Source organism: Dreissena polymorpha, chromosome 2, assembly GCF_020536995.1.
Source record: "Dreissena polymorpha isolate Duluth1 chromosome 2, UMN_Dpol_1.0, whole genome shotgun sequence".
Taxonomy (NCBI): Eukaryota; Metazoa; Mollusca; class Bivalvia; order Myida; family Dreissenidae; genus Dreissena; species Dreissena polymorpha.
The window spans coordinates 19281009-19401161 of NC_068356.1; the positions used below are offsets into that span (position 1 = coordinate 19281009).

Genomic DNA, 120153 nt, shown 5'->3' on the forward strand with positions numbered 1-120153 from the left:
CTATAACACTTTTTATCATACTGTCCTACTTACACATACGTTTTGCTCTGAAATATTTGGAAATGAAAATCTAGAAATACTGGATGATGATCACAAAGACTTCAGACTTGATAAAGATAACTAAAGACCGCCGATCCGCCCCTTTCTATATGGTGAATTGGATTTCATGATTAATACTAAAACAAAATGATATATTTGTGGAATAGGCAAAGAGATCGAAATATCTTTTCTTATTTATCAATAAATGTTGTCACAACCAAATTTCAATTTCAAATGGTTTCATACAATTAAAGATTTTTTTTACATTTGTTAGAGGATCAGACATCTGGCAAACCCCAAAACAACATACAAATCAAACAAACACTAATTTGTCAATTTAAGCAATCATGGAACGCTGAACTACACACAAGCAACAAAGGGGGCATTTACATAATTTTTGACAGAAACCATAAATTAAAACTTCACCTGATCAAAATTCACCCAGATGAGCCCCGACGTATCTTAAAATTCCGTATATCAAATTAACTTTGCACATGATTGATGATTTCGAAAATCATTCCTTAATCTGATACTTGTCACTGCATGCACTGCAAACTGTAATAATATAATTTGACTATGTTTATGGTGCCCAAGATTATGAATACGGCTTATATTAATAATTGTTAAATAATTTCTAACATGGTGTTTATGTATTGCTATAAATGACTATGACAATGTTTATGATGTATAAGATTACAAATATGATTGTTATGATTATTATTTATGGACGATAATGCATATGATTCTAATCTTATTAATATTAAGATTGTGATGATGATAATAATGATAATAATGATAAAAATTATAAAATTGATAATAATGGTAATAATGATAATAATGATAACACTTATAATAATTATGATAATTATAATAATTATGATAATTTATTATATTTTTTTAATATGAGGCAATTTCAAATTATTAGTTAACTGATACAATATAAAAACACATTTACTCTTTAAGTGTTAATAACACAGTTTGTATAATCCACGTGTCCGGTTAAGATAGTTAAGTTGTTTACTAATTTGCTCGTGTCGCTAATTAATTGTTTGCAAGTCCCTATAATTTATCATTGGAATTCCATGAAAGACACATGCCGCCAATTATAATATTAATAGTTTGCAGGTCGCTAAAAATAATAAGTTTTCCAAAAGAAAATCACCAACCACATTTTATTATTTCTTTGTTGAATTATTTGTATTATTGTTCATGCTTTATGACGCATATGCAATTTATGTTCAATTGTTACCGAGTATACACTCAAACGACGCATATCATGACAGCATGTCATTTCAAATATTTATTGAACATAATGCACGATGCACACATAGCCTGGAGATAGTGTTTTTAGCCTGCGTCTTCAACATTTTTTTAATGGTGATAAATCAAAGAAAACATATCGGTTTGTTGTTATTTTATCCAGTTTGTAAAGAAATAAAGTTCCACTATGATATGATGGGACATTTTATCTCGATATCGGCTGGGTTCTGCTTAAGGTCGGGCGCCATTATGTTTGTTGTAAAAGTACTGCGTATTGGTGTAATAACGGTTAGCCGCTTTGTAAATTGCTCGAATATATTAAGCATAGTATTTTACTTTTACATGTTTTTATACGGTAAAATAGCCACAGATACGCGGTACTCGAATGATGTAATAGTAATAGCAACAATACACGATTAATATTTTTGTATATATACAATACTTGTTGCAATTAAAAACTGTTGTTATTGACTACATAAATATACGTTTTATATTGTGTATAATGACGTTTAAAATGACACTCATAATAAAAAGTCACAATAACTTTATTTCAATCATCTTGTCCATAGAAACACAATCTTATAATAATAATTTTAACATTTTTGAATATATTTAGTGCCATAACATACAATAAATAGATTCAACATATGATATTCAATGTAAGCATCATGTATAGTTCTTTACTTTATATTATTGGTGTTGTAGTCTAGCCGGTGTTATTAATATAACGTAAGGCGTATGTGGCTACATGTTTATTCATTCATACCCAAGCTACAAGTGTGCAACAAACTATTAAGCATATTCATATAAACACAAGATTAACAGTAGAGATAACTCTTATGGGATCTAGTATGTAGTGTAACGCAGTAATGTCCCTTTAACATATTTCTTGACAATATGTAACATCTCCCTTCTTTTCAAATAAATGTTTTCCTGGGAAAATGTTTAATCTGTATCTCAATGGTGATCGTATTACAAATCGTGTGTCCCGGTATAACAAATGTTTCACATTAACGTTAATTGGTAAAGCGCTGATTACAAATCTCACACACTGCTGGCGAATGTTTACATTCTGATAACACTGCTCAAGTTCTCTCGAAAATGACATAGATTGTGGCGCTGTTCTAGCCTCATCTCAACATTGTTGATAAATCTAATTAACACTGTAGAAATATAATCCAAAATATTACTTTCTCACGGGAAAAGAAATATATAGAAACTTAGCAAAATACACCTGTTTATTTCCCGATTTCTTAACACTTTGATACTTTCACAAAATAATTGCAGACTGCAGTATGAGAATATGATAACTTATACATATGAAAATACATATATGTATGAAATACATATAAAAGTATTGTGATAAAAAAACATGCACATATTATGTTAAACATACATATTATAAAATCAAATCACATGTACAGTTATTTTACAGGTCTGTCCTCTGAGGCGGCTTGACGGTTCTGCCCGATCTAGTGACATATTGTTTATCTGCCTGTATTCGGTTACTACTATCTTTTGGTACCGATGCATTTTGTTGTAACTGCTGCTGTTTTTGTTGCTGATGTTGTTGTTGTTGCTGCTGTGGTTGTTGTATGTCACTATGTGTGATATTTTTGTGATTTTCACTGATAGGTAGTGATTGTGGATCGAAAATATGCAATGGTTTTTCATTTGTTTTTAACAAATGGCCACGATTTCGTCTATAAACCCCACCATCTTCAGTTTCAACAATATACGACCTGTCATGTATTTGTTTTCTTACAATAGCTGGTTTCCAACGTTTATCTTGTTGGATTCTGACAGTTTCGCCCTGTGATAAATGTTTGAGTGGTTTTGCGTGTTTGTCGTATCTTGCCTTTGAAGTATTTTGTGATTTTGACATATTGTCTTTGATCTGTTTGTGATTTTGTACTTTGGGCTCAAGATGTTTTTGTGTTACCGGCAATATTGATCTTGTTTCCCTACTCATCAGTAATTGAACAGGTGACTGTCCACAAGCAAGTGGAGAATTTCTGTATTCGAGAATTGCAAGATAAGGATCTCGATTGGCTTGTAAAGATTTTGTGAAAATCTTCTTGATTGTCTGAATACATCTTTCAGCAACAGCGTTGCCCTGGGAGTGTAATGGAGATGATGTGACATGCTCAAAATCCCAATCTTTACAAAATCTGTCGAATTCCTGGCTTGTATATTGACCTGCATTGTCACTTATCACTTTTAAAGGAATACCATGTGTGGCAAAATGACCCTTAAGTTTGTGTATCACTGTTTCACTTCTCATATTGTTCAGTAAACTACATTCAAAATATCTTCTGTATAGATCAACTAATACAATATAGTTGCAATCATTCCAGTGAAATATGTCAGTGGCGACAACTTGCCATGGTCCTTCAGGAATTTGATTTGGAATCATAGGTTCCTTTGTGTTACTGTTTCTGTGCTCTATACAAATAGGACAATTGAGAACTCTGTCTTTGACGTATTTTGTCATATTTGGCCAAAACATAACACTTCGTGCCCGTTGTGTGCATTTCTCAATTCCTAAGTGTGAGTCATGTATTTTGTCCAACATCAACTGTCTGAGTTCCTTTGGAATGATGACATTGCTTCCCTTAAGCAATAAACCATCAATGAATGCCAATTCATCTCTAAAATTCCAATATGGTAACAAACATTTTGGACATTCCTGTCTTTTATCAGGCCAACCATTTAGAATGGTTTGTTTAAGTGACTGCATTTCAGAGTCAGATTCAATTTTGCTCTTTATCAGTTGGATTTTCTGATCACTCATAGAAATGTTTTTCATAATCGCATGAACATATGAGTCCATGTCTTGGCAAACGTCAGTCTGTTCGTCGGGCAAGAAATTGCGACTTAGCGTGTCTGCCACTGGAATCTGTTTTCCAGGTATATGCACTATTTCATAGTCATATTTGGTCAATTGCAATAGCATTTTCTGCAATCTTGGAGGAGCTGCTAGCAAACTTTTCCGTGTTATGCTAACAAGTGGTTTGTGGTCACTTTGGACTATTATGTGTCGTCCGTATGTCATTTGATGAAATTTCGTCATGCATAGAGCTCTTTTGTGATTTGCGCATAGTTACGCTCTGTCTCCGTCAATGCTTTTGAGGCAAAGCAAACAGGTTTGTCGTTTTGCAGTAAAACGCAACCAAGTCCATTTTGTGATGCGTCAACTTGCAACACAACATCAACTGTTGGATCAAAGTACGAGAGTATTTGTCCTGGGTTTTGAGTGATAACTCCTTTTATTTTGTTTAAGGCAGTTTCATGCTCCGGGTCCCACCGGAAAATACTGTCCTTTTTTAACAATTGTCTCAGTGGACTAGTCATTTCAGCAAGATTTGGTGCAAATCTTTGCAAATAGTTTACCATTCCAAGTATTGTCTCAAGATCAGACTTTGACTGTGGAGATGGCATTTCCTGAATTGCCCTTACTTTTGAAGGATCAATTTTCAGTCCATTTTCTGTCAGTACGTGACCAAAGAATGGAATTTCTGTCTGTCCGACTTCAGTTTTGTCAGCATTGAGTTTTAGACCAATCTGTCGACACCTGTCCATCAATATATCGAGATTCTTGTCATGTTCTAGTCTGTTACTTCCAAAACAAACAATATCATCAACAATTACCTTGATGCCCTGTAAACCTTCAAGACATTCGTCCATTTTCCGAACAAAAATGTCCTGTGCGCAGTTTATCCCATATGGTAGTCTGAGATACCTATATCTCCCAAATGGAGTATTAAACACTGTCAAGAAAGATGACTTTTTGTTCAATTTTACAGTCCAGTAGCCTGTACGTGCATCAAATTTTGAAAACACTTTAGCGCCAGTCAGGTCAGGCAAAATGTCGTCAATTGATCTTGATGGATAGTGTGGTCTCATTATAGCGTCATTGAGGTCTTTTGGGTCAATACACACCCGCAAAGCACCACTGGGCTTTTCAACAGTGACCATACTGTTGACCCATTCGGACGGCTCAGTAACTTTGGTTATGACACCATCCTTAACCATTCTGTTTAACTCTCTTTTGAGTCTGTCTTTGATTGCTACAGGAACACGTCTAGGTGGGTGAATAACTGGAGCAGCATTGGGTTTTATGCAAATGTCAGATTCCCCTGGGAGAGTTCCTAGACCAGTAAATACATCAGAGTACTTAGTTACAACCGTGTCTTTTGTGTAGAAATGTTTATGTTCAATTCCTGACACAAATTTGATTAGATTCATAGACATGCATGTGTCTAGACCTAATATGGGACTGGAGGGGCTGTCTACAATGTAAAAATCCAGATATGACTTTTTACCATCGTAGCTACATTGAAGACGAATCGTGCCTTGAACCTTAAGTGATGTTCCGTCGTAAGCTGATAGCTTGATGTGAGTGTTTTTGAGTGGACCTTTAATCCCTAACAATGCAAATTTACGTAATGGAATGATATTGACCTGTGCACCGGAGTCAATTTTAAACATTAGTTTTGTTTCTTTTGGACCAACATTCAGTTTAACATGAGCTTGATTCTTTTGCTTATCATAAATGACCGAATTGATAAAGTAATGATCATGCGTGTCACTTTGATCTGAGTCAGAAAAGTCATTTACCTCATTAACTCTGGCTTTATGTTTAGCTCTGGTGCTGTTGTCCTTAATCTTCTGGAAACACACTGACGCAAAATGGTTCATTTTGTGGCAATAATTGCAGTTCTTTCCCTGTGCCGGGCAAAGTTCTTTTGTAGGATGCTTGCTACCACCACAGTTTGCACATTTTCCCCTGTTTGCGTTGTTCGGCTTATGTCCCTTCCATTTGGGCTTGAAGCTGGTTGTTGTTGGACGTTTAGTTCCACTGGCACTGGCCACCGCATGGATACCACTATTGTCCATCGACTTCACCTGGCTTTTCGTCAACTCATATGTCCTGGCAATGTCCAGACATTTTTGAAGTGTCAGATCATTTCCTTCACTGATCATTCTTTCGCGGAGTTTTTGGGAACGGATTCCAAATATAATATGGTCGCGTATCATTTCATCTATTATTCCAGCAGGGTAATCACAGTCCTTTATTAATAATCGCAAATCTGTAGTAAATTGTTCGAATGTTTCTCCATCCTTTTGCATTCTTGTCTCGAAAACATATCTGGAGTAAATTTTGTTCGATTTTGGTTTGCAATATTGTTCAAATTGTTCAAAATGATGTTTCAAGTCTTTCTGCTGGTCATTTGTTAGTGTCCATGTACTGTAAATTGAACGACCCTTTTCGCCGACCCATAACATTAAATAATTACATTTGGTTTCTTCGTCTTTTCCTTTTAATGGACCTTTGAACATGAAATCACAGTGCGATCTGAACGATTTAAATGCTTGGTGTAAGTCCGGATTGTCCCAGTCCATCTTGGGTGTTTGGCCTATATTGTGTCCGCTATCCATCTTTTTAAAATGAGCAGAATGTCACAATTAGCACAAATTAATAAAATCCTGTAACTTATGATTGTATTAAAATCAAAATTCCATTGGTTTTATCCGGAGTTTTTTTAACTTCTGACACCATGTTGTAGTCTAGCCGGTGTTATTAATATAACGTAAGGCGTATGTGGCTACATGTTTATTCATTCATACCCAAGCTACAAGTGTGCAACAAACTATTAAGCATATTCATATAAACACAAGATTAACAGTAGAGATAACTCTTATGGGATCTAGTATGTAGTGTAACGCAGTAATGTCCCTTTAACATATTTCTTGACAATATGTAACAATTGGGACAAAACGTCAAATACCTTCATGCCCAATGTCGGTGGCACGAACTGGTAGTGGCACGAAATCAATCTCGGCCAACAACGACCACATTATTCGATATCTAATAATTTATTTACACCCGGAAGTGCGCTGAATGTCAACACAAATTCACGGGACGTTGAATCAGAATAGAGCTATTTTTAAATTATTTAAAGAAAATCATACGTAATGTTTGGCGGTCGGTCTTCATTTGATAAACTTTTAGGTAAGTAAAATATTATCCGCTCCCGCTATGTGCATAAATGGAACAACAATGCAATTTTTATTATCATTTGAGGGTGGGATTATTTATCTTTTTGTTATTCAACTTATTTAGTTATTTCTCGCCTGTTTTTTACTCTGACAACGTTAGCATTACCGATCGTAAAAAATCGCATTTGGCGATATAATTCTTGGTTGGCAATAACAAATCTGAAATTCATGAAATTGGCGATAAAAAAGTACCTTCTGATCTTCAAATGCACTCTCTAAATTCCTGTTTTTTGAGGCCTAGTTCTTCTTGAATGATCTTAGCTTTTATGGGTACACAAGGACAGCTCAGCGCTCTTCCTGATTAAACCAAATTCAATGTAAACATAATAAGTCTCAAGTTTGTCTATAAAATCGAATTCAAACAACCTAATACAGCGTAACAAACATGTTATCATCCATTGGACAGGTTTCCCTAAACTCCGTCGGACCTACAGACATATCCGACACAAGCAGTCAAGGGCCAATCAAAATTCTTAATTAGTCTCTCCAAAATGTCCGACACAAATATTTTCTGGTTTTTCCAAGAAATTAAAAGTATTTATAGGCGGAATACGCACTTTGCCAATTAGTGATATATGAGATTTTGTGAACCTCAGTCACAAATAGACACCACTCACCGTCCAATCAGCCGCCGTTGTTTTTTTCCTTTCATCAGACTGTCGTCGGTCGATGATCGCACAGACATCGGGTCCTTTTGTATCATCCGGCGGCGTCTGGATTAATTTTTAATCTCACAGTTTGTTTAACCCGACATCGGGCCTGGGAAGGAATCGAGTTGAGATCGAAAAAGGATCGGACAATCAACGAACGCTTATCGCCTGGCATGTGCCCGACATCAGATTCATTGTATGTGTATCATAACGAGCGCCGTCCGTCGGGCATCGTGCAGAGGCCCTCCGGCAATCAGACAGTCGCCGGCTGATGTATATGCCCCTGGGAAATACCTTTACTTTTGCCGATACACGTTCAATGAATCCGATGTCGGGCGCACGCCAGGCGATAACCGGTCGTTGATCGTCCGATCCTTTTTCGATCTCAACTTGATTCCTTTAAGACTTTAAATTAATCTGGACGCCGCCCGATACTACAAATTGGCCCAGTTTTCGTGCGATCATCAGCCAGTTGTCAGGCCGATGAGTGGAAAAATACGTGGACTGCTGATCGGACGGTGATCAGTGTCTATTTGTGACTGAGGTATAACAACCATCAGGGGTCTTGCTAGGTTCATAATTTAAGAAGTCTTTTTTTCTCAAAACCAAAATAGGGAGAAGTGACAACTTTTTGGAGAGAAATGGTACATTTGCATCGCGGATCCCAGTTTAAATTAAATCGATGCATTATGATGTAAAAGATTAATAATATGTGAAATTTGCATCTTATATGTCAGATTATAGTAAAATTTGCCTTAAAATATTCTTTGGTATAATCTGTTTCATAACAAAAAATTCATCCTTCTTACATTTTATTGTCTTTATGTTCTAGCTTAAGGTACATCACTACAGTTGGTATAGAACTGGTGTTGCTTAAAGTCAGAAAATATGCAAAAGCAGCATTGTATAGTTATGAAGACAAGAAAGGTCTCATAATAATTTGTTGGTCTCAACGAAGTAGATAGTGTTATACTGGATTAACCGTGGACTTTTTTCTACCTCCTACCCTTTTTGAGTATCGTACAATTTGTTTATATCGATCAGTATTATTGCATTTCAAAATCTTACTTCAACTGAAATAATGTTAATCCAAATTTATCCCCATTCCATTAATATTTTGTTTGGTCCTCTTCATGAAACTGCAACATAAATTGCAAAGTGTGGCAGTTGACGGCTCTTAGTGTAAACACAACACTTTTATGTATGTGATTTTTTAAAAATAAAATTCTTTTACTTCTTCCTGATTCTCAGAAAATGTTAGATGGATCAATCGGTGTGCGCACATTGTGACAAAAGGTGACATGACGATTTTCACATGTTCAGTGGTTATACCCCATCCCGATTGGATGCTAATTTTATCAAATCTTGTTGGCATACACCTATTACAATCGAGTACTCTTGCTTTTTGGATACGACGTCTTGATACCAGGTACAGTCTTCGAATAAGCCTATAAGCCCGAAGCCCGAGTCGATTCTTGGGTCGGTCGGTCGATCCTAAATGCTTATAAAATAGCCTGACCGGTCGATTAAATATTTGAGCATCATATCAACAACCTGATTTATACGCGTTTTTAAGAGGCACGATTAAATTCGCTATATAAATGCCTAAAATGACGTGAAATGTTTTAAAGAATTGCAGGAACACATGCAGCCGCCATTTTTCTTAACTGTCATGTAAAAATCCGGGTATGTTGCTATATAAAGTAATGATGCAATTGACGCCCAATCGAGATGAGGCTATTCAAACTGAACATGCGTAGATCACGTTCCGGGATATTCGCGCATCGGGCACATTGTAATGTTTTAAAATAATGACCAATCTAGAAGCGTATTTAATTTAAGAGGCATTTTCCGAAAATATATTTATAATTCATGAAAAATGGACATAGTAATTTTTCAATAAAAATAAAAGAGTCTGTAAGGAATATTGTACGCATGGGGTTAAAACAAATTGATCCTTATTACAGTTAGATTTCCATGTGTTTTAATCAATTATTCTTGCGTTTTTGAAGACGTTTTTTCAACTTATTATTAATACTTGTAGTACTTTTGTTTGTTCTGTAATCTCATTCTGCTACGTGACCTACTTTGCTACTTATAATCTGTTTAGGAATATACAATACTTTTCACGGTTGACACATGCTTATCAAAACATCAGGAGTAAATTAAAGAAGCAGACATTGTCACTTGGTAGATTGGGCAATTAACACACCCAGTGGTCTTTTGTTCTGAAGCCACATGCCGACAATTCAGAAATTCACCGGCGATTGTCCTAGTAATATTACGATAATAATCAATTTGCTATAAAATAAAACCAAACACCAGTCAAACTGATTAATGGAATCATTGAATGAGAACATGTGTAATAATAAAGTTACAATTAACAGCATAATTATCTGGTGCATTTTGCATTTCAAAAGGAAACAAAATACCCTTTATTACTATAATCACATGCATCTGTTTTTACTAATTGAAGTAGATAATCTGATTGTTAATAACTATTTTGGTGTTCCTGGTAAAAAAAGTCATAACATTTATATTGACCTTTTCGGGCTACTGAACATGTCTTCGTGCTATTCAAAATTCCATCTGATTAGACCGAATGGCTATTTGGCTAAACTATTTAGCGTGAAGACTGCAGGTAAACAACGCGCATAGTGGGTGTAATTAGCGGGTGTGTATGGAACTATCAGCTTTGCAGGGTTTAATACGCTTTAAATAAACAATGTTGACATGGATTTAATGGGAAGTAAATAACTCTTTAAATTGTTTATTGCAGCATTGTTTGCATTTATTCAGAATTTCTTTTACTTGTTTCCTTAACCACTCGATACACAGTAATCAGAGGATATATAATCCTTAATTACAATACTTTCACCGAGACAGAGAAGTCTACATTTATTTTACATTACATACATGTATTTATTTACAATATCCCATGATGCGCTTGATCATGCGGGTCCTTGTATTGATTAGTTTGTTTACATTAATAACAAGGCTCTCTGAGATAAACAAATGTTAAAATCTTACAAAATTACTTAATTAATCCAAATTTTTCTGAATTTGTTAATGAAAATTTTTGGGATAAAAACTGTGAATTGTACATGGTTTAGTGTATTTTGGCAAACAAAATTTTGGGGGGGGGGGGGGGGCTTTATAGTAGAAAGTAATGTTAAAACATATCTGAAATGTAAGATGTGCACTAGGCCATGCATTAAATTCCAATTTAAACCTCATCATAATCGATTACATTTACTTACAGACTACTAGTTTTTTCCATGTTGACACCCACACTTTTGTGAGATTTGTGAATATCTGGCCATTTTCTGTTAGTTTGCTGTATAAGCTCTTTTTTCCCCATAAAAAACACAAGCTATAGTATATATCATAATGATAACCATTTTTTTTTCCAGAGAAAGCTACTAGTCAGTTGTTGCTAGAACCTGACTGGGACTCAATTTTGCAAATCTCTGACTGCATTCGACAAGGAGACGTGCAGTAAGTACTTTAACCAATTGTCCTTGTAATGTACATGTATTAAAAGTGTACTTTTTTAGGGTTCATCCTGAATGATTAGCAGACAGACAGACAGATTTTTTATTCGAGACTTATACAAAGTACATCGTCTATATATACATATATATATACAATCGCACATATATATTGTCACGTGATATTATACAAAAAATAAATAAGCAGAAGAAATATGTTAGATAAAAAACAAACACAAAATACACAGAAAGCAAAACTCGTGTTAAAAAAAAAGATTGTTACAAATGCAGTTGGTAATATATTAGACACATTATAATTATACAGGAGATGGATATATTATGACATATCATTTATCAGTCTTGATCGTATAGAAAGCGCGTTTTTGACAAACAGTGACAGATTAATAAGTTCCATTTTATCCACTGTTTTTAACAAATTCAAATATTTATAAACAGATGGTTTGATATAGTAGTTGTTTTTTATGTATTTTTTTCTAAAATCATTATACATGGAGCATACACAAACAAAATGAAATTCATCCTCAATGTCATTTAAAACACAGAAAATGCAGTATCTTACAGATCTTTCCTCTACATTTCTAGCGTATCTACCCGTTTGAATTCTCAAAGGGTGTAAAGATAAACATAATCTACTAACATATGCTCTTGCCTCTTATTGATTTAGGTAGAATATTTTGATATGGTTCATTTACTACAGATGCTTTAAACTGCCTATACATATCCATCATAGAGCTTTCCTTTACAGCATTGCACCATTTAAGTTTAAAAGAGTTAACAATTCTACATTTAAATACAAACAAAAATGATTTCATATCAAAAGCATGCCCATTTTCGAATACATCTGTAAAACCATAATCATTTAACATCTTTTTAACATTATATACCCAAATTGTGCAACCCTTTTCACAATATCTAACGGCTTCGTTGTATACATATTTTAAAATGATGTTGTCACTTGACTGCAGCATAAACTAATATATCAGAATACGTACATATCTATGTATATAAAGCGGATATCTCCCAAGTTTGCCATACACCATATTATTACATGTTTTAAGTCTAACTTTTAACAGACGTTTTAAGAATTTTAGATGCAACCTTTCTAATTCTTTTGACTTAGTATATCCCCAAACTTCTGCTCCATAATTGATGATAGAGCCAACAAAGACATCAAACAATTGACAAAGAGTACTAGGCTTCAAATCATAGTCCTGACATTTACCAAGTAAAACATTCATGGCCTTTAGCTCGTTACCAACTAAATATTCTTGATTAAGATTAAAACTACCAGTAAAATTTAGAACAACTCCTAAATAGTTTAAATCACTAACAACTTCTATTGGCTGACTATTGTAGGTCCACTTCTCTGAGGTCAGTAATCCACCTCGCTTACAAAAAACATATTTTTTGTCTTATTTATGTTAACCTGCAATCCCCAATTATTGCAGTAAGTGTACAAATGGTCTAAATGGTTTTGAATTTCTGTTGGATTTTTACCTATAATAGCCATGACGTCAGCAAACAAAAGTAATAAAATCATAACATCATCTAAATTTATGCCTGCATTAACATCATCTTGGAGGTAAAGTTGCAAGTCCTCAACAAAGAGAGAAAATAGCAAAGGAGACATTACCTCCCCCTGACGCAAGCCTAATGAGTATGAGAAATAATCAGAAAATGAAGAAAATGACTTAACACATGATTTAACATTGTTATACATATCTCTAACAACTCGTAAAACTTTACCCTGAATTCCCAATTTAAATATTTTCAACCAAAGACCGTTTCTATAAATAGAATCAAAACATTTCAAAATATCGACAAAAATAACATACAGACGTTTATTTTCAAACATATAGTTCTGAACTAATGACTGAAGTATAAATATTGCATCTACATGTACAGTTGAACGTCCTTTTAGAAATCCGAATTGGGCGTCCGAAATAATGTTATATTCATTGCAGACATTTTCAACTCTCTTATTAATAACTGAGGTAAACAGTTTAGAAAGACAGCTTACAAGTGTAATACCTCTGTAGTTGTTTACATCTGACTCGGAGCCCTTTTTGTGTAATGAAACAATAATACCGACTGTCCACGCTTCGGGGAACACTCCAGAGTATATTATCTTATTAAACATAGCATCATTCATATTTTATGTGCGATTTATGTTGTTAAGTTATTGCTACTTGTGTTTTGGTCATTTAAAGATGCCATTCCCCAATCTAAAAGGTATTATCACAGTATAGATTGTTTAAAAAACTGTTAATAAGAAAATTCCCCTATTATCAATATGTGCATTGAAAGAGGCGATTTTTTTTTGTTACCTTAATTCATTTGCATTAAGCCTGTCATTAGCCATTATTATTTAAGTAAATTTTGTTGAAAGACAACTATATGTCTGTGTCACTTTAGGCTCAAACTTATGCTTGGTTCTTTTTGTATAAGTTAATAATTATATCATATGCCGACATGTTTAAAGATTGAAAAACCCTTTTCGGTCGGAAAAATGTATGGTATCATAAGACATTTGAACTCTAACCTTTGTCATTTTTTTTAAACAATCAACAAATTATACAATCAATAGTTTCTAAAAAGAAAACCCAACACAAGCTTGATTTTGAGTTTATGCCAAGGTCTGTACTGGGATGTGTTTATGTTGTTTATATCTGTTAAATTTTGTATCTGCAGGCCCAAGCTGGCAGTTGTAGGGATCCGAAGGAAGATTGCAGTAGAGAATCCCCATGTGTCCTTGTATGCTCTTCAGGTAAGTGTCCAACTTTGTGTGTCTGTGTTTAAATGTTATGACACACTTTGTCTGTTATGGTACAGTTTTATAAAGAAACATAATTACATTGCAAAGCCTCTCAGATTATGATGGGCTCTTGTACATGTACTTTAAAAAAATAAGAAGATATCACATTGATAAACAAATCACACCAAAATGAATATAAACTGACTCGAAGGTATGTTAGCTAGCTATCAATTTGACATTCAAATGGCGAAACAAATTCATAGTTAAATTTTTTGATCATACAAAGATATTAAAACAAGAAATATATTCCTAAAAAATTAATTGTGAGTTACCTGAAATTTTATGAGCTATTTTCATAGATGTCTTCTTGTTACAGGTGCTGGAGTCTTGTATGAAAAACTGTGGATCTCTGGTCCATGATGAAGTAGCCACAAAGGAGTTTATGGAATTTCTGAAGGGCTTGGTGAATGTGAGTCAATTGTATATAGCATTTAATCAAAAATGTCAGCGGAGCATGTCGCTTGACTTTAAAAAAAAGGACATATTAGATTTAACCTTTTTTGCCTAAAGCAATGTTTATGTCATATACAGTGTTCGACGCTAACTAATCTGAGTAAAGTGTCCAAGGACTCCTAACTTTTGAAATTTAGGGGTCCGGAAAGATTTCAAGGAGTCCAACAATTAATACACTTTTTATATCATATTTTCGGCTAATAACACATGTCAATCCATGAAATTTTTAATGTAAAAAAATTGTATGTTTGTTTTTAGATCCAAGTTGTAAGTGACTGGTGTTCAATATTTGTTATATCACATTGCAAAATATTTAACGCATTGATTCCAGTAATATTTAAGTTAATAATTTACTTAATTATTGTTAGATTTCAACATATTCTATTTTCTATTATGTATTATGATTGCTTGTTTAACCTCGACATTTGCGTTAAAAAACATTCTCGGAGCCATCTGTTTTGTTAGTGTCATTGTTAATCACATTGTAAGGGTTAACAACCCTATATTTCTCATTGCTTTTTATATATTCTTTATTAGCTCATCTATTTTTTTGAAAAAAAAAGAGCTATTGTCATCACCTTGGCGTCAGCGTCGGCATCCGGTTAAGTTTTGCGTTTATGTCCACTTTTCTCATAAAGTATCAATGCTATTGCATTCAAACTTGGTACACTTACTGACTATCATGAAGGGACTGGGCAGGCAAAGTTACATAACTCTGGCTTGCATTTTGACAGAATTATCTGCCCTTTTTATACTTAGAAAATTGAAAATTTTGGTTAAGTTTTGTGTTTAGGTCCATTTTATTCCTTAAGTATCAAAGCTATTGCTTTCATACTTGCAACACTTACTAACTATCATAAGGGGACTGTGCAGGCAAAGTAATGTAACTCTGACTGGCATTTTGACAGAATTATGTGCCCTTTTTATACTTAGAAAATTGAAAATTTGGTTAAGTTTTGTGTTTAGGTCCACTTTTTTCCTACACTCACTAACTATCGTAATGGGACTGTGCAGGCAAAGTTATGTAACTCTGACTGGCATTTTGACGGAATTATGGGCCCTTTATACTTGAAAATTGGGTTAAGTTTTGTGTTTGGTCCACTTTACCCCTAAAGTATGATAGATATTGCTTTCATACTTGGAAAACTCACAAACTGTCATAAGGGGACAGTAAAGGACAAGTTGCATAACTCTGTTTGTCATTTTTACGGAAATACGGCCCTTTTTTGACTTAGTACATGTAACTTTGAATATATGGTTACATTTTGTGTTTAGATCCACTTTACTTCTAATGTATCATGGCTATTGCTTTTAAACTTCAAATACTTTCATGATATCATGCTACCCCCCCCCCCTCCCGAATCCCCCCTCAATCCCCCCCCCCATTTTTTTTAAAATTAAAGATCATCTAATAAATGACCACCACATCCTCACACTATACCCCCCCCCCCCCCACCCCCAAAAAATAATTTTTATGCCCCCAGTAGGGTGGCATATAGCAGTTGAACTGTCCGTCCTACCGAAAAAAACTTTAACATTGGCCATACCTTTTTCACTTTTGAAGAAAGCAACTTGATATTTAGCATGCATGTGTATCTCATGGAGCTGCACATTTTTAATTGTGAAAGGTCAAGGTCATCCTTCAAGGTAAAATGTCAAATTTATGGTGTCTGTCCGTCTGAAAACTTTAACATTGGCCATAACTGTTTTAATATTGACGATAGCAACTTGATATTTGGCATGCATGTGTATCTCATGGAGCTGAACATTTTGGTGGTGAAAGGTGAAGGTCAAGGTCATCCTTCAAGGTCAAATATCAAATATGTGGCGTCTGTCGGTCCGAAAACTTTAACATTGGCCATAACTTTTTTAATATTGAAGATAGCAACTTGAAATTTGGCATGCATGTGTATCTCATGAAGCGGCACATTTTGAGTGGTGGAAGTTCAAGGTCAAGGTCATCCTTCAAGGTCAAATTATTTTTTTTTAAATTCAAAGCGGCGTTCTCATGAAGCTGCACATTTTGAGTGATGGAAGTTCAAGGACAAAGTCATCCTTTAAGGTCAAGGTCATCCTTCAAGGTCAAAGGTAAAAAAATAAATAATTTCAAAGCAGTGTTTTCATGAAGCTGCACATTTTGAGTGGTGGAAGTTCAAGGTCAAGGTCTTTCTTGAAGGTCAAGGTCATCCTTCAAGGTCAAAGGTAAAAAATAAATAAATTTCAAATCGGCATTATCATGAAGCTGCACATTTTGAGTGGTGGAAGTTCAAGGTCAAGGTCATCCTTCAAGGTCAAGGTCATCCTTCAAGGTCAAAGGTCATTTTTTTTTTTAAATACAAAGCGGCGTTATCATGAAGCTGCACATTTTGAGTGGTGGAAGTTCAAGGTCAAGGTCATCCTTCAAGGTCAAAAAAATAAATCAAGCAGCATTCTCATGAAGCTGCACATTTTGAGTGGTGGCAGTTCAAGGTCAAGGTCATTCTTCAAGGTCAAGGTCATTCTTCAAGGTCAAAGGTCAAAAAATAGTAATTTCAAAGCGGCGTTATCATGAAGCTGCACATTTTGAGTGGTGGAAGTTCAAGGTCAAGGTCATTCTTCAAGGTCAAAGGTCAAAAAATAATAATTTCAAAGCGGCGTTATCATGAAGCTGCACATTTTGAGTGGTGGAAGTTCAAGGTCAAGGTCATTCTTCAAGGTCAAAGGTCAAAAAAAATATTTCAAAGTGGTGTTCTCATAAAGCTGCACAATTTGAGTTGTGGAAGTTCAAAGTCAAGGTCATCCTTCAAGGTCAAAGGTAAAAAAAAACAATTTTTTTTTTTGAAAGCGGGGCAATAGGGGGCATTGCTCTTCTGACAAACACATCTCCTGCACAATTTCCTCAAGGATTACACCCTGTTGCCATCATCAGTAAGTAACTTGCCACTATTTAATCGTGGAGGAGTACACGGAAGGCACCGATTATTGTGGTTGGTATGACAATGCTTACAAACTGCAATAAACCTTTATATTCATTGATTGATAGTGACACGGGTCATTCACGCTCAAACGATTCACAACCGATCCGATTTTCAGTACCTTAGGGCCATACAACATACAATGTGTAAAAAAATCGGATTTTGTGATGATTTTTATAGTACCGGTAATGAGAAACTGTTTGGCGAAGCTAGTTTACTACAACAAAACTATCAGTGATAAAATGGCCACGATAGTTTCATAGTTTGCATGTTCCCCTATTACTACACGCACGGACAATGACAGGGAACCAAAATGAATAATTTCGGATTGTTTTGTTTTTGTCATTGTGTTTAAGCAGAATGATTTGTGGCACATTTTTTGGATCCACAAAATTTTGGACATTCTGATATTGTGAAACAAATAAGGAAATCAGCTGATTTTTTTTTAATTCAAAGATGATTTTAAATGAGTCTGACGGATTCCCATAACGCAAAAACAAGGAGTTCGAGTCCCGTTTTAAGGAGTCTCGGACTCCCGTTTGTGTCGAACGCTGATATAAACTGATATGATGGAATATATATTCTATCTGTCTGCAAATGAAGATATTCTTCCCTTTAAGACAAAACACTTATTTTCTATTCCACAAAAAAGACAGGCTGTCATAACTGACAATTCAAGCTTATAAATGCTTTTCAAGCACTATTTAAATACAAAACAACAACATAATTTCATTGCATCTGGACATAAACTGGCAAGCTAACTGCCCCTGCATTAGTCTGTTTGATAGATTTGCCACTAAACAACATTCATGATTGTTATAATGGTGAAAAATATATTATGAAACATGAACAACAGAGACATATTGACTGTTGTCTGTTCTTACATATGCAACAAGGTACATGTATGTAAAGAACAGACACCAGTCTTAAAGGGATCTTTTCACGGTTTGGTAAATTGACAAAATTGAAAAAAGTTGTTTCAGATTCGCAAATTTTCGTTTTAGTTATGATATTTGTGAGGAAACAGTATTACTGAACATTTACCATAGTCCAATATAGCAATTATATGTATCTTTTGACGATTTGAAAACCTACAAATTATAAAGCATTGCAACTCGAAACGATTGAATAATTTGGAGAGTTCTGTTTTTGTCGTTTAAATTTACGAAACTACGAAGGTTGCTTATATAAGGTATAAAATACTTTACTTGAGTCTACCCGGCGGAATAGCCAAGAGGGCTAATGCGTTTTTACTTCAGACTAACTCCAGGACTCCGGGGGTCACTGGTTAGAGCCCTGGTACCGGCTACTTTTTTTTCCTTTTTTATACGCCCGTATAAAATACGGGACGTATTATGTGAAACCCCTTGGCGGCGGGCGGGCGGGCGGGCGGCGGGCGGCGGGCGGCGGGCGGAAGGCATCACTTTGTCCGGACTCTAATTCAAATTGTATTCATCCGATCTTCACCAAACTTGGTCAGCAGTTGCATCTAGTTGATATCTAGGCCAAGTTCGAATATGGGTCATGCCGGGTCAAAAACTAGGTCATAGGGTCAATAAGTGCATTTTCAAAGGGGCCACTTTGTCCGGACTCTATTTCAAATTGTATTCATCCGATCTTCACCAAACTTGGTCAGCAGTTGTATCTAGTTGATATCTAGGCCAAGTTCGAATATGGGTCATGCCGGGTCAAAAACTAGGTCATAGGGTCAATAAGTGCATTTTCAAAGGGGCCACTTTGTCCGGACTCTATTTCAAATTGTATTCATCCGATCTTCACCAAACTTGGTCAGCAGTTGCATCTAGTTGATATATAGGCCAAGTTCGAATATGGGTCATGCCGGGTCAAAAACTAGGTCATAGGGTCAATTAGTGCATTTTCAACGGCGCCACTTTGTCCGGACTCTAATTCAAATTGTATTCATCCGATCTTCACCAAATTTGGTCAGAAGTTGTGTCTAGATGATATGTAGGTCAAGTTCAAATATGGGTCATGCCGGGTCAAAAACTAGGTCACGAGGTTACTTAGTGCATTTCAAGCATTTAGCATGGTGTCCGCTCTCTAATTGAAGTAGTTTTCATCTGATCTTCACCTAATTTGGTCAGAAGTTGTGTCTAGATGATATGTAGGTCAAGTTCGAACATGGGTCATGCCGGGTCAAAAACGAGGTCACATAGTGCATTTCAAGCATTAAGCATGTTGTCCGCTCTTTAATTGAAGTAGTTTTCATCTGATCTTCACCAAATTTAGTCAGATGTTACATCTAAGTGATATCTAGGTCAAGTTCAAATATGGGTCATGCCGGGTCAATAACTAGGTCTTGAGGACACTTTCAAGCATTGAGCATGGTGTCCAAAACCTTCGAACGGGCGTATCTTGTGACAGTTTGGCACTCTTGTTTAATTTTATTCTAGATTTTTTTCTGGAGCTTTTAAGATCCAATTTTTACATTTATCAATATAAAGCATTTAATGACAAACTTCAAAATATGCCAGAATCTGTGAAAAGGCCCCTTTAATGTTCATGTTCAATAATATCTGATGAGCATTACAACAACCATGATTGGTGTTGTTTATTGTATGCTAGGCATTCCTCATAAAATTTGTGTTGTTTTTAAATTGAAATGTTGCTCCCCTTAACATATTCTTTTCTGATGATGCCTGTTTGAGAAAGTTAATTGATGTTTTATCTATCAAGATCAGTTCATTGTGAAAATTATCTCTTCAGAAAACAGGTAATATAATATATATTTGGATATTCTTTGCTATCATTGTCTATTATTCCTTTAAGGTTCGTGGTGATCCAGTAAAAGCAAAGATCTTAGAGCTTGTGCAGGTTTGGTCGCACGCCTTTCGTAACGAGTCCCGGTACAAAGTGGTACAAGACACCTTCAACCTATTGAAACTTGAAGGTAGGTGGCAATAACATGTCCACATGTCTGCATCCTGTTAAAGTCCATGTCCATGGAAAATTAATCAGTTCACGCAAAAATATGAAATCCTTTTTCATTAAAGAATGCGATGTTTATTTCTCTGAAAACCCCTTGTTTGTGCAAACAACATTAAATTATATTTATGTTTGAAATCAGTTGGCTTAAGTAGTATATAAACTGTTCTGAATGGTCTGTACAAATATAGAGTACTCGCTTGATTAACTCCGGAGGCACCAAACACTATCACTTGTAAAAAACTTTAAGATAAATAATAACCAAATCATTATTGTTTTAGTAATTTCAATGTGTTTTTCTTGCATTTTGGTTATAAATATTTCCATTAGAATCAATATCTGCAAAGTTGAATTTTTAAGGGAATATAAATTATAATGATAATCATATTGAAAACATTTTAAACTAAATACTGCTTCTTTCTTTCTCGGTAGAAAAAAATAGACTAAAGTCCAGTTAGTTTAGTTTAAACCTATTTATTTTACATTGATTGCTTTGAAAGCCTAAGACTTATTGGAATGCTCGAGTCAGTTTTCTGGGTAGAACCAGTACCTGGTGTCAAGGAATAAGAATAGATCTACACTGGAGATCAAGTCTTTGACCTCCTGGTTGCTAGACGGACACCATGTCATCAACTACTCGGTTTGTTAAGGAATGATAATTTTCAAACTTCTAGCATTCACAATTTAAATGGATTTTTGGTGGGCTCAGTTTCTGACAATTTTCCTGTAGGTCAGAGTTTTCCTCAGCTGAAGGAGTCAGACGCCATGTTTTCAGCAGAGAAAGCCCCTGAGTGGAAGGATGCAGACTGCTGCTCCAGATGCAGGACTGCCTTTGGTGTTGTGCAACGAAAGGTACTTAACAACCCATGCGAAAGACGTTTGGCTTTGAACAAATTCGATAAAATTTGCTGAGGTGCGATAATATTTCCGAAAATGTCGGACCTTGTTTGACAAAAAAAAACACAGCGATATCTATAAATTTATTTAAAAATGAACACAAAGATATTTATAAGAAAAAAAAGGACTGGTTTATGTTTATTTTACTTAGATAGATTATTGAACTTTAAAATAATGCAGATTTTACCAACCTGTCAAACCAGCCATCTTTGCTGATGACGTAACGAACTCCAAGCGCGATTCTTAGAACCAATCAAATATTGCACCTATTTTCGTGACCTAGGCGACACAACACATTTTTGAGTGGTTAAAACTGAATTTTACTGGTTAAAAAAATATTTCTTAGCGGGATCACAAAATGACAGCTCCAGCTTAGAAAATTCATAGCGAGTAAAGTCAAGATATAAAGCAAATATTTATGTGAAATAAACGCGTATCACTTTCTTACTGATATGGCTTGAAAATGAGCGGCATATAATACAAATTATATACAAGTAATAAAAGTGTATAAACGGCACGGATGTCGCCATTGTGAACATTGCGCGATTCAGCCCTCCGAAAGTCCTAATGTTTTATATATTCTTTAAAAAATAACTTGTTATATATAAAAAATTCATAAAGCTTTCTTCAATTATAACTTAAATTTTTACCATATGTTTTCATATTACAGGTTTCAATTAAGTTGTTATTTTATTAGCTCGGCTGTTTACAGAGAAAACCCAAAGTATTGTCAAAGCCAGCTCGTCGTCCGCCGTACGCGTCGTGCTAATACCTTAACATTTTGTTTAGGTTTTGAACTTTGGCTCTAAAATCAAAGTGCTTCAACCTACAACTTTGAAACTTTATATAAAGCTGCACCTTGATGAGTTCTACATGCCGCACCCATTTTTGGGTCACTAGGTCAAAGGTCAAGATCAATTTTACCTCTTAAAAAAAATCAAAAAAAAATCCCACAAGCTTTCATTTATTCAAAACTGCAGCCGCAGCCTAGCCTGGCACCCATTATGCAGTGCTCTTGTTGTATTTAGAATTGTTAAACATTGTGAACATCATGATAAAAGTAAACTGTACCAAAAGTATGCCTATTGTTTGTTGAAATAGAACAAGGTCCAGTAAAATATGTCTCCATAAATCAAAGTTCGTACTTAAAGATTAAATTTGGCTGAACAATCTTTTATCATTTATTCCGCAATTTATAATAATTTACCAAAAATTGCCACAATATGGATAAAGTGTATCACAGCAGGGTGTGTGTGTGTGTGGTGTGTGTGTGGGGGGGTTTAAGTCACACGTATTTATTTTAAAATAGATAATTTTGAACCATATTTATTACATAGTTTTACCTTTTGTCGAACAGCCGTATTTTTCTTGCTCTTCAGCATCACTGTCGCGCCTGTGGAGATGTGGTGTGCCAGAAGTGTTCCTCTAAGAACTCCATCATCCCCAAGTTTGGTATCGAGAAGGAAGTGCGTGTCTGTGACGCCTGCTATGAGAAGATTAACAAGTAGGGCACCCAACACTTGAAGTACAAAAACATGCATCGAATTGCATTGTATACATTGTAAAATGCTGCACTCGCCACTTTAGCTTATCTCACAGCTTAACCTGTGATTGAAAACTTTCTGACATATGTGTCTTGTTCTGAGAAAACTGGGCTTAATTCATGTGCGTAAAGTGTCGTCCCAGATTAGCCTGTGCAGTCCGCACAGGCTAATCAGGGACGACACTTTCTGCTTTTATGGTATTTTTAGTTTCAAGGAAGTCCCTCCTTACCGAAAATCAGGCTAATTATGCCCAGTTTTATCAGAACAAGACACATATTTACATTCTTAAAGCCTTTATTTTGAGATTTGACAACTTATTCCCACAGCGTAATATTTACTGCTGCATATCTTTAAGGAGTTTTTATCTTAAACACCTTTTACAAGACATACATATATTACGCTGTCATACATATCTAGCTTTTGACTGTGACTGCAGGCCTACTGCTGGAGGTAAAGAGGATGAACTGCCAGCTGAGTATCTCAACAGCCCACTCGCAAAGCAGTCTCAGGTACACATGATGAAATTATTTATATTATGTGTAATTTTGTCAGGTGAAAATAATTATTGTTTAAATGGTTTTTTAGCTCACCTGATTGCTCAGGTGAGCTTTTGTGACCGGTCTTTGTCCGTCGTATGTCCGTCCGTACGTCCGTTAGCATTAGCTTGTAAACACTCTAGAGGCCACATTTCTTGTCCCATCTTCATGAAACTTGGTCAGAAGCTTTGTCCCAATGAAATCTCTGCCGAGTTCGAAACTGGGTTGTGCTGGGTCAAAAACTAAGTCACTAGGTCAAAAAAAGAAAAACCTTGTAAACACTGTAGAAGTCACATTTCATGCCCAATCTTCATGTAACTTTGTCAAAATGTTTGTCTTAATGAAATCTTGGTTGAGTTCAAAAGTAGTTCTGATCCGTTGAAAAACATGGCCGCCAGTTGGCGGGGCAGTTTTCCTTATTTGGCTATTGAGAAACCTTGTAAACACTCTAGAAGTCACAATTTTTGCCCAATCATCATGAAAGTTGGTCAAAACATTGGTTTAATTGATGTTTCAGACGAGTTCGAAAATGGTCGAGATCGGTGAAAAAACATGACCGCCAGTGGGCGGGGCAATTTCAATATGTATATATTGGCAGTTGTCCCTATTTGGCTATAGAGAAACCTTGTAAACACTCTAGAAGTCACAATTTTTGCCCAATCATCATGAAAGTTGGTCAAAACATTGGTTTTATTGATATCTCGGACGAGTTTGAAAATGGTCGGGATCGGTGAAAAAACATGGCCGCCAGTGAAAACATGTGAACACAGTAGAAGTCACATTTTTGGCCCAATTTTCATGACATTTGCTCAGAACATTTGTTTCCTTGATACGAGAGTTGAGTTAAAAAATGGTTCCGGTCAGTTGAATAACATGGCTGCTAGGAGGGGACAGTTTTCGAATTATGCCCCCCCCCCCCCCCTTTCGAAGAAGAGGGGGTATATTGTTTTGCTCATGTCGGTCCGTCCGTCTACCAGATGGTTTTTGGATGATAACTCAAGAGCGCTTATGCCAAGGATCATGAAACTTCATAGGTAAATTGATCATGACGCGCAGATGACCCCTATTAATTTTCAGGTCACTAGGTCAAAGGTCAAGGTCATGATGACCCAAAATAGTAAAATGGTTTCCGGATGATAACTCAAGAACACTTATGCCTAGGATCATGAAACTTCATAGATACATTGATCATGACTCGCAGATGACCCCTATTGATTTTCAGGTCACTAGGTCAAAGGTCAAGGTCACGATGACCCGAAATAGTAAAATGGTTTCTGGATGATAACTCAAGAACGCTTTGGCCTAGGATCATGAAACTTCATAGGTACATTGATCATGGCTCGTAGATGACCTCTTATGATTTTCAGGTCACTAGGTCAAAGGTCAAGGTCACGGTGACCTGAAATAGTAAAATCGTTTCCAGATGATAACTCAAGAAGCTCATGCCTAGGATCATGAAACTTCATAGGTACATTGATCATGACTTGAAGATGATCCCTATTGATTTTCAGGTCACTAGGTCAAAGGTCAAGGTCACGGTGACCCGAAATAGTAAAATGGTTTCCGGATGATAACTCAAGAACGCATACGCCTAGGATCATGAAACTTCATGGGTAGATTGATCATGACTCGCAGATGTCCCCTATTGATTTGAGGTCACAAGGTCAAAGGTCAAGGTCATGGTGACCTGAAATAGTAAAATGGTTTTTGGATGATAACTTAAGAACGCTTATGCCTAGGTTCATGAAACTTTATATTGATCATGACTCGCAGATGACCCCTATTGATTATCAGGTCACTAGGTCAAAGGTCAAGGTCACAGTGCCAAAAAACGTATTTACACAATGGCTGTCAAGGTCATGGTGACTCAACTTAGAAAAATGGTTTCCGGATGATAACTCAAGAATGCTTACGCCTAGGATCATGAAACTTTATAGGTACATTGATCATGACTCGCAGATGAAATAATGATGAAACTTGACCAGGATGTTTGTCTGGATAATATCTAGGTCAAGTTTGACATTTGGTAAAGATTGAATGAACCGACTCCTCTCAGGTGAGCGAACTAGGGCCATTTTGGCCCTCTTGTCTGCATTAGACGTTTGTAAAATTGATTTTCAGTGTAAGTTCAAAGAATGCTTGAGCTTTTAAGTGACCCACCAGTCAGCCCAAAAATGTTAACTCTACCCAAGGCTAAGGTCTGTTTAAATTTGCGGGCTGACTGAAAGATGAAACACCATTACACCATCATGAGTTGTTGATGTACTGAAATACTTTTAAATAGGTCAATAAAGTCCATGCAAACAAACAAATATCTTTACTTAGCAATGAAGTTTGTTGATATGGAAACCGTTTCCATGGTCCCTGTGTGTTGGCAGCTACCCCCGTCTGCAGGGAAGACAGAGGCGGAGTTACAGGAGGAGGAGGAGCTTCAGTTAGCCATAGCTCTGTCCAAAAGTGAGGAGGAGACCAAGGTGGGCACTGGTGTGAGATGAGAGCAACATTTGTATCCAGTCGTTTGCTACATTTGAGAAAACCAGGCTTAATGGATATGTGTAAATTTGTCCCAAATAAGCCTGTGAAGTCTACACAGGCTAATCAGAGACAATACTTTAAGCTTGTATTGTTTTTTTCTTTAAGCGAAGTATCTTTTAAGGAAATAATCCAGTTTATGTGAAAAGTGTTGTCCCTGATAAGTTTGTGCAGATTGCATATGCTCATATTGAACGACACTTTTCGTTTTAATTATACATGTTTTTATTTTTACAGAAACAAGTACTGGTAGTTGCTTGCTGAATGACTTAACATATTGGAATAGTTTAAATCTAGAAGAGAAAGTCTTGTTACTGTCAACTAGTCTGTGTAATTCCTAAACAGTATGACTGAAATACTGTTTAATTTGGCCAAATTGTCAATGATGTATTATTGTTGTAACACATGTACACTTATCATTCAATTACTGTGATTGTGTTGGCATCTGTATTGTTACACCTCCAGCGCGACAGAATGAGGAGCACATATGGTATCTATGGTGGGGTTGCTAAGGATACAAACAAAGCCCCATCACCTGCACAGCAGCAACAGCCAGTAAGTATAGTGTAGTGTATTGCATATGATTTGCTTAATGGTGTCTTTGTGTAAATATATTTATACAGATACTTGTGTATTATGTTTTTTGCCATTTCAAAAAAAACACTTGTGAAGTGGAATCAGGTATTTTTGATTTTTATTATTGATACATACAAAGTAACGTGGATAACTTAAAACTTACAACATTTAACAAGATTTGTAACCGAGATGAATTTTGCTGTAAAGCATTAACATTTTCCCTGGACAGTTAACAGTTCTTACTGATTAATCGCCTCCATCTGCTTGTTATAGGTTGTATCTGCTCCGATGATTGACACGTCTGACATGGACCCAGAGCTGGCACGGTACCTCAATCGTAACTACTGGCAACAGAAGTCTGAGAACATCAAGGTCACCGTAACACAGCCATCAGCGCCTGTGGCCCAGTCTGAACCTAAAAACACACAGGGTGGTGGGAAAGTTCAAGAGGTGAGCAGGATGACATCACCTGTGTATTTTTTGCCTTTATCACTTCTTAACATGTGTATTCTTGTATTTAACAGGTTTTAAAGATAATTTTAAAACTCTGCTTATAAGATTTTAGTATTGCTGGTAGGCGTGTGGATGTGGGACAAAAAACAAGTTTGCATTGACAGATCTTGAGGGAACGTTTGAGTTATCAAGCTTGCAAAGAAACTTAGCATAGAATTGTATTTTAGGCATGTTTTGTCAAGGTCTTTGTTGCTAAAAATGTTAAAACAGTTTCTGCTCAATATCTTGAGTTTGGATGGAAATTTTGCACTGGCCTTTTGTGTGTATGGAGCTTTCATGAAGGCATGGTTTGGATTGCATTTTGGGTCAAGGTCACTAACTAAAAATAAAGATACAGCACACATGAGGTTTCAGGTCAATAACCTTAGTTTGCATTGAGCAACGGTGGATAAAGCTAGCTTGCACGAAGATACAGCATTTTGGGTGCATGGGTTAAAGGTCAAGGACACTGTTACTATAAGTAAAAGTAAATTGCATGGCATATCCTTGATAACTTCATTCTGAATAGAGGTATTGAACTTCAATTTTGCATATAGATAGCTTGCATGCAGACCTATCTAGGGATTGCACATTGGACAAGTCAGGTGAAGGTCTAGGGCCCTGTTACTTAAAATATAATCTGGTGAACAACTTTAGGATAGCTTGAGAGTTTGTGTGAAGGTAATCTATTTGCAGACATAGCATGCGATTAGTTAAGTGCCAGTCAGGAATCATCAAGGTCATTGGTACTCAATCTAAGAACAAGGTTATTGCTTAACAATATTCATGTGTATTGAGATATTGTGCTGAAATTTGGTTTGTTTGTAGTGTACATGTATACTTTGCTTGAGATAATATTAGTTACTAGTTGTGTAACTGTTTCTACAAATAAAGAAATATAAGAAAATAAATAAATAAATAAAATATGTTTGTGCACAATAGCTTTACAATTATGCTGACATGCACACCAAGCTTTGGATTGGATTTAGTACCTATTGGATCAAAGTCAAGGCCACTGTCACTTAACATGGAAGAACTGTTTTCCGCTCAATAACTTGAGTCTAGGTGTAGGTATTGTGCTGAAATGTTGTGTATAGGTAGCTTACCTAGCTTGGGAGTCTCACATATTTAAATTTATATAAAAATTAAATTGCTGAAAACCTTGTTTTATTGTGTTACATTGTTGATGTTTTATAATGTATGAACTTTTTATGCCCACGGATCGAATGATCCGAGGAACAGTCAAGTTACCAATAGCGGATCACTAGCGAAAATAAGTTGCCCTGGTGAAAAGCAATAATTTTTTTGCTACCTCTATTAGCTCAGTTTAATAAAATATAACCTTTTCTTACTGTTTCCGCAAATTTTATGTTTTAAATGCAGACAATAAGTATTTATGGCATGTTTTTGTTTGCTGCGGATTTGATGCATTAACGGATCACTTGTAGTCATAACGGATCACGTGGTCAAAACAACTCGGGGGTGCTATCACAAGCGTAAATTGAACTGTCAAAACATGAAATACGTTGTTTACAACCACAAATTTACATTGCCAGTTAGTTTTTATGCCCCCGGATCGAAAGATCTGGGGTATATTGTTTGTGGCCTGTCTGCCTGTCTGTCATTCATTTATTGTGTGTGTCCCAAAAACTTTAACAGTTTGATAACTTTTGCTTTATTGAAGATAGCAACTTCATATTTGGCATGCATGTGTATCTCACGGAGCTGCACATTTTGAGTAGTGAAAAGTCAAGGTCAAGGTCATCCTTCAAGGTCAAATATCATTGTATTTTTCTTTCCTAAAACTTTAACCTTCTTTAAAGTTTGGTCAGTACTTTTTGAATATTGAAGATAGCAACTCGATATTTGGCATGCATGTGTATCTCATGGAGCTGCACGTTTTGAGTGGTGAAAGGTCAAGGTCATCCTTCAAGGTCAAAGGTCAAATTTATGGCTTCAAAGCGGCACAATGGGGGCATTGTGTTTCTGATCAACACATCTTATGTTTTTAATGCCTTTAATGATGTTTAAATTATATTCATTTTTGTTACATTTTTACGTATATTGTTTTTGGTCTGTCTGTCATTGTATGTGTCTGTGTGTGTGAGTGTCCCAAATCTTTAACCAAAACTTAAACCTTGGTCATAACTTTTGAAATATTGAAGATTGCAACTTGATATTTGGCATGCATGTGTTTCTCATGTAGCTGCACATTTTGATTGGTGGAAGGTCAAGGTCATCCTTCAAGGTCAAAGGTCAAATATATTGCTTCAAAGCGCAGTAGGGGGCATTGTGTTTCACAAACACAGCTCTTGTAAATTTAATCAATTAAGATATTTGATGAAGGATTTTGTTTGGAAGGGGTAAGGTTACACGTGTAATCCTACCCAAAGTGCTATAGCAATCACATACCTATTTGAAAAAAGGATTTTTGGCTGTATAAAATGTGATATTATTAGAATCTAAAAACAAATTAACTTTGGTAACAGCAAAATTTACTTGGTGTATACTTTATTTAGTATTTTTATGAACCACTTAGTGGAAGGCAATAACTATTAAACTCATGGACACATAGGCTCTGTCTGGTTAGTTGCTGCCCTGTTTGTTTTAAGTCACTAAAGGTTTCAAGGTTTCATAAGGGCATATAGGGTAAGAAGCATTTTTGAAGGTCATATTAACCCTTACCATAATGTTTTATACAACATATTTCCAGGCGTATCAGAATGGTGAGACAGAGGAGGATCCAGACCAGTTTTTGCGCGCATTGAACTCAAGTGTGGAGATCTTTGTGAACCGCATGCGTAGCAACTCCCAGCGGGGCCGGAGCATCGCCGTGGACTCCTCTGTGCAGTCCCTGTTCAACGTGATCAGCAACATGCACCCTCAGCTGATGAAGTACATACAACATCAGGATGATCTCAGAGGTATATGGCGTAACAAATTTGTATAGAAACAGGGATCTCTCTTTGCTTTTTCTTTCCATGCACCAACCCAATTTTACATTTTGTCTTTTTAGATGCTGCTGGAATGTTGTTTTGTTTGTATTTTCCTGTATATTACAAGAATACTTTGTTACTTGTCTTTAATAAAAGACAACACGTGTACTTACAAGATTTTCTCATGTGAAAAAAAAGTTTCTTGAGTTTTGATATTTGTGTGATATTTATTGAATAAGATCTTAAAAAGAAAAAAGTGTGGAAAATAATAAAATTGTATTGCGAAGTTGGTTACCTATTGGCATTACAAACACTGCAGTGTTAGCAATAACTACTAGTCAATACATTTATGGAAAAGTGTTAAGAAATAACAATATTAAATCTTTTTGAATGCAGAGTGCTTGCTTTCATTAAGTATGTGGGAAGGGTTATCCCTTAGACCACCAGTGTGTACATCATTCCATATATCAGTGTGTCAATCAACTTGTGTGTCTGTCAGAATATAGATACTGCGAAAACTCAACAAGGACTTAAGCAAGGTTAAAGAAACATCATGAATATGCTTAGGCCAAGTTCGAACATAGGCCTTGCCGGGTTAAAAACTAGGTATCATAGTCACTTAGTGCGTTTTAAATATTTAGCATGTTGTCCGCTCCGTATTCAAGTAGTTTTCATCCGATCTTCACCAAACTTGGTCAGAAGTTGTATCTAGATGATCTTAAGGCCAAGTTCAAACATGGGCCTTGCCGGGTCAAAAACTAGATCACGGGGTCACTTAGTGTGTTTTAAACATTCAGCATGTTGTCCGCTCTCTAATTCAAGTAGTTTTCATCCGATCTTCACTAAACTTGGTAAGAAGTTGTATCTTGATGATCTTAAGGCCAAGTTCGAACATGGGCCTTGCTGGGTCAAAAACTAGGTCACAGGGTCACTTAGTGCGTTTTTTAACATTCAGCATGGTGTCCTCTCTCTTATTCAAGTACTGTAAAACCATAAAATTTCATGTGGTACGAATATTCGTGGATTTCGTTGTTCCGCTGAACCACGAATTCAAGTACCAACGATTATTTTTACATTTTTTATCTAAAATTGGTCCCTTCCGAATGTCATTGCCAACATTCTCTATTGTTTTCGGTTATCTGAGATATTTGATTGAGATATGCTAGGTAATACAATATGTTGTTTTTTGATGATAAGTGTTTGGGTAATAATATTTTTTAAATCAAACACGGAATTTAAACTGTACATCAACGATTGTTCTCTTTTACGTGACGTCGTCAAATTAACAGTTTGCAGATTTATCACATATGTCAATTAGTGCCAATTAAAGTTAAAAGAGACATAACGTTTTCACACCTCTATTTTGGGGACCTTATTACTCAATTGTTACTACTAGGGGACCGATTGAACAGAGAATTGCAAATATTGTCAAAACAACATTGATGACAATTAGCGAGCGGGGTCCCACAAGATCGTCGCTTATTCACTCTTATCGACAATAATCGGCAACACTTTCATGCTTCAGTGCACATTAATCACAAGCCTTGCTGTCAACACACATTAGCAGATTATTCTTCGTTATTACTCTGGTTGTTTTAAGAAAAGTTTAATTATTATGACTGTCAATCTTCCCCAACAAATTTGAAATCCATGAAATTACGTGTCAACGAATTAGTTGTTTTTTATTAAACCACGAAATTTCATACCAACGAATTTCTATACGTTTACAGTAGTTTTCATCCGATCTTCTCCAAACTTGGTCAGAAGTTTTATCTAGATGATCTGCAGGCCAAGTTCGAACATGGGCCATGCCAGATCAAAAACTAGGTCACAGGGTCACTAAGTACTTTTACACATTGAGCATGGTGTCTGCTCTCTATTTCAAGTAAATTAAATCCGATCTTCACCACACTTGGTTAGAAGTTGTATCTAGATGATGTGTAGGTCAAGTTCAAACATGGGCCATGCCGAGTCAAAAACTAGGTCACGGGGTCAATTAGTGTGTTTTAAACCTCACCATGTTGTCCGCTCTCTAATTCAAGTAGTTTTTATCCAATCTTCACCGAAATTGGTCAGAAGTTGTATCTTGATAATGTCTAGGGCAAGTTTGAATATGGGTCATGCCGGGTCAAAAACAAGGTCACGGGGTCACTTAGTGCGTTTGAAACATCACAATGTTGTCTGCACTCTAATTCAAGTAGTTTTCATCCAATCTTCACCAAACTTGGTCAGAAGTTGTATCTAGATGATGTCTAGGTCAAGTTTGAATATGGGTCATGCCGGGTCAAAAACTAGGTCACAGGGTATCTTAGTGCGTTTTAAACCTAACCATGTTGTCCGCTCTCTAATTCAAGTAGTTTTCATCCAAACCTCACCAAACTTGGTCACATGTTTTATCTTAATGATCTCTAGGACAAGTTTGAACATGGGCCATTCCGGACCTAAAACTATGTCACGGGGTCACTTAGTGCGTTTTTTAACATTCAGCATGGTGTCCGCTCTCTAATTCAAGTAGTTTACATCTGATCTTCACCAAACTTGGTCAGAAGTTTTATGGAGATGATCTTAAGGCCAAGTTAGAACATGGGCCTTTCTGGGTCAAAAACTAGGTCAAGGGGTCACTTAGTGCGTTTTAAAAATTGAGCATGGTGTCCGCTGTTTTTTGTGAAGACGACATGCAAAATATTATGTGTCAATGTGGCATGTGGGGGTATTCTTCACGTCTGAGACAAAGCTCTTGTTTTTTCTGTTTAAAGTATCACATTATAATTGTAATTTATTGGTTATGGGAATAATTGAAACTAAATATGTACCTTGCGATAACTCAAAAAGTACTCAAGCAGGTTGATAAAACCTGGTATGTCTTTGTGGTTTGAGTGCCATACAGGGAATATGCATGCTATTTCAGTTTGGTACCTCTGTCTGTTTGTACATCTGTAGAATCTGGATACTTCAATAACTAAAAAGTACAAAAGCGTTGTCAATAACACAGTATGTCTATACAGGGCCATATGTGGAATATGCATATGATTTTATTTTATGTCAGACAAAAATTGTTACTGCTCTGGCTGCAGAATTAATTGAAAACTAATATCTGGATCATGTGACAACTCAAAAAATTCTGAACATCATAACATGATGTAGATAGTGAGTCTTATGGACTTTGGTTAATATCACATAGTAATTCAATGATTTGCCAGACCAAAATTGGGTGCTATCGTAACACAAATAATTGAAAACTAAAACCTGCATCCTGCAAGAACTTGAAATTATTAAAGCTCGGGTAATTAAACAGGGTATCCTGTGCTTATTGCAAGAACATAAATTTGGTTTGGGGACTGCTTTTTCTGTGACAAAGTCTTGTTTAATATCACTTTGTTGTGGAAAATACCTGAGGCTTAGTGAGTTACTTATGTTTGTATTTGTATTTTGTTTCTATCTCTAAATATTGTTTCATGAAAAAATGAGATACATATCAGATAAGACATTTGATCTTTAATCAATATCTCAAAATTAATTGACATAAGCACGCTATTTTTGATTCAAACAGTGTTTCTTATAGAAGAATATGTTTAGCTGAAAAACCAATTTTTGACAAAATGTTTAGGTACAGGGTTCTGGCTTTAAGCAGTTGATATCATGTGCAGGACTTCAACATTTTCATTATCCAATTCAACATATTGAGCATGTTGGTGCTTTCTATTTCAGCTCACTACGAGTCGTTGCAGGACAAGCTGGCCCAGCTGCGGGATGCGAGAGAGGCCCTGGACGCGCTCCGTGATGACCACCGTGAGAAACGTCGCCGCGAGATGGAGGAACTGGAGAGGCAGCGACAGATACAGATGGCTCACAAGCTGGACATCATGAGACAGAAGAAACATGTGAGGCTTATAGGCTTGTTAATTTTAAAAGGCTGTTAAGACTTGGGCTGGTCATTAATTATCAGTGTACATATAACTTTCTGGAATAAAGTTATCCTTAATACTTCTAACCTTAAGGAAAATTGTTGATGGCAAAAAAAACAATATTTCCTTTATTGGCACACATATCTACATTGGAGATTCAAGCAAAAACACCTTTAAGTAAATGTACCTGTCATTCAGTCTATTTTTATGCCCCAAAAGGTGGGCATAATTATAGTGATTGCACTGTCAGTCTGTCCGTCACACTTTTGCGGTTAGGTTTCGAAAAATGCTCTGTCGCTTCAGATGTAACCTTCCTATTTGGTATGCATGTGTATATGGACAAGTCCTTTCCATGCGCACACAAATTTTGACCCCTTTGACCTTGACCTTGAACTTAGGGTCCACGTTTAGGTTTCGAAATCTGCGTTTATGTTTCGAAAAAGCGTTTTTTGGGGGCATATGTCTTCTGATGGAGACAGCTCTTCCCGTTGTTTCCATCAATTTTCAAATTTTAGTAACAATTGTTCATTTTTGCTGAAAGTAACACTATTATGTAAATGTTGCTGCTTGCCTGTAGGAGTACCTGGAGATGCAGAGACAGCTGGCGTTACAGAGGTTACAGGAGCAGGAGCGAGAGATGCAGCTACGCTTTGAGCAGCAGCGCCACCTCACACAGATCAGGCAGATGCAGGCCTATGGTGGATACAATCAGGTAGAAATGCTGGCAGTAGCATTTTGCACACCTTTCACAGTAATAGTGTCTGTAATATAGGTTGTATTAATTTTTTTGTTTTTTAATAAAAGCTAGTTAGGAAGATTGTGATGAAACTTTGATGACTGAATGCATTTCATATGGAAAATAAAAATGTGTAGCCTCTTTGTGTTATGTAAAAAAAAAGTTTTCCTTTTTTTGAAAATAGCAAAGTATTCATGCCTCTCTATTTTTATAGTCAGGCTATCAACAAGGTCCTATGCCAGGCATGGCCCCACAAGGGGTGTATGGTGGCCAGATGGAGGGCTCACCTATCCACCAGCTCCATGGGAGTCAGATGGGTCCACATGGGGCCCCAGGGGTAGGGCAAGGGGCCCAGATCCCCGGCCATGGTGGACAGATGGGTGGATACCTGCCACAGCAAATGTACCCTCCACCCCAACATAGCCAGCAACAACATTACAGTCAGGTAAATGCCACGTTTTGCATATTTTGCAGCGTTAAGTGGATACGAGGGAAATTTAAACAGTTTTTTGTGTGAATTAAATGTCCTTAAATAAAATAATAGTTATTGGTGAAAGGCAAGCTTTGATGTTAGCTATTTTTGTGTACTGTTTTTATGCTCTCCCAAAAATTTTGAGGTAGCATATAGTCGCCCCTTCGTCTGTCCGTGTGTCCTTCTGTTCGTGCACAATTTTTGTCCGGGCTATTTCTCAGCAACTAATGACCGGAATTCAATGAAAGTTTATGGGAAGCTTCACTACCAAGAAGAGATGTGCATATTATCAGCGGGTTCTGGTCGGATTTGCACCAAGTTATGGCCCTTTGAAATGTTTCATTAACTGTACATATGCAATTCTTGTCCCCCCAACTACTGACTGGAATTCAATGACGCTTTATGGGAAACTACCTTGAGGAGATGCGCATGTTATTTGTGGGTTCTGGTTAGATGAGAGTTATGGCCCTTTGAAATTTTTCAGTTTTTTAAACCATCCATCGTATTATTTTGTACAAAGTTATGCCCCTCAAGACGTTTCCTTTTATCTGAATATAAAGTGCAATATTGTGACAAAAAAAACCTTTGGGGAGCATCACCCGTCTCCGACGTTTTCTTGTTCACCTTTTTTCCTGTTTTTCCAGGTGAGTGCGGGAGGCCCTAATGGTGGAATGTACCAGTCCCTGCCCCCAGGAGGCCCCCAGCAGTATGGGTACATGAACAGTCAGACAGACGGCCCTGTCCCTGGGGGATCTTACCAACCCCAGTCCATGCACTATAATCAGGGTATGTGGAGTCAGTCTCACAATACACAAAAACAAATTAGCTCCTTAATTACAGATATTCTTAGTCGCTGTCTTCCATCTAAGTCTTTATTGTTTACATTCAACCAATGGCATTTAAACATTCAAGCATTCACATTTCTTGGTTGTTAAAGATGAGACACGATTTCCGAGTGTAGCATAATTGTGGGAATTAAAATTTCTATAGCTTCAAAAAACACCCTAAATCTTTCAAAACTCTTTTGTATCAAATGATTAAGCAATAATGCAAAGTTTGAACATTCCTATGACTTTCTTCATTATACATGTTCTATTGTAGACCCATCAGGTGCCCAGACTCTCCCCCAAGGTGGCCCTGTAGGTATGCCCCAGGGGTCGGGTGGGGGTTTCTCCTCCATACCCCCAGGGCAATTAGGGGATTACCAGCAAGGGGCATACAACATGCAAGGTAACTGTATGCAAACAACGTAACTGATTTAGTCATGGTAACTTGTGACAAATGATATTGAAAAGATCAAACAATCAAATCACAATGAATAATAATTATTTATTTTGTTTATTATATTGCATAGGTATCTTGTCATCTTAATTCACATAAAAATCACTTTTCATTGGAATTGATCCCAACAGTTAATAGTAAATGGAAAATCTCCAAAATCAATCGCCATTTTTTTCATTAATTATAACCAAAACAATCATTGTGATATAAATTACAGGCTGTCAAGCGGTCATACTTTTTCCTACTTTTTCCTACTATTTCCTACTTTTTCATCAGGATCCTACTTTTTCCTATTTTTTTACCAAATCTTCCTACTATTCCTACTTTTTCATTTTCAATGGAGAATTTTTTTTTTAAAGAGTTTATTTAGTAAACTTGCAGGATGAATGAATCTATGGCTTGACTGTATCCCTGTTAATGTGCATTCATCTAGATGAGACCTGACAACCCATGCTGACTGTCTGCTAGCACCTCTTCAGGAGCATAAATATTTATTTCTTATGTAACTTTTAAAATTATTGACAAGTTTTTTTTTTGAAGTAACAATAGTGCCTTGTTTACTTCCTTAGCATTTGTACACTGCAGACTTCACTACCTTACACAGTTCCCAGTGATGCAAGAGCTGAGGGAACCCATTGTTTATTCCAGTTTTATTTTGTTTCCATTGACAACAATTTGACCAAACCTTATGCATGTTTACATGATATTGCTGTTTGGAATGTAGAGATATAGAGATACATGTATTGTATGAGTGGTTATGTAATATGGAATTTATTACACAAGTTATTGGAAAAAAGATAAAACTGATGCTTTGCCGAGTTTTCATCATTTACAAATATAATGTAATAAATTCTGTATTACATGACAACGGATATGATGTTCTATTGATATCATAGGTACATCATGTTTAGTAATTAAAGATAAATGCACAGAGCCTAAATGCCCTGATACATTTTTATGCTCCCGGTAGGGTGGCATATTGCAGTTGTACTGTCAGTCCGTTTGTCTGTCTGTCTGTGTGTGTGTGTCCGTCCGAAAACTTTAATATGGGCCATAACTTTTGCAATATTGAAGATAGCAACTTGATATTTGGCATGCATGTGTATCTCATGAAGCTGCACATTTTGAGTGGTGAAAGGTGAAGGTCATCCTTCAAGGTCAAAAGTTAAAAAATACAATCCAAGGGAAGTAATAAGCTTTAAAAGGGAGATAATTTCTAAACCTGCCAAATGATATATTGAAATTTTATTTCAAAGCTGCGCAATAGTGGGCATTGTGTTTCGGACAAACACAATTCTTGTCTAATGATGCCATAGCTAGTGAGGTAACTTCAAGGTGTTAAAGCGAAGTATTAAAATTATTAAACGGCATTATTACACTCCCGCAAAGTCATCAATAATGTAAAAGCCATTATTTGAAACTGGAATAAACAATGTAGTGCAACTGTTTCATTGCCCAATCAATGCTGTCATAAAAGATGTCAGGTGATAAGGTCCTATCTCCAGTTGCATAATCTGCTCTGCAATGACCAGTCATTTTGAATGTACCTTAAGTCATTATAACTGCACCCTATTGTCAATATAAAGGTTTCACAATGTAGCTGTAGCAGAGCATTTACACTGCTTTATATACTAGTATCAATCTTGTACAACAAGTTGGTGTATCACTAAATAAATTTGGTCTTCTGCTTAAGGATATAACATGCACAATATAATTACCATTTTTATATCGATACACAGAAGACCTCTAACCACTTATTTGATGATACACCAAAATGAACAGCATCTAATTACATGTATACTTCTTTATCAGGGTAGCTTTGCTTGAAACTTAATTATCATAGATACACTATAAGTGCTAAAATTCATAGTGGGAAAACAAAGTTTAACCCTTCATGGATGGAGAAGTTGGACAACAGTGGAAAAACACTGGGATCATGGTGCAAGAGAGATACCGGCAATGAGTTTGCAAGATATTGTACTGTCTGAATGAAGTCCATCTTGTAGTAATTCTGGTGCTAATCAACTTATAAGTCATGCAGATGGATAAAAACACAAGGAAAACATGAAATACATGCATGATAATTCACAAAAGCGTTTGTTTGGAAGTGCCCAAAAGCCAAGCAGCTCTCAGGGTTGTGGGGATAAATCTATCTGTATGCAAGTACATCCATCACACAAGGAACAGGTACAAAAGGCTGAAATCTTCTGGGCCCTTAAGGTAGCTTCAAGTGGGTATCCATACAGAACATGTGATGGCACTCCTGCTCTGTTTCAAGCTATGTTTCCTGGACCTGTGTCTAAAAAAATAAGTATTATGTATTCCTACTTTTGAGGGAAAAGTTCCTACTTTTTCCTACTTTTTTCCTACTTTTCTTGCAAAAGTAGTTCCTATTTTTTCCTACTTTTTGAAAAAAGGTCACTTGACAGCCTGAAATTAACTAAAACCACCCAAGTTTTACCCAAAATATTAATTTTCATGGAAATCCACCAAAAATCAACATGCATGAACATCACAAAAACAATCACTGTTCATGGCAATTCATCTGAACAACAAGGGACAAAATTGTCACAAAACCAGGTTTTCAGTTGAAAAAAAGACTGATAAAGGGAGACAATTCAAAATGTGTATTGTTAACCCCCTTGTGTAAAATTGACCTTGATTTCAATTAGAAAAAACAAGTGATGTGTTCGTCAGAACCACAATGCCCCCTATTGCGCCGCTTTGAAATAAATTATTTATTTTTATTTTTTTTACCTTTCACCTTGAAGGATGACCTTGACCTTGAACTTCCACCCTCAAAATGTGCCGCTTCATGAGAACGCCGCTTTGAAATTTGTTTATTATTTTTTGTTACCTTTGACCTTGAAGGATGACCCTGACCTTCCACCACTCAAAATGTGCAGCTTCATGAGAACGCGGCTTTGAATGTTTTTTTTTTTTTTTTTTTGATCTTTGACCTTGAAGGATGACCTTGACCTTTAACTTCCACCACTCAAAATGTGCCGCTTCATGAGAACGCCGCTTTGAAATTTGTTTATTATTTTTTGTTACCTTTGACCTTAAAGGATGACCCTGACCTTCCACCACTCAAAATGTGCAGCTTCATGAGAACGCTGCTTTGATTTTTAGCCGGATTTTTTTCGAAAAAATCTCGGCTTATAGATTGATGTTGTCGGGCGGGCGGGCGGGGTGGCGGCGTGCTCGAAAATGTTAAAGTTCTTATTTCATGGTATAACTTTGGTATGCTTGGACCTAGAGTCTTCAAACTTGACATGAAGGTTGGCCAGGATTAACAGATGACCACTGGTCATTTCAAGGTCATTCATTTGAAGGTCAAGGTCACTGTGACCTTCAATATAAAAAATGTTAAAGTTGTTATAACTTTGGTATGCTTGGACCTAGAGTCTTGAAACTTGACATGAAGGTTGGCCATAACTAGTTAGTAACCACTGGTCATTTCAAGGTCATTCATTTGAAGGTCAAGGTCACTGTGACCTTGAATGTAAAAATGTTAAAGTTCTTATTTCATGGTATAACTTTGGTATGCTTGGACCTAGAGTCTTCAAACTTGACATGAAGGTTGGCCAGGATTAACAGATGACCACTGGTCATTTCAAGGTCATTCATTTGAAGGTGAAGGTCACTGTGACCTTCAATATAAAAATGTTAAAGTTGTTATAACTTTGGTATGCTTGGACCTAGAGTCTTGAAACTTGACATGAAGGTTGGCCAGAACTAGTAAGTAACCACTGGACATTTCAAGGTCATTCATTTGAAGGTCAAGGTCACTGTGACCTTGAATGTAAAAATGTTAAAGTTGTTATAACTTTGGTATGCTTGGACCTAGAGTCTTGAAACTTGACATGAAGGTTGGCCAGAACTAGTAAGTAACCACTGGACATTTCAAGGTCATTCATTTGAAGGTCAAGGTCACTGTGACCTTGAATGTAAAAATGTTAAAGTTCTTATTTCATGTTATAACTTTGGTATGCTTGTACCTAGAGTCTTCAAACTTGAAATAAAGATTGGCCAGTACTAGAAGATGACCACTGGTCATTTCAATGTCATTCATTTGAAGGTCAAGGTCACTGTGACCTTAAATGTTAAAATGTTAAAATTGTTCTGAATATTCACATTTAAGGTCACTGTCAATTGAAAGACTTTAAAATGACCAGTTGTTCTCTTGACCAGTGGTCATCTTGACCTTTGAACAATATTTCAGTAATTTAAGTATTGCATTGACAAAAACACGAAAGGTACTTTCCTGTCATTTAAATCAAAAATCCGGCTTCAATGCGGTCATCTCCGACCGCGGAACTCTTGTTTTTGATTTGTTGATCTTTGACCTTGAAGGATGACCTTGACCTTTAACTTCCACCACTCAAAATGTGCAGCTTTATGAGATACACATGCATGCCAAATATCAAGTTTCTATCTTCAATAACGCAAAAGTTATGGCCAATGTTAAAGTGTTTTTTTCGGACGGACGGACAGACTGACATACACACATACAGACATACTGACGGACAGTTCAACTGCTATATGCCACCCTACCAGGGGCATAAAAAGTCTGATAAAGAGAGACAACTAAAAATCAAAATGTGCATTGTTACTGATTGTTAATAGTTACATAGTTTTTAGTTTTAGTTGTGGCGACCTTGACCTTGGAGATATTGACGTAATTCTTTCGCGCGACACACCGTCCAATAATGATTTTAAATGTCACAATGAATGACATAGTAATGGCCCAGACAAGCTCATTTATGGCCATTTTTGACCTTCAAACTCAAATTGTGACCTTGACCTTGGATATATCGACGTGATTCTTTCGCGGGACACACCGTCTAATGATGGTTAACAAATGTGCCAAACAATTTTAAAATTTCACAATGAGCGACAAAGTTTTGGTCTGGACAAGCTCATTTTTGGCCATTTTTGACCTTCAAACTCAAATTGTGACCTTGACCTTGGAGATATCGACGTAATTCTTTCGCACGACACACCGTCTAATGATGGTGAACAAATGTGCCAAATGATTTTTAAATCTGACAATGAACGACAAAGTTATGGCCCAGACAAGCTCATTTATGGCCATTTTTGACCTTCAAACTCAAATTGTGACCTTGACCTTGGAGATATCAACGTAATTCTTTCGCGCAACACACCATCTAATGATGGTGAACAAAGTTGCCAAATGATTTTTAAATCTGACAATGAACGACAAAGCTATGGCCCGGACAAGCTTCTTCCGCCCGCCAGCCAGCCCGCATGCCGACATTCGCCAATCTAATAACCAGTTTTTTCCTTTGGAAAACATGGTTAAAAACCTTTCATGAAAACACACTGCTGCCATCACTAGTCACAAATTCAATCTCATTCAATTTCAGGAATGGCCAATACCCTGCCTAATACAGACAACCAAGGGTATGGTGCCCAGTCCGCGTCCCAGGGACAGCAGCAATACTACATGGGCCAGGGCGGGGCTCCCCCACCCCAGTATTCCCAGGGTCCTAACCAGGCCCCACCCCCGCAACACAAGCCCGGGCCTCATGAGGCAGAACTTATATCATTTGACTGACAGTTATTGAAAAATTATGAAGAAAGACTAGGATGAATGTTATTTGTTTGAACACATGTTGTAAATCTGTTGCGTTATGTGCTTTTGTAGTTGATTTTCTAATGATTTAAGGCATGAAAAACCTGAAATTCTTATTAAATACCAAGTGTTATTTCTTCCATTTTTATTTTATTAATATTTTATCGTCGAAATGTTAACAAGCTGTATCCTCAATTATGGTAAAAATGGAAAACTGAACTTTTCAAAGAAAAGAGAAGCTATTCTACTCACCACTGCTTTGGCATCTGAGCTAGGTTACATTTTTTGTAACCTAGTTTCTCAGGAATTACTTTTGGGATTTCATTCATAATTAAAAAATGTATTCCCCATATTGAAAAAGCCCCATAAGCTGAGTTTGGTAACTAGTTTGAATTTGTCATAATTGGTGGCCATTTCAAATTAAAATTGTGCATACACAGTATAACCTGACCAAGTGGTCACCCCAAGGAAAATCAGTAATTACATCAGAGTGAAACTGTCATTTCCATGTGCAGCCAGTATATTTCAGAACAAACACCATTGTTAAGCACTACTGTAATTGATCTGGGTTGTTTATCTTGCAACTATGAGGTCATTGCTCTGATGTGGAAAATCTGTTTGATATATAATCAATGCGGCCCACTGCAAGAAAAAAAGTATTAAGATGTTATGATGGTTATTTAAGTTTGAAAATCATCGCAGAATTTTCAAATCAAAATAAGCCTAAATGCATTTTATAATTATCAGTAATCCCTTATTACATGATTGCTTACTTCATAATACTTTACAATGTTAAGGTACTGTTTTTTCCAGACAATAGCATATGTAGATTTTGATCAGATTTTAATCCAGAGAAAATGTCAATCCCATATCAGTTGCGATATAATTTGGTAAAATGCAACTTTTATAGATTCCAATGTTTCCAACATTTCAAGTTAAAAAAAATATTAATATATAAGGCTTTCCATGCTGTTTTCATGACATTGTACATGAAGCATCATTTTCGCACCCTTTTATTAGGACAAAGGATTTACACATTATACGTTAACATCATTTGCAGCTTGCCTTTGGCTACATCACATCAATAATAAAATTTATTTGCGTCATTTTAAATCATTTTATAAACACACATTTGAAACACTAACTGATTATGATACTTTTCTGTATTCTAATTAACATAAGGATTTGCTCTGTTTGTGGTTGTTTGAATATAAATGATGTTTGTGTGATGTTTGTGTGCAAAGTAGGTTTGCTTTGCTAAACATGATGTTTTATACAGTTTATTAACTATATGTATGTGCAAGTATAATATATAAATGTAAACTTAATTACTTTAGACATTAAAAGATAATCATTATGTTTGCATTTGGTGTTTGTTTCTTTTAATGAGGATGATACTATCCACTTACCAACAATCTTAAAAGTGGTAGGTTAAAATATCTGTAACCTAGTTTCTCACGAATTGGAGGTATTTCATTCATACTTTACACATAAGTTTGCCATATTGATAGGCTTTGGTAACTTCAATTTTATGTTTGTAAAAACTAGGGACCATTTTACCTGCAGCAATTTTCACCCACACTAAAAAGGCAGGTTAAAGTTTTGCTTTAATTAAGCTAGTTCCTCAGGAATGCCTTAAGAGATATCATTGAAATTTATAAAATGTATTCATCATAATGAAACAACACAATAGGCCAAGTTTAGGCACACTTGTTTGAAGTTGATCATGATACAGGGCCTTTTTATGTTTTAGCTATTGCAATTGAAATTCATATACAGATAGCTTATAGCAAGAACCCCCTTGTAGTGATTTTGTATGGGATGAGTTGAGACAAGGTCACTGTTACTAAAAATAGCAAAAATGGATGCCACTTTATCAATAATATATATTGAATTGGTTTATCCTCAAATGCAGATCTATTTTTGGATTGCATGCTTGGGTGGGTTAGGTCAAGGTTAAGGTCAAATAATTACATTGAAAAAAGTTCTTCTAAAAAACTAAAAAGTAAATTAAGTATTGTACTGAAACTAATTAATACCTTATATCCATTTCTTACTTGGTTGCACATGGCATACATAAGGTCAAGGTCACTTTAAGGTAAAGTAAAAAAGCTATTATGCTGAGTAACTCCAAGAACAAATTAAGCTTTTTCAGGCAATACACAGATGCCTTACATTAAGACATCATTTGAGATTGTTGATGAGTTCAAGGTCTAACATTCCTAATTTTAGCAATTAATACTAAGCAATATTTGTTTTGATGATTCCAAAACTAGCATTGCAACATGCAGCTCTAACTGCATATATATATATATGTTCTGTAGTGGTTACTATTGTGTCAGCCTATACATGTATGTATTGGTCATTTTACATTCATCATCTGTAGAATATCTTTAAACTTGTACTTCCTTATAAACAAATTGTATGCCAAACACATTCATTTTAAATGCTGCATTTGTACTATACACTGTGGAACAAAAAATAAACACTGGCATAAAATGTTTGTGCTTAGCAAACATTTTTTTTTTTTCTGCTTTCAAAAATTGAATGGACCATGCAAGTGCAATAAAAAAAAGAAAAAAAATTTCATTTCATTTTAAAATTGTGTGTTTGCCAGATGCGTTATTTTTCCAGTAATCTTATCTCTACATCAATCAAAGTTTAGTTTTATGCCTTTAAATGCTAAGCTTACCAATATTACTGATATCAAAAATTACCTTATTGACGCTTTTGACGCTGTGTGTATGATCAGGTTGACACCTTTGAGCTAATACCAAATGGTTAAGACCAAGTAAAAAATCAAGTCAATATCGCTATTGTTTTTATCTAATAAAGTAAGAAACAACAAGGAACAAATTTAATACCAAGATGTATTTTCTAAAACAATTTAAAAATGATTAGAAAATGATTTTAGATTGTCAAATCGTTTTGTTTTGCACATAATATTAACTGATGAAAATGCCAAATTCATACCCATTTTTTTTCTGTGATAAAAAACTTTCACAAATATGATTTTGTAGCACATACAGGTACATTTACAATGTTATCAATGTTATAAAGGTAAGGCTTATCGCAAAAACTCATGGAACCAATTGGTATACATGTTCCCATATAATTGCATTAGTTCATTAATTAAGTAAACTTCATCGAAATAACACATGATCAATTTACTTTGACAATAATTCAAATATGTATCACAAATGATTGTTTTCTCCATTTTTAATCATGACTTAAATCGAAAGTGGCTATGTTGACATGGTTAAATATATTTTGATCTATAAAGAGGGCCTGAAAGGCCCAAAGTCGCTCACCTGAGATTCAGAGGAACTGACCTGTTCTGTGCAGCCCAAGATGTCATTAGAACAAAATATTCTTAACAACTTTCATGACTAGTGAACACCCTGGCAGCCACGTTTTTCAACAGACCAGAACCATTTTCATACACATCCAATATATCATTTAAACAAATATACTGACAAAGTTTCATGAAGATTCATAAGTCCATATAAGGAAAAATGCCCCGCCCACTGGTGGCCATGTTTTTCAAGCAACTGGAACCATTTTCGAACTTGTCTAATATATCATTGGGACAAATCTTCTGACAAAGTTTCATGATGAGCGTACAATAAATATGGCTTCTAGACAGGTAACAAGGTTAAACTATAGCTATATAAGGAAAAATGCCACGTCCCCTTGGCAGCCATTTTTTTCCACCAACCGGAACCATTTGCAAACTCATCCAAGATATCATTGGGACAAATCATCTGACCAAGATTCATGATGATCAGACAATAAATGTGGCCTCTAGAGTGTTAACAAGGTTTTACTAAAGCATGATATATAGCCATATAAGGAAAAATGCCCCGCCCCCAGGTGGCCATGTTTTTTAAGCAACCAAAACCATTTTTGAACTCATCCAAGATATCATTAGGACAAATCTTCTGACCAAGTTTCATGAAGATCGGAAAATAAATGTGGCCTCTAGAGTGTTAACAAGGTTTTACTATAGCCATATTAGGAAAAATGCTCCACCCCCTGGCGGCCATGTTTTTCAACCAACCGGCATCATTTTTGAACTGGTCCAAGATATTATTGGGATGAATCTTCTGACCAAGTTTCATGAAGATCGGACAATAAATGTGGTCTCTAGAGTGATAACAAGGTTTTACTATAGCCATATAAGGAAAACTGCCCCGCCCCCTGGTGGCCATGTTTTTTCACCAATCTGGACCATATTCGAACTCATCCGAGATATCAATGAAACCAATGTTTTGACCAAGTTTCATGAAGATCAGACAATAAATGTGGCCTCTAGAGTGTTCACAAGGCAAAATGTTGACGACGGACGACGGACAAAAGCTCACCATGAGCATGTTGTGCTCAGGTGAGCTAAAAATAGTACGACATCAAGCGCAGACTGACCACACTAGTTCCCTTCATGCTCAGGTGAGATAAAAATAAACAGAATGGAATCAATGTACTCAAAACACAAAACAACTTTATCCAGACTTAACAAGCATTACAACTATTAATAGCATTACAATTAAATAAAAGTAATAAATACACAAAGTTCATTTTCTAATTCAAACTTTATACACATTGTGTATATCTCACCAAAATTAATCTGATACTTGTGAACTCTATAAACACAAATGTTATCCTGAATTGTGTCCTATATTCACCTCTGTTTTGCGTTTGCAAGTGTTTCACAAGATAAAATTAACAGAGAATATTAAACCTGGGCCCATATTCACCAAACAATTCTTAGACTAAGTCTAAAAACAAGATATGTGTTTGTCAGAAACACAATGCCCCCTACTGCGCCGCTTTGATTTATTTTTGTTTTTGAAAAATATTACTTCCCTTGTAAAAATGATCTGTACCTGCCAAATGATAAATAGAAAATATCTCCCTTTAAAGCTTGTTACTTCCTTTGGATTTGTTTTTTTGACTTTTGAACTTGAAGGATAACCTTGACCTTTCACCACTCAAAATGTGCAGCTCCATGAGATACACATGCATGCCAAATATCAAGTTGCTATCTTCAATATTGCAAAATTTATGGCCAATGTTAAAGCTTTCAGACGGATGGACGGACAGACAGTTCAAATGCTATATGCCACCCTACTGGGGGTATAATGAAGAATGTGTTTTAAATTGATACATTAAAGAATTGCTTGAATTTTGATTCATACTTAGCATTAAACACCTCTATCAATATCATTCTGTAGAACATTTGGTAAATGACACAATCACCAGTGGAGCCCTGTATATATTAACCACTGAACGCATTTTTCTTTGTATCAAGTCTTTTTTTTATTGTTAAGTCTAAGAATGGGTTGGTGAATACGGGCCCTGATTTCGGTACAAAGTCGAATGTATTTATCAAAAGAGTACCTTTAATATTTTCATGCATTAAGGTCAGTATCTGGTTAATGGTTAAGTAAAAGAAACATAATTCTGCTTTATCACAGCTTTTCAGTCTGAAAGATATCTGAGAAAGCACCACCATTTGTACTCTTCTCAGGGTCAACTAGCTTTTCTTCCAAATCAACGTCTTGTTGTTAGAAGGCATGTCAATCTGTTGAAAGGTACAATGGAGGAAAGAAAGTGGAACATTCATTCATAAATATTTCAACATATGTCTAAATGTCATAATTATGCATTACTTTGGCAGAAATTGATTTGTTTTTTTTAGCTTTTGTTGTTACAATAACTTATACAATGTTAGTTAATTTTCTATTAATAGGCTAATTTGGACCCACTACAGAGGCTGTGCATTTCCTTGGTGGAACCACTACACAGTGTGATTAGCGGATTGATAAATTGTGTACATTAAGTAAATTAAAGAAAAAGAGCATTTTAGATGGAAGCAAAAACACAATTCTGTTTTAAGATGACAATGAAAATGTTAGAAAAATACCATTTTTTTAAGAATGTTGGATAAAGTTTAAATTGCTGTTTAGAGGTAACTGGACAAAAGCACCTCCATTTAAAGCTCTACAAGACCAGTATCCAAACCTTTTTGACCAGAGCTATACCATTCTTCTCTGCAAGTGCACTAAGGTCTCTTATATCTCGTACACCCCAAGATGGGTCTCTGCAAATCAGTAAGATACCATTTAACAAAAGTGTCGAAAGGGCCCTGAATTGCTCACATTAATTCACATACTAAATAGATATTTGCTGGGGAATTTATTCACTATGTTGGGAGGTTTATTCACACTGTACAAAACAAGAGGGCCTGAAAGGCCCAAAGTCGCTCACCTGAGATAAAAAGAAATGACCATTTCTTTGCAGCCCAAGATATCAATAGAACAAATGTTTTAACCAAGTTTCATGAAGAATGAACAACAAATGGCCCATGGCGGAAATGTTTTTCAACAGACTGGAACCATTTTTGAACTCGTCCAAGATATTATTGGGACAAATCTTCTCACAAAGTTTCATTAAGATCAAACAATAAATGTGGCCTCTACAGTGTTAACAAGGCAAATATTCATGACGAACAACGGAAGACAGACAATTGACAAAAGGTGATCACAAAAGTTCACCATGAGCAAAAATATTATGCTGATAAAGATTGTCACCATGTGTGAAGATCAGCAAGTGTCATTCAGATTGAACTAAAAATGTGACAAAAAGTATTTACAATGTTTTACTATAAACAACTGTGGTAGTGCGGTCTCGTTCGCTTACCCAAGTGAACCGGTCACGGGACCGTTACGAGTTATGTAACTTTGTGAGCACTTATGTAATACGGAAATATTTATCGAGTCTAATTAATGAACGCTTATTTCTAACACACTTACTGGTTGTAATTCAATTAACTAAAGGCATCCAGTCAGATACGCCTGAATACACTCAAAGAATAAATCTATAAGTGAAAACCAAAGCAGCTTTAATGAAAATAACTAACTTTAGTCTAAAGAATCTATGCATCGTTAAAAATGAACACATACAGCAAATACCTTAATGAATGTAAAAAGAAGTTCACAATCTATCAAAAAAACTGATATAAAAATTAGTTACTGTTAGTCTAGAAGTTGCTTCAAAAATTTAGTTTATAAAATAAGTCTAACTTAATCTAAAGAACACAATTTATGGAGAGTGGAAAACTCCAGTGACTCAAATGTAAAAAAATAAGAAGAATTTATAAAACTTATTTCAATCAAAAGAGTCTTTCTAATTTAGAAAATGCCAAATAACAAGGTTGCGATGGAAACAGTTTCATAGCACAGTTGTCAGCTAAATACACCAGTAAGTTAACTTGGCTTATCAGTAAAGATCAAAAATAAGGCTCTACAGTGCATTAGTACATGTACAGTTATTTTATGACATAGGTTTATTAAATTGCATGCAAACTACTGTCTTTATGTACACCACATTTTATGAAAGAAGTCCCAGGTTTATACAAGGGAGATAACTATTAGTTAACTATTAGAAAGTATGAACAGGTTATCTTTCTTTAACATTATGGCTTATCACAACTAGACTGTTTACATGTTTTCACTAAATACATATAGAGAAAACTGCCCCACCCCCGGGGGCCATGTTTTTCCACCGATCTGGATCATTTTCGTACTCAACCGTCATATCCAGAAAACACATGTTCTGACCAAATTTCATTTGATTGGACCAAAAATGTGACTTCTAGAGTGTTCACATGTTTTCACTATATACATATAGAGAAAACTGCCCTGCCCCCTGGCGACCATGTTTTTTCACCGATCTGGACCTTTTTCGAACTCGTCCGAGATATAAATGAAACCAATCTTTTAACCAAGTTTCATGATGATTGAACAAAAATTGTGACTTCTAGAGTGTTCCCAAGGTTTCTCTATAGCCATATAAGGATACTGCCTTGCCCCCTGGCGGCCATGTTTTTCAAGGGACCGGAACCATTTTTAAACTCAACCAACATATCATTTAGACAAACATTTTGACAAAGTAACATGAAGAATGGGCATTAAATGTGACTTCTACAGTGTTCACAAGGTTTTTCTTTTTTTTTACCTAGTGACCTAGTTTTTGACCCAGCATGACCCAGTTTCAAACTCAGTCGAGGTATCAATAGGACAAATCTTCTGACCAAGTTTCATGAAGATCGGACAATAAATGTGGCCTCTGGAGTGTTCACAAGGCAAATGTTGACGCCGCACGACGCACAACGGACGATGGACAAAAGGTGATCACAAAAGCTCACCATGAGCACGATGTGCTCAGGTGAGCTAAAAAAGAAGCCAAGTCATCAGTGAGAGAAGGTCCGATTTTGACCACAATGTCTATATTTGAATAACTTTGGTACAGACCCTGATATGTTACAAATCAAATACCAACCTCTGGGCCTTGTGGTTTTAGGCATTATTTTATTAATTCTTTATAAACCATGAGATTTGTTGCTTTGTGGGTTTTTATACCAGGATACCAGGGGTATAATTTGAACAAACTTTATACAAGACCACAAAAAAACAAATATCTTGGTTCTAATAGTGAGATTTGTAGTTTATAAGATCTTTTTTAATTTTCACTATTCATTTAAAGAAACAAGTTTTCCTATGGCAGAATTAAGCTATGACCCCAGAGGTGTGATTTTATACAATATATACTAACCCATGGGTTTTGCAGTTTAAGAGAGGTGGAATAACAATGTATAATATGAATAGCCATAAATTTGACATTTGAATAGCCATAAATTTGACATTAAACATTTTCCCGACCGTTTAACAAATGTCTCAGAACATTTTAATTCTGCTGGACATAGCATTGATGATTTTTCTTTTGTTCCTATTGATGCATTACAAATACAAAATAACTGGAAACACCTCTTAAAAGAATGTTCTTGGATGCATTACCTAGGTACTATAGCTCCCCTAGGTATGAATTCTAAAGTTCTCTTCTAATTTTCTAGTTTTTAAGGCACTTTTTACTGGTTCATTTTACATATTCGCATTCAAACTGCATTTTTCCAGTAATTTTGTATCATAACTGATCCTACTTTAATAATCTAGTTAATTAGATAACATATACATATATGAACTATATGCTTTTTATAATGATGTTATATATTATTTTGGTTATATGTTAATTTTAACGCCAAATAGTATGTAACACTTTGACGTTGTTGCAATTGACGTCATGTGATTGTGATGTCATTTCCTTTATTTTATAACAAAATGTTTACTCCTGATGAAGGTCTAAATTGACCGAAATATGAGTGAATAGATACATGTATTTTTAAACAAGAGCACCGCCTTGCGGGTGCAGACCGCTCATCTATTTTCTTTTCAAAGGTGAAGGGACTCCAATTTTCAATCACAAAGGAGGGAGGGGTGGAGTGAAGAGGGGTTTATAGTGTGGGGTTGTGGACATTTATTACATTATCTTCCAAAAAAGCGAAAAAAAAAAAAAAAAAAAATAAATAGGGGGCGGGGGGAGGGGGGGGAGTGGGGGGGTGGCGGGGGCGATGGGGGGGGGTATTTTTTGGGTGCGATGGTTGGACGGTATTTCAAACATAACCGTTTTAAAAAAAAAATGGGTGGGGGGGTTATTTTGTGATGGGGGTGGTGGTAATTTGTGAGATGAGATTAAAAAAAAAAAAAAAAAAAAAAAAAAAAAAAAAATCAAAAAAAAAAATTGGGGGGGGGGGGGGGGGGGGGTGGGGGTATAGTGTGAGGGTGTGGTGGTCATTTGTGAGGTGATCTTAGAAAAAAAAAAAAAAAAAAAAAATTAAGGTGGGGGGGAGGGCGGAGGGGGGGAGGGGGGGAGGGCACGGGGGATGGTTTGGGTGGAGTCTATTGTGGTATGTCAGGTAAGAGTAGTTTCGTCAAAGTATCAATCAAATCTAATCATAAATAAAGAAGTTATGGCAATTTTAGCAAAATTTTATAATTTGACCTTGAGAGTCAAGGTCATTCAAAGGTCAAGGTAAAATTCAACTTGCCAGGTACAGTAACCTCATGATAGCATGAAAGTATTTGAAGTTTGAAAGCAATAGCCTTGATACTTAAGAAGTAAAGTGGATCGAAACACAAAATTTAACCATATATTAAAAGTTACTAAGTCAAAAAAGGGCCATAATTCCGTAACAATGACAACCAGAGTTATGCAACTTGTCCTTTTACTGTACCCTTAGTTTGTGAGTGTTCCAAGTATGAAAGCAATATCTATGATACTTTAGGGGTAGAGTGGACCAAAACATAAATCTTAACCAAATTTTCAATTTTCTAAGTATAAAGGGCCCATAATTCCGTCCAAATGCCAGTCAGAGTTACATAACTTTGCCTGCACGGTCCCCTTATGATAGTTCATAAGTGTTGCAAGTATGAAAGCAATAGCTTTGATACTGTAGGAATAAAGTGGACCTAAACACAAAACTTAATCAAATTTTCAATTTTCTAAGTATAAAAAGGGCACATAATTCTGTCAAAATGCCAGTCAGAGTTACATTACTTTGCCTGCACAGTCCCCTTATGATAGTTAGTAAGTGTTGCAAGTATGAAAGCAATAGCTTTGATGCTTAAGGAATAAAATGGACCTAAACACAAAACTTAACCAAAATTTTCAATTTTCTAAGTATAAAAAGGGCACATAATTCTGTCAAAATGCACGCCAGAGTTATCTAACTTTGCCTGCCCAGTCCCCTCATGATAGTAAGTAAGTGTACCAAGTTTGAATGCAATAGCATTGATACTTACTGAGAAAAGTGGACCTAAACGCAAAACTTAACCAAAATTTTCAATTTTCTAAGTATAAAAAGGGCACATAATTCTGTCAAAATGCACACAAGAGTTATCTAACTTTGCCTGCCCAGTCCCCTCATGATAGTAAGTAAGTGTACCAAGTTTGAATGCAATAGCATTGATACTTTCTGAGAAAAGTGGACCTAAACGCAAAACTTAACCGGACGCCAAGGCCAACGCCGACGCCAAGGTGATGACAATAGCTCATAATTTTTTTTTCAAAAAATAGATGAGCTAAAAACAAAGAAGTTGTTTCTCTGTTTTATATAATTATTTATAATATATAATATGCTAAGAATTGTGATAGTGCATCATGCATTCAATTTTCTTTTGGCTACTTATAGAAGTACAGTAATAATTAAACTGTTATGGTGAAAGACATAATATCGTTATACTGGTAAAACAATCTTGAAATATTAACAATACTAACATACTTACAGTTATCAAAAGGAAAAATAATTAACCCATTAACAGTTTAGCATTAATTTGGACACATTAATATTTTTCTATATTAAAGAAAATGTGCATCTACTACCTTGACTTTAAGGACAGATCAAACTGAATGTTGCTCTCTGGTTGTAAAACTCCATATTCAGCATATGGCTGAAATAAAATAAGCTCACATTAGCTGTTTGAATATCCAAAGAATTTTTGTACTGTCTTAAACAATATTAGTAAGGAATACAGACCTGTATAAAACTGTTTAATATATAAAACAAACAAGAGGGCCATAGGCATAAAGGCGCTCATCTGAGACCCAAAGAAACTGTTTGATGCATGAACAATAGACAAAAAGTGTCTTCTAGAGTATTAACATGTTTTAATTTGACCTAGTGACTTTGTTTTTTGAGCTCACATGACTTTAAGATTGTACTAAAAGTGTGACTTCAAGAGTGTTACCAAGGTTTCACTATAGCCATATCAGGAAACATGTCCTGCCCCTGGTGGCCATGTTTAATGACAAACCAAAACCATTTAATAACTTGACCAAGCTCATTTTAACAAATGTTCTGACCAAGTTTCATAAAGACTGGACTATACATGTGACTTCCAGAGTGTTAACAAGGTTTTACTAGAGCCATATAAGGATAGATGCTCTGCCCCCAGGAAGCCATGTTTTTTTATGGACAGGAACCATTTTCGAACTCAGCCCAGATACTATTATAACAAATACTCTGACCAAGTTACATTAAGATTGGACTAAAAATGTGACTTCTAGAGTGTTAACAAGGTTTTACAAGTGCCAAATAAGAAAAAATGCACCGCTCCATGGCAGCTTTGTTTTTCAACAGACCGGAACACTTTTCAAACTCATCCAAGATATCATTAGAAAAAATGGTCTTGCTAAGTTTCATGGAGATTGGACAATAAATGTGACTTCTAGAATGTTAACAAGGCTTAAATACAGCCATACAAGGAAAACGCCCCGCCCCACAGCAGCCGTGTTTTTCAACCAACTGTAACCATTTTCGAACTGGTCAAAGATATAATAAGGACAAATAGTCTGTCTAAGTTTCATGAAGATCGAAAATAAATGTGACTCCTATAGTGTAAACAAGGTGTTACTACAGCAATCTTATGAAAACTGCAACACTCACTGGCTGCCATGTTTGTCAACAAACCAGAAGCAGTTTTGAACATTTCCAAGATATCAGTGGGACTTTTGACTAAGTTTAATTAAGATTGGACAATAAATGTGGCCTCTAGAGTGTTGACAAGGTTTCACTATAGCCATAAAAGGAACAATGTGACGCCCCCTGGTGGCCATGCTTTTTAAAAGACAGGAACAATTTCTGAACTCATCCAAGATTTCATAAGACTTAATGTTCTGACTAAGTGTCATAACGATTGGACTATAAATGTGACTTCTATGGTGTGAACAAGGCTTTGCCAACAGTGTTTTTTTTATGGCAATTTCGGGGCCAATATTCGGCCCCATTCCCCTCCAAAAAAGTATATATTTTCCCCCAATTTTTTTGAAAAATCCCCTCCAAAAGTAAAAAAAATAATTTTTTTTTTTTTTAGAAACAACTGCCTCATGATAGATATATATCTCAAATTCATTTTATAAACATCTAACAAGGTATATAACTATAATTTATATGATTTTTTATTATTATAAAGAGTAATATTAAATTAGGTTTTTCCAAATCGGTGGACTTCATGAATTTTTTTTTTTCCAAAATGACCAAGAAAAGGCCTGATGTATCTATATTGTGTCAATATTTGTTGATAAAAACATTCCAATTTGGCCCATTTTATTGATAAACAAGATGTGTCTGTGAAACACAATGTCCCCCTATATGACGTTTGACCTTGTAGGATGACCTTGACCTTGACCCTTCACCACTCAAAATGTGCAGCTCCATGAGATACACATGCATTTCAAATATAAAATTGCTAGCTTCAATATTGCAGAAGTGACATTACATGAGCAATTTTGACCCATATATTTGACCTTGAAGGATGATCTTGACCTTGACCTTTCATCACTAAAAATGTTCAGCTCCATGAGATACACATGCATGCCAAATATCAAGTTGCTATCTTCAATATTGCAAAAGTATTCATAAAATTAGCCATTTGGGCCACATATATTTGACCTCTGACCTTGAAGGATGACCTTGACCTTGACCTTTCACCACTCAAAATGTGCAGCTTCATGAGATACACATGCATGCCAAATATCAAGTTGCTATCTTCAAAATTGCAAAAGTACTCATAAAATGAGCAATTTTGGCCACATATATTTGACATCTGACCTTGAAGGATGACCTTGACCTTGACCTTTCACCACTCAAAATGTGCAGCTCCATGAGATACACATGCATGCCAAATATCAAGTTGCTATCATGAATATTGAAATACTGCAAAAGTGTACATAAAATGAGCGATTTTGACCCATATATTTGACCTTTGACCTTGAAGGATGACCTTGACCTTTCATCACTCAAAATGTGCAGCTCCATGAGATACATATGCATGCCAAATATCAAGTTGCTATCTTCAATATTGCAAAAGTTATTGCAAATGTTAAAGTTGGCCCAAACCAACCAACCAACCAACAGACCAACCAACAGACCAACAGACAGGGCAAAAACAATATGTCCCCCACTACTATAGTGGGGGACATAAAAATGCTCAAATTTGCCATTTTATTGATTTAAAAAATCCAAATTAGACTCTAATTGGCTTGGAAAACTGATACTGTGCATGACGGCTGAACTGACTGAAACTAATGTGGAACAAATCATTGATATATATTTAAGAAAAAGAACAGAGACATTCAGCTGTGAATATTACATTCATACATACATGTGTATTCATATAATAAATATCATTACATATAAAAGAATGACTTCTTAATTTCCCATTTTCCTTAAAAAAACAATGCACTTTTCCTCTTTGGACGGGCCCCACCACCATTCCCCTATAGGGTAAAAAAAAACACTGGCCAAAGCCATATAAGGAAAACTTCTACACCTCCTGGCAGCCATGTTTTCCAACCAACCGAAACCATTTTTGAACTCGTCCAAGATATAATTAGGGCACATGTTCTAACTAAGTTTCATGATGATTTGACAATAAATGTGGCCTTTATAGCGTTAACAAGGTAAATGTTGATGACGCACGATGGACGAGGGACAATGGAAAAAGGCCATTGCAATAGCTCACCATGAGCGTGTTGTGCTCAACTGAGCTTAAAAAAATCTTCAATTATCATTCTAAGTTTAAAATTAACACATTCTAACATTATTCACAGCAAATGAACTTTCAATTGTAGAAATGTTTAAAACAAAAATCTTTAGAGATACAAGGCTCGTTGATCGAACAGAATGCAATGTGCTGAAAGTCTGAAAAAGGTCTTACCCCATATGTTATAAGTAAGCCATCCTTTTTCAATAAGTAGCTAGCAGCCTCAAAAAGTCCCTGAAAAAATTGCATTTAATGGTTTATCAATTCCTAAAGTTATTGTTGTAAGGTAACAGTGGCTAAGTAGATATAGTGTCAGTCTAGCCATCATGAAGTCCTGGGTATGACCCCCACTGGGGATATTATCTTAAACAAGAGGGCCATGATGGCCCTGAATCGCTCACCTGACTCATTAAGATCAGATGAAAACTATGACCTCTATTGTCTACACAATGTTTTTCTATGATTTGACCTAGTGACCTAGTTCCTGACTCTAGATGATCCAAATACAATCCCAATCCAGATTTCATCAAGATAAACATTCTGACCACAGTTCATAAATATTGGATGAAAACTGTGACCTCTATTGTCAACAAAAAGTTTTTCTATTTATTTGACCTAGATTTTTACCCAAGATGACCCAAATACAATCCCACCCAGATTTCATCAAGAATTCTGACCAAATTTCATAAAGGTTGGATGAAAACTATGATCTCTAATGTCTACACAAGGTTTTTCTATTATTTGACCTAGTGACCTAGTTTTTGACCCCAGATGACCCAAATAAAATCCCAACCCAGATTTCATCAAGATAAACATGTTTTCCAAATTTCATAAAGATTGGATGAAAACTGTGACCTCTATTGTCTACAGAAGGTTGTTCTATTATTTGACCTTGTGACCTTGTTTTTGACCCCAGATGACCCAAATACAATCCCAAACCGGATTTCATCAAGTAAACATTTTGACCAAATTTCATCAAGATTGGATGCAAACTGTGACCTCTACTGTCTACACAAACAAATTGTTGACGGACGGACGCACGGACACACGCAGGCACGCACAACGGACGCCGGACATCACACGATCACATAAGCTCACCGTGTCACTTCATGACAGGTGACCTAAAAATATGTGTCGGAGATTTGGAATCTCTGCTGTAAAATGAGATTTTGAATGAATTAAACGGAGGCAAATCTGTATTAAAAGAACATGTAGTTGTTTCCCTTGTTTGAACCATGCTAAATCCTTACAAGTTTGGAAAGAATTGGATGAAAAATTTGGATTTTATTGCATAAACACCATTTTCTCAATTCAAGGGGAGGTAATTCTGTACTTCATGGACCAATAATGCTCATTTTTTGTAGGGTTCGTGTCCTCATTGATATAAAGACACTGTGCAAATTTGGAAAGGATCGGACAAAAAATGTGGAAGATTTTTGAAAGTTTTCACAAAATAGGCAAAAACGAATAAACATGCAAAGTTCAACGAGCTCCTGCGGCCATGTTTTTTGACGAATCAAATTTCTTTGAACAACTTTTTCAGGGGAGCCTTCAAAGGTCATCCCTGTGAAATTTTTTGAAAATCCGATGAGCGGTTTCAGACAAGAAGATTTTTTAAGGTTTTTACCATATATGGTCATGGCGGCCATCGTGGTTATGTGATCAAATTTTTTTTAACAATTCTTTTGTCCCATGACCTAGGGATGCTCCACATGAAATTTAGTTGAAATTGGCTCAATGGTTTAGTAGAAGAAGATGTTTACAAATTGTTTACAGACAGACAGACGGACGGACGGATGCCGGACGCTGAGTGATCACAATAGCTCACCCCGAGCTATTGCTCAGGTGAGCTAAAAACAGTGTTTATAATTAGTTATTTGTCAATCTTTTGTCTGTCCTATTAACATAAAACATTAACTGCATTATTGTTAACAAATTTGTTAACAATAAAACTTCAGTTATTTTACTTTTGCATCAATAGAGCTAGCAAACCAATAGCTTCCATAATTAATTTTCAACTTTTTTCCACCATTATGGAATATATGATAAATGTCTGTCAAAGTAGTCTCCCTTAGACAATATCATTTTCACCTACCAATATTGCAGACGTTGTAATTAGAAAATAAATATTGTTAAGTATTTACAAGCTTTTTCTTTAATTTGACTATGTGATCCAGTTTTTGACCTCACAAAACCCCAGTTTGGGTGGAAAAATCACAAGCATATTAAGTTAGAATTCTGAAAAACTATCCTGAAGGGGCGCCTTGTTTTTTGATGTACCACAACAATTGTCAAAACTTAATTGCCCCATATATCATTAGTACAAATGTTCCAAGCAAGTTTCATGAATATTGGGCCAAAGATATGACTTTTACATTGCTCACAATGTTTAACTACAGCTACAAAAGGAACAAGAGATTGCCAAACAATATTTTCCGCTATTTTCCCCATCGAAACTCCACCATTGTCAGAATTTTTTAAATTATTTTTTTATTTGTTGCCATAGCAACCAGAATTTTTGACGTAGGAACAAAATGAAATGACGTGCATAATCTCCATATTGCCATCTATCCATGTTTCAAGATTCATGAAAAAATATGAAGAACTTTAAAAGTTATCCCAGGATCCAGAAAAGTGTGACGGACTGACAGACGGAGCCCAAACCATAAGTCCCCTCTGGTTTCACCGGTAGGGGACAAAAAAATGCACCTCCCGTGTCTTACAATTGTCGAAGTCTGCCAAGTTATGATTAGAATAAAATTGTAATGGTCTTAACACATTTGATGGACTTATGATCAGACCAAAAAAGTGACTTTTAGAGAGTAAATAAACATATTAGACAAACTTCCCAGCCCAGGCAAAACCATATTTTTCCACATACCCGAACCATTTTTAACTCAACTCAACAGAGATATCATTAGAACTAATTTTTAAGCAAGTTTCAGGTACACTAAAACATAAATGTGACTTTTTAGAGTTTGAACAAGGTTTAGTTATTGCCAAATAAGGAAAATTGCCTTGCAACTGGTGTTTTCAAAGACAAACAAACTAAAACCATTTTCAAAATGAGCCAAGATATCACTGAACAAATGTTCTAACCAGGTTTCAAACATATTGAACCAACAAATTGACTTCTACAGTGATAACAAGGTTTAACTATACCGGTAGCCATATAAAGAAAACAGCCCCACCCCTTAACATCCATGATTTTAAACAATAAATGTGGCCTCTAAAGTGTTAACAAGAACATTAAGGTGTTCACAAAAGCCCAGTTAATCTACTGGAGATGCAGGTCAGACATTAACCAGCTGGTGATGTGAAATGTAGCAGACTGCACAGAGGTCAGACATTAACCAGCTGGTGATGTGAAATGAAGCAGACTGCACAGAGGTCAGACATTAACCAGCTGGTGATGTGGAATGTAGCAGACTGCACAGAGGTCAGACATTAACAAGCTGGTGATGTGGAATGTAGCAGACTACACAGAGGTCAGACATTAACCAGCTGGTGATGTGAAATGTAGCAGACTGCACAGAGGTCAGACATTAACAAGCTGGTGATGTGGAATGTAGCAGACTACACAGAGGTCAGACATTAACCAGCTGGTGATGTGAAATGAAGCAGACTGCACAGAGGTCAGACATTAACCAGCTGGTGATGTGAAATGTAGCAGACTGCACAGAGGTCAGACATTAACCAGCTGGTGATGTGGAATGTAGCAGACTACACAGAGGTCAGACATTAACCAGCTGGTGATGTGAAATGTAGCAGACTGCACAGAGGTCAGACATTAACCAGCTGGTGATGTGGAATGTAGCAGACTGCACAGAGGTCAGACATTAACCAGCTGGTGATGTGGAATGTAGCAGACTACACAGAGGTCAGACATTAACCAGCTGGTGATGTGAAATGTAGCAGACTGCACAGGCAAAATGGGATTACAATTTACGTACATGCAATAAACTTTGAAACAATGAATTCATTTGTCATGGCTTTCCTTGAAAGGGTGAGTAGTTCTGATATACATGTTACCAACTTCTAGTACATTTCCCTTTTGTGGTCTCTTAATACAAGATTGACTATACATGCAATAAGCACTGTTTTCACTGTTTGCAGCTGATTTCTATGATCATCCCTAAAGGCTCTGTTGCATCACATGCACATGGAATATACAAACAAAAGCAGTTAAATTATAAGCATAACAATAGCATATCATCAATCCCCTCGTATAAATCATCAAAAGAACATAAAAATAGCATAAGTGTGAACATACGATAGCTGTTTGCCAGGGTGAAATATGGACCATATTGGCATTGTAAATTACATCACAGCCTTCAGGATGGTGTTCACCAGGCCAGCTGGTGACGCTAGATGTGATATCGACATGCTGTGGAGGTAGGACATTATGCAGCTGGTGATGAGAAATGTAGGCAGCAATGCTGGGGAAAACAGAATGTCAAACATAATTACAATAATTAATTCTTTGCATGCTGGGAAATTTGTCTTCTGCTAAAATGTTGTCTGCTAAATTTCTAAAATTAGCATTTTCTTCGATTTTTTTCAAAGAATACTATCAGAATAGCAAACAGTTTGGATCCTGATGAGACGCCACATTCTGTGGCGTCTCATCTGGATCCAAACTGTTTGCAAAGGCCTTCAAAATTCGGTTCCAGCACTGAAAGAGTTAAAAAATACCCTATTACAAACTCACAAATATTATTATTACTTTGGTTACCTGAATTTTATCTTATTTTATCTAAAATAAATAACAATTGGAATAAGAATTTTATACATGCAAAGGATTCAAACTCTTAACAAATATGAAAATTGGTAATTTAAGAAAATAATATTTAAAAATAAAGTCTTTAATAAAGCTGCACATTAAGACAGAGTACAGTTACATATGTATTTGGATGAACATATCATGATTTCAGAATTCGGCATGATGTAAATCCTGTATAATTTAACTTGATATTGGTAGACTTTTGACATTGTAGAATTCATACACAAATAATCATGTAAATGAACAAGAGAAATAACCATGTCATGCTTGACAGGTTTAACCTGGCGCTTATAAATATTTTGTTGATATCTGTGCTTAGTTTTTGCGATGCATTGATAAATGAGCCAATGCTACTTTGGAGGTGGTGCTTAGGGCCAGATATTTTGAAATATAAAGGATAATTCTACAGAACAAGTAGGTTTTATATGTTTGTTCAAAATATTTTGCTTTATTTTTAAAATCAGGCAGTAGCATTGACTCATTTATTCATGCATCGCAAAAAAGAGGTTGCGCCCCTGACTTATGGTCGTGTACTGCACTTGAAGGCAAGGTTATGCTAATAATTAAGTTTAATAACTACCTTGTCAAGTTAGCAGGGTCAAAATCAGTGGGCTGAAAAATAGCCTTTTGAAACGTCTGCGCAAAATGTGTCACATGTTGACCAGTGCCTGATGCTATTTCAAGGACATAACCATGGAAGACATCTGGCGCTCCCAGACAACCAATCAATGCCTCCAATATTGGCTGCTTATTTCTGTCTGCGGCTGGGGCCTGCTGCATTATCAACTGAAGTAGAAAAGAAGAGAAAATGTTAAGCATACTTGATAAGAACTTTCATCATAGAAGTTTTAATTTCCCATTTATTAGACAAATGTATGAGCAGACAGATGTGTTGCATTATGTTTATAGTGTAAAGAAACGTAAGAAATAGTAGTTACGAAATTTAATTTTTCACAATGTATTTCATTTAGAAATAATTATGCCCATTTCGAAATGTGAAAATATTGTCAAGTACGAAATACAAATGTAACTATGAAATATTAGTAACTAGACATTTATTAAGGAAGAAATGTTTTTATAGTTGAAAGGTTCATTCATAGCTTTACATGTTTATACTTGACCTTTGAAATTATACTTGTGAAATATGGGCTGTCCATTGTAGTGGCAGCCATTGTGTAAATACGATTTTTGTCACTGTGACCTTGACCTTTGACCTAGTGACCTGAAAATCAATAGGGGTCATCTGCGGGTCACGATCAATGTACCTATGAAGTTTCATGTTCCTAGGCAAAAGCGTTCTTGAGTAATCATCCGAAAATCATTTTACTATTTTGGGTCACCGTGACCTTGACCTTTGACCTTGTGACCTCAAAATCAATAGGGGTCATCTGCAAGTCATGATCAATCTACCTATGAAGTTTCATGATCCTAGGCGTTTGCGTTCTTGAGTTATCATCCGAAAACCATTTTACTATTTCGGGTCACCGTGACCTTGACCTTTGACCTAGTGACCTCAAAATCAATAGGGGTCATCTGCGAGTCATGATCAATCTACCCATGAAGTTTCATGATCCTAGGCGTATGCGTTATTGAGTTATCATCCGGAAACCATTTTACTATTTCGGGTCATGGTGACCTTGACCTTTGACCTAGTGACCTCAAAATCAATAGGGGTCATCTGCGAGTCATGATCAATGTACCTATGAAGTTTCATGATCCTAGGCCCAAGCGTTCTTGAGTTATCGTCTGACAACCACCTGGTGGACGGACCGACAGACCGACCGACAGACCGACATGAGTATAAAGCAATATACCCCCTCTTCTTCGAAGGGGGGCATAACAAGTAATTATGACTGTTTAGCAAATTCCTGTTGAATCTCCAATGTCTAGACAAACACATCACTATTAACTGTTCATTATTTTCATAATTCCTATAAAAAAAGCTATTATCGTGGTGTAATTACTGTCCTTGTAGAACATAATGATTGAAAATGAAAAAAAGAAAATAATAATAATAAGCTATTTCATAGACTGCAAAGAGTATGTTATAGTTGTAATTTTAAGAGTACAACCATCCTAATTCCAGACAAATAAGCAGTCCTCCTGTAAAACAAGATGGATATACATGTAAATATTTATATCTCATATTCTTATATAATATATCGGCATTTTTTCTTGTGTTTAATTTTAGAAATAATATTTTCAAATAACGTTTGTAAGCCTTAGGAATAGGTTTATTTCTACTTTGTAAACACAATAATTACTTCCTTCTGATGTGGATTATTAATATGCCCTAGGATTGAAATGTTATTTCTAAGATGATCCATTTCTAAATTATAACATAAACAGAACCTATCACATGTGTATGTTCAATAAACACTGTTACTGCAGGGTGTTTGTTTTATATTCAGAAATGTTTCAGAAATGAGATTTCTCAGAAAATACCTTGACCATCTGTTTCCACAAGACTGGGATTTTTTTTTCCAATCTGTTGATGTATTTCATAAGTCTGTTCACTTCATAAAAACAAATAACCTTTATCATGTGTAAACAAACTGATACTGAATATTTACAAATGTGAATTTTATTCAGATAAATTATAATTAAGAAGAATATTTTGTCTCCTTGTACATTATTTTACATGTTATAATATATAATTACAGGTATCTGAAACAAAATAACTAAATGTATATTATCATTAACAAAACAAAAGCTGTGTTTGTGAAACACAATGCCTTCTACTGCACTTTGAAGACATGGAACAGCTTTAAAACTTTAAGAGGAAAATTGTAAGTCCAAGTTGTTATTTAAAAAAATATCCAAGGCCCATAACTTCTTAAAAATATATTGACCAGAACAAAACTTGCACTTGATCTGTACGTCATGTAGGCAGAATCACAAACCAAAAATCAGCTTAATATCTGCAAGTGTTTAGAAAAAATGTGGACAACTGTTAATCTAGAGAACATTTCTTAGTCCAAGATGTGTAACTTTGCAAAATATATATTGACCATGACTAAACTGGAACTTAATCTCTCTGTTGTGCATGTAGACTCAAATAACAGCAATCAAGTAAATATATGAAAGCCTTTAGGAAACTAAACAGAATACTGGACAGGTGGATAGACTGACAGAGAGGCAGACAGACAGTGTATATACTGCTAAAAGCTTTAGAAACTAGCAAAAACAATTATCCCCGACATGTCAGAGGCATTACCACTTGTATCATTTGTTATTCCTGACGAAACAATAGCCCTGAGATAAATATACAATAAATTCAGTATGATCACATGGGGTATGCTGTCTCTTACACAGCCTAATATGAAATAAGTAATTAAGTTTCAGGCTATGTTGTGTATCAGTTGTTAAAGGTCATATTCCCAAAGAAGTAAGACAAGTTCTAAAATATATAATATAAACAGTTGAAAATTTATGATATATTTTTGAACTTTTTTTACTTCTTTGGGAATATGACATTACCCTAGAAATTGTGAATTTTAGCATCAATTCATTTTAAATATACCAGTTTCACATTCCAAATTTTAGAGTTGACATTTACGCAATAATTTATCGATGAATCCAAACTGAGGCTTGAAATGTGCAGTGGTGACTACAGTCTGCATATATGGAGCAGTCATTTCACAGTAATTATCTCAGAATAATTACTTAAATTACTTCTTGATGAAAGGCATTAACTTGCACTTAAAACATCATGGTAAGTGTCCTTATATAAGTAAAGTGTCGCTAATGAGAAACAATTTAATTTAGACTAGTATTCTTTCAGTAAGACTGGCAGTCCAAGTATTGCAGCCAAATGTTGCCTAGTACTTGTTTCGATCATTATCTAGTACGAACACATGATCACTGTGTGACCAGAATGTGAATAGTTTGGTCCTAATTTAGACAATACCATGCAGTAAAAACAACAATCAATGAAAAAATCTGATTATTAGTAACTAATAAGCATTTTAAAACATCAATAAATTTTTATTCAGGTACAACTGTTGTACCTCAATACAAAAATCAACGTTTTTAAAATAATGCTCATTCGTATGGGGTCGCGGATTTAAGGCAGTTGTCAAATTAGGCACTGCATTGGTATAGTTCAAGTATGATGTAATCTTCCAATTATGATGCATATCGACCTCATATTTATAGGAGTATGCATTGGTAGTGTGGACATGCACATGTAATAGTTCTTCTTGAATGCTCTGAGCTTTTATGAGTACATACGTACAGCTCAGAGTTCTTCCTTGTAAACCATTTTTTAATGTAAACAAATTATGTCTCACGTATGTCTATAAAATCGAGTTCAATCAACCTAATACATTGTTACAACCACAATACCTGTTGCAATCAACATCAATTTGCGTGTATTTTGTTGAGAAATGCTCAAAACATAAACTTGATAACAAATCGTTTATAGCGGAAGTTGTGAATTGTCGATTTGAGCAAAGCGAAAGAAAAGGTTACACTGCACAAATTGTTTTCACTGTAGTATCTGATGATGTCTTGTGGTAGCAGTTGAAATTGTATTGCACATAACAGTGTAGTTTGTATTATGACACATTCTTATTACTGTATTCTCGCTGCGATCGGATAAGTGGCAGAGTCCGTGCTTTTAGATACGGCATTGTATAAACAGTTATTGCGCTGTATGCTAATTGAACTGAAAATCCGGAAAAAAATCTGGATGTAGTGTCAGGTGTTCTTACATGCTTAGCAAGTCTACCGCCCTGTTATGTACTCTGCGGTGCATTGACAAAGGGATTAACACATGCGAATGTCTTTGATAAGGCAATAGACCATTTCAGAGCTGATGAGGGTACTGATTATCGAGGGGTAGATAAAGCTATTACTGAAAGGGGTTGCCTAGAGATAAGGCTGTAGTATGGAATACTTAATAAATATTTTATTTTTTCATGCTATACAATTTAGTACTTAATTAATTAACGGAATGAAATAAATATTAGCATAAACGTATATAGATGTATGCATACTTATGTACATATTGTAAAGCTTGATACTGTGTGTGATTATGAAATAAATATTAAAATAAAAGTGCATAGATGTATGTCTCCTAATGAACATATTGTAAAGCTTTGATAATGTGTGTATATATTGAAATACATATTAAAATAAAAGCACATAGAACCCGTCCCTTGCAGTTGTCTATTCGTATGGTCGTTCTTTAGTGGGAGACAGTGGACTGAGAGAGACGTTTAAGAGTTTTGAGTGCTTGAGGCTGTCTGTATTAAAGACTTTGTTGACTAAAGAGATGGGTAAAAGTAGGGAAGGTTGCGTTTTAAAGTATTGTTCTGTATGTGAGTGTGATCTTTGCCAGTGTTGTTAGAGGTGCTGTGCAAAATGCGGATGTGTTAGTGTGATAGGTGTTTTGGAGAGATTTTTCATTTGATTATTGTCACTGATTAAAATGTAATGATAAACAGACAAGAATAACAAGCAAATAATATATATTTATACTGGTATTTCCCCAGGAATTTAGTCAGGCACTGCGGCAGGCGGTTGGTGTCAAATTCTTTATATACTTTCTAAATGTTATAAATAAAAATCCACACTACTTTGGAGCTACCAAATCACAACATTTCTTTTAATAATTATGTATTTGTCCTCAGTTCATTTCATTCAAGTCATATATTATAATATTAAATAACCAAAATAAACAGAAAGCAAAAAAAATATTGAAAAACATTATGTGACCCATGGAAAATCTTGCTTCCAACTACTGGTCGTTTATTAGATTGTATTCTGTCATGCACAATGACTTAAGAAAAATGTGTTGCAAGTATATAGCGAATTTCGTAAATATGAAAGAAACTATATATCTATTGGATCTGAATATATTAAATAATGGTACTGTTAAGCTAAAGTCGCCGTTAAAAAAATAATGTGAACACATTTCAAAGTCTCCATAACGCTCAAAATCAACGAAAAGTTCGTTAAGTATTTCGTAAAATAAAGTTAACACCTTAACAATCAGTGTTCCTTATAGCAATATCCAAAATTTCATCGCTAGATGTGATATGATTACATAGATTTTTGTAGATACAAAATGCTCGTGTTTATTTATTTGTGGCCACAATTAATTCCCGCAAATATATCTATTCATACGACACATGAACACCATTTTAGTGTCCATGTGTCGTATGAATAGATATGCAAAACAATAATGAAAACGAGCATTTGGTATCTACAAACATCTATTTTACCAGTCCACATCTGACGTTGAAATTTTGGCAATTGCCATAAAGAACACTGATTTTTAATTGGTTAAGTTTATTTTACGAACAATTATATGAAAAGTTCTTTGATTTTGAGTAGTAATGTTACTTTAAATGGATGGGAGCAATCAAATAAGACGTTTGATTCCAATTAATTGTATTTATAACTTAAATTACGCAACACACATCAGTTACGGTTTATTTTTGAAGCAAGTTCTTTATACTTTTTTATTTTCTGCAATAGTCGTAAACAATTAAAATATTTAAAAGATCGCTGTGGCATAGTGGATATGGTGTCCGCCTAGCGATCGGGAGGTCACGGGTTCGAACGCACTGGGAGCGTTCCTTTGATCTCCCCCAAAAGACACCAAGGACCCGGAGGGTCAATAGCTGGGAGTTGGATTATTGCAACTAGCACATGTAACAAAGGTTGTATTGCAAATATTTTATTCCCATGAAGTTTTTGTCATAATTGATTGCATCTCGTGCGTCTCTACTGGGTTTCAGCACAAACAAATCAGCACCGCACCACCTACCTTGGAACAGTCAGAACTGCAACAGAATATCATTCCAGTGGGAGTGCATTCAATATGATATTTACCTATGCCGATCAAGAAAATGCAATAATACCAGGGCTCCAGATAAGGTTTTGTGAAATTCTTAAATTACTACCAGATTTTCAAAAAGAATTCTTAACTCTGAAATTGTATTCTTAATGTTTTGGAAAATAATTCTTATTTTTTCTAAATTACCTAAAATAAATAATAATGGTTAATTTCATGAAAAAAAAATCAAAATAAGCATACTAGCAACTTTATTAATACGAGTTCAACAGTGTCTTTTCAGTATTATACAATTTTATTTTTCCAATACCTTCATATGCCCAAACTGTGTTTAGATTGTATGCCTTAGATGAATTTTTAAATATTTCATATTTAAAACGGCTCTCCCCTTCAATCTTTTCAACGATTAGCCAGGGGACTTGTCCCTTCCACTCGTTCAATGTTTTTTTGTGTGTTTAAGTTTGGACCCGTCGTGTCGCGTTTTTGTTTAGCTTTTCCGACTGTGTCGGCAACTGAACATACAACATCGTATAAGATCTTTTCTATAATGTCTTTCTAAACATTTAACTTCGGCTCACTTTGTGTACAATATGTTAAACGCGTGTTTTTGGACGCTTTGCAGTTTTTTAGGACGCTCTCTGGGCGCCGCCATTGTTTTTTTGACAGATATATACTGTATACACCGCTTTTATTGGAAAAAATGCGCTTTGTTAAACAAACCCGATAACCATTCTATATAAGCACCGCAAAGATCTTTAATACACGAAAAGAACTCAATAAAAATTGATGTAAAAATAATATTCGTAACTTGATTTTGTAATTCTAAATGGTACGACAAGATTTTAAAATAAATACGTAACGGACTTGAAAATAATTCGTAATTACGAAAATACGACCCTTATCTGGAGCTCTGAATACAACTCCCAGCTATTGACCCTCTGAGTTGGTGCACGCATTTACTCAAAACGCTCAAAGCATTCAAGAAGAACTAATCAGAGACGTAGATGTTATTTAGGTCTCTGAACTAATGTCCTCAGTAAAGCTTAACGCATTCAAGAAGAACTAATTGTAAAAAACTGCCAAACTAATACGCCCCAAACAATGTGACTTACCTTTGAGTTTGAGTTGTGATGATGTCGTAATAAATGACATACATGCTACAAAGGGAAGTAACCACATCACATATAATCTATTCAAATCACTTGTTGTGTTGTCTGGGGCTGTATCTGTCACAGGTGGAAGTAACGTACCCTGGATAGTATTCAAATAAATATATAAAATCATGTTTAATGAGAGAAAAAATGAAAAAAAGCGGAAAAAACCCCCCACCCTCTGATATTAAAATCAAAACGTTATCCGTGTTGTGACAAATATTACAGTATCACTGATTAAAGGGGCCTTTTCACAGATTTTGGCATTTTTTTAACTTATTCATTAAATGCTTTATATTGATAAATGTAAACATTGGATCATAAAAGCTCCAGTAAAAAGTCAAGAAAAAAATTAAAAAAGGAAAAGAACATTGCCCGGAGCAGGTTTCGAACCAGTGACCCCTTGAGTCCTGCCAGAGTCCTGAAGTAAAAACGCTTTAGCCTACTGAGCTATTCCGCCGAGTACACATTCTGGACGTATTTTATACCTTATATACGCAATCTTCGTAGTTTCACAAAATTTAACGACAAAAACAGAACTCTCCAAATTATTCAATCGTTTCGCGTTGCAACGCTTTATAATTTTTAGGTTTTAAAATCGTCAAAAGATGCATATAATGGCTATATTAGAGCATGGTTAATGTTCAGTATTATTGTTTCCTCACAAATATCATAACTAAAACGAAAACTTACGAATCTGAAACAACTTTTTTCAATTTTGTCAATTTACCAAAGCGTGAAAAGATCCCTTTAATTATCATACCAATTAAGTTAAATTGATTAATGTTTTACCATTTTAATTATTGTTTGTTGTATATAAGAGCCTTCACACCTCTTACACACATTCATATAACCCGTGAAAAACACTGACCACGAGTGTTAAAGAGCCAATAAATGCGAAAACAGTATATTCAGATTATTGAAAAAGGACATAATTTCTATTATTAATACTTTGGCTTACTTGGTGCAAAAAACCCAAAATAGTATAAAGAGGACCATTTATGAGATACATAATCTGGGAGATACATAATTTAGATACCCACTATATTGGTTCGGAAAGTTGGCCTGTTCGAGATTAAATGATTCGCTCGCAGTAGATCTGTGACCATCTCTCTCATCTCTCTACATCAGTCTTCTGATTCTCGAAATTATAATTCAGATTTTCTTTCAACCCTTTACTTACTAAAGAATGGAACAGTCCAATAAATTATTTCGTCATTTACTAATGAAATCTGCGTGGAGGTTGTTCCTATTGAATAAGCTGGCCCAGGCAAGGTGCCTACTAAAAAATTCGAAAAACACATTCAGGAGATACGCAATTCGTCTTATTTTGACATAAAACTAATTCAAATGCTTCACTTGTTTTCAAAATTATTTTTAAATTCTACTGAAGTAATAATAAATAAATTATGTACATTTTTTTTTAAATAAATGTGTGACATCACACACGTCCTGACCCCCTCCCCATTTTTACAAACTGTCACACTTTCTTACACCCCCTCCCCCCACCTGGAGCGTGACATACTTTATGGACGGCCCCATGAGTAGGTCCCCATTACAACGAATGGCAGCTAACTCTTGTCTCCCAATAATTTGTTCGAGCATGTTCATTCCCTCGCTTCGTACCTCTGTATGAGCCTTGCACGTCAGTAGAAGATGCTCCCTGGTTTCGTCACCCATGTTGCACAGCTTGCAGGGAGCAGAAACCTCGTCCCGATTGAACCGGGCTGTATTCATTTGCAGGATATAGGTTCCAGTAAGGAGCCGGGTTTTGAGTTCAGGTCACCGGACCTCATGTGGTTTTGGATCGGTCGATGTCCAAAGGTTGTGTGGATGTCCAATAGGTGCAGATTGTATCTGTATGTACTTTGCAGTAGATTGTGTTGATAGTTCATCCTTCAAGGTGCTCTCCCAGTAGTCTGTTATTGCATTTCTGAGCGTGGTCTTCCATTGATGTTTTGACGGGGGATTCTGTAGAAAGTCTTTTAGTGGTGGGAGATTGTATTTGTGCTGGATCTCACGTGTGCTTGTTGAAAATGAGTTACGATCAGGATTTGACATTGCCAGTTGGCGATGCAAGACTTGATGTTCAACCGATCCTGGTAAACGTGCATGTTCAAGAAAAGTGCCATGCGATTTCTCTCAATGGCCAGCTCAACGGGTTCGGCCCCTACCAGGGTATAGACAGCTGCGTCTCTCTGGCAAGCCCTGTTGATGTCGAAGTATCTTTCTTTGTAAGGCTTCTAGTTTTCTGAGATTTGTGGATGAAAGCACCTGTACTTCTATACCATATAGGAACCGCGGGATGACGTACATGAAAAGATACTTTTGGTGATAGTCCTACTATGGCATTTAGTTCTGGCCCTAGTGCAGCATATACTGTTCGCTGTGCTATCTTGAGTCTTACATCCGGGTCAACTGTGTCCTTTGCAGTGCGGTCAATTCCGAGGTGCTTGACAGATGTAACTGTAGCTATTGGTGCACCATCTATAGTTTATTCTATTGGTTGCTTGCATTCCAGAGTAAGAAGCTCTGACTAATCCGGGTTTATCTTAACAAGTTCTCGCTTGATGTTGTACTCAACGATATCTAGCATGGCCTGGAGTTCTTCCTGGGTGTTTGCAAGGAGAGCCGTATCGTCAGCACATGATGATGTCGCTACGCGTATATCACCTATGAAGGCACCCAAACCACTGTCTCCAATAGTGTTCAGTAGATGATTGTGGTACACCTTGAAGAGAGTTGTAGACAGTTGCGCCCCTTGTTTGGTACCTTGTTTCAGAATGAAGGCATCTGACAAATCACCATCCCAACTGACTCTTACCGTTGATTCTCGGTATAGATTACGTAGAAGTATCCACAGTGGACCTTTTACCCCCAAGTGGTATAGCTTATTGAAAAGGATACTATAGTTCACCCGCTCAAAGGCCTTTTGGGCGTCTAGCGTCGCTAAGTTAAGTGGTTTGTATGTCTCATTGTGGTGTTCCATTGCCTCAGAGACTATAAAGGCCGCATCCATCGAATAACTTTTTGCCGTGAATCCCCGCTTCATTTGGTTTTGCTGAGAGTCAAAGATGTTGTCTACCCTTATCTTCAAAATGATTTCAAGGATTTTTGCACACATGTCCGAGACTACGATCCCTCTATAGTTACCAGGCAGAAGTTTGTCCTTACCCTGTTTGTGTATAGGGGTCAAGGTTCCACATTTTAATGAAGGCGGTACGTCTAGCTCCGTAAATATTGATTTAATATTATCGGCTATAGTCGGAGAAATTTCTTCTTTTGCATACTTAAAATGTTCGGCTGCGATTCCATTAGCGTCTGCAGCTTTTCCGGTGTTTAGAAGGTTTATTGCTATTTCGACATCATGTACAGCAGTTACTGGGTCTATGTTTCCCCGCTTTCCTTGATGATCTGTTCAATGATGTTGTTCTGTTCTTCAGCTAAAAATACCTTGTCATTGTCCCCATAATTGTCTTCATCCGGGGTCGCCAGTTTCTCAAAGTGACATTTCCATGCATTCATGATATTTTCGGACCCTGTTATATATTCGCCGTCCACCTTCAGAAGTTGTATTCGATCATTCACGGATTTCCTTTGACTTTTTACCAGTTTATGAAAGTTGTAGCTTTTTAAAAGTTGTGTGTACTTTATTTAATAAGCTGTTTGAAAATGGACATTTGCCTGAAATGTGAAGTAAGGGTTTTATTGTACCAATATATAAAAAGGGAAGTAAGAATGATGTTAACAACTACAGGGGGGGGGGGTTATTATTAAGTACATTTGGGAAATTATTTACTAAAGTCATTAACAATAGACTGAATAATTGGGCAGAAAATTAGCATGTATATATAGAATCACAGGCAGGTTTTAGACAAAACATAATATTTTTGTATTACACAGTGTTGTTAATTATCTACTAAATGAAAAAAGAGATTGTATGCTGTATTTGTGGAGTTTACTAAAGCGTTCGATTTTTTGGTTCGAGATATTATCTGGTATAAACTTTTGAAACTAGGAGTTTGAGGAAAAATGATAAATATTATTAAATCTATGTATGTAAATGTGAAATCAAGAATCAAATTAGGTAATATCATAAGTAATGTAGACTTCGCTTGTTTGTTAGGAGTGGGACAGGGTGAATCATTATCACCGTTCCTTTTTTTTTTAGCTCACCTGATTGCTCTGGTGAGCTTTTGAGATCGGTCTTTGTCCGTCGTGCGTCCGTCGTCCGTCCGTCCACATTTGGCTGTAAACATTCTAGAGGCCACATTTTTTGTGCGATCTTCAAGAAACTTGGTCAGAAGAAGTTCGAAACTGGGTCATGCTGGGTCAAAAACAAGGTCACCAGGTCAAACAAGAAACCGTCGGAGACGGGTGATGCTCTCCAAAGTTTTTTTGTCACAATATTGCACTATATATTCAGTTAAATGGAAACGTCTAGTAGGTGGGGGGACAAGAATTGCACTATATGTACAGTTAATAGAAAAAACCAAGAGGCCATTACTCTGTGAAAAATCATCCGACCAGAACCGGCTGATAATATGCACATCTCCTCTTGGTAGTGAAGCTTCCCATAAAGCTTCATTGAATTCCGGTCATTAATTGCTGAGTAATAGCCCGGACAAAAATTGTTCACGGACGAACGGACACACACACGGACAGACGAAGCGGCGACTAAATGCGCCCCCAAAAGTTTTGGGAGAAAAAAAAAATATGAAAAACCTTGTAAACACTGTAGAAGTCACATTTCATGCCCAATCTTCATGTCACTTTGTCAAAATGTTTGTCTTAATTATATGTTGGTTGAGTTTAAAAGTGGTCCCGGTCCGTTGAAAAACATGGCCGCCAGTGGGCGGGACAGTTTCCTTATTTGGCTATAGAGAAACGTTGTAAACACTCTAGAAGCCACAATGTTTGCACAATCATCATGAAACTTGGTCAAAACATTGGTTTTATTGATATCTCAGACGAGTTCGAAAATGGTCCAGATTGGTGAAAAAATATGGCCACCGAGGGGCGGGGCAGGGCAGTTTTCGCTATATGTATAAAGTGAAACATGTCAACACTCTAGAAGTCACATTTGTTGCCCAATTTTCATGAAATTTAGTCAGAACATTTTGTTTCCTAGATACGTGAGTTGAGTTCGAAAATGGTTCTGGTCCGTTGAAAAACATGGCTGCCAGGGGGGGGGGGGGCGCAATTTTCGTTGGAAGTCACATTTTTTGCCCAATCATCATGAAACTTTGAGAAAAGATTGGTATTATTTATATCTCAGATGAGTTCGAAAATGGTCCCGATCGGTCAAAAAACATGGCCGCCAGGGGGGGGGGCAGTTTTCCTTATATGACTATAGAGAAACCTTGTGAACACTCTAGAAGTCATATTTTTTGCATAATCATCGTGAAACTTAATCAATACATTGGTTTTATTGATATCTCTGATAAGTTGGAAAATGGCTCAGATCGGTGAAAAACACACACTTTTTTAGCTCACCTGATTGCTCAGGTGAGGTTTTAGGGTTGGTCTTTGTCCGCCGTCCGTCCGTCCATCCACATTTGGTTTGCAAACACTCTAGCATTCACATTTCTCAAGCATTCTTTATCAAAGTTGCTGAAAAGCTATATGGCCACAAGATCTCAGTCAAGTTTGATAATGAGCAAAATTGCATAATAAATGACTAAATTATTGCCCTTAGATTGTCAAAATTTTCATTATATTATACAAAATCCCTGAAAACACTCCAGAGGTCATAATTTTGTTTCAGATTTTACGAATCTTGGCCATAATATTTATTTTTGTTAGCAAAGTTTGATGTTTGGTCATGAGGGGTCAAAATATAGGTCACCAGGTCAAATCTTACAAAAATCTCGTAAAAACTCCATAAACCAGAATTTTGGCTCAATAATGATGAAACTTGATCAGGATGTTTGCCTGGACAATATCGTGGTCAAGTTTGACGTTTGGTAAAGATATAATGAACCGACTCATCTCTGGTGAGCGAACTAGGGCTATCTTGGCTCTCTTGTCTATTTATTTGAATGATATTGAGGAACATAATATGTTAAATGGTTTTATTGGGATTGATATTGGAATGTTAAAAATTATTTCTGTTACTATATGCAGATGATATTGTTATTATGGCTGAATCGGAGGAAGAACTTAATAAAGGTTTGAGCCTGTTGGAAAAATACTGTGATAGGTGGAAACTATGCGTAAATTCAAATAAAACTAAAGTAATGATTTTTTTTAAAGGTGGGCAATTAAGGATAAATATGCATTTTGCATATAAAGGCGAGGTTATAGAAATTGTTAAATCTTTTACATATTAAGGAATTGTATTTACCGAGGGAGGATAATTTGCAAGTACTTTTGAAAATCTTGCTGGACAAGCTTCAAAAGCGGTTTTTAAATTAAATTCATATTTACTTAATTTCCATTCAATCAATATTCAGACCAAATTACAGTAATTTGATCAACTTGTTTTACCAATTTTAAATTATGGCTCAGAAATATGGGGTTTAAATGAATCCATGACACTTGAGAGAGTAAATTTAAGTTTCTGTAAAAAATTATTAGGCGTGAAAATTCAAACTCAAAATAAGTTTGTGTATGGAGAACTTGGTAGAACATCCTTAATTGTGAGACGTGCAGTTAATATAATAAGGTACCGACTTAAAGTTACCCAGTAAGAAGACCATAAATATGTTAAGTGCATATATTTACATATGTGAACAGTTAGATAAGTAAACCAAATTTGCACACATGCGCTTAAGCTGTTTGAAACTTATTGCAGTCCCTAGGATAACACTATGCATGGATAAACCAAGGAGTAGGTGATGATAAGTGCTTTTTTATCTCTTGTTAAATCCAGATTAAATAATGCTTTTATACAAAATTGGATGTCTGAACTGAGTAATTCATCAAGTAATTCATCAAGAGCAGTAAGTTATAATCTTTTTTGTAAATTTGAATTTCAGCCTAATTAAATTATGCTGCTATTGATAAGTTTAGGTTTAATCTGTTCCGACTAAGAGTATCTTTACATCGATTGGAAATAGATTCAGGCATAAACCAGAATCTTTACCATACCAGGAAAGAAAATGTTAACATTGCAATGTCTTGGAGGATAAATTTCATTTTAAAAAAAATGTTCCTTATACAATGATATTAAAAAAAGAAAAAAGCAATATTACTAGAAAAGACCAAATATTCTAAAATTTATAGAGTTAATGCAATTTGATAACCATACAATAAACATACATTTAGCAATTTATGTTCATAAAGCATTTACTCAAAGAAGTGTCTATAAATGTTATTTTGAGTAATATATTTATGTCAGAAAAGTTGACTTCTCGCTGTCAATAGCGCTCTTTATGTTAACATTATGTTGAAATACATGTAGTTCTTAACAATATATGTAAAGAACATAATAAAGTTTGTATATGATCAATCATGCCATGAACTAGTATTTATTTATGACCACTTGCATGCATTTTGTTTGTATAAATATATTCAACATACATGTGTACTCATGCAGGGCTATAGATAACAAGCGTAGTTGCGTTATTACGCCCTTAAAATAACCAAAAACGCAATTAAATTCAAAATAAAGCGTACAAAAACGCAATACAAATTTAATAACGTAATTTGCATAAAAAAACTTGCGTCACGAAACGCAATTCTTACGAACACCGGGCGCATTTTTTAGATTGGTTATTTTCCGTACAAAAATGTACCGGATAGTTTATATGACGTCCTATGAAGAAAAGAAGGCAGTCTTTCCAGCGGTTATCAATCGTTCAGTTGGGGGTATTATTGTAATTATTCGTAGACCCGTCCGATTTCTACTTTCATTTTCACGATATTCAACTCAAAATTACCTGAAAACGGGACGTATCGCTTTGAACAGCCATAACTGTCCAGCGATTTTTACGAACTCGATCTTATTTAATGCAAAAATGAATAACTTTGACCAGAAATTCAGTAATTGTTTGTTGTTATGTACAGGTAATTGTTTGAATTGTTAGGGGGTGAAAATGTTTGCTAAAACTGTATTGGATTTACAAAAAACCTATTGTTGTCAAAAACAGGGGTTGATTACCCAATATGACCCAAAAGTTATTTATAGCCCTGCTCATGGACTGTAATGTCTAATGTATATTGAATAAACCATACATGAAAGAGTTTGGTGTTTATCTCCCAGGTTTCCACAATTTCAGTTACATGTGTCTGCTTCTGACTCTGACGAGCATATCCCTGGCGCTGTTGTTGCCTTAGTAGTTTTCCTCTGCGTTTGATTTCTTCCTCTGTTGTCGTGCAGGTCTTATTTGTGTCTTTATATTTCTTGAATAGACCCTTTTCTTCTTACCATGTATGTGCGATATGCTTATTCCAAATACTTTGTCCTGATCGTTTCAATCGTTTGAGCTTTCTATAATTTGGTATGGTTTGTCCCGCTGCAGTATGGAGTGTATCAGTGAGAGATTTAAGTTTGATGTAACAGAGTTGTTGTCTGTTTCACTTCCTTTTTGCTGTGATTCACAAGCCATTGCTATCTCCGATTTATATTCGTCCTTATCACATTTGGGCCAGTTTGTTCTTCACACAACCTTGTTCTGTTTGGCTTTCACCTTGTATTTCACTACCGCAATGTTCAGTGTTAATGATATTGGAACATGGTCCGAACAGTTCATTGGTTTCATTTCATGTGCTTCTATCTTGTTAATGTCTTGGAGACGGTGCTCATCAAACAGGAAATAATCTATATGTGATTGCGATAAGCCGTTATGATGGAAGAAGGTGTTTCCTAGGTCTGTGAGTGAGAGTAACTGTCCACTGCATCATCATATTGAGCTCTTCTGTCTACATTCGGGTATTCTAGCAGTGATCGCATTCTGTCCGACTGCATGCCAGTTTTCCGGAGTCAGGTCCTCCTGTAATGAGTTTTCTGTGGCAACTGCATAGTAGGAATGGCATTTGGAGGCTGCATACTAGGGGCGACATGTGGAAGCTGCGTACTAGCAGCAACATTAGGAGGCTGCTTACTAGAATCGACATTTGGAGGCTGCATAGTAGAGGCGACATATGTGAGCTAAAAACTCGAAGCAACATTTGGAGGCTGCATACTAGAATCGACTTTCGGAGACTGCATACTAGAATTGACATTAAGATACTACATACTAGAGGCGACATTTGGAGGTTGCATAATAGAAGCGGCATTTGGCGGCTGCATACTAGAACCGACATTTGGAGGCTGCATACCAGAGTTGACATTTGGAGGCTGCACATTAGAGTTTACATTTGGAGGCTGCATACTACAGGCGACATTTGGGGGCTGCTGTATAGCTCTCTCAATACTTCTCGTATTTTGAGAAAGTCTTATTAAACAAAAAGTTTATACTTGTTACATCAATTTTGTTGTTTGTGTTGAAGAAGTAAGTGCTATATATCTGCCTACCACCAGATTTCCATTTTACTGACAGTGCCTGTTCCACATTGACTTTAGTTGTAAGACCTTTAACTGTAGTAGCGCTATTAATTTCTTGAATAGCATAAGTGTCAGCCTTATTGTAGTAATCATATGTTTCTCTTTTCAAGAGTTCATAAGCGGCAGAGGACAGATTTTTAATTGCGAAGGTTCCGCTTTTGTCTTGGACGTTTATTGGTTTCTGCGACTTACTTGTACCGAGAGTTTTTTCTGTAACGCTGTTTTACCATTAAGTTTTTATGACACATTCCGTCTTGTTACCTGCTTCGAGTCTGGTGTGTATATCTCATTCGGGATTCGACCTCTCTGTGACCGTCTAACCTGCATGGGGTGTACATCTATTGCCTGACCACCAACCATTTCTGCAGTGATATCTGATACGTGTGGATAAGTGGCAATATAATGATGGAGAGTGGGTAGAGCTAAAAGTGACCAAATAAGATATTTGTAAAAAATTTACCGTTTACAAATATCTGTAGGTTCGTAGTAAAATCATATAGTCTCTTTTCGCATAAAATCTCACATAACATGCCTTAAAACACTTTAAAACATTGATAATATTTATGGTCCTCTAAAACTATGTACAAATTTAAAGTTCATACATTTTTTTCAAGATGTTGGATTTCTTTGTCTCGCACGCCGCTTCACTTTCACCACTTCACCAAGTTTTTGTCCTTTTCTACTCGCCAGAACTGCTCACTTGAATATCAAACGTTGCTAAACTTTCTATGTACAATATTCTAATTACCACTCAATAATAAAAGTGAATATGAACGATAAAAACTGTCTTAAATTGCATAAAATCAAACACGTCTACTCCACCCGGTGCATGCAATGAGTGGTTGCATAAAAACCAAGCAATCAAACAAAAAGATTACGTCGAAGTACCACGCAAGTTAAAAGCACAAAACGAAAATAGAAAAGGGTAAAGCCGGTTCAATACTATTATAAGGTTTGTGTAACCACATGCTAACATTATTGCGATTCGGAATGCCTGAAGCAATTTGGAATACCTGACGCTTGGTTATAAGATGCATGTCAGTGTTTTTTAATTGCAAACCTTAATATTCACCGTTTATTTAAATCAATAGCCTTTGAATGGTTTAAGCATAATGTTACTGATACATGCATGTAACTTTGATGTGACACATTTTGAAAAAGACCTTCTTTTAGACAAATTCTGAGGCTGTGAATTTATTACAATCCAAAAAGGGAACTAGTAGTGGGGATAGAAAGACTTGTGCAAATGCAATACGCGATATGATTGCATTAGAAGTGATCAAAATATTCATCTATTTTTTTTCTTTTATACGTATGTGAATACATAACATTTAAGACTGTTGTATTGAGGGTATAAAATATTGGCTCACTTAGATAGGTTATATCGATTGTTCCTAACATTTCATTCTAATGTAAAGTAATGTTAATAATAATATGTCATACATATGTGAAAATACAGTTTCGTTTATTAGTAACCATCATTTGAATTTTATGTCACCATGAAACACGATAAAACTTGAGAGGGCTTCTTTGTTATTTGTTAAATATTGTAACAACACGTGGATCAATTATTTAAGGTATACAATGATTAATTTAAAACGTTATGCCGGAGAGTTATTTATTTTTATTACCGGATTGAATAATTTTTGTATATTGGACATTTTCAAGGACATTAATCAAATGCAAACATTCATCGGAATATCACATTCGTTGAGGGTCTTATTTGAGATGTTACATCGTACTTATTATACTTACAAAGCTACTCATTAAACGCAACCATGTTCAATTAAAATCCTATCTTGTGGTGAATCCGATTGAATGTCGAGCTGAAAATACTATAATTATTTCTGAACAGCACTCCAGACTAATTGCACTCATTCGTCAGGACTATATGGAACCACAAATCATGTCAATGTCGTACTTACTTTGCAACATAGTTTTGGTTAAATTTGCAAAAACGATTTTCTGGTGTATACTTCATCTAAATCTAAGTGAAATAACTATGAATTGATTAGACGCCTTCGAAAACATGAAACTCATAGGACACTTATTTGCGGCCATTTTTTTGCATTATTCGTATATTATATGTGCCAATTAATTAACATTAAATGATAAATTTTACAACTATTTCAATATTATTGATGTAAACAAGTTGAATAAATAAACAAAAACATGTTTAAAATATGAAAGGAATTCGTCAATGACATTGTTTGGTGTTGATGCATCTATAAATTAAACGATCCAATTAATAGTGGGGTAAAAAAGACGCAGATAGTTCGATAAGTTATAAATTGCCTGTTTGCGGTATGTAGAATATGCAATATAGGTGAACTTGTTTACATAATCACGGCACTTGTTCACATAGCGATACATAATTAGTGTAGGTTTTCTTTTTATCCAACCCAGTCTGATTCATGTCCGCTCACGTTTCTTGATTGAATACATCGGTATATATGTTGAACAGGTGCACGGATTGATGTCCTTACTTTCAGTTGCTCTTGAATAAAGCAATATAGGTTGTGTAGTCACTTCCTCTATGGAATGTTAAATAAATAAAGAAATACAAACGAAAAGTGCAGATAAACTTCATATTCTGACGTCCCATTAACTTCAATAACCTACATTTTATTCAGGTCGAAACCAATTACTAGTATTTTGTTGATTAGCCAGAATGTTAAAGATTTCTCTATGCGTAACGTAACGCTTCCATGAAAGTTTGATCAATCAATAAAACTGTACTGTAACCGTTGAATGTTTTGCGATTTTCTTATCCCCGCCGAAATTTTTTGTCCGAGGGGATATAGTAATAGTCTCCGTCCGTCTGTGCGTCCGTCTTTCCGTCCGAATCTTTGTCCAGAGCATACCTGCAAATCTATTCAATTGATGTACTTAAGACGTAGAATATAAACAGATGGCAACTAGGAGAAGTGCAGTGACCAAGAACAATAACGCTATCTACCTTAGTATTTGAATTATCTCCCTTTATTTAATTTCAAAGTAAATTGTTGTCTGGAGCATAAATCTAAATCTATTGAAGGGATTTACTTGGAACTTGAAATATAAACAGATGGCAAATAGGAGCAGTGCAGTAACTATGAGCCATAACTCTATATACCTTAGTTGTTGAATTATTTCCCTTTATTTAATCTCAAAGTATTTTTTCCGGAGCTTAACTCTAAATCTACTGATTTACTTGCAACTAGCAATATACACAGATGGCAAGTAGGAGAAGTGCAGTGAACATGAACCATAACTCTATCGGCCGTAGTTTTTTTAATTATCTACCTTTATTTTTTCAATATTTATATATATATATATATATATATATATATATATATATATATATATATATATATATATATATATATATATATATATATATATATATATATATATATATATATTATTTATTTATAATTTTAAATTATAATAAATTTAATTTCATAGAAAATATTTTAGCTTTTCAATTTTATTATCTCTCTTTATCTTATTTTACAATAATATTTTAATTTGAACACTGAAGTATTCACTGTCAAATGAATAGATGAGTTATTACCTCTTTTCTTTCATCTCAATATATTTCATTTTCTACAGCATAACTCCAACACCATATAAATAATTGATACTTGAAATATAAAAAGATGACACAGGTGCCATGTTTTACAAATATTATTCTACTATCTAAAACAAATGTTTTCATACAAGCAAACATATTTCCGTGGGGATTTGGCACTACTGTGACAAGCTCTTGTTTATATTGTATTAAACATCCTAAATAAAAGAATATTCTCCTTAGACAGTGTGATGAACCCTATACATATAACGTTATTGATACCATTATAACACTCCTACTAAGCAGGGAATTAAAAACCTATCGCACGCGATGCAGAATATAAACAAATAGCTTCATCATTTGTTGATTTATCAAGATTTTTGCTATCATTTGAATGCAATTAAATAAATACCTTTATTTATCAACATAATTAGCTCTTTTGCTCTTTACATGCTTATGGTCGTTACTTCTTTATTCGCGGAAGATATATACTTCTTGCTATAAGAATGTTTTTATACATTATGAGTTAGGCTCTTAATAATCGTACCAATCCGATGTTTCAAGGGGATTGTTATAAACTACGGAACGCCGTGCACTGTAGATTTATGTTCTTTTATATTGTATTACAAACAAAATTCGATTGAATGGTCTAAATTTAGTGAGGCGAACTTGCAAAATATGTGTGGCTGTTTCGTGCGCTAAGTGAATGTGAGAACTAATGTATATCGTTCATCACCCACCAGGTAATTCAGTAGAATAAAAGCGTGTGATATGTTTTAACGCGGCATGATTTATAAGGAGACAATATATGTTGTTTCTGGGACGAATTTACTGCTTTATCATCGACCTAAACATTGTCGAACATTCAGTCCATGTGCAATGTGTCGTTCAAGATAAGACTGCGCAGACTGCACATACTTATATGGGACGATGCTTTAAGTACATTCATTTAGCCCCGTTTTCCCAGAGTGCGGCTAATTTGAATGTAGTTGTAGAACCCGATTGTATGGTCTCCGCTCTATTTTGATTCGCTTACTTGCCTTTATGGAATACTTAAGCGTTTTCGTGTATGGCAAATACTCAACGTGTGCATAAAATTCGCATTTTGTAGTTACATTCATTGTGAGTGTGCAGGATCACGTTACGTTGTGGAGTTCCACATTTAAACTTTAATGAATGTGTACGCGACAGTATGTGGTGCTTTATTACAAATAACTTTAAAATGTTTAAAATTTAGAATTTCAACTTGTTCATAAAAGACAGATTTTAATGCTGCTTATGGCAATGTGAAATACATTGGAATTACTTTATTTAATAGCATGCGTTCTTGTTCTAAAATTCGGTATCTTCTGCATGCATTGTACACGGTTATGTTTAACGCAACGTGAACTTTTGTCAACGATTTCAGACGTATTCAAGGATTTGTTCTTTTACCGTAAGATATCGGCACAAACAGCAAGAAAAACTGTCTTTTATGCACTAAAGATTTTTGCATACGTATTTCAATAACTTGAGATATTAGAAAAAAAAATACAGTTCTTAACGGTGTGTTTACATTCTGTTTAGTTCGTGTGTAAAACCAGGGAAACCCCGTTGGTTTTGCATCCTGATTATGATCCCTCTAGAATTCTTCTTGGTCACACGAAGACATTCTTCATTATATTGTTGATTAGACTGTTTACACAGTAATTGTTTGATTTTGTTTCCGCTCATCGTCGCAGGGATTTTGCATTGTAATATTATTAATCATCACAAATTACTTTTTTTGGTATCCAATGCACAGCTGTGCACGATTGTTTGTTTGTGCATCGTTTCCCTTGACAAAAAACGTTAGATTTGTATGTGCACTCTGAACTGTTGTCACAAATATCGTTTTGATTGATGTTGTTGAACAATTTTTGCAACATGGAACTTGCTTGAATATCGAATATTCTACACATTCCTGCACTTACAAGTCTATATATACGATTTCATACTTTCCGAAATATTAATACATGTAGATTAATGTTACTTAAAAGTTTTATATCGACTTGATCGAGTAAAATTGTGTTTTAGAAGTACAGTTTTATAGGCGTCGCACTGAGTGTTGCGACTAGTAAGTAACACGTTTTTTTTTCCACTTATTATTATGGGAGGAGAAGTTATTTTACGGACCAATGTATATATTTGTGTTGTCAGAATATCTTGCATAGTGGTGATTTTTTGTGTAAATTAGTGTAAATAAGTACTGCATTTTTGCCTTTTACATTTACTACAACATTTATTGCCAATAATACAAAGCTAATTCTTTTAATTAATAACTGATCACAGGGACTGGGCAATAATAAAAGATCACAGGGACAGTGCAAATACGCGAACCGGTGAAACTTTCTGGTTTTGTATAAAAACAAAACTTCTTTGTTCCACTATCCTAGCAACCACCTAGTTACTAATAAACGCGCTATATAACGCGAAGCGCGACACATATTATTAATTGTAATAATGAGTCTTGATAAAGGAAGCAGCCGCTTATCAATGAGGAGCACCATCACAGTACCCCAGTCTCATTACTATCAAGCCCTCCTACTGGTTTTTTTTAAGAACGACATATAGAAGGCCGCAGGCCTGACCCGTATCTTGCCAGTGGTATAGACCCTTTGGTATGGACCTTTAACCCCGCTCACTATCCAGCGTTTAAACTTCCGGGTTGACATTTAAACCGACTATTAATAGCTTATTAATATCTTAGTTAGAAGGTGATTTTTCAAGCGGTTCCGTAATGTAGTGATTACACGCTCGCTTCACATGTGAGAGGCCCTAGTTTCGAGCCCAAGTAGAATCATATTTTTTTATTTGTGTTTTATGTTAACTTTTTGTTTTGATGTAGACATTTTAGTTTAAATAAATATGCTGTTTTATTGTAACCATTTTTTTGTTTTTATTATGCCCATGAAATATATGTGTGAGAGGTGGGGGGGGGGGGGGGGGTCGTAAACACATTAAAACTTTTACAGTGTTTTCATGTCAATGAGTACTCAACCTCTATCGTAAATGAGCATCGTAAGAATAGGTTCAGAAATATCCCCTTGAAGTTGAGAAAAAAATGAAATTACGCTTACAAGATGAAGCAGATTTTTTAAAACCTACACAGTTCTGTTCCATTAATGAAAACTGCACACGGATGCCAGTAAGAAAGGAAACCAATGTAAATAAAATGAACTATGAAATATTTGGGGGTTACAACACACAATCATAGATAATGGTTATTTGTGGGTTATAACACAACATCATAGATAATGGTTATTTGGGGGTTATAACACAAAATCATAGATAATGGTTACACCAGTATCTTTTTTATTTTGTTTAAAATAATCGGCCAATATATTAATATTTACAGTAGAAAAAAATCGTTCCATGTAACTTCATTGAGTGCCTTTTACACTGAAATTCCCGACGCCCTTTGATGCTTTGCATCAATACTTATCTTGTGTATTTTTGTTATGTTGCTTGCTAATATAAAGATATGGCTAAACACGAATAATGTCAGTACAATCTGTAGGTATTTGTCTGTACTGTTATGCGTGCTAATATATATTTATTGTTTCCTATCAGGGATTTAATAGAATAATCCAACGCGTTGTTTTCATGGGACGTGATTTATTTTGAGACAATATCTGCAATATGTTTTTTTTCTGGGGCAAATGTTCTGTTAGATCAACGATTTTGGATAAATGATATTAGATAACACGTGCAGTGTATAATGCGGTATTTAACGGCCGTGTTTTGTCTGTATAATGAAACTTATGATAACAGTTTAAAATCCTATTTATAAGACACACACATACGTTTTACTTATTCTCCTAACACTAAAAGAGCAACCGCAAAATAGGTTTAATATGTCTTGCATACCAGGTAAGTATAACATATATATCTAGTGTCTGTATTCTAAGTTGACTTTAATTAAGGAAAAGGAAAAAAGTTAGACAGGGGGTCATGCGTATACGGGAGCTTACTGGTTATTGCGGTTAGTTGGAACTTACTTCAAATATGGCGTCTTTCTGTGTTTTTTCGTGAAGGATTAGCAGATATTTTCACACGGTAAGCCACTCTGTATATATATTTCTTAAAAATGAATACACCCTTTCGGCTCTACTGTGTGTGCTTCCCTCGGGGTTTCGTTTCAAGAAAGTATATGCCGGGATAAAAAGGTTATTGAAGGAACACTGTCCACAAATCTGTTGTCTACTTACGTGATGTGCAGAGAATTTCAATAGGGGTCATCTACTTCCCAAGGCTTGTGCACATGTGAAGTATCAAGGGAATCGTTAATTCGTTAGCGAGTTATTGATAGGACACTTTTTCACACATATTGTGACGGTGATCATTGACCTAGTGACCCCAATTTCAATAGGGGTCAATTAATACCCAAGGCCAATGGACATGTGAAGTTTCAAGACAACCCGTCAATTTGTTGAGTTATTGATCGAAAACGATTTAAACACTTATTGTGGCAGTGACCTTTAACCTAGTGACCCCAATTTTGATAGGGGTCATCCATTGTATAAGGCCAATACACACGTGAACTATCAAGCCAATCAAGCCGATTCTTTTACGAGTTATTGATCGTAAACGGACTGGTCTAAAACCATCCAAAAGATTCGAACCAATGCGGAATTCATTCACGACAGGGTTCTAGTGTAAAACGTTCTTACATAGGAAAGAGCTTTCAGTTTGAAGTCAGGCACCTACATGTGCATTAAAGATAGTCAGTTCCAAAAAAGAGGGGTTAAACATAGTTTTGGCAATACAGTAGTTGAAATGGGAAAATGAAATACACGTGATTTTAGTTATATTCTGCCGTTCACGTGCGTCAATAGTGTGTTTTATAAGAGAACATTATATTTGTACATCCACTGTCTCGAACGTCGCGTTAGAAGACAGATTTGTGGACGGTTTTCCTTCAGTAACATTTTTTTTTATCCCGACTTATACGATTTTGAAACAAGAGGTCCTAAAAGGCCTAAAGTCGCTCACCTGTGATACAAAGGAAATTACTTGTTCTGTGCTGCCCAAGATATCAATATCATTTGAACAAATTTTCTGACCAAGTTTTATGAAGTGTAAACTATAAATGTTACTTTTAGCTTGTTAACAAGGTTTAACCATAGCCATACAAGGAAAAAATGCCCCGCCCCTGGCGGCTATGTTTTTCAACAGACGTAAGCCATTTACGAACTCATCTAAGATATCATTAGATCAAATAATCTGAACAAGTTTCATGAAGACCGGACTATAAATGTAACTTTTAGAGTGTTGACATTTTTTTACTTAAGCCATATAAGAAAAAAATCCCCCGCCGGCTGGTGGCAATGTTTTTCAACCAACCAAAACCATTTTCGAACTCATTCAAGATATCATTAGAACACATGTTCTGACCAAGTTTCATGAAGATCGGACAATAAATGTGGCATCTAGAGCGTTAACAGGGTTTTACTACTGCCATTTAAGGAAAAATGCCCCGCCCCCCTGGCTGCCATGTTTTTCAAGCAAGTGGAACCGTTTTATAAGATATAATTAGGACAAATCCTACCATGTTTCACGAAGATCAGATCATAAATGTGGTCTCTAGATTGTAAACAAGGTTTTAATTAAGCCATATCAGGAAAAATGCCCCGCCCGCTTGCGGCCATCTTTTTTAATCAGAGAACATGATATTTGTACATCCAAATCCTCGAACGTCACTTAAGTAGAAAACCGATTTGTGGACGGTTTTCCTTCAATATTTTTTTTCATCCCGACGTCTTCTATCTTGAAACCAGAACGTCGCCATATTGGAAGTAAGTTCTAACTAACCCCACATAAACCCGGTTAGCTCCCGTATAAGCATGCTCCCCCCCCCTGGTAAGAAATACATTCAACAACCAATAATTAAAATACAGTCAATGCAAATTCGCATAAATATTTAAAGTACATTTGTAAGTCACTGTTTTAGATATAGTTAAAAAGTCAACACGATTTGCACATTAGTCACCCTAAATATAATATTCTAACACTATAATGCATGCACCCCGCACAGATTTGTATACACCGTTTGAACGTGCTTGCCAAAAGATGATTCTATAAAGATGTATAGATACAGAATTTCAGGTTGAAATCGTTTTGTAATATATTGATCAGGAGAGCTGAGGATTAAAATATTAAACGGTGAGGTTAATCACTACACGCCGTTTAAAAAATAATTCAATACAATCTGAATAACTCTATTATTATTAGCAGGAACGAATATGCTGTATAACAAATGAAGTGTTTTCGGAATGAATGGCATCTGGTCTGAATCAATACCTTTCCTAAGTTTGTTCAGTGGGTTATGACTAGGAACTGAATACAATCTGAGGTCTTTGAGAGCTCTAGATCACCTCGCAGCATTGTTTGTTCTCATGTCGCGTGATGTTTGGACAGCGGATCTAAATTGAAGTCCTGTTAAAATAAACATTGATTAAATATATTCATTAAGTGTCACACTTATGAAAACAGTGTATTACTTGGTGAATGAAAAGGCGTCGTGATTAATAACATTGATAACCATTTCATAAGAATTGTTTTTCGTAGAATGGAAAGTAGACTTGTTGGTTTGTAAATGTGTTTTCATTATATCCATGTCCTTTTCGTATATAGACATAACTCTCTTTTCGATAACATCTACACAAGAAGTAAAATATCGATATAAAATGTAGTTGTATATGTATTTTATAAAGCAAAACATATGTATACACACATTTTTTCTAAAAAAGATAAAATACTTTAATTATTATTAAAAGCTAATTGAGTTAATAAAACCATTGGAATATAATGTCAAACACCGTGTCTGCTTGTGAATTTGTCAGCTGTTTTGTTTCTATTATATTTGGTTACATCTATACATATTTGGTATGTATACTCGGTAAAAATACACTTAAAGATAGCCACAATACATGCTCCAACATGTACAGTTAATCAGTTGAGTTCGCGTCATCATTTGCTTAAATGACGTCATTGTTTCCATGAATCGAGGGCTGAAAGGAAAACTCCCGCTGAACTACGTTACAATGAGAGGTGCGTCTGTACGACATTGCGATACGGCGTCATAACTACAACGGTTACAGCGTCTTGACATTTATCCTGCCTCTGTTGCAAACATTGACCAAATAAAGCAGGGTCGGATAAACTAGTTGATATCCGGCAGTACATCACGTGACCGTGATCTAACCGTAAGTATGTATTCCTACGCGCAGATTAACATGTTCTAATATTTGATCTTTGAAATTTATTGGGACGCATCATGAATGTTATCGTTATATTATATAACATCATTTTTTTTCTTCTTTAAAATATATTACAGAACCAGCGTTCCGTATTTATCATTTTCATTTACTTGATGACGCAATTTATGACGTATCTAGTGTAACGTCATTTCTCAGACAAAACATACTATCTAGTTTCTCTCAGGTTTTTAGGGACAACAATTTTGACGTGGTGGTTTAAACAGTATTTTTTTTATATTTTAAAGCATCGGACGAATCATAAACGTATTTCGGATTGTGTGTTTGTCAATCATAAGTGTTAACTTCGATAGGAATACAATCTTTCGCTACGACAGGATTACGATTTCGTAAATCGGGTTTTGGGTCAGAATGGTTAGCATTCGATACAAACGCTATCAAAAATAGTGTGGTTTAAAATTCATTTCGATAATAGGGATTGGAAAACAGAAATGGATTTCGACAAAGGGAAGGAAGAACAAAAAATGGATGGGTATATCGTTGTAAATGTATTGTTATAAGCAAAAGATTGAAGTTGTCATTAAGGTTAATGAAATTTAGTTTTTGTTTTGCTGCTGCATTTTGTTTTAATTTTTTGCCAATAAAAATATCACATTCTCGATTCGTTTTTTATTTCTTCTCATTTTAGCAATAGGAAAGTATTAAAAGGAACAGTTTAATGTGTAACTATTTTTTACGTGACACAATCGGTAGTTATTCGGTCGTCAGGAATGTAGGAGACCCGACAAGAATAATTGTATTGTTATGTCAATTAATCTTTTTTTTTTGAAAAAAAATGTCAACGGCATGAAGCAGGATAAATCGAATACATGGTTGGTGCCGAAATGGAGAAAGTTTATCCGGTTCGGCCCGAAAAAAAAGCTAGCCCTATTTTCTTTTTTTAAGCCTCACCGGATAAACCTTCTCCATCTCGGCACCAACCATGTATTCTCTATTTATAGACATACACACGCGTTAACACAGGTACATTCTTTGTTTAAACTTACACGTAAAACGGGATATGGCATTTATTTTCATTTATTAATGTTTCTTTACTCGCTATCTAAGCTTAGTCTATCGATACATTTTCTAGCGTAAAAACATGATAAAAGAAAGAAGTTAAAGCTCAAAACATACAAAGTCCAATAAATTCGTTGTTTCTGGCTTGCAGTTTCTGTCACGATGATTATTTTCAATGATTTGTATTAAGTTCACTCTTTTACAAGCACGTGATGTCCATGTGTCCATATTATTGGTGATTTCTATCCGATTTTGCAAAAAAGTTGTAGCATGTCAACTCCGTGTACATGTTACGGTATCTTCTCTTACGACTAAGACATGTTACGGTGTCTACTTTACAGCGTTACAGCGCCTGAAGGATGTCAAATTTACAACCATGGAGATTTCTTTCCACGATAGTATCATTTTGGACGTGAGTATGGAGGTCGTCATTGATTGCAACAACAACAGTTACTAATTACCTCAATTACTGTAAAGAATTTAACAGGAATGTAGAAAATATTTAACACATCGAAAGTGGGGAATTCAATAACATATTAAGGTCATTTAAAAGCAAGACTTCATGTGGGTAATATTTATTTGTATTTCTTCATGGCGTCTTTTTAATCAATCAGTAATACAATTTTTTAAGATTTGGTACATTTATTTTTAGATAAAATTATAGTAAAAATATTTAATTAAAGACTGAATTAATTTTTGAATTGCAAATTCATTAATATTTGTTTATGTGTTTTTTTTAAAATAAATCAGTACTTCAATATTTTAAAAGACTTTGAACATATAATAAAAACCTTAAACTAAATTGAAGATCTTCTATTAATTTAATCTTTAAATCAACATTTATTATTTCTATTATTTAAAAAAAATAAAAGTACCAAATCTTTAAAAATGTTAGTATTGATTTATTTAAATCGTAAATGTACTTTCAATAAAGTTACATTTTAAATTCAATCTATATATTTTGTTTTTTTTGTGGTACCTAAAATTATTGTTTTTAAAAAGTTCAGTGGTAGCTCATTTATTCACCTAAATTCTTTACTGTATGCATTGCATTAATTAATCAATTAAAAATTAATCACCAGTTTGCAAATATATGCCCCTGATGTAAGACAATAATAGGTGGCATTAACACCTCATGGGAAGTATACCTCTATAAAGAGCCATTTTACCGAACCCTCCACAACATTTACTAATGAATACAATTTACCGAACTTGTTATTTACCGAAACCTCTAGTACCCGTCGATACTATACCGTAACCTTAAACATGTTGTAGTAAATGCATTGTAACACTCTCTGTAAGACGCCGTAACATTTTAATTCATCAAAATTTATCTCGTTACACTTACATGCAGTTAATTTTGAAACAGATCTTGATAAGATTGATTCAATATTCGTTCTTGCTGACGTTTGTTTGCATTTTCTTCTGTTTAATGTCAGACTTTGAATGATATTCCAATGATTTTAGGAGTTGTCAAAACAGGCCTGTAAAACTTCCATTTTATCGATGATATAGGAATAAATTACAGGCAAGCGGTGAAAGAGTAACACAATATCCGTATTTAAATAAACATTAACTTACACATTACCGTTATTATCATTTATTTTAACAACGTCCCGTATCGTCAACAAACTGTAGAAAGACGCCGTATCCGTTGTAGTTATGACGCCGTATTGCGTTGTCGTACATACGCACCTCTCATTGTAACGTAGTCCAGCGGGAGTGAACTCACTTTTTTCCCCAAAATCGGTTTTTGCTTTTTTCACTGTATATTCTACTAATACATATAAACAAAACTCATTATTACCATATTCTTTGAATAAATACCAAAAACATGGTTTGTGCAAACGTGTTGTAACTTATATCTGATGTGCATAGCTCCTTAAAATACCCAAACAGGAGAGTAATATTATATAGCTTTATTTAATAGGCCTATTACAAAAGAATAATGAAATAAAAATGGTGAATGCATTTATCTTTTAGATTCTTAAATTTATATCATTGGATACCAATAGTCATATAGATCTAGGAATTAAAATAAAAATACTGTTTGCTAGAGATAGAACCATTTTTTAAATTTGCTTATGGCAGTATAATGAAAAAATAATCACTTAAAGTGATATTATGGGCATCTAACAGTTAATAGGTGTCTATCGCAACCGTTGTTATTTTTGGTGTTTTCACTTCATATACACTTAATTTGTTAATGCAGCATCAACCTTCTAAAACAATATCCCGGAAAGAGAAAAATAATGCATTTGAATATCAACCGTACTTTCGTTTTGACAACTGACGACAGAAATGATTCGATATAGACCAGTTGACGAATGACGTCACGCGCACCTGCAAATATTAGACTCCGCCCACTGGTTGGCAAAAAGAGGTGAAATTCATAACGCGTTTATAGAGAAGTTTGAAATAATCATCGTTTTTATTGATAATCATGCATTATATCAAATATAATTTTACTATGTCTGAATAAAACATAAGCGTGCAAGGAAATGCATTTTTTGAACGATTATATTGTTATTATTTGTTTTTTTACTATAAAGGAACTCGGGAGTGGAACACGATATACGAGCTCGGTATGTGGTTACCATAAAAATCTCTTTTTGGCACATCTTCGAGACCATTTTTTAGATAAAACATTCTCAGATATGGAAATTCTTTCAGAATAAATCAAATTTAATGAACACAAATAAGGATGTGAACAAACATCAAATAGATCGACTTTATGTACGCAACATATAGTAACTTAATCGGACATTTATGCCTGTAAAAACTTACATTGCTTCACATTAAATGAATTTTCTTGATAAATGTAATCGTTTTTATTTAATTATTCACACCAATTTTGACACTCTTTGTTTCAGCATTTTTAACCCGGTGTTTTATTGCACCTCTGTTCATCATAAACCGATTATCTCGTTATGATCGGATACTGTCCAAACAATTCCAAGAACACGTTGAGTGATATTTTCAATAAGATAATATACTCTGGAGTTTTCCCCGAAGCGTGGACAGTCGGTATTATTGTTCCATTACACAAAAAGGGCTCCGAGTCAGATGTAAACAACTACAGAGGTATTACACTTGTAAGCTGTCTTTCTAAACTGTTGACCTCAGTTATTAATAAGAGAGTTGAAAATGTCTGCAATGAATATAACATTATTTCGGACGCCCAATTCGGATTTCGAAAAGGACGTTCTACTGTAGATGCAATATTTATACTTCAGTCATTAGTTCAGAACTATATGTTTGAAAATAAACGCCTGTATGTTATTTTTGTCGATATATTGAAATGTTTTGATTCTATTTATAGAAACGGTCTTTGGTTGAAAATATATAAATCGGGAATTCAGGGTAAAGTTTTACGAGTTGTTAGAGTCTGAGATATGTATAACAATGTTAAATCATGTGTTAAGTCATTTTGTTCATTTTCTGATTATTTCTCATACTCAGTAGGCTTGCGTCAAGGGGAGGTAATGTCCCCTTTGCTTTTTTCTCTCTTTGTTGAGGACTTGGAACTTTATCTCCAAGATGATATTAATGCAGGCATAAATTTAGATGATGTTATGATTTTATTACTTTTGTTTGCTGACGACATGGCTATTATAGGTAAAAATCCAACAGAAATTCAAAACCATTTAGACCATTTGTACACTTACTGCAATAATTGGGGATTGCAGGTTAACATAAATAAGACCAAAATTATGGTTTTTCGTAAGCGAGGTGAATTACTGACCTCAGAGAAGTGGACCAACAATAGCCAGCCAATAGAAGTTGTTAGTGATTTTAACTATTTAGGAGTTGTTCTACATTATACTGGTAGTTTTAATCTTAATCAATAATATTTAGTTGGTAAAGGGCTTAAGGCCATGCATGTTTTACTTTGAAAATGTCAGGACTATGATTTGAATCCTAGTACTCTTTGTCAATTGTTTGATGCCTTTGTTGGCTCTATTATAAATCATGAAGCAGAAGTTTGGGGATATACTTAGTCATAAGAATTAGAAAGGCTGCATCTAAAATTCTTAAAACGTCTATTAAAAGTTAGACTTAATACATGTAATAATATGGTGTATAGCGAACTTGGGAGATATTCGCTTTATATACATAGATATGTACGTATACTGAAATATTGGTTTAAGCTGCAGTCAAGCGACAACATCATTTTAAAATATGTATACAGCAAAGCCGTTAGATATTGTGAAAATGGTTGCACAAATTGGGTATATAGTGTTAAAAAGATGTTAAATGATTATGGTTTTTCAGATGTATTCGAAAATGTGCATGTAAATGTATTTTAAAAACCACGAGTTTTGCTTTCTGTGTTTGTTTTCTTGTATCTAACATATTTTTTTCTGCTTATTTATTTTTGTGTATAAAATCACGTGACAATATATATGTGCGATTGTATATATATATATAGGCGATTTACTTTGTATAAGTCTTGAATAAAAAATCTGTCTGTCTGTCTGTCTGTCTGTCTGTCATAAACCACATGTGGCATACAAGTGTCTGGTCCTTAAACAAAATTTATGATACCTCCATGCCATCTCTTGGCATATTGAGCGATCGATTTACCTGAGCGATCATTCGAAGCAAAATTGTAAAGCCAAAATACGAAACAGTTGCTTTAATAAAATATTTAAACATATTTAAAAAAATGAAGATATTTGTCCGAAATGGATTAACAGGAACTAGTGTATATATTAGCCAGTTTAATAATAATAATACAGTGTTTAATAACTATAAATTAAAAATATTGTGCAATTTCACTGCTACACAATTAACGTATTTAACGAGTACCGGCAAATGTAAACTCGGCTATTACGTGTTATGATTGTACGTTACTGTAGTGTACGAATCGACATCATGAAAAAACAAGCAAACAACAAAAGGGTAAAACAATACTTGCGTAAAATAAAATAATATATAGATTTATTTATCATAAAATGCTAGATTGGTATCACTCCTTATCACCAGTAAAGAGAGTGCACGCAAAGACAGTTTAATTTGCTTAATATGCAGTTCTTGTTTTTCATATGTATGCTAAACGCTATGATATTGTCATTCGATGGAAACGAAACGATAGTTCATTCAATGGAAAATAAAATAACTACAATGTTTATAAATTGTAATGTATTCCGCTTTTAGGGCTTCGTTTTATAATTGATTAAATGCACATCTTACACTTTCGTTCGCTTTATATGAACAATAACAATATATACATTACTTAATTATAATCAAATTAATGTATGTGTTATTATCTTTGAAATATAATTTATCAAAATCTTACTATCACAAAGAATACGGAAGAATATTTATTGTTTTGTTTTGTGGGATTGCCAGTTTTTAGTCTTCCGACCACGTTTACTCTGTGTTAATAACTAATTCGTATTTTTATACAGAGTTAATTATATTTATGAATATACATTTATTGGTACTAAATGTTATATTTTTGCAATATTATTTAAGAGTTTTAATGTTTATTTCGGATTTTTGTATCGTTTTATTGACTAAACAAAAGACATGTATACATGTTTTACGTTACTGTAACCAGTGTTTTTTGCCAATCAGTCAGTGCGCATGCGCGGAAAATCCCGAATGTAAACAATAACATTCAACTGGTCTATACGATGTTAATCTAAATGAAGTTTTAGTGCAGATTCGTTCATACGACACAAAGACACTATTTTGTTTTACGGATCATTTCGGCTTAGAGGACTTGGTGAGTCACGTAAAATATTGAATATAATATGTATTTTTATAAACAACTGGTAGCAAGATGAGTTGCAGATAATTGGTCAGTAACCACATTTTAACTAACTCTTTTGACCGGTAAATTCTTTTCAGCTCAATTCAACAGTGAAAAATGCCCATAATATCACTTTACATATCGATATTTATAAATACTTTTCCCCTATTCCGTGACACCGAGATTCCCGCAAGGCCTCAACATTTCTGCTAAGGATGTCCCAAACGTTATATCAAAATAAAAGTTACTGTCACACAACTATTTTTATTGATAAAACTGGCGTTGATGTTTTTATACAGTCACGATATGTCCTGTTTTCAGACTTGCAGTAGGGAGAAAACATTAAAATATGCTATGTATAGTAAATGGATATTATGCAGGATGGTCTGTTTCCCGAACATTCAATAGAAAGCAGAAATACTAAAAACCTATGGAGAAAACAAGTTGGAATTAAATACCTCTTCACCTCCATTTTGTAAATATAAGTGACACATAATCGGCCAATTATATTTGCTTGAACCTTTTACAAACATAATACATTTCTTTATCCTCATCATCAGTTATACTAAAATCACAACTGTAAGTACCTGTAATAATTTGAAGTTAAATATAATACTTTGCAGTGCAAGAAACCTTACATAAAATATTTATCTATGTAAAGAAATAAGTTTTTTGCTCTTGTTTACAATTTGTAAAATGTCAGTTCCATGAATTATTACACTCCATATTCATGTAACCATTAAGAACATTGCTTTTGTTTGATTAATCATACAGTTTGATGAAGGCTCAATACATGTGTGGCATAATGTCATTATTGTTGTCAAACAAGACATTTTAATTGTTTGCAGTGAATATTTAAGAGTGAAATACATGTTATGTAGATAGGACCGGACATGATAAACTGAAAATAAAGGGCGAAAGTTGCATTAACCCAATAATAAAACAAAGAATTTATTATTTTTCTATATCATTATATGCAATTGTATGTTCTTTTTATACAATTCGCAGATTCCAACAAATATTATCCAGTCAAACGCTGAATTGTCATGTTTGCATAGTTCTTTTATTGTTTTCTTATATTTAAGGCTGTGCATTTGTACCGACATTTTAGATTTTTAACACATAATAGTCAGTTGACCATGTCAGCAAACGGTAAATCCTACCTCGGCTTACAGGGTGCTGTAAAAAACACATGTGTTTCTGTAATTATATGTTCATTTTCTACTAGAGTTGCGACACCTTAAGGGTTTCGCGGGATGGAATGAGTGGGGACTAAACAGAAGCTGTCAGAGGACAGCGCGCTTGACTATTCGAGTGCTTGACAGTATAACGTAAGCCAGTATGGGGAAATTTGTCATATTCAATAATTTATCAGATGATCTTTCAAAGATAAAAAAAGGGGAAACAAAAAAAAATATTCGGGGGGGGGGAGGGGTAGGGGGGTTTAGAGGGGGGTAGATGTTTTGTAGATGAGACTTATCCGTCAAATTGTGTTTTTCCCGTTATGCACCGAGCAGGAACAATACAATGTTCATTAAAAGAGAGCCGGTCTTTACATTTTATAGGAAACCATATATCCCGTTTATTCTCAATGACTTATTGGCGGGACGCTTTTCTAATGTTCTGCCGTTATGTTTACTGGGACCATACCCGTTTTAAGTGCAATTTCACTGCAAAAGCGATGGCCGTTGTGAACGCTCGGTCAACTTCAATAGAACCCGGACACGTGCATTATTTGTTGACAGCGAACATGACGTATTTAATTTAGCACAGATCCAATAAGAAGGCACGAAATAATGTTATAGGAAAAGGCGAGGAGTGCTTGATATTAAACCAGTAAAAATGTCACCCACCATAATGCCATTAAATAAAAAACATACAATACTAAACTTAGCATGAACTTAAATGCGAAGCGAGAAAGTGTTAGCTTTCACGAGTTAAAACAAAATAACATAATAACATGTACATCGTATTTTTCCATTTAAACACGTAGATAGCACGGTGCCTATACCACGTGACTTTTTAAGATCTGTGTGGGGACTAAAATGTCAACAAAAGCGCGACGAAGGTAAGATTTCTATGGATATTTTTTTTAATATGTCACCATTTTCAATGGGATGAAGCGGAGAGCCCGCTCATTCATGATAGCGTTCTAAAGGTATCATGATTTTTTTTAAACAAATAAGTATTTTTTCAGTAAAGTGCAACCGCGCGTTTGAACGGTTAGAAAAAGGTAGGATCAGTGTGGGGACATTATTTTATTTTGATACAGAAACATCACCTCTGGTGCAATTAAGCAATAAACGTTATGGGCGGAGCTTACACTATATTATTTTGCATTCATTTTCAGGTTTATGTTATATGTTTACGAAACACAATTCAAGAAAAATATTCTTACAGTAATATGATCTGTGTGGTATACGTGTTTAGAAGGATCTGTGTGGTATCCGTGTTTCTACAATTCGCGGATAAATTGAAATAATGACGACAAAATATTTTTTATATATTTAATTTCAATAATTTCAATACAACAATTACTACTACTACTATTACTACTTCTACTACTACTACTATTAGTAATAGTAGTAGTAGTAGTAGTAGTAGTAGTAGTAGTAGTAGTAGTAGTAGTAGTAGTACATGTAGTAGTAGTAGTAGTAGTAGTAGTAGTAGTAGTAGTAGTAGTAGTAGTAGTAGAAGAAGAAGTAATAGTAGTAGTAGTAGATCTATTATTATCATTAAAAAATGATTCTTTTCAGTAATCACATATTTGACACTAGTGAGCGGAAAGGGATAAGGGAAGAAAAAAGAGGAAACAGTTTCACGAGACAAAAATGCCATACAGAAGGGGACACTAGAAGTAAGTTGGGTACGGGCGAGACGAAACGATAGCCTGCCAGAAACTGTTGCCAACAATAAGAATGGGGATAGACGAACACAATTGAAAATTTAATTCGAACACAAATTCTGCAATAGAGATTGTGTCAAATATTACACAGGTTGACAAAAAGCAAAGGCATGTTCTTTCCTGAGTAATATGTATGTTTTAAAATCAAATGTGAAATAAAAACTGATAAAACTTAATCCACCAGACGTATTGGTTTATCATGGATTTCAAAGTGCCTTGCATCATTGTGAAGAAACTTTAAACGACCAAACAAATCATACATTTTCGACATTATTTTCTATTTTGTTGTTATTTAAAGTTGAAAATAACCGGCACGATTTACTAAAAACAAAATAATGGTCATTGTAGAAACATATATATATATATATATATATATATATTATATATGTGTGTGTTTGTGTGTGTTATTTTCATTTATGGAATTCATATTGTTGCATAAGTTTATTACATAGTATAGATATTTACAATCATGCGCCATGTGTTTGTATAATGTCATGTTATAAATTATGACATTGTATTCAGTGTAACAAGTGTATGCTTATATTTAGTGTTAATTATTTTGAAGAGAATATAAAAAGTAAATGAATAACTATTATATTAAATGATTATATATGTACGATTCTCCTCTTGTGTTGTGGTGGGATGCAGCTGTGAAGAATGTCAAGACGTATTTCGAATAAATTAAGGAGTATTGAATTGTATACTCAACCTCATCGCCTACATTGTTTATTGTCAATTACCACGGCCTAGAATAAGTATAAGCAGGCAGTTAATAATGTAAAGCAATCGTGAAAATCACTACTTTTTAGAAACCCTGGCTGCTAATGATTATCAAACTAGCTTCAGACAGCGGTATTTAAAATTGAAATCAACGAAAAAACATCGCAAAACTTTAATCACGTTATAGTTAATAAAGAATCACAGATTAGATAATACAAATCACAGATGCGATTCATTAATGAATAACGTAAATCTAACTTATTGCACAATTATTTGACAATAATTTCAAAAGAAACACACAAACGAACTTGACGAAACACAAAAACTAATCAAATTCGGATAACTTTAAAAAAATATTGAAAAGGAGAGTTAAAATAAAAAACGAATAAAATAACGTAAAACGATACTCAAGTTACACAGACAAACTGTAAACTATTATGATTATTAATCAGTATTCACGGATTTATGTGAAGTGCTCACGTGTCGAGAGAGGTTTGTTTTGCGGCTGTACGTTTGAAACACTCCTCATTTATGTAATACTTGTCAGGCATGTGGGGCTTGTCGTGCTCTTTGAGGTCAATCTCACTCCTAACTGCCAACCCACACTGGTAACAGTTCGACAATCCCTCTTTTTTGCACTTTTCTCTCGAGCCACGGGTAGGTAGGTACTTGTCCGAAAAGCTCCTGCCGCACTGTACACACATCATGGGGTCCTTCGTTCTTTGAAGCCTTCTAAGATTGAAGGCATCGTAATAAGAAAAAAAAGCTATTTTAATCACGTGACATTTCAAAGCGTAAACTCGCTATTTCAAAAATGTTAGTATCAGAAGACACGCGTTCGTTATTTTTTTTTTAATTACCAACGATTTGACGATTATTGAGATATTTCAAAATGTATGATAACCTGAGAGATGAGATATATTGTATATTTGTACTGTTTCACGAAAATCCGTTCATCTGTTTGTTAGTATAACTGTATAAAAATGTAACTATTTTTAAGGTATTTCATCTTACCTGAAATGCTTTTCCACAGCAGTAATAGTTTCCAGAGTTAGCGTATCTCCTAATGTGGCGCAATAATCCAGCTCTGGTCTTCAACATTTTTCCGCATTCGGAGCATTGGGCCATACCTTAAAGCAAATATAATATCTAAAATAATATATAGAATACATTACTTCACGTGACAGTATGTCATCAATTTAAGATGCTCCAGCGTAAGATTTTAATTTTATGATGGGGATTGTATAGCATGCCTGTATATCATAATTATGTATAAGTTCAACAAGCGGTGCAAGCGTAGGGTATAGCCATTGTGTTTTACTTGCTATCGCATTTAAAAATCGAGTTTTAAATACATTGTTGACAAGCATTTTTTTTAGCAACTGAATAGAACTGAAAAACTTATAAACAGTATACCACACAGATCATTCTAAAAACGTATACCACACAGATCATATTACTGTAAGAATATTTACCTTGAATTTTGTTTCGTAAATATATAACAGAAACCTGAAAATGAATGCAAAATGATATAGTGTAAGCTACGCCCATTAAGTTTATTGCTTGATTTCACCAGAAGTGATGTTTCTGTGTCAAAATAAAATAATGTCCCCACACTGATCCTACCTTTTTCTTACCGTTCAAACGCGCGGTTTCACTTTACTGAAAAAATACTTATTTGTTTTATAAAATCATGATACCTATAGAAAGCTCTCATGAATGAGCGGGCTCTCCACTTTATCCCATTGAAAATGGTGACATTTAAAAAAAAATATCCATAAAAATCTTACCTTCGTCGCGCTTTTGTTGACATTTTAGTCCCCACACAGATCTTAAAAAGTCACGTGGTATAGGCACCGTGGATAGCAGACTCTATTATATACCTGTTTAATGCATTTAACAAAATACAGGTTGTATCAATCGTTGAAATAAAAAATCCCGTATTACGCTACTCGCTGTTTCCAATTCCGTATTACCATACTAGCCGGACTATTTCGACCCATTTAATGACGTCACATTCCGCGCACCAAAAATATAAATATTTTGTATTACGAAATATATTACGTAGTACATCGTGTTACATCATTTCTGTGACGAAACACAATAGTTTTATCTAAACTCTCTGGAATTTAAGGACATGTCGGACGTGGTGTTTTTTAACAGTAAACTATTTGTTTAAAATATCGAACGAATTCAAAACCTATTTTGGAGTGTGGGTTTATTATGCTTAAATGTTATTTCGATAGGAATACAATACAATAGCGTGGTTTAAACTAAGTTTCGATAAAGACATGGAATAATAGAAGTGGAAGTGCATATCGTTTCAACGTTTTGTTATAAACATCGGATTAAAGTTCTCAACTTAATTGTAATAACCATTGGATTAACGATGGCATTAAGGTAAGCGTGTCGGAAACCTGTGTTTTTTTCGGTTCGAATGATTGCACGTTAATATACATAAACTGTATTCATACGCGTCTTAAAAACTATGGCGTACCGTTTTATTCATTGTTTTGTCAGTTAAGTTAAAGTAAACAATACAATTGTTAACTGTTTTCGTTAGTTGTTGTATATAATAAAAGGAATATTACGCTAGTCAATTGTTCCAAGAGTTTGTATCACTCTCGTGGCTTGTGCTATTTCGCATCACACTCGAGGCTCCGCCTCTCGTGTGATACGTCATCACACAAGCCACTCGAGTGATACAAACTCTTAAAACAATTGACTAGCGTAATATTCCGTATTTATTCTACATTCGTGGTTGGATTTAAAGTGCAAGAGGTGTGTTTGTATTGGATTTTAGGACGCGAACCGAAATAAACTAAAATGACTACTTTTTAACATATATAATGCCTTGCCTTAATGAAGAAATGATGAAATCGATCAGCTGCATGGCGTTTTCTCATGCTATGACGCTGCTGACTTGATAAAGATTAGGGAAATGTCTGCAAATCAACATCGTTAACAGCTAGCTACGTTGTTTAGTAAGATATGTATTACTCTGTTGCAACACAACGAACATTGTAGCTATAAATGATTGGTATTTAATTATAACAGTGGGTTTTGGGATTGTAGATTTTAATGTAAAAAATCAAAAGTATGCGTTTAAACATGAGCATTATTGTTAAGGGGAAACTGTTAAGAGGGCGATTGATAAAAGTGTGTCCTCGTGTTAAAAATGTTCGATGATGCATTTATTTTTTAACAAATGACATATTAAATTTTGCGAATAAATATGAAATCCATGCATAATTTATAAACACATTTGTTTTCTACAGTTTTTCATTCAATATAAAAATGACTTACTTAAAACGTTTCTTCTAGACAAACAATGGCCGACACTCACCGGCGGTGTTCTGCGCATCGGGAGTGGTATTTTCAACGGTCGTATTGCAATAATAAGTGTCGTTTCCATATTTATCCGAAAAGATAAGGAGTACTGCCCAAGCAAATCTTGAACATGTTTAAATTGTATTCAAACGGTTTCTTACACAAAAAATTGTATTTAACAGTTTTATTTACATGTTATCCCTCTATATCATTAGTCCGCGAAAATACCCTTCGGGCAAAGAAAAAAGTCCCCTCGCCGTAGTACTTTGATTGGAGTACAAAATGTCAAATGAACCCACCCAAGTAACATTTGTGATTTTTCGGATGCATGGGCTTTTCATTATATACCACAAACAATTTTGGTTGGTTTATGCTCAATATTCAGACTTTCCTCATCAATATTGAAAAAAGAACATTTAGGCTTACTTGCCAAAGCACATTTATGCATGATGTGTTTTCAGATCTTTAAAGCAACATATCATAGAAATGTGATTACATACTTCTAGGCATAAGTAACTTCGAATTTGGAAACCAGGAAATTAAGCTATCCTTCAGAGCCTTATGTTTGAGACTTTTGTCGAATTCCTAAATAGGCAGCGTAGTCCGAAGCCAAATTGATGGTTTTCTGTCGTGAGTTGCCATAACCTACTTAAGCCCTGGTTTCCAAGCGGTTTGCTAAAATTGCCGCCTGTTCCTTGTTAAACAAAGGGGCGGGCAAAACCTTCAAAATTGTGAGTAAAGCAATCGAAATTTCAAAAATTGGTATTGATTTAAAATAAAGTAAAACTTCATTCATGAATGGTGGTATTTAGGGATTACATGTAATTTGTAATTGAAAGGCATAACAAGCACCATATTGGAGCAAAGGTATTTTTTCCGTCTATATAACCATGAAAATGTAATTAAGGCTTTCGATGAATTAACTGTGTATAACCAATGTAAATACCACGTTACTTCCGCGGAGTATGCGCAGACGTATGTGTACACCAGAAAATTCGCAATCGTCGATAATACCTCTACGTTGAAATTTACCGATATTTTTGTGATTTGTTTAGCAATAACATTTCATCATCCTTGCCGGTACTATTTCACATATTTTACGTGTTGTGCTCTGTTTCGCGTTTCCTCGTCAAGACGGTTATAACCATCCCTAATTCAGCGACGCGATTTTATTCTCTGACAAATATCGATTAAATTGTGTCTATTACTTACTTTTATTCCGCTGAGTATTGATAGCTCAAACTCCCTTGATATTTTTTTTTTACAAACAGATGAACTAGTTTTAAAGGGACTGTCAACCATGAATGACGAAAAAAGAAAAAAATCTAAAATAACGATTTATTTTACAATTATTAGTTTATATTGATTTAAATATCACGACTGGTATATTACATTACTTGAAAAAAGTTAATATTTTCAGTATATTCGATAATAAAATTTCGCGATGTGAAATCGAAAGAACATCGCGAAAATAGGTGACATAACGATATACACACTATAAATAACGCAAGTAGATTGATCATTTTATATATAAAATATATACAATTCACTACGCATGCACAATTGGCATTCCTGGGTTTACCAAGTGACGATGATAATCAATCTACTTGCTTTTATTAATAGTTAACTGGTAGTTACCTGGTACACATACCCAGTATAATTTTATTACCGAATATATGAAAACTTAACAACTTTTTTCAAGTATTGTAATATACCAGTCGTGATATTTTAATCAATATAAACTAATAATTGTGAAAAATACGGTATTTTAGAACTTTTCCATTTTTCGTCATTCGTGGTTGACGGTCCCTTTAAAAGTACTTCTGACGTTTAATGAGAGATTTCTTTTATTTACCTACCACTCCATCTTTATAGAAGCATTCGATTACATTTTACATGTTGCTAGTAGCTAAAGCGAGTGTAGATTGATTTGTCTAACCGGTTTTGTTGCGCCTGTGTTTTTTGGATAAATGTGGTGTTTGTTGTTCGGGCAGATTTAACCACTACGTCCGCTAAAGACTATAGCATACGCTTCCCGGCGTTTGATATGTCAGCCATTTGGTCGTGATCTGTTGTCAAAAGCGCACGTGGGTCAGTTCGCCGGACTCTATTCAATAATACGCCAGATCATGGTGGGCACCTTTTGAATGTTACATGTGTGTAGTACCACAGCCACTTTTTTCTTGTGTGCATTTTTGGTGCGGGATGCGGCGCTATATGATATGCCCGGAAAATGTTCTGACGGTTTAATAAGGGGGGTGGGGTTTTAAAAAAGACCCCCCCGCTAATTTTGCCGGGCTAATTTTGTTTTCAATATACAATGTCAAACACTAATTGTACTACGAGAGTTGTATCGCATAAGTCATTACAAAAAAATGGTATAAATAGGAGATGAATACGTTAGTAAGTCTAAGAACGTTTGTTTGCAAACATGTCTGTGTACAGTCGTTTTGCGAGGCTTAGAAAATCTGAACCACGAGCCTTCAGTCGCTATCAAAATATGGACCAGAGACTTCAAACCTTTGAAGACAGGCCATCCAAACGCAGCGTGTCAAAGGAAGACCTGGCTAGCCAAGGGTTCATCTACGACCCTTGTGTCATCTCCGACACGAGAGAGAATTTCTCCGACACTATTTTTAATTGCGTTAGATGCGTGTTTTGCAATGCGCACATTTCCATTTGGAACATGGACAAAGTAGATGTGAGAGTTAGGCATCGACAGCTGTGCCCCGCTTGTCCTTTTGTGTTCGATTGGAACATGAACAAAGAAGAAATAGTGAGACTCAGTCATCGACGGTTTGGTCGTGCTTGTCCTTTTGAATTTGAATTTCTTGACTATGAGTTATGCGATAGGTACTTGGAAAACGAGTTTGAAAAGCAATATGAAAGAGATAATTATGGAATTGTGGAAACAGAAAGCAATCAAGATGTTCATTCTAGCGATGATAACCAAAAATATTCAAATAAATCGGTAGAAAGTCTTCAAACAAAAGATGACCAAAAGTATGACGAATACGATAATTATAGTGATTTGGATGAGCTGCTAATGGCGAAAATTGACAAGACTTGTACTCGTACCCGCTACAAATCTTATCAAAAACAAACTGAAAAGCAGCGTAAAAAGGCTGAAAACAGGCTGAAAAAGAAACGAAGAACAAAAATACGCAATGCAAAACGAGATCAAAAGCAAACATATTACCAGGACAGAATCGACGATGATAATTACATACCTCAAAAAGGTTCCAATGATCAAGATGTAAAGAAACATGATAGAAAAATGTGTTGGGTTTGCAGAACTAATGATGCTGGCGATATACTGGAAGAACAGGTTTTCGAATCTTACGAACAGTTTTATCAAAAGCAAAAATATTACCGGGGCGAAATCGACGATGATAATCACATATTTCAAAAGGGTTCCAATGATCAAGATGCAGAGATACATGATAGAAAAATGTGTTGGGTTTGCAGAAGCCGTGATATCGATGATATGATAGAAGATCAGTTTTTGCAATCTTACGAACGTTTTTTGGAGGAAAAATATAAAGAAGAATTGGACAATTGTTTTGCGGACGAAATCGGTGGCGTCGATGATGAAGAACAAAATAAAATTGAACATCTACCTTATGTTCAATCGCAATATGACTATTTGATTGACAAAAAGCTGGATGAAGAGGCCCACCATATTTATTTTTCTGATTACGAGGCATTCGCGCAATACATCGAAACGCGGGACGAAGAGGCCGACCATATTTATTTTTCTGACGATGATGCATCCGATGCGGCATTCGAGTGATACATGATATTAACACATAGATGTGTGACTCAATAATTAACATTTTATGCATGTTTGTTTTGTTGTGTTCGATTGTATATGTTAATAAAAAACCTTGAAACAATTTTGCGTGTTGTTTGTTATTTGAGTATGTTCTGAACAAATCACGAAAACACAAGCTATGATACAATACGTTTTATTGAGCAATCACGATGTGATACAATATTCGTGGTAATTTTATTGGTATATCTTGTCATCGCATGTGCGCTTAACATTTCAAAAACGTGCTCTGTTTCAAGAATATTTTTGGCAATATCTTTTGACTTTTCAACACCATGAAAATCAATTGCACCACATATCCAGTTTTCGACGTGAATGAAACTATACAATAAATCGAATCTACACAGGTTCGCTTTCGTAGCAAGAACGTTCAAGGTTTCTTTTGTCACATCTTTGATCAGAAACGACCAAACTGAAAAGGTTTTCCTTGAAGTACAAGAGTCCATCAGCGCGTGTTGAATCTTGATTTTGCTTATGTTTGTTTTGCTGCAAACGAATTTAACAATTTCATCAAATAGACACATTATCAACTTCGTTGGTTGTAGAGAAGCTTTGAGTCTTGCGTACGTTTCGAATTGATGTGCAAAATGTTCTCTTGTATTTATTTCCACATGCTGGAAATCTGTCCACAGACACATAGGAATGCTATTTGTGGTGTAATCCATGTGAATGACTGGAAGACAAATAACTTCAATTTGTTTGTAGAAAATACTTATATAGGAACTTTCCAAAATGACAATGCATCAAAAACTCGTCATGTATATGTTTGTGCATATAGTTGCCCTGTTTTTTCCCTTAGTTTTACAAACAAATGCGTTAGGACGTCCTAAACCAAATTTTTATGAACCGTCTTGTTTCAAGCATGTACAGAATACACCGATTGACGTTACGAATGGTTTATTTTATGTGTTGATAAACGTAACCTATGAGTATTTATCATTATACGACGATGTCAAAGAAAATTTACAATTTTTCAACAAATGGATGAAAAACCCAGAGTTTAGTTTGGAAGGTCATGAGCAACAATGCAAATCCATAGGTCTATCTAGATGTCCGAACAAGAAAAAAGCGTTTTCGAAACCGGTATACAGTGTAGTTGATGGTTTTGTAGCGGGATCAATGTTTATCACTTACGACTTACCAAGTCTTTTAGTTAGATTGCAAATTGAGCCGAAAACGTACTCTATCAGTGAGTTTGTAGAATCTGTGTTTACTGAGATTTACACACACGCTTGGATACCTTTGTTTCCGTACAATTTTTCATTGACCTATGATGGAAGTGAAATTTGTGCAAATGGGATGCACGGTCATGCCTTCATCAGATTTAATACTGAACTGTGTACAACGTTCGGAACATGGTGCGATGTGAATTTAGAAGGTGCTAGTCCCGAGAAACAGGATCATGCGTTAACACGAATCAAAAATGCGTTATTGAAGAGAAAAATGAATGATTTGTCAGTCGCCAAGTATATCAAAGAATATGATCTAGGTTTGGAAATAATCCCTTCTAAGTCCAAAGAATTGCGAGACACAATTACACAAATAGAGCAAGAAATGAGTGAGATCCGCTTAAAAATCGATGATAAGTTCGACTTTGACTATGATCAATCTGACGAGGATTACTCTGACGAGGATAACTTTGATGAGGATTACTCTGACGATAATTTGGATGAAAAGCAAAGCGCTGAAAATGTTCCAATTATCGATTTTTCTGACTTTTTTTTCAAAAACACTAAAGTTCTGTCAGTAACAAACAAACCTATCGTTGAACCTATCGTAAGCCAAAAAGTTCACGATATTCAAAATGCCAATACTTTCGTTAGCCAAAAATTTTACGATATTCAAACTTCTACCAACAAGCCAAAAAACAAGATAAGTCCAACAGTTAAAAAAAATACTGTTGTTAACCAAACTTCTCACAAAATTCAAAATGCTCTTACCAAGCCAAAACTCACCGTTAGTCTGCCAGTTAAAAACGATAACATTGTTAACCAACAATTTCAAAATATGCAAGATGCTATCAACAAGCATAAAATGGGAATTAAGCACCACAAGCAGACCGTTGCAGAAGTATCTACGTATGGATTGCAAAATTGTTACTGCCTAACATGTAATCGTTCAACTACAATCGGTAAAGTACATAACAATCGTTGCTATTTCATCAACTTGGATTCATCATTCAAGATTTCCTCTAATACGCATTTTTCTCCGTTTCGTGAATACACACTCTTGATTATCAACGAACGTAATCATGCTTTACGTGCGATGCTAAGTCAAATAGTGAAACAAGTGAGTAACGAAGTTATTCTCGCGAAAAAGGCTTCATCATATCGACTTGCTGTCTTCAGCACCAAAGATGGCACAACTGTTGATAGGATTTGTATGTCGTTATTCAGAAATACGTATCAAATTGAGAATTGTACCGAGAGCACGAATGCTGTGCTTATAGCGAGAAATGGTCATTTCATTCGTGTACCACAAATACAATTGGCTAATTTCACATACTGCGATATTGGTGCTGTGAAAGCGGAAAATGGCAAATGTTTTCGGATTGATGCAAATTGTTCGCACTCAAGTATAGCGAGTGTTTACGATTTGGATAATACGGTTGTTTCATATTTGGTTAGCATTACTCAGAACACGGCACACAATATGAGTGAGGCAAAGTTTCAAATAAAAAATATAGATGACACTTCTGTAACAAGCGATCACTTCATTGTGTACAACAAAAAAGCAATCAGTGAACACGAATGCACGTTTGTCAACATGCGATCAAAGACAATTTCATTCGAAAAATGCAAAAAAGGACTCACAATTTGCGAGGTATTGTTTGGTAAAAGTGCATCGAATGACGAACCGGGACTTAAAAAACTAACGTTGTGGGAAACTGTCGCTGTTAGCGTTGGTGGATTCATTGTGCTTGTGATAGCTGCTATTTGCTTCATAATTGTACTACACAGCATAGCTCGGCATAACGATACTGTTGTAAAGAGTTAACATATATCAAAGCGTTTGTATCCGCTATTGTCATAACTCACAATGACTTCGTATGACAACATGTATACCATTGAACGCGAGAGCATTGGTAACACTCAAGAATTTTCCATCCACGTTTTTAAATGCATCAGCGTTTTGATCAATGAACAAGAACTGCTCGAAAGCATTTTTGAAACCATACTAGACGATATTGGAGACGAAAACGTGTTCATATTCGACTTGACAATCGAGTTTTGTTTCACAAAAGTTAGTAAAACTCTATATATCAGTCAGCTAAATTCGCAAAACTGTTCGTGTTTTGACATTACTTGTGCTATGCAGGAACAAGGAATCAATTTCACGGTACCAGCTGATCTTCATGTTTTTGTAACAAAAAACGCATAAACACATTTTCAGTCATAATTTCACTATTTTGAATTGTTGATGGACTACAAAGTTAAACCATGTAACGGTGAGCGCTGCACTCTATGTTCTCAAATAAAGAGTGGAAACAGTTTTCAGTTCAATTGTGGTTTTGTATACATTGTTGAAGATGGAGAGAACTTCACTTGTAAATCGAAAGATGTTATATATGTTCTGAAGTGCAACACTTGCGGCGGTGAGTATATTGGCGAGACCGTTAATCTGAGAAAACGCATTCACACACACAACTCTCATATTCGAACAGAGCAGCATTATTGTCGAGCTACTGATCATTTGATAGAATGTGGGAAACACTTGTGCGATGTAAAAGAACGTTACACTGTATTCGTTTTGGAGACAGAGCGAGACAAGCATGTGCGTAAAGCAAAAGAGGCGTACTACATTCGTTTATTCCAGCCAATGATGAACAAGTAAGGCGTGCATTATTTTTCAAGCGTATATATATAGCTGCAGTTAACAAAATAAGCACACTCGCAATCACTTTCTACGATGGCACAAGCAATGTTGACCTCGAGCTATGCTATAAAAACGAACAACCGAGAACGAATACAGCAGTTTGCGAACACTGTACTCAATCACGGCGTGAAAAGGAATTTGGTTTCTGAAGTCGAGTCAGGTGTCTTCTTGTCGCCTAACGATTATTTGAAGATACAAGAACTTTCAGAGAAACTAAAACAGATTGATGCCAAACTAGCGCAGTACAAAAGCCTCAAAGTAAGAACGCAGAATCTGATAAAGGGCATCAAGAAAACAAAAAACCTGCAGGACGATGTTGTGAAGACTGTGAGCTCTAACGTTTTCGATCGAATTCCAATTGATGTGATTAACAAAATACTCGGTTCTGGGGAAGACGAAAACATGTTTGCGCTAATAGAGCGAATAAAATCTTCCAATGTTGAGGAAAAACGCAAATATGCCGATATCGACATCTCCGATACAGAAATCTCAGATACGCTAAACGATGATGAAAAGGAAATTATGAACGGTCTGGCTGTTAAAAGAATGCGCAAATCTGGTGAAACGAAAGCTGCAAAGAAACCGAAAAAGGAAAAGACTATACTCAGTGATCTAGAATTGAGCGATGATGACGAATGACTACGTTGTTGCAATATTGTATGATTATGTTGACTTGTGTGTGTTACATTTTTTGTATATGTTGTAAATAAATTGTATCAATGAACTGTAAACATTTGTTGCCTTATCAATGGATATTGACGAGGTTTTGATTGTTGACGAAGACGAACAGTTAGCACAAAACACCTACTTGCTTTCACCCATGTACTCTAGACATCACCACGAATGCTCGCTATGCATTTTTCAATACATAACAGAATATGAAGAACCAATACGAATATTCGAAAGCAAGCTAGTAGAAATGAACTCAAAACTCGGGTGTGGAATTCAAACGTGTGTCACAATGGTTCTCAATGAGTTCAAAGACGATGAACGCATGTCGTTGTTCAAAAAATTGACAACTAGCGAAATTACAAGCCATTTTGATTCAGTATTTGGCGATCCTATTTGTGGATACAACCGACTTAAAGCTTACAATTTTTTCTCTCTGTTTGACGAAAGTACGGTTAACAATTCCACATACATAAAGTTTATTTACGATACATACAAAACTTCGAGAAACACTTCACTCTGTCCTTATTCGCTTTTAGGAGTTTATGTTTTTCTTGTTATGATTAACACTATAGGATGTGATTCCCAGCTCAAGAAAAAACATGACTTTTTGTGGATGTTCAACTGTCTATACAATCACAAATTACGGTTTGGAAAACTGCGATAAAAATCTATTTAAGGTTAGTTTTTCTATAAAAAAAACACTCAACCCACACACAACCATGTCAACCATGTCAACCATAAACGTTAAAGATATTAAACGGGTCACTGACACCGAAGCCACGAATCGCTTGTTCACTAAACTGAAGTACGATATTGGTATTGAAATCTCTTCAAAGCTCATTCAGGCGCTTAAACAAAGCAAAGACAGGGTTGTATTTTATGTGGGCAAAGAACAAAGATCATACCCAGCAGCAATTGTGAAAATGTTCACTAACGTTAAGACAAATCATGTCAAGATTCAGCCGAAGTACAGTGTTCAAGAATTGATGAACGTGTTTGAAATTCTCATGAACCTGTCTGAGTACCAATGTAACGGTCTCACGCTAGATTACTCGGATTGGCAGTCAATCTCTAGCCTGGTAAACATGATCGAACTCGCTGAGCACCTAGGCATGACAGAAGTGGTGATGTTTCTTAAACGCATTCCACAACTTCTTACATTTCACAACAAAACCGCGTATGATAACGAATTGCTCAGAAGAGAAAACGAGTCAAAGGAAAACCTTCAACCGAAGTCAGTCAACGAACTTAGTGAAAACGATGATAAACGTTCAAGGCCTAGGAAGAGAAGCTTTACAAAGGTGTTCAGTCGTAGTCTGAGTCGAAAGCGCAGAGAAGAAAATGTGATGACATAAGTGTTGTACATTTTTGTTGTATGTTGTTAATAAAGAACAATAACAGTAAACTTGTGTGTTTGTTTTGTTCATGCAATAAGACAACCAAAAGCGTATTTTTCTGTTTTCTACTTTTTATTCACATAAAATGCATTTCAACGGTTTATTTATCGATAATAAAAACACTCAAAGTCATAACTTCTAATCGGTCCAATAAATCGGCGTCCAACCCCACATCTCAGTTCTACACACAGCGCATTTGTTCCCGTTCATATGCATGCGCCAGCAACAGTTTACGCAAAACAAGTGCCAGCATGCAGTTACCACACAGGTTTTCTCTTCAATGCGGCAAACAATACAAGTTCGAGAGTCTTTCACAGCTTGCTCTTTCTCCAGTTGAAGTCGCGCAATTAGTTTGGTGCAGTCTTTGCGACCACAGCAACAATCTGTTCGAAAGTCCATACGAATTTGTTCCATTATCTGTATGCATTCCATTCGTATTTTTCTAACAGACAACCACCATCGCAGTTCTTGAATACAAAACGCCGCAAGAAATGTAACACAAATCATGTCTTCTTCTTGTCGTTGTCAGGTTTGGTCTGTTTGCGAGTCCAAATATCGGGGTTTCGTTCTTCGATAATGAATAGTGTTAGCAATATGCCGAGAAAGAGTGTCACAAACATCAATTAATGCAGTTTACGTTTTGCGCAGCGCTTATATATGCACATTTTGTAACGATCTGTATCGCAAACCATTTAAGTGTCTGTTGGGAAATTGTTACATTTCAAAACATGTATTTTCACCGCAGAAAATGGTCATCGTATGCTCGTCCGCAAATTTCGAAGTATGATCGCATCAAGTCACAAGCTGATGCAAAACAGTTGTGGGAAATAGTATCGAAGCATTTGAGCATCACATCAACTGAAAAGCCCAAAGTTAAGAGGTTCTATAAGTTTAAATCTGACACGTTTCAACCGGGTTGGTCAAATTCTTGTTTCGAGCCAAGACCTGAGTTCAAGTATGAAATTAAACTAACGTGCTTTGGAATCACAGTTCACCTTAGCGTGTACTTATATCTTGTTGAAGATGTTGTTGGAAACGTCGACGACGATAATTATGGCGATGTCGATCTAATAGTAAGGGATACACTAGATGAAACGAAACTGCTTTTCAGTATTGCTGATCGAGATGGCGAGACTGAAAAGAAATATGATTTACTGAAATCCAACGGCTGTGCTATGTGTAAGGAAATCATCGATATGATTGGTATCAAAGACATTTTCGATAAAAACGATTTGTTTGTAGAGTTGGAATCAAATTTATTGTTTAGTTTACAGAGCGACCGTGAATGTGATGATTGTATATATGAAATATATGAATAAAACAACCAAAAACGTATTTTTCTGTTTTCTACTTTTTATTCAACAAACATGCTTACAATAATCAACAAATGCATTCCATTTACCAGGTTGTTTTTTCAACCCAGTCATTTAGTCTATACTTTCGAAAAACGTCTTGAATCTTGACCAGGTGGTAGAAGCCTTCAAGGTTGTATTTCGATCGTTCATGCACGACGGCAACAAACAAAACAAATGCAGTCACAAACACATCCCAGCTCAAACCACTGTTCAGCTTTTGTTCAAGCAATTCGGCGAAATAGTCTTTATCGACACAAGAGTTTATCAAGTCATATTTCGTAAGAACATGCATCGTTACCGTTCTATTTACAAGCAAAAACACACATTCAACAATGTCACAAAGAGTGTCATTTGAGTCCTCAAACTGCTTGCATTCCAAGTAATTTGCTACCATCGCAGCCACAAACTCACAGCTGAACATTTTTTTACGTTATGACAACTACTGACTTTGCGTGAATGGTTTTATACTCGAGTTAGGCGCTTGTTATTTGAACTGTTGTAGTAGTTTGTAAACGTCTAGATTGAAATCCTTGCAACACATACGCAATAACTATAACTATAACCAAAGAAACAACCACAAATGTTAGTGCAATAAATAAGACCCAAAAGCTGTTTATTTTGGAATCATCGTCACTCGGTGAATCCAGTCCCATACCAGGAATTCTAATCTGACACAGAGTTCGTTTTGTTGTACAATCTTCATACGAAATAGATTTTTCATTCACGTCGATATACAAGCACGTATTGTTCTCATCATATGACACTCGCGAATAGACTATCGCGTAATCGTTTAATTCGAGCGTTTCGTTCAGACTGTCAATTTTGAACATCAAATTTTGAGATATTGCATTCACCTTCGGGTCGTGCGTTCTGTTAATCAGATAGTCAAAAGCGTTTTGAAACTCTTCTTCTGTTTGCAGCACTGCTGGTAAGCACTGGCCATCTTCATTCACCACGAAACAAGTTTTAGGAGATGTGATCGACGCTGCTGCGTTTTCGTCAAATGAACATGTCTTGTACGCACGCGGATTGAAAGGTGACACAGTCACAAACTCTCCTCGATCCGCTTTTAACAGCGCTACGTTAGCCGTTTCGCATGAAATGCCCAAATATTTTCGTTTGAACAAATGAACGCATTGAGCAGGCCTATCTTTGTTGTTGAACAGCGCTATCTTGATAGAACCTTGAATGTTGTTCAAAATAAATTCGTTGCTTACTTGAGTGAAAACCGTTTTTAGATGAATGTTTTTTTGTCCAAAAATGACCACATCGTATGCATTATAGTCGGTACTGTTTACAGTTTTACGTACATTGACGTTCGTTGAAAACTGGTTTCCAACTTTGAACTGTTGCTCAATACTGATAAAGTAGCAAGATCCATCATATATTTTACCAATACTTTTAGTCGGATCACACACATTGCAATAACAGTTTTGTAAACCGTAAGAAGAAACGCTTTGAACTGTTGTGTTTGCGCGGACAACAATGAAAAAACACAAAATGATAAACGCCCGCATGCTTGGCTCAGAACATCAAGAATGACAAGATCCGTTTGTTTAAGTGTGTTTTATATTTATTTTAGTTCTTATGATCTTTTTATTACGTACGACATAAATCCTATTATTCCAAAAACGATTGCAAACACGACTAGAATGCAAAACACAACGTCGACAGATCCTTTTTCGCCATGTTCGTTAGCCTTTGTGGTTGTTGAGCCATTGGTGGTGATATTACCACTCGTTATGTTATCGATTTCACTGTAGTTCTGTTGTGTGCTAGTTTTGTTTGCAACTCTCGATGTGGTTGTTGAAGAAACACTTTGAACTGTTGTGTCTGCGCGGACAACAATGAACAAACACAAAATGATAAACGACCGCATGCTTGGCTTAGAACATCAAGAATGACAAGATCCGTTTGTATGAGTGTGTTTTATATTTATTTGAGTTCCTTTGTTTTTTTTATAACGTTATACACAAATCCTATTAGTCCAAGAACGATTGCAAACACGGCTAGAATGCAAAACACAACTTCGATTATAACAAGGACAGATCCTGTTTCGCTATTTTCGTTAGCCTTTGTGGTTGTTGAGCCATTATTTGTGATATTACCACTCGTTATGTTATGGATTTCACTGTAGTTTTGTTGTGTGATAGTTTCGTTTGCAACTATCGATGTGCCAAGATCGCTATTTTCTTCAACCTTTGAGGTTGTTGAACCATCGCTAAGGGCATTGACAAACTGATGTGTTATGTTTTTTACTTAATGTTTTAGTGGTATTTTCGTGTGCAACTCTCGGTGATGCTTGCGTGCTTTTTTTGTTAACCTTTGTGGTTGTCGAACCATTGTTGGGGATAAAAGCAAGCGTTGAGTTTTCCATTTCGCTGTTTGTGTGTGTGTCAATTTCGTTTGAAACTGTCGATGTAACGAAATTATTATCGCTACTGCGTTTTTCGATGTCTGCAACATGATTAGATATATTGTCTGGTACCAAGAATCGCCATAGAGAATCAGTAGCTAGCATCCTACCTATATTCGGGGTCAAAATCAAAAAGAGTTTGCCTTTGATTTGGAAACAAAACCTGTCCCTGTGATTATCAATTGTCAAATAATTGTCTTTCACGCCCAAATTTTGATTTATGACTTTTCGTATGGCCTCGAGAATATCATATTGCGTTGTGTACATTCTCTCAGGAATATATACAATTTTGCGTAACTTGTCTAGCGCATCATCATAGGAAACGATCGAGAATGCACCATTGTATATACCCAGATCGCGCTCTGGCGATTTCTTGAAGCAGTTATCGTTACAGCTACATAGAGACACAAACAAGACAAATAGTATGAAGCGCAACATAGCTGGTTTTTATTTCATTCATCTAACAAAACACATGTAATAGCTATATAACAAAAAATTTGCACACAACAGACTACAACACAAAATCTGCAGGAATGTACAAAACGAGGCCGTTTGTCAGCAATTCCTTCGACACACAAAATGCGACAAAGTTCGGTGGGATGTGAATGTTGGGAATGCATGTTCTAACCGCTTGAGAGAGCATATCTTCGTGTTCTTCGTTTTGACACTGATTGATGAAGTAAACTTTACATGGGTCTTCTTCAGGTAACGTTTCGCTAACGGGCATTGGGGCTTCTTGTACCTCTTGTTCTGGGATAAACGTTTCCGCAATTTCTTCTTTCACGATTGACAAATCGACCGGCATACTGATTATCTCATTTTGCTCCGAACATGCCTTCACATCAGAACAAGGCATTTCATTTGTTTTGCAAATTTTGCAAAGCATCTTTTTGGGGAGACTCGACTGATCCTTTGGATCTTCAACAAATTTGCGTTTGCGATTAGGAATAGCATTGACTAGTCTACCTTTTCCCTCATCGATCAGCTCCGTTTCAATGTGAAGACTGTTGATGTGCTTGCGGTACAAAGGATGCATCACAAACAAAACCTCTAACGCCTGACACAAATTTGTATTTGGATATCCATATTTTGGTTGTAGTGAGTATACGTTAGCATTCATCTCTCTCATTTCGATGCCAGTTTGCAACGCTTCGTATATTTCACCACAGCTTTCTCACAATTTTCAGACCTATTGTGAGCTCTTTCTGTGTACTGACAAGCTGAAAGTTTTTACTCGGTAGCACTCCTTTTTTCACCAATATTTCCACGATATCATTTTCCGAACAATCGAGTAATGTCATGACTGCTCGAAAGTAGGTGTTCAGCTTCAATCGTATCTGTGTCCTTTCCAAAGATAGGCAAGTGGATTTCACCGAATAGACTTTGCTAAACTCCTCGATTCCGTGCAACTCCAACACTGGTATTATGCATATCGGCAGTCTGTAGTTTAACGTGGGATTCGACTGCATGTATCTACCCTTCTTTATGCGCTCGTTTAGAGTTGCGAAATGTTCTGGTACTAATGTTTTCAATATTTTGAAGTAGCACATATCAATCTTTTCATCGGCAACAGAAAACATCAAGTCAACATATCGTTCAAACGCAGCTAGTGTCGGTTCATCGAGAAACACATGGTCCAGCGTTGGCTTGTAGTTCAAGTAGTCATACGGACTGTTAGTTATCGACGTAAAACGCAGTCCCTCGACATCTGTGAAAGGACATGTAACGCTGAACATGTACTTCTTTTGGTGACCATTCGCATTGAAATTTCTTTTCTCACGAATGAATTTTTCGCACAATGTTTGGACCGACATGTTGTCGCTTCTGTTGTCAGATTGTAAATGAGACACATTCAGTTTTTGTTGCAGTATTAATACAAGTCGTCGTATTACAAATTCCATGATAAAAACCTAAATTGCTGAATTTGAATAACAGAAATGGCTCGTTGCGGCGAAAGGAAAGGCGAAAGCAAATTGAATACACTCATCAAAGCAAACCAACCCGAGTTGCTAGCTTCACACATTAATCAAAACTTTGGTTTTGATTCATCGTGTTACATTGTTATCAAAGAAAAACATGTTTTGCCTGTTGATTTCACACAAACAGACCTAGACAAGTTGTAATTCATATATCTAAACCTGAATACATACAGTTTGTGAAGCTCAGGTTTAGTGGTTCTCAAAGCAATGGGTCTGATTTTCTGCTTTGCGAACAAACCGATTACGAAGATAACTACGGCAATGAGGTTCATCAGTGTCACCTTTATTTTTCAAGAACATGTACCAAAGATATGGCAGCTACGAGCTATTACTTGACACAAGCCTTAAGTATGATTGGAAGTACTAACATTTTCAAAGAATACGCATGACAAAACTGGCTTCGTGTCTAATCAAACGTTATGGTCAAACACTCGTACCCAAATGCACCACTGAATTTTGGAACAAACAACTTGACTCATTTCGCACAAAAAATATTCGTGATAAAATAGATAAGGTCTCACAACAAGATGACTCAACAACACTTCGTGATGAAATTCAGCGTTTGGTGCAAACAAAGTACAACTTTGTTTCTTGTCAATACAATACTGCAAACAAAATTCTCAATATTCTGTACACCGAACACAAGTGACAACAACTTTGGGTTAGTGGTTCTCAAACAGTCGCTGAATATAAAATGCGCTACATGACTATTGATTCAAATCATTTTTGATTTAAACACCAAAGCGACAACATGTCTGTACCAGCAAATAAATTTCAAGTTCCACAGACTGAGAATTGGGACTTAGAAATAAGCCAGTCCGAGATGAAAAGTAAGTTGTGTTGATAAGATATTGTGTTTTCATAGCAGTTTTTATTGTAAGCATTGTTCATTTAGTTGTTAACTTTTGCTTTTTCTGTTTCAGAAATACCAGCATCGGGGTGGTAACTCCAAAAACGAAAACCGAAGACTGGGATGCCGAAATTGCGGTGGCGAAACGTCCCGACTTTCAACATCAGCGTGGGCAAAATGACGCAGAGACAAATTAACAGACTAAACCGATGCTGGACCTGTCGCTGCGTGCCTGTCAATGTACATGTTCAAAGTATTGAATAAAATTGTTGAAACGTTCACAGGTGTTTGTTTGTTTTGTAGAAAAATGTTATATAGCAGTAATTTGACTTAGTACACTTCACA

General features: G+C 35.4%; 2 protein-coding genes and 2 long non-coding RNA genes across 4 annotated transcripts; 2 read left to right on the plus strand and 2 right to left on the minus strand.

The window, feature by feature from the left end:
• Positions 1-7181: 7181 nt before the first annotated feature.
• On the plus strand, positions 7182-43261 carry LOC127866120 (hepatocyte growth factor-regulated tyrosine kinase substrate-like). Its single transcript, XM_052406524.1, has 18 exons — positions 7182-7315; positions 11426-11510; positions 14216-14291; positions 14656-14748; positions 20537-20657; positions 21423-21544; positions 22969-23093; positions 23570-23642; positions 26048-26143; positions 26667-26756; positions 27051-27227; positions 29983-30193; positions 33914-34086; positions 34688-34822; positions 35061-35291; positions 35963-36104; positions 36420-36548; positions 41990-43261. Exons 1-18 carry the CDS (start codon positions 7279-7281, stop codon positions 42178-42180), a joined length of 2307 nt encoding a protein of 768 aa, XP_052262484.1. The 5' UTR covers positions 7182-7278; the 3' UTR covers positions 42181-43261.
• Positions 19153-20536, plus strand: LOC127866123 (uncharacterized). Its single transcript, XR_008042859.1, has 2 exons — positions 19153-19445; positions 19602-20536. It is a non-coding gene; the product is annotated as an uncharacterized LOC127866123 (long non-coding RNA).
• A 1745-nt stretch (positions 43262-45006) lies between the features above and the next one.
• LOC127866122 (UPF0585 protein CG18661-like) lies at positions 45007-69368 on the minus strand. Its single transcript, XM_052406527.1, has 7 exons — positions 69344-69368; positions 62000-62206; positions 60910-61075; positions 56811-56870; positions 53476-53543; positions 48220-48298; positions 45007-47779 (listed from the first exon to the last, which is right to left on the minus strand). Exons 2-7 carry the CDS (start codon positions 62197-62199, stop codon positions 47732-47734), a joined length of 621 nt encoding a protein of 206 aa, XP_052262487.1. The 5' UTR covers positions 62200-62206; positions 69344-69368; the 3' UTR covers positions 45007-47731.
• A 30904-nt stretch (positions 69369-100272) lies between these two features.
• On the minus strand, positions 100273-101971 carry LOC127866128 (uncharacterized). The gene is made up of 3 exons (XR_008042860.1): positions 101892-101971; positions 101116-101231; positions 100273-100833 (listed from the first exon to the last, which is right to left on the minus strand). It is a non-coding gene; the product is annotated as an uncharacterized LOC127866128 (long non-coding RNA).
• Between the last annotated feature and the right edge of the window lie 18182 nt (positions 101972-120153).

What these genes read in the sequence shown, in the direction of transcription:
- LOC127866120 (XM_052406524.1), top strand. Translation starts at nt 7,279, where the DNA reads ATGTTTGGCGGTCGGTCTTCATTTGATAAACTTTTAG. An exon ending in CAACCTATTGAAACTTGAAG is followed by an intron (nt 20,658 to 21,422) that starts GTAGGTGGCAAT and finishes ATTTTCCTGTAG; the next exon opens with GTCAGAGTTTTCCTCAGCTG. An exon ending in TCATGAGACAGAAGAAACAT is followed by an intron (nt 34,087 to 34,687) that starts GTGAGGCTTATA and finishes GCTTGCCTGTAG; the next exon opens with GAGTACCTGGAGATGCAGAG.
- LOC127866122 (XM_052406527.1), bottom strand. Translation starts at nt 62,199, where the DNA reads ATGCAGCAGGCCCCAGCCGCAGACAGAAATAAGCAGCCAATATTGGAG. An exon ending in GCTTACTTATAACATATGGG is followed by an intron (nt 53,544 to 56,810) that starts GTAAGACCTTTT and finishes ATTTTATTTCAG; the next exon opens with CCATATGCTGAATATGGAGT. An exon ending in GTATAGCTCTGGTCAAAAAG is followed by an intron (nt 47,780 to 48,219) that starts GTTTGGATACTG and finishes ACCTTTCAACAG; the next exon opens with ATTGACATGCCTTCTAACAA.